At 39.0% G+C, this 144,179-nt stretch overlaps 2 protein-coding genes, 1 non-coding gene and 1 pseudogene across 3 annotated transcripts; 1 reads left to right on the top strand and 3 right to left on the bottom strand.

Annotated features, from left to right (window-relative positions):
- Positions 1-7,982: 7,982 nt before the first annotated feature.
- On the bottom strand, positions 7,983-8,115 carry LOC126007846 (small nucleolar RNA SNORA51). Its single transcript, XR_007495325.1, has one exon. It is a non-coding gene; the product is annotated as a small nucleolar RNA SNORA51 (small nucleolar RNA).
- Positions 8,116-51,538: 43,423 nt separating this feature from the next.
- LOC126005969 (eukaryotic peptide chain release factor subunit 1-like) lies at positions 51,539-53,044 on the bottom strand (annotated as a pseudogene).
- Positions 53,045-53,892: 848 nt separating this feature from the next.
- On the bottom strand, positions 53,893-96,484 carry FBXO8 (F-box protein 8). Its single transcript, XM_049771304.1, has 6 exons — positions 96,202-96,484; positions 79,804-80,137; positions 76,126-76,252; positions 59,952-60,070; positions 57,535-57,731; positions 53,893-54,530 (listed from the first exon to the last, which is right to left on the bottom strand). The coding sequence occupies exons 2-6, from the start codon at positions 80,127-80,129 to the stop codon at positions 54,343-54,345; spliced, it is 957 nt and encodes a 318-aa protein (XP_049627261.1). The 5' UTR covers positions 80,130-80,137; positions 96,202-96,484; the 3' UTR covers positions 53,893-54,342.
- A 228-nt stretch (positions 96,485-96,712) lies between these two features.
- Positions 96,713-117,435, top strand: CEP44 (centrosomal protein 44). Its single transcript, XM_049771301.1, has 11 exons — positions 96,713-97,035; positions 101,854-101,998; positions 102,452-102,599; positions 104,194-104,340; positions 104,767-104,889; positions 106,159-106,329; positions 110,648-110,854; positions 112,453-112,528; positions 115,902-115,969; positions 116,422-116,459; positions 117,234-117,435. Exons 2-11 carry the CDS (start codon positions 101,904-101,906, stop codon positions 117,274-117,276), a joined length of 1,116 nt encoding a protein of 371 aa, XP_049627258.1. The 5' UTR covers positions 96,713-97,035; positions 101,854-101,903; the 3' UTR covers positions 117,277-117,435.
- The last annotated feature ends 26,744 nt before the right edge of the window (positions 117,436-144,179 follow it).

The following is a 144,179-nucleotide window of genomic DNA, read 5'->3' as shown; positions in this document are numbered from 1 at the left end:
AGGCAGAAAAGACACAGAGACACACATCTGTCATATGTTTGCTGCTTTATAGTCATTGCTTTAGGAAAGGATGTGAATTATGAAGTGAGTCCTTTTATAAACATTCTAATAAGGTCTGGGTAAGATATACAAGGCATCAGAACCTTTCAAGCTGCCATTCTCTAAATAATACTGAGAATTATATGCAAGTCTCCAGGTTCCTTCTATAAATTGTTACCCCAACCCAAAACTCAAGGCAGCTTTATCATTCTCTAAATCCCTTTAAGAAAAGCCTGTGTGATTCTCCCACTTTACAGAGATGAGAGTCTAGGAGATGGTCTCGCTTTTTGGAAAAAGAGGTCGGTGCATTTAATTTATGAACACTAATTCTTTTTTTTTTTTTTTCTGTCTCTCTCTCTAAAATCTGAATCTCTATTGAGGGTAGCATGAAAGCAAGCACATTCTGTGCATTTAGTTACTTTTAGAAAGAAGTTGGCAAAGCAAGACCCGGATAAAAACAATTAACCCCTTTATCAAACTAAAATGACAAGCACAATAGATTTTTAAAAGCTGAGGACAGAATATTTTCTTCTGTTCTCAGCTGTCCTTTTTCACTGGAAGATAATATCTTTAATTAAATCATTTGAAATCTATTGGATTCCATTAATTCTTTCTAGGGACTGTTTAAAGGGCTTCAACTTTTTTTTTCATTTTAAACAAAAGCACTGTGAGTTAATTCTTGAACTAATAACTCCAATGACTTGATCTGATAGCTTATCTTTATTATTTGATTCAAAACTAAAATTGCCTTGCCTCAAAGAAATTTTTATTCTAAAAGTTTATTTCCTAGACTTGAAAAAACTTTGTTCTTGGTTTCTGTAAGAACTTATAGGGAAGAAAATAGTAATACCAGTGAGAAATCTGAAGTTAATGTAAAAGAAAATTTAATTATAGACTTTAGTAACAAAAGTAATGAGAAAACAATAAGTATATAGTAAGTATACTCTTAGAAGAAATGGATCTATATTTTCCTGAGATACTATAATTAGTGTTTATATTTATTTCATTATGGACTTATGTTCTTTAAGTTTATGTTCAAACTAGTTCTTGATTCTATCAACAGGAATTTATTTTTTTTCTGCAATCGAAGTGACCTATGAACAAGAATGAGTGCTACAAAATGAGTTGTTAAAAAAAAACAGATTAATTTTATACATGTAGATATTTTCCTTCTGCCTTTTCTTTCTGCTAACAATGCTCAGACACTCTGAACCTCTCACCTCTCTGCTCCATAGTCTTTATGCACGCATGACAACAAAATATGTTTCAATAAAAATATATTTGAACTAGTAAAGCAAAATTGCTTTAAGCTTTTGATCTGTCTCATAGCTCACATCTCTGAAAGTCTTTTCCTTTCAACAGTTACATTCAAAAAGTCAAAGATATACAGCTGACGATTCAAGCTGAAGGACAGCACGATAAACTATAGCTTCTCCTGAAGATAAAATACATCATAAATCGGTGCAACACTTACTCATTTTAAATATTCCCTGTCTCCTTTTATCAGGTAACACTATATGACCTCCTCTTACCTCCCTTCTTCCCATATTTTAACTTGGTATTTTAATTCTACGCAATGATCACAACCAGAATTTCTTTTTTAATTAAAATAGGATATATGGTGGCTTTCAAGGCTTAGGTTATCTGATAGACAGATTTAATTTAAAAAACATAATAGTAATGAGGACAGACGACTGCCTTCTGATGGCCTGTAAAAATGTGACAATAATGGCATCATATCTATTTTAAATTGTATATACTTCACTATAGTTCATCATCTGATATCAAATGATAGACAAATGGTTTCATAAAAGGGAAAACGCATTCACAACTAAGTAGCAAAGAACTGCTGATGGGGGTGTCTGACAACCTAACATGTAGTTTTTTCTCATTCAAATACCTATTCCTGAATTACAGCGACGTCTCAGCACTATCATTCCTGTGATTTGCTTGATTTATACCCTTCAGTCTCTAGCCACAAGTTACCCTTCTTCCAGATATTCAAATCTAGATTATATTCCCCTAACTATCGAATAGTTTTGATGGGCTCATAAAATGTCCCAGTATAAATCCGAATTATCATCTCAGCTACTTTGAATGTGTGTCCTGAGCTCCGGAGCCTGTTGGGAGAAAATGCTTTCTCCTCTGGCAGGAGGAAAAAGGAAGGAAGAATCCCTAGGTCTGGAGAGGAGGGAAGGCAGTTGTCCGGCATGGTAAGGACACAGAACCTGGTATCCTGAACCCTTTTCCTACTTCTGCATGGCTGTTCAGAGCAGACTTGAGCACATCTCTTCCTGGTTCTAACGGTTGTTTTGTTTGTTTGTTTGTTTGTTTGTTTGTTTGTTTTTGCCCCCAATGAGAAAAATGTAGTTTTCCCCCTGAAACCAAGGCTCAGAAGAGAAACTCAGGTTTTCAACGGATTCCTTTTCCTGACTTAGGATCTTTCACGAACACCTCAGCTAGAAGCCACGGGAGGCACAGTTCAACCATTCATATCCTTGCACTGAATCTGCCGTACTGTCATCTGATGATTATTTCACTGTTTATCAAGATCCTCCAGCTCTCCACAAACCTCTTCACATTTTCAATAGATCCTTTACGAAAGTACTTTTTTAGGGGCCGGAGCGATAGTGCAACTATAGGGTGTTTGCTTTGCACGCAGCCGACCCAGGACAGACCTGAATTGGATCCCTGGTATCCCATAAGGTCCTCGAGCCAGTAGCGATTTCCAAGGAGTAATCCTTGAGCGTCACCGGGTGTGCCCCCCCCCCAAAAAAAAACAAGAAAGAAAAAGAAAGTATTTTTTAAACCGCACTAGAACTGCTCAGTATGTGAGAAATTTTGCATACATATATACTAGCTAGATCTTATTTTCACAACTATAAAAAGAAATAGAATGTCCATGGGGCCGGCGAGGTGGCGCTAGAGGTAAGATCTGCCTTGCAAGCGCTAGCCAAGGAAAGGAAGCGACCGCGGTTCTATCCCCCCGCGTCCCATATGGTCCCCCCAAGCCAGGGGCAATTTCTGAGCACTTAGCCAGGAGTAACCCCTGAGCATCAAACGGGTGTGGCCTGAAAAACCAAAAAAAAAAAAAAAAAGAATGTCTTTACACTATCCTGTTGATTTTATTATTTTAATTGTATTTTAATTAATTAATTAATTAGATTTGGTTTGGGGACACTGGCAGTGCTCAGCGGACCATATGGGATACTGTAGATCAAACCCTGGTTGGCTACATTTAAGGAGAATGCCTTTCCCACTCTGCTATCTCTCCACCCCCAAGACAGTTGTTTAAAACTTGGTCATTTGTGACAAGCTTTATGAATTTATTCAAATTCTCACTGAGAGATTTGTGTTGATAGATATCAAAGTCTCACTACCATATGCTTAGGTGGCCCTGCCCTGCATTTGCCACACCACTTCCTTGAATTGACCTGGGATTAACAAAGTAACTTCTATTCCTTGAAAGAGAAAGAAGTTGGTTTATCTCAGTGTATTCCCTCCCTGCCACCCATGGCTATTTCAAAACCATTTTTCAGAAGATCCAACTTTATTCTATGCCCAGTTTCTTTCCATTTCTCTTACTATGCTGTCAGTTTTCTTTTCTTCTCTGTTCTCAAAAAAAAAAAAAAAAAAACATTTCCTTCGCTTCTTCAGGTAACATTCTCCACCTGTGCCTAATTTCATTTTTCCCTTGCCTTTCTGGAACTTAATTTCATCAATCATCTCTTTTTTTTTTGTTTTTTGGGGCCACACCAGGCTGTGCTCAGGGGTTACTCCTAGCTATCTGCTCAGAAATAGCTCCTGGCAGGCACGGGGGACCATATGGGACCCCAGGATTCAAACCAACCACCTTAGGTCCTGGGCTGCTTGCAAGGCAAACACCACTGTGCTATTTCTCAGGCCCCTAATCATCTCTTCTAATATTTATAAAGACACATGGATCTACTTGGAACACAATTACTTTATGCATCCCTATCATGGTCCTCTATTTCTATTTGGCACAATGTCTTCTTCTATTGTCAATTATACACACATCACCAATTGTTTTCTGTCTATCCTTTTAAGTGATAAAGCAGTCATTAAATTGTCTTGTTTAAGTCATTATCCTCAATATTAACATGTTAATATGTTTTCTGGTATAATGTAAGTATTGAAAAATATTTGTTATATTGGTTATTTCATTTATTTTTATATTATTTTTAATATCTTTATTTAAACATCTTGATTACAAATCTGATTGTAGTTGGGTTTCAGTTATGTAAAGAACACCCCCTTCACCAGTGTAACATTCCTATCACCAAAGTCCCAAATCTCCCTCCTCCTTACTGCTGGTGGGAATGCTGTCTAGTCCAACCTTTATGGAAAGCAATATGGAGATTCCTCCAAAAATTGGAAATTGAGCTCCAATATGATCAAGCTATATTACTCCTAGGGATATGCCCTAAGAACACAAAAGATACAAAACAAAAATCCCTTTCTCACACCTATATTTATTGCAGTGCTATTTACAATAGTCAGACTCTGGAAACAGCCAACATGCCCTTCAACAGATGAACAGCTAAAGAAACTGTGGTACATATACACAATGGAATATTATGCAGCCATCAGGAGAGATGAAGTCATGAAATTTACCTATACATGGATGTACATGGAATTTATTATGCTGAGTGAAAAAAGTCAGAAGGAGAGAGATAGAGGCAGAATAATCTCACTTGTTTATGGGTTTTAAGAATAATAAGACAGTTTTGGTTATTTAATTTAAATAATAGCATCATTCATTTTTTTTCTTACCACTTCCACTATGAATTCTGAAAGTCTGGGTTTCCATGTCTCATAAAATCTATATACTCAAAAACATGAATTGTATTTTCTCAACAGTTACTTGCAAATTAATAAATAACATTTACTCAGACCTCACCTTCCTGATACTTATAAATCCAGTGCTGAGGAAGAGACTTTTTTCTGCATTATCCTAGTTGCTCTGTGCTCTAAGCTCTTTGTCTACCTCATTTCTTCTTATTCCTATACAAACTAAACCTGACACCCTCACACAGACCTGTGTGCCTGGAATGATGATTTAGACTCCAGGCTCTTCCATTTTTGTTCACATTGAGTATTATTAAGAAATTAACTTGTCCTGTTCAAAATTTGTCAAAGCTTCTGTTTGTATTTTCAAATTGAAACTCCTGAAAATTAGGCCCTCTAGGATGTCTCTACTCCCTGCAGTCAGGTCTTATCCCAAGTATTTAAAGTCATCCTGATCTATTTACTACTTCTACAGATGTCTAATAGTTTTTAAGAATTTAAAATGTAATGGAGTCTACTTGAATTATTATTTTGGACATCATCTATGTTCCTTTTTTTATTTAATTTTGTTATATTTGGAATCCATTCTCAGTGTCCAAAACCCAAAAAACGTGTAAATGTTCCCCAAATAAGTTTCTATCCCAGCTCCATTCTTCAACCAATTGAGTTACAGTTTCAGAGATATTTTGGGGGGATTTTGGAGGTGGGTGTTTGATTTGTTTGTTTTGCTTGTTGGCTAATCCCAGCTCTATGTTGAGGGGTTCCCCTGCTGGTGGTAATCAGGGAGGCTATGCAGTGCCAGGTATCAAACGCAAGCTTGCACCTAGTTTATTACATTATCTCTTGTATTCTAGAGATATTTTATTAGAAGCAAATTAAATGTATTACTTTTAGAATACATAGCATTTTGTGCCAAACAAATATGTGTCTGTTCACCTTTTTCTTTTCTTTTCTTTTTCTCTTTTTTCTTTGGTTTTGGGGTTACATCCTGAGGAGCTCCAGTGTTTATTCCTGGCTCTGAGTTCAGTAATCACTCTTGGCAGGTTGGGAAGACCATATAGAATGCCAAGATTTGAACCAATGTCTGTCCTGGATTAACTGCGTGGAAGGCAAATACCCAACTGCAGTGCTATCTTTCCAGTCCCAAAATATCCAGTGTATTATTTTGGGTCCACACCTGGCAGTATGCAGGAGTTATTCCTGGCTCTGCACTCAGAAATCACTCCTGATAGGCTCGGGGAACCACATGGGGTCTGGGAATCAAACCCAGGTTGCATGCAAGGCAAGGCAAGTGCCCTTTCATTGTACTATCACTCTGGACCTTGTTCATTTTCTTTTTCAGTATTTTACTTAGTACCTTCGCACTTATGTGTGCCTTAGTTTCTTTATAGAACTCTCTAACACACAGACATATCATAATTGATTGTGTAATTTTTTCTTCTAAGTTTGGGGTAGATGATTCAGTGGTAAGCCTGAATCTCCACACCTTCTTTGTTAATTAGGGAGAATTTTTTTTAAGTAAGCAGTAGGCTTTTGCAAACACTTCCTCCACATGTCTAGCTATTAAAGAAAAATTAAAGCATGACTAATCACATATGCAGATGTGCATTGCTTTACTGTCCATTGTAATGTGTTCCAGATACAGAAACATATTCCTATATTTCCTTTGGTTCTGATACATACATATATGATATGGAGATTAACAGGATCACTGACTTGCAATGGATGATTGTATTTCATTTGATATATCTCCTATTTCTGAGACATTCTAAATTCATTTGCAGGTATGTTTACATTGGTTTTATTTCATAAGTGTGCACATCTCCATTTCATGCTTCCATACTAGAAATGATGTGACAAATCCCACACCTTGTTACCACTTCCTAAATGCCCCAATGTTACTTGTAATTATTTCCAATAATACCCTGAACTGTGAAGAGTTGACACCTGGATATTTTGTTTACAAAAGTTATAAAATAATGCTGAGTCAAGCAATTGAATGAAAGGAAGTTTCATTCTCAGTTAAAAATTATACATAGCTGTACTATAATAATGAGAAAAAAAAGTATATGCCGAAGAGCAGAGAGGGGTTAAGAATCTTCCTTTGGGGCCGGGCGGTGGCGCTAAAGGTAAGGTGCCTGCCTTGCCTGCGCTAGCCTTGGACGGACCGCGGTTCGATCCCCCGGTGTCCCATATGGTCCCCCAAGCCAGGAGCAACTTCTGAGCACATAGCCAGGAGTAACCCCTGAGCGTTACTGGGTGTGGCCCAAAAACCAAAAAAAAAAAAAAAAAAGAATCTTCCTTTGTACATTGTCCACCCAAATTTGATCCCCAGCTCTACATCTGGTCCCCTGAGTATGGTGAGGAGTGACATCTAAATGCAGCACCAAGAGCAAACCATATTCCAAATCTTCCAAAATAAATAAATAAATAAATAAATAAATAAATAAATAAATAAAATATATGTTGTAATTAAGTGAGTTATTTGGTCAATAGAGAATCAAAGCAGATAATCTAGAACTCCTCAAGATCCAATAAAGAGAACCTAGCTATCAAATTGGCTGCATTTAATCAATGAAGCAAACTAGATATTACCAGATATTTCCTTTACTTCCCAATATATAAAGTACCTACTTCATACACCAAAAGACATTCTATTCTCCACATATGTTCTTTAAATTAGGATTATTTTTTACAATTAATATTGTATCTAAATCAATACCCAAACCTTAAGTATTAGCTAGGAGATATAATTTTTTTTTATTATTTTTCGTTTGGGACCATACCTGGCAGTGGTCAAGGTTTGCTCTTTTTTGTTTTTGTTTTTGTTTTTGGGTCACACCCATCAGTGCTCAGGGGTTACTCCTGGCTCTACACTCAGAAATCGCTCCTGGCAGGCTCCAGGGACCAGATGGGATGCTGGGATTCAAGCCACCATCCTTCTGCATCAAGGCAAACGTGCTTCCTCCATGCTATCTCTCCGGCCTCAAGGTTTACTCTTGTTTCTATTCTCAGGACTCACTCTCGGTGCAATGGGTCAAACCTGGGTTGGCCACATGCAGGGTATGTTCTCTACCCTCTGTTTTATTTGATTTTTCTTAAATACACAATTTTTTTTTTTTTTTTTTTTTTTTTTTTGTCCCCCAATTCACAATACATACCCGGCAAGGGGCCTGTGTTGAGGTGTATATGGGGTGCCTTTACTGTACCTCCTCTTTCTATACAGCCAGTGTAAAGAACACAGCCTGTGGTAAGAATTGGGAGGCCTTATTTTATCTTTTATTTATTTTTTTCTTTTCTTCAGGGCAAACTAAAGTTGTTTTTTTTTTTTGTTTTTTTTTTTTTTGTTTTTTTTTAAGTAAGAATTCATTTAAAGGACAAAATTGATTAACATAATAAGGTAAACTAATATAACATAATATAGTGACATAACATAACACACAAATAAATACACAATTTTTATAAATTTAGTTTATTCTAGGAGGTGGAGCGGTGGTGAAGCAGTAGGGCATTTGCCTTGCATGTGGCTGACCTAGGATGAACTGTGGTTAGATCCTGGGGTGTTGCATATGATCCCCCAAGCTAGAAGTAATTTCTGAGCACATAGCCAGGAGTAACCCCTGACCTGAGTGTGGCCCAAAAACAAACAAACAAACAAAAAATTTAGTTATTCTAAAGGACCTGGAAGAGTCACATAGGTCTAAACTTCACAAGTTACAGACTACCAAGACAGATATGCAGGCAATTTAAATGGAATTCCTTCATTCTGATTGTCATAAAGTTTGCATTTAATTAACTTTCTGCAATCGGCATCAACTTTGTTTTAAGTTTGATTGGTGGCCTCAGGTATCTATTTTCATTCCTGGCTCAAATCTAACCCAGCTGAGAAAGTTGGTACCATTTCATAGTTCAATATACTGAGCAAGGAAGACATAAGATAGTGTTAAAGTTGGAAGCACTTAGTCTGGATAGGTATGATCGATAGCTAAGGAAGTGAATGCAGCAAAATTATTATGCCGACTGAAAGAATAGCCTATTTAAAAGTAGACCATCCAATGAGAAGAAAGTAGTAGTTGTCAAATTTACAGGAAGTCGTTAAGAAAGCAGAGATTCTCTTCTTTTACTGGCTGTTTCTGGATTTCATAGAGGTTATGAAGAGAGACAAGAAAAATGACAGAGTCAACCTAGCAATCCACCAAACTCTTGACTAAGAAAAGTGTTGTTCTCCATGGGTAAACTTTGCAGTGAGCAAACACGTATCGCTTTTTTTTTTTTTTTGTGCTGTTCTCATTGCAATTTTGCACGGAAAAAAAAAATACCTGACTTTTTACATGTGAACAAAAACACAGGGATGCTTATTCCCCAAAGGACTTGTTCTCTGTTTCCCCAGCATCTTGTAATCCTCTCCAACCCCCATTTCTTTGGTTACTTGCCATCTGGCAGTGTGCCTTTGATTTTATGCATAAGGTCCCCAATCGTTTCTGCAGCTGTTATCAGTGCAGTCTGACCTGCTGTGAATGGGGATGGCAGTAACAGCCCACAATGCACAGCGCTTCATTCCTGTGGCTCTCTTCCCAGACTGTGCATCGTGATTTTAGTGTGCATTCCTGCACACAGATGGTGACATTACTAGACCCTTGGCGCAAGGAAATTATAAAACTAGACTTCTTTCAGTAATCATTGTTTATAAATATACTTATGAACTTCTGACTAGGGAATCTATTAATTTTCTACATAGTACAGACAGATTGTATGATGGTTCTCTTATGGGGGCTGATTATGCTTCAAATAAGATGATTTCTACTTTCAAACAGTTGTTTCTTTTCTTTTGGGGCCACACCTGGTGATGCTTAGAGGTTATTCCTGGCTCAGGAATTATTCCCAGCCAGCTTGAAAGACCATATGGCATGCTGGGAATAGAGCCCAGGTAGGCTGCATGCAAGGCAAATGCCTTATCCACTGTACTATTACTCTAGCCCCAAACAGTTATTTCTTGTTTGATTGTTTGCTTGTTTTTGTTTTGGGACCACACCAAATGGCTATCAGGGTCTGCTTCTGTTTCTGAGCTCATAAATGACTCCTGGCAAGCTCACTGGACCTATAGGATACTCAGGATAGAAGCTGGGTTAACTTTATGCAAGGCAAACACCTTACCCTCTGTGCTATTAAAATTGTTTCTTAAGCTTACGTGGTGTATCTTGTATTGAATCATTTTCCAATTGGCCCCTCCCCAAATTTGCAAAAGATGGGGATAGTGGAGGTTTTTAGTCTAGTTTCCAGGTTAAAGCACTATTTCCTTTTTTTCACCCATAGCAAGCGAGTCATTGTTTTAATCCATTTTATGTATAAGATTGTCAAGTCTTATTTGAAAAAATTTCACTCTTTTAACTTTGAGGATAAACAAATGATTTTTACTATCTTGAATGCCTGGTCATTGATAGATACTATTTCAATTGATAAAACCTCCAGCAAATCTTCCTAGAAATTTTGCTTTTGTCCCACGTTGCTCTTAGTAGATTAAAAATAATCTTAAGTCATTTATAATAGAAAAGACAAGAGAATATACTAAACTATCCATCAGCACAATTACAAGCATGATTTTATATATTGATTGTTAGGTAGTGGAGTAGAAAATGACAAATTATTAGGGCTGAAAAAATGACTTATTTAGGTAGGGTGTGGGTAGAGGCATGTTTCCTAGATGGCCATTTTAGGAAACTATTTGTGCATAGCTGGGTATTGGAGCAGGAGAAGACAGAGGGAAGAAACCAGAGCTCTGATCATTTAAGCTATGGGCTAGGAGAGTGGGGAACTGATGTCCTTATAGTACCCTCTCCTATGGCAGAAGAGCTCCTGTCTCTAGATCAACAGAGACTTTTGTCTCCTAACATGAGTGATTTACCTTTTGATCATATCAACATGAAACATTTTTATTTTTACTTGCTGCTATCCAGAAAGGTTTCTGTTGCCACTAATACCAGTAAAAAATATATATATATATATCACTTCATGTGTATTTCTCTTGAGTTTTGTCTCTTTGGCAAAATGTGTTCATCTATCTCCCAAATCAGGCAGAAAAGTTCTCAAATCCAGGCAAAGAATTTGTTACATATTGAAGAGTAGAACTCATATTTTTGCATAAAAAATTGATTGCTGAAGAGTGCAAAAGCAGCTCGAGAAACCATCATATTCTTTTTTTTTTACCATCATATTCTTAAGTAGGTTTTCCCTGCAGCAAGTAAAAGGTGCAAAGGGTTGATTTAACCATCACACCATATAAAATGAAGGAGAGTCAGAATTTAAGTATTTTCATTGAATTAAAAGATAAAAGACTCATTATGTGCACATTTAATCTCCAGAGACTGCTTCCTTTTATTTTATTTATTAGTGCATTTACTCATTTATTTATCCATGCCTTCATTTTGTAGGGCCTGAATTTTAACTCAGGATCTCGTGCTTACAGAATTTTTCTTTAAGCAAAGTCTTGATACACAGTACTTTTGAGCTTCTGCATGCAAGACATTCTCTGGTTACTTCTTAAATCTAGTGGTCAGGCAGATTGACATTATATATATACATATATATACATATATATTATATATATATGTGTGTATATATGTGTGTGTGTTTTTAAAAAGGAAGCAATAAAACAGCATGTCATATATATAGTATTGTATAAAACTGCCTTCTGTGTCAACTTTAGAGCTAAAGAGGAAAGGATTTCAATAAAATTTTAGTGAAATAAAATTCCAAGGCTACAGAAAATTTGTTCCTGTGATGAGAGAAGAGCCTTGCCAAAATGCATACTCATTGGGGTCAGTTACACCTTCACCTTTGGAAAGTGCTTTCTTGTGCATTTTCCCTTTATGTTTTTTGCAGACTAATTTGTGTCATCACAGGGACAGAACCAAAAGTCCCTGGAAGCTGAAAGATAACTCCTCTGGCCTCTCAACTCATTCCAGGAAGCACATCTTTGGGGAGGGTTCTGTAGCCTATCTCCCAGTCCTGTGAGTCTCAGAACTGTGTTTATTTGCAAAGTCGCACTGAGTGGGTGTCTTGCACATGTTAAGTAAGGCCCTGGGCTAGGTGAATCTTATCTTCCTTGTACAGCCTAGCAAAAGCCAAGGCGAAGTGCAAACACCTTTGCAGAACTTTGCAGCGCTCCCCCTAGAACAGGCACCAACCAAAGCCTTGCAGATATAGCTAGCCATTCCTTTGATGATCAAATAGAAGCAAGCCTGCTGCCCACAATTTGAGGTGTAGTTCTGGGCTTTGTCCTTCTCTCCCTCCCTCTCTTACCTCTCTCTCCTCCCTCCCTCTCTCAACTCTCTCTCTTCGCTTCCACTCTCTCCTCCCTCTCTCTTCTCTCTTCTCCCTCCCTCTTCTCCCTCCCTCTTCTCTTTCCTCTCTCCCTCCCTCCTTCTGTCCCTCTTCTCTCTCTTCCCCTTCTCTCTCCTCTCTCTCTTACCGTGTCTTTCTGTGTCTGTTTCTCTCACCACCCCACCCTCAGCTTTGTCCCATGATGCACCCCCCTTAACTAAAGAGAGCTTCCTCTCTCACTCTCACTATTCAGATTCTTAGGATAGCATCAGTCCTACAAAGGCAACCCCAGTTTTTCAGGCCCCACCCCTCAGTCCTGAGGCCTGGTAGGAACCTGGTTGCTGCACCCCTCTTAGGTGCATCCTGCTCCTTCTTTCCCTAAGGCTCCATTTACACAAATTACGTGGTCCTTTCCTTAAGTAACCAGGCTTTATTTTCTTTTCTCTTTGTTTCAACTACGCACACATCCAGGCTGTAGAACTGGTCAATGTGTTGTGTTCCTATTTATTTTGATTTCTGATGGGGAAAGTTCACATCCAACAGCCAGGTCTAGGATAAATAATCAAACCACTCGCGGTGGCCTATTTGCCTTTGTTTTTATTCTGTATTCCTCAGCGGCTCATTTTCAATTCGCTTCTTCATCCGGGCCACAATTAAACTGGTGTCTTGAGGAGGCAAAGCCCCTCTTTCCCCCATTCCTCGCCGGGGCCCCCAAGATTTCCCCACACGAGGCTCAGTGGAGCAAACTTCCTTTTCTTGCCAGGACCATGTCTTCTAGAAGCAAAGAAGAGCGGGTGAGAAGGCAGATGAGATTCTGGAGGAAAAGGGGCCAGTTCAGGCTGCTATGAAGGAGAATTTTGCACCTCTTTAGGCCCACCCACCACCACCCCCCTGCAGAGAGCTGCAGAAAAAAAAATCTCATACTCTGGGTTTGGTACCCTGAAATTCAGCTAATTTCTGCGAAGACTCTGAAAACACAGAACTGGAAGGCCTCAGACCCACCTAAGGAAGGAGGGCAGTGAGACTTCAAGGTAAAGAAATCTCCCAGACACACAGGAAGGAGCCCCTCCGGAACCTCTGAAAACCATTGTTTCCCCCAAGGGTCCAACTCACAGTGAATCTGACCACGGGTGTGATACTCCCGCTAGATGGAAGTTCTGGGAAAGTGTTTTGAGTCCCGGGAGCCCCAATTTAAAATACAATAAGCATTAAAGAAACCCAAAGACCACCAAGAGCCCCCTGCACCACCATCCTCTTCCCCCTCTAGTACTCCCGGCAACAATGAATGACTCACCCACCAAGACCTAATGCAGAAAGGAAGATGGGCCAGCAGGGGTGATGGGCGACAGAGACCCAAGTGTTGGTAAAAACTAAGAAAAGGAAAGAAGAGAAAAGAAAAGAAAGAAAAAAAGAAAAGAAAGGGGACCGCAGCGGTGGCGCAAGTGGTAGGGCACGTTTGCCTTGCACGCACTAACCTAGGACAAACCGCGGTTCGATCCCCCAGGGAGTCCCATATGGTCTCCCAAGCCAGGAGTCCATTTTCCTCCCTGTTCAGACTAGTGGGGCTACCAAGGACTTCTAAGAAGAGCAACACCTTTTGGACCTTTGGTTTCACTCCTGCTGGGTTTAGAATGGCGCAGAGCCAATCTTCCAAATTTGGCTAACAACCCCAGGGAAAGGAAGACTCCCTTCAAGCAGCGCTCCTGGGATATATATCTATATCTATATATCTATATCTATCTATATATAATTTCCTTGGGATATATATTATATCCTCTATTATATGTTATATAATAGAGGTCTGGGGTCCCTTCCTGGCCTCCAGACTGTGCCATCAACTCCAGCCCACACCCTAACACACCCACAACCTCCGACGGCGCAGGCCAAGTACATGGGCCCTGAAATGTCCCTCCAAGAATATGGCTGCTGCACTGTCATCCTCTGCTCCTGGAAGCTGCGGGCTGCTTCCCCACGCTCGCCCCCCAGGTCTCTCGGAAGTGTGAGTGAATGTTTTCTGGATGCTCCACCGTATTACACTATGCTCTCTGGGCTGTGCTGGGAGGGGAGTGACTTCCACCTTTTCTTGGGGGCTTGGATTGTTCAGCGGTTGCATCTCGGACCTCCCGAGGTCTGATGCTCTGCAAAGGCTGGGACGAAGCCAAGTGCCCTGCAGACTGTTTGGCGCTGGAGTGATTGATCCCCGGGGCCAGAAAAGGCAGATGGCTTACAAAATGGGAGCGGGCTAGTGAATGCAGCTCACTAGCTTCGTCCAGTCCCTGGACGTGCACTCTGGCACACTGCGGGGAGCTATTCCCTTCTACTAGACGCAGCAACCTTTGCACCCAGGCAGAGAGGCGAGGGTAGAATCTGAGCCGATGCTGTGGAGACCCGAACCTGAAGGGCGAAAGTGGGTCAGGGTGGATTCGGTGGTCCGGGTCCTCCCCACCTCCCCTACCCCCTACTGACCAGCTCCAATGGATCCTGGAGCGAGTTCAGGGGTGTTAAAGCGGTGCGCGGGTGGGGGCAATTCATTAGGCAAGAAATGGATTAGTTGTTTATTATCTATAAACATTCCAGCCCTGGCGGCCAATCATAAAACCGCAGAAGGGTCTGTAAAACTAGGCTATGCGAGGTCCAGGGTCCAAGGTGGTTCCCACAGGGATCTAGGGTGGATCGGACCAGGGCCCACAGTGCGATAGTCTATACCTCGCTCAGTCGAGAAATAATTTCCTACTTGGAGAATTTAGAATCTCAACTTCTCTAAGCTGAGCAGAGTAGGGGGAGGGGGAAGTGGGGTGAATGAATAGGAAAGGAGGAAGATGATGAGAGAAAGGAAGAAATGGGAGTGAAGGGCAGACCTGGTCATTAATTAGTGGGGTGGTCAGGCCATAAAAGCTATTGATTAATTCAAGGAGGAGGAGAAGGAGGCAATTTAGTCCTTTAGTTTGGTGGGGAAACACTTAATGAATGTAGCTTAATACTATTTTTATAAAAGTCTAACAAGATTGAAACTGGCATCTCCTAGAAGCAGAAATTTACTTTTGAGTATGAATAAGATGCTTTAAATTTTTTTTCCGCTCTCCTTTGAGGTAAAAACCTCTTCTCATAAAAGTTTATTTCAAACAGCTCGATACTGCTTTAAAACATGAAGTCTGGTGGTTTTTCTATAACCCAACAGCTCATATATTGCTGTATGGATCTCTTAAACTTTTTAATCTGTTGATGCTTTTTGATATTTTAGAGAGATCAAAAATGGTATGTTGTTTATTGAATAACTCAATCAAGTTTATTTCCTATTTCACATTTGGAACTTATCACCAATATCGAGGTATTGGTTAAATTTTTAAATAAAATTCAGTCAGTAGGTTATTTTGACTAGTGATATATATGGTACAGTTACCAAAGGTTTCCTAATTCTTAATGTTTTTTTTAAAAGGTCATAAAATTACTTTATTAATTTTCTTTCCTTGATGGTTAGAAGTCCAGCACTGTACTTTTGGTTGCCCTGGTCACACACTTTTTGTGGAAGTTGCTATAAATTGTGGAATATGCAGCTCTCATTCTTGGTTATAGACCTCTGAGCCCAACACTTTGTTGTGACATCAGGGATGGGTCCCTAATGGCAGAACTGTAGGAATTACACCTGGCACCTAGGTTGGTTTGCCATTAAGTTACCCCCCAGGCTCCCAATCTATTTTAACTGAAGTATAGGCATTCCAAAAATTCCAAAAGAGTAACACAAGGCATCCATCAAAATAAATGACAAATTATTTAAAGGAATATTTCTCCTCAAATGACCTAGATGAAAAAAAAAAAACACGACCCTTATCAAGATTTCCCTAAATGTGTCCCCTACATTAAAAAATAAAATAGAAAATCCAATTATTTAATTGTTTGCCTAAGAGTGTTTAGAGTTTCTCTGAAGTATTGGGATTTCTTTTCAGTTCCCCAACCCCCAGCCTTCAGGAAGTATCTTTTTGGAAAATAAATATTAAATAGAATAAAATACTTTGAGCATTCCTGTGTTGAGAAGGAAACAAAAACTGCCTCCACAGCAATGGCTTTTCCCCTCCCTGGGACAATATGCAAACCCCTCCTCACCCCAGCTTTTCTTCTTCCATACTGAAAGACATAACAAACAAACGATTACATGTTGAAAAACACATCTGAAAACAGAAAGGTCACGTTACTACCGGGTCCTGGGGAACATTAATCTGGTGTTTGGAAAACAGTTGACAGTTGAAGGTCGGCGAAAGCGGTTGGGGGTGGGGAGGGCAAGGAGAAAAAGGGAGACAGAGACAGAAAGAAAATTAGAATAAAAGAAAAAATGGGGGGGACATCACTCATTGGAATAGCCTCTCTAGAAATAAATCTTTTGAGCGATATTAACTTTACAGGCCATGTGTAAAATATATGTATATATTTATGTAATATAATATATAATATATTAATTTCTGCCAACGCTCCACACGGTCCCTTGAAAACCACCACCGGGAGTGATCACTAAGCACTGACCCAAGAGTAAGCCTTGAGCGCTGCCATTGCAAAACGCTAAAATAAAATAAATTAAATTAAAAAAAAACAAAGGCAATTAAATAGGTAACGAAGGAAAGGACAAAAATCAGCGTCTGCAAAGCCTCGAGTTCGCCTGTTATCCCCCGCGCACGCATTCCCCTAAAATAAAGCGAGCGCGATAACGTCAAGGCCCTATCGCCCGCGGGGAGCAAGGTTTTGCCGGACGAAAACCAGTCCCTTCCTCGCAGCACCCCTAGTAAGTGAAAGCTGATTGCCCGCCCGCCCCCAATACCCCCCTCCCCCGCCGCCGCCAGCGCCCAGCCCGCGCCCACCCTGCGCGCGCCCGTATCCAGCAGCAACGCACCCCGCACCGGGGAGGTGAGCTGGCTAGGAGATGTGGGGGTGCTGGCTGGAAGGATTCGTTCCTGGGGTATCCTCGCCTCTGATTGGTGAGGTCGAAGGAGAGACAATATGTAAAGCACGTTCCGGAAAGCACCACCGGTCAGAGCCCCCCTACTTCTGCAAATGAAACAGACACGTGGGGACCCCAACCAATGGAGCATCCTCCATCCGGCCCCGCGCGCCCCTGAAATCTCTGAAATCTCTCTTCCAAAACCTGAAATGCCTTTGAGCTTCGGGACTGGCAGACTTGAAAGTTGCGATCAGCAGCCAGTTTTGGGGGTGATTATTTTTTGTGCGTTTGCTTCCATCTCTTGACGCTTGGTGGGCGCAGGTTTCCCTTGGCACCAGGTTGGATTTGCAGACGAAACTCGAAGGCTCTGATTGTGGGACAAATCTGCAGACCCGTAGGAGTCTTCAGACTCCAGAATATTCTCCCCAGCAATCTATGCAAGGCTGTTCTAAGTGCAAACTACTGTTGGAAGTTCAGTGGATTCGATGGAAAGAATCCAGGCAAAAGCTCTAGGCCTGAGAAATCTCTCCGGAGCACCCAGTAGTTAACCTGTCCCAAGCCGGCCTGACAATAGCCTCCAGCGACGCTTCCTCAGCAAACGTAGGTTTTTGGGGAGCTGCAGTAAAAGGCACTCTGGACTCCTTAGCTCAAAAGTCTGGTCCTCCAGCCTGCACCCCTTTCTTTTCCCCTGGTTCCCCTTAGCCTCCTAGCTGCGTTTTCTAGCCGCACAGCCTCCATTATTTGCAGCTTGGCAGGTTCCGACTTCAAACCCTGCGTTAACGAAAAGCCGGTCCTCTCCCGTGTGGTGCTCTAGGCTGGGGCCCCGCATTGCCAGTCCCGGCTGCAGCGAGCCCCAGCGGGTACTGATGCCGTGCGCCCAGGCTGTGCGTGCAGACGGTGGGAAAAACATCTGGCCAGTAGTGAAACGCGAGAGTCGCGGGTGGTTTGAAGCTGGACCCCTGCTCGTGTGTTTTTAAGACGTGAACCCCTCCAGGACTCAACAATAGCTGTCTGTGGTCCTTGCCCCACCACCAGGCAAAGGGCCAAGTAGCGTTTCCCCCCACCCCGTGCAAGGAGCGAGGCTGATTTCATCCGGTTGTAAATCCACCACCCCCTTTTTTCTGAAGCCATCAGAATCTAAAGCGCTTCTGGAGCTTATCGCGTTGCTCCTGCAGGCTGCCCAAGTCCAAGCTTGCACAGGTTTACTACAATATCCCCCAAGCAAATGCCTCCTAACTGGGGCGCCGCAGGTCCTCTAACTCTGAGGTATGGACGAAGCAGACCTGGTCCTTCCATCCTTCCGGGTCCCTTTCTTATTTTGCAACCACCGCTAAACACCACCGGTCGCCTGGGTAAAGTGTGAAAGAAGTAAGCTGAAGTCATGCACCAGTGTTTTTGGGAAAGCTGTTTCCAGGAGAAGGAGGTGGATATAGTGGGGGGCGCTGTGAGGGCGAGGGGGCCCGGATTTCCCTCTTTTCACGATGCATTTCTTCTTGTGTTTTTATGTTTTGGGACCACACCAGGCGGTGCTCAGGAGTTACTCCAAATCGCTCCTGGCAAGGTCGGGGGAACATCTGGGGAGCCCGGGAACGAACCCGGATCAGCTCCGCGCGCAAGGCAAACACCCTTCCCGTTGTTCTATCTCTCCGGCCCCTGCACTTTTTCTTTAAGGGCCAATGTTTCGCTCTTAATTCCGAGAATCAAGCCAAGGCGGGGTCCCAACCAATAGAAACGAGGTTCTGCTCTTTTTCAGTCTTGGGGTGCTAAGTCCAGGAACCCGCACGCCCGGAGGTGATGGGGGAGAGGCTTTGTCCGAGCTGCGCATCTCTGCTCAACTCCCTGGCCGCGAGAGTTAGTGGCAAAGCCTCCGGTGAGATCTGGGCACCTGGAGCGAATTTTGAGGCTCCTTTGCAGAACCACCGCCCTCCAGAAAGCGCCTGGATGGGAAGGAGGGGGTCTTTGGGCTGCAGAAGCGACGCCCCATCCTGCCTAGCAGGTCTTCTCCAGCTTCCGATCTGCCAGCTTAGTTTTGGTGACTTTCCCGCCGACCGACGCTAACAGCATCAAGCGGTCCCGGCGCCACGAAGCTCAAAAAAGGATCTCTTAGATATGACCCTAAATGCGTTTGATTTCATTTGAAATCTTCGCGGGTCCACTTAGGATGCGGAAATTTTTGCTCAGGTATGGATTTGTGCTAGTCACGTGGCAGAACTCAGTTAACCAGCAGGGGATTAAAAAAAAAATAAGCTTAAAAGGTTTTTTGGTTGTTGTTTTTTTTTTTTTTAAGGACACACGTTACTTTTTAAATAGATAATTCTAAACTAAGTGCTTCTGTGATTTTTTTTATGAGAATAGTTACAGTGAAAATATTCCTTTCCCATGGAATAAAATGCAGTTCATTACAAGTGAGAGCAGTTTTTCTTAACTGACGGTGGGTTATAAAACACGATTTTGCAGGAAAAAATATTGCTCCCTTACCAGTTATTTACACCGTGGCAGCAAATGGCTTTTTTAAATATACACGGTTGTTTTAAAATGAAATATTGGCGACACCCTGGCACATGTATAAAACACTAAAAGCAGGGTTAGAGCTATATTTGAAAAATTGTCCTAATATATTCCCCTCCGCGAAGTTATATTTGCCCTCATTTAATCAAGAAAGAACAATAAACCTTTTAAGATTAAAAAATAGTTTAAATTTCTGGATATGCATTGGAAAACAGCAAATACCTGTTTGCAAAGAGTCATCAAAAATCAAGATTAATATGCTGTATATAGAAAATGTGAATAAATCATCTGTATAATCTTTTAAAATATAACTTAAATACGCATTATACCTAATGAAACTGTCAGTTCTAATATTAATACCTTTATGAAACATTATTCATCTATATGGTGTTTTGTAGCAAATCCTGTTGTTTTAGTTAAGCAGATACTGTATTAGCACTTACCTTCAATCTGTTCTTTTTTCTTTGAAAGGATATCTTTCAAATACGAAATAGTTTTTTGTTTAAAAGCAAATTATATCAAAATATAAAATGTGAAGGAATTAGCAGTTTGAAAGTGTTTTAGACAACTTTAGAATTTTTATTAGACTCTTTCATGTCCATAATTTCCATATATTAATGTGTATTTAAGAGTTTTCACAGTCCTTTCCTTATAAATTATGCATGAGACAAGAGAGTTAATTTAAAACTTCATTTTATATTATATATATTAATTAACATATTTTATATATATTTAAATATATATTTTAATGCTGAGGCATGTAATCTAAATGTGGATTTTTTTTTTCAGTCCAATAATAGGGTACATATAAAAAGTACTATCTAGTTCAGGTTAAAAGGCAAATTGCCTTAGCCTGTGAAAGTTACCTCAGAACTTGACTGAAAACCTAAATGTACATCAGTGTCTTTGGTTGGAATCTGTATAATCTGTTTCCTTAGTAGCTTTTGTCATCATAGGGATGCTGAGATGAGAGTTAGCTTTATTGCAATTACAGAGAGCTTTTAAACAGCACCTACATCAAAGGGAAGAAACTTTATCTTTTCTCTCTGCCCACACCCCTGCCTTTCTATCCCTCTGCAGCAGGAATAATCCTTTTATTCCTTTAAACTGGCACTAACCTTATAAGGATAAAATAGTGTTTTGATCTCTTACCTGCAGGAGTACTCAAGGTCACAGGAACTGAATCATGACTGTTCCATGTTGTCTATTATCAACCCGGCTCTGTACTGTTTTGCCTTTGTGAAGGCTGAAATAACAATGTCTGACTATTGCCTCTGGAGGCCCTGTGAAATGAGATGATAGTTGCAAAGCAAAGCTCCAAATCTTGGCCCAGGGGTGTAGTTGAGAAAGAAAATAAAAATTTTTCAAAAAAAAAAAAAAAGAAAGAAAGAAAAATTTTCTATACACCCCCACCCAAACTAAAATGTTATGCAAAACTTGTTTTTCTTGTGCAAATTATTTTGTATGTATGTAGGAGGTCATACATACACAAGAAAATGAAGAAATGATTATACAGGAAATAATGTTACTCCTTTTTCCAAATGGGCAAAAAACACTTCAGAAAGCAATTGCATTGCAACTTCCACTTTCAAAATAATTGAAGAGTTTAATATATAACATTTTCCTTAGTCTTAAATTTTTTTGAGGTTTCTCCAAGCCTGGCATTATATTTTTTTTCTTGTTTTGGAGATTATATCTGTAAGGCTACATTTCCCCAAAGACTCTGTCCAAGTTATTGTTTACTTTGGATGTAATGTTTATTTGGGTATGCATTAAAAAAAACTGAACAGAAACCTGAACAGTTTTAATTCTATGTAACTTAAATGAATTTTCTATATGAAGAAATAGTTTAATCCAAACCCCACAAGATTTATGTCAACAATGTTACTTAAGAATATTAGGTTATTAATAAAAGAGCAGCTTGATTTAAAAACAGAAAACTATGTCCTGTTGTATGTTTTATGTATGTATATTTTCTGATTTTTAAAAATTATTTGTTTGCCTTCTGTTTTGGGTGTGCCACACTTGGCAGTGCTTAGGGCTTAGTCCTGGTGAGCTTGAGAAACCATATGGGATACTAAGGATTGAAACTGGGTTCTGCCTCGTGCAATGCAAACACTCTATCCACTCTACTACCTCTCTGGCCATATATTCTGCTAGTTTTAGAAATGAAATAGATACATTACATTTTCTAGCCTTAATTTCAAGGTACCTGGAATCATTTTTAAAAGTAAAGTTTATTCATATATTTTAAACATTTTCAAAAGAAAGTTGCCCCCCAGTCCCCAAATGATAAGAATAGGCATTTTAAAATTAGAACCACTATTCTTTTAGATCACTTATAAAATCATCCATTTTTATTTCAGGAAAAAAACATGTTTTAGAGTCATTAACCCTCCAGTTTCATTTAAAGCAAATACAAGCAAAATCATTTTGAAAAAGAAAATAAATCTCTTTGTATATATGCTTTTTTATTTTTATTTTTTTAAAAAAGGATGGATTTTTAAAAGGCTTCATACTTTTAACAGCAAAAGGGGGGATTAGAACCTTACAGCTGAAAGAAAAAAAAAAGCCAGCTATGGATTTTAGACAAGAGCAAAGGCATTTTGTATGAATGGTTTAGTTTTATTTGAAACAATTGTGGTTAAAAATTCTAAAAATTTAAAATTGTGGGGGATAGAAGACAGAAGATCTTATTATTTCAATGGGTTACTGGATTGTGTGTCTGCACAGAGGAATACTGACATCTCCTGTTCCCACGGAACTATGTGGCTGCGTCTTGAACCTGAACATATAAATACCTACTATTCACTTTTGAAAGGCTTTGAAACTTTTGTTTCTGTTAGGAAACAGATTTCCCCCAAGAAAATGCGGTTACTTTAGTATAAATCTTTAAAGAAAATATGCTCCAGGAATAATTCATTATTCAATTAACAGCTAGTTAGTGTTCTGAAAGCAGCAATAAATAGAACAAATAATTTCCCTAAGGTGAACTTAGGATAATTCTTTTCTAAAAAGAAGGGAATTGGTGGTGTGGGCAGGGAGGGAGTGGGGGGAGGTAGGGTAGAGTGGGGGTAAGACGGCAGGAAATTCCTAAAATTTTCAGTTTTTCCACTAGGTGGCAGAATGCGAAAACTGGCCCCTCAGTGTGCCCCTAATTTTGGAGCCCAAAGTAGTGTATTTATAGGCACGTTTCCTCTGTCGTTGATTCCAATTATCTCTTTTTTTAGCTCTAGCGCTCATGTCTTGGATCAGCATCCAGAGTTAAGTTTTACAAAGCATTCCTTGCTAAGAGGCTCATGTCTTCAAGAGCAAAGAAGAAAAGAAGGAACTGAAGGGCGGCCCAGCTCTATAATATCCCCATTTAGTTGAAGAAATGTTCCTTTTCTTAAGAAATTGTTCTTCTTTTCACTGTTCTCTGTATCCCTAGCTTCACGAATAATAGACATTTTCTATAAGCTACAATTATCTAGGCCCTCTAAAGGTCTTCACTCTGTCTTAGCCCATTTTGCATAGATAAGTACAAGTATCCCACCAGGATTTGCAAATTCAGGGGTTTAATGTTCAAGACAGAGTTGGCCTGTTGCTGCAAAAGAAGAGATAGGGGAATGGAAAGAAAGTACAGGGCCAAGGTATCTGCTATGCTGTGGTCTAACTTGGTCCAGTCTCAAGGACTACAGATGCCCCACCCCACCCCCAGCATTCCGGCTGGAGTGCACAGCCAGAAGAGATATATGAAGTGCTCCTAAAAAGACTTGAGGACTCTATATTAGAAAAAGATTGGGGGACCATATAGGAACCCTGGGGATCGAACCATGGTACGTCCTAGGTACAAAGCAAATGCCCTACTGCTTGTGCCACTACTCCGGCCCCAGGATTGAAGACTTTTAAAGAAATTAAGGTTACAGGGCTGGAGAGATAGCATGGAGGTAAGGCATTTGCCTTGCATGCAGAAGGTTGGCAGTTGGAATCCCGGCATCTCATATGGTCCCCTAAGCCTGCCAGGAGCGATTTCTGAGCCACGAGTAACCCCTGAGCACTGCCAGGTGTGACCCAAAAACCAAACCAAACCAAACAAAACAAAAGAAGAAATTAAGGTTAGAAAGGATCAAATTGATTGTAATGCGAGTTCCTGGAATCTCTTTTAAAGTCCTTTTTTCATTTTTTACTTTAGTCTCTTTCTCTTTTACACCACTATCCTCCACAGTAATTCTGCATAGGGTTGAGAACCTAGAAATATGGTTTTTATCTGCTTTAAAATGATCCCATTACAAAAATCCTAAACTGAATGTATGATAAGACAGGCCTATTTAGATTGCAGTCATGTTATGCTTTCCTCATGTACACTGTTTCTTGATAGATACTTTACTTTTTATTTCACACTCAAAAAAATAATGAATTAAATTTAAAAAAAATCTTAAAGCACAAAGTCAATATTTTTATTTAATCACCCATATAGTCATCCTTTTTTAACCAAAAACTATGATCTTTACAATATTGTATATATTCTAATTATTTTTATTTAATACTTTATCATAAACAGTTCATCTTTGAGGAGTTTATGAGTAATGGATCACTGCTCCAGGGTGCTCCTGGCTCGTTGTGTGAGGATTTTCCTGCTGTGAATAAGAACTAGCCAGTTTTCAAAACCAAAAATCTAAGGTAGAAGAGACAGTTACAGGAGTTAAGTTATATGCTTATATAAGCTGTATGCCTTACATATAGCTGACCTGGCAAAGCAAAACCAAAAAATACTAAATAAACTAACCAATCTAGGACCATTCCCTTCTTTGTAGTCATCTCTTCCAAGCTCCCAAAATCTTTTGGTTTGGTTGGGGGGCCATACCCAGTGGTCCTCAGGGGCTACTCTCAGCTCTGTGTGTTCCAAGATTCTCCAGCACTTTTCACTTGAACTATCTCCAAAGTCTTAAAACTGCTCTCTGCTTTAGCTCTTTTTTATTTTTATTTTTGGGCCATAGCAGCCATGCTCAGGACTTACTCTTGACCTGGTGCTCAGAGATCACTTGGAAAACCCTATGAGGTGCATGCGGTCAAACCTCAACCACTCTACTGTCTTTCAGGAGCAAATACTTTTTTATTCCTTCTTTTTTGTTTGTTGGTTTGGTTTTTGGTCACACCCAGCCGCACTCAGGGGTTACTCCTGGCTTCATGCTCAGAAATCTCTCCTGGCAGGCTCGGGGGACCATAGGGGATGCCGGGATTCGAACCACCATCCTTTTGCATGCAAGGCAAATGCCTTATCTCCATGCTATCTTTCCGGCTCCTCTATTCCATCTTTTGTATTATCAATCCTCTAAAAAACAGTCAATTCTTTTTATTTATATATTTGTTGGTTTTGAGCCATAGGGGGTTGAGCAGTGCTAAGCCAGGGTGATGTTTTTTCTTTTTCTTTAAAAACACACACACACACACACACACACACAAATCACCATGTATCCATTTTGAGTTGGATTAGAATACAAATTACTCACTACAACCTACATATAAGTGATGAGCCCTTTGTTATCTCTTAAGCTTTATTTTCCTCCATGGATTCTTGTATTCACTCTTTCCTCAGATCTTTGCCAACTTTTTCTTATGTTTTAGTGAGTTCTTTAGATGCTGGGAATAGAGACTTGAATAGAATAGTGCCTTCCTTCATTTATTGTACATGATTTAACCTCATGTTTGCCTCTTAGCAAAGTAAGTCATTCACTGTATTCCTGTTTGGGAGCATTCTTGTTAAGACCTGCTCAGGATGGACAGAAACAAAAATCCAGCAACAGGGGCACAGGATAGCACAGCGGTAGGGCATTTACCTTACATGCAGATGACCCAGGACAGACCTGGGTTCGATCCCTGGCATTCCATATAGTCCCCCTAGCCTGCTGGGAGTGATTTTTGATCACTGAGCCAGGAGTAATTCCTGAGCGCATGGTGTGGCCCAAACCAAAACAACAACAATAAACAAACAAACAAACAAAAATCTAGCAACAGAAACTTCACCATAGGCAGTTTATCTAGTCATAGCCTATATATCAAGTCACATATGCCTTCTCAGAATATAATGGATGCATTTTAACCAAGCGAAAAAAAATTTTAAAGCTCTTCATAGAGTAAACACAATAAGAAAGTAAGGAGCCATGGTTAAGTTATAATAGTTAATAGTTATAATTTGCATGGCATTATCTTTATCTATGAACTAGTTCCACCATATTCCAGAGATTTCTGAAACTCACTTCTTGTACGGACCAAGTCTCAAAAGCACAAGCTCCTTTGCAAAGGTTCAACATTATAAGGCATTTCCAACATGCTGAAAGATGGTTTCCTTCACAGACCACAGCTCTGCCCCAGAGCCTGTACAAAGAGCCCCACCACATGGTATGGTTTCTATCACAGATGCCAACTGGAAACTAATTTAGAGACTTTCTCATTGGAAGCAAATCTGTCCCCTCTGGTGCCTTCCATCCCAACTGGTTGTACTGCAAAGTGTTTAAACTTTTATTATTGCATTTATCACGTTGTATTATAGTCACAGGGAGGGTGACCACACTTCCTAGTTTCTGCCTGTTGTCTTGAAGCACCATCTGGTTTTGAATTTTGGCGCTCTCAGAAGTGTCCTGGTACAGACCGTAAAGTCTGTGGGTCCCCTGAGTTATGAGGCAGGTGCCTGGCTGGAGAAGTGGTGGAGCGCCAGGGTGGTCCCCAATTGAAGGGGGAGGCAGTTGGAGAAAAAGCTGGGCTGTGTCTCAGGGAGGCCTGCCTGGATGAGTTGCATGCAGGAAAGAGCTTTTGAGAGAATACTGTGGCATTTTGAGCGGAGGAGAGGCTAGCACACTTCTGAGAGTCTGCCAGGGGCTACACAAACATACTCAGAGAGCAAGAACCCTGGAAAACACCCACAGTGCAGCTTTACAGTGGCATGCAGGTGTTAATATCCCCGAGTACCGATCCTGGTGGAAAAATTGAGGGCCAGAAAATGCAGCCTCAGTGAAGGGAGAAGACAAAAGCTTGAGCTGAGAGATTGTACAGGAGTTAAGGTGGTTTGCCTTGCATGTAGCTGACTTTGGTTTAATCCCCAGCATCACATCTGTTTTCCTAGTACTACTAGAGGTCACTGCTATGCAAAGAACTCTAAAATTAGTCCTCAGATTCTAAAGCCAGTACACTGAAGAGACGCAGGTCTGGAAGCAAATGTAGATCTAGGAAATAATACACACACACACACACACACACACACACACACACACACACACACACACACACACACACACACACACATGGAGAAAAAGACTCAGGAATTCCAACATGTAATCCTTCAGCCCCTAAGAAGCAGCAAGCTCCATGGACATCTGGAAACACAAGAAAGCATTTTCTTGAAAAATCTAATTTATTAAGAAGAAATAGACTACACCCAGAGATGGGATTAGGTGGTCTAAACATCAATCCAAGATGCTACATTCAAAGATGTTTCCAACCAATGAGGCGTATGCTGAGTGGGATGGGTTCCAATTAATCCCACACAAAACCAGGCATAATCTCTGAGCACTACCACGTGGAGTCCAGCCCCTGGTCCCAAACCCTTTCTCCCCCAAAGAATCAAGAGAAATCAAGAACAAGCCAGTTTCTGAGAAATAATCAGGTGAGCTAAAAGCAGACCTGGTGGTCCTAAATGTTTGTGCAACAAGCATGTATGGAGAACCTGCTCTGTGACCTGCTATTAATGATGGTTGTGACACTATCAATCCCTTTGGGTTCTTTGATCATTGCTCATAACGCTCTCCAAATATTATCTGAGCCTTTATTTCTGCTCCAAAATATGAAATATCTTTGTACAAAGGTCCTGTCTAGAATTTACCCTCCCACCACCCCATTCTTGAATGGACCTTGGATGGTCGTGACAGTGCGTGTGTGTGTGTGTGTGTGTGTGTGTGTGTGTGTGTGTGTGTGTGTGAAAGTGGTGTTGTTTCTCTACATACTTTGTTCTGCTTCTTGACCACGAGTATATGGGAGGTAAGGGTGTCACACTTTGTGACATCTGGACCTCAAAGTGTGCTGTCTCTGAGTATTTCTGAGCTCATTCAAACTCTGTGTGTGTGGGGGACGGTGAAGTTTGAAGGAACAGGGGAAAAATCTTGGCCCTTTATATGCATCATCAGTATAATGGGTCTGGATCTATATTTTAAATTTAACTAAAAAGGAGCACCTTTTGGGAGGGTGGGGTGGATACTAGGGATCAAATAGGGCCACATATATTTGCCACTAATTGTAATTTGCTTCCATTCATGGTCTCAACTCCTATCTCAAGAAAGTTTAACTTGACTTCCCTTATGTTTTTGCTGTGTAGAATGATGCATATTCTTCAGGCTCTATGGAATGGATGAATTTTAGCTTCTTCATCTTTATGGCTGAGACTAACACATTTTCTCCTGGTTTTTTATTGTTGTTGTTTTTTAAGGATATCAGGATATAGCATATACCTGAGATTCTACCTTTCTTGACCCCTATAATTGCTTAGGTCACTCTCTCAAAGTCACACCATTTCTCTAGCTCTCAGCATCATGTCAGTGATAGACATGAAGCATATTCCAAAGGAATGGAGACATGTGTGAAGTGATTTTTGATTCTGGCCATGTTGCTCCCACTGAGATACTTCAAAATAGGGTGCAAGAATTTTTTCTTTTGTATCTCTTCCATAGTATTGACCCTCATTCTTGCACAGAATGAGCCCTCCCTAAATTACTTTTAGAGGTATTTAGCTGCAACTTCCCTGTAATGTAAAATAGCCCTAGAGATAAACCTCTGGTTAAGGTCATTGGGGTCTCTCCTGAAGGTCTGTCTGTGAGGTCCGAGACTTGCCTTTTAGAACACATGAGTGTGACAGAACAGAGAACCCACCAAGTTCCTGCTAGAAAGCAAACTAGGCTTACCAAGTGATTTCACTCTAGGTGCTAAGGTTTCCAACCAATGAATGCAAAACCATGGAGAGTATTAACAATAGTTTGAGAAGATGGAAAAAGAGGTAAGTGATTAGAGGTGAGGAAAGGCAAAACAAAGGCACACTTTGCACAAAAGTAAAGTGTGATATGGAATTAACTATTGGCAATACCTCATCTGTTTGTATTTGTATTTTTATTTGTTTGTTGAATTGTTTTTGTTTGTTCTTTTTTTTTCACATCTGGCAGTGCTCAAGGTTTACTCCTGTCTCTGCACATGGGGATCACCCCTGGATTGGGCTCATGGGCAATATGGGGTACCAGGGATTGAACCTGGGTCAACTGTCTGTGAGCAAGGCAAATGCCCTACTTCCTGTACTATCTAACCAGCCCAGGCAATATCTCACCTGCCATAATTTTATTTATCAACCAAGGAGGTAATTCCAAAACTGGTGATGTGCTTTGTATATGGGAGCCCTGGACGTGAGTCCATCTCGACATGTTTCCCGGAGCACTGAAGTGCTTATCAAAATTTGGAATCTTGGAAAAGAATTTCTATTGCATGAAAGAAATATCTAACCTTTTAAAAATGAAACAAACACGTTTAATTTCTGGTAGCCTTTTTTTGGGGAAGGGCAGATCTGGAGGAGTTTATGGGTGCTCCAGGCATGTGTTCAGGGATTGCCTTCAGCAGTTCTGGGAAGAAATCCAGGCCCTCTTGCATCCAGTGCAGGTACTCTAGTCCTCAAAGCTACTATTCAGGTGAGTTTTCTGATCTATGCTCATCCATCAACATCCTATAGGCTGGTAAAGAGAGATCACATTGGGTAACTAATCAGGACCCCATTTCTGCATAAAAACATCCATTTATTTTATTTTTTTTATTTAGGGTCCAGGAATGTGATACAGTGGTAGCTCACTCATACTGCATGCAGAAAACTTGGATTCACTCCATGGCTACTGATATCAATACGTCAAGTAAAATAGGTGAAAGGAAGGGCCAGGGAGATGGTTCAGTGGTAGAACCTTACCTGCCCAAGGCTGTGAGTTTCAAGGACCACTGCCCTGGCCATCAAGTAAGAACTCTGGCCAAATTCAGGAATGACAATATTAGAAAGGGAAGGTGGAAAAATGTCAGTGCTGTGAAAAATACAGCTGCTTGATGGCAACAAGTCTCGATGGCTGAAAATCAGGCTCAGAACAACACAGATTCATCACAGGAGTCAATATGATTCTATTGCTTCTAGAGAGCTACCTGATGTGTGGACTGAAGGATGGATGGAGTTTTTCCTCATCCAAAAGGAGACTGACTTTGTGGTAGTATTTTTCCTTTCCAGGGAGAAATACATCTCATGGCAATGCATTGCACTAACATAAAAGTGCACACATTGCTCTTGCCACAGCTTTTGTTTCAGTACACAGAGCATATGATGTCCAGGAAGTGCAAAAATTCCACAAGGATCCCATTGCCTCAGGAGGACTGCTCAGGGCATTTGTTTTAGAGAAAACTGGCAGTGAGGCACTGTGGCCGTTTTCTCTGCTCCAGCTCCCACTTTCCTTGATGCCTCACTGGCTTCCTATATCAGGAACACAAGCAGACACTGACACTCTGCAAGAGCCTCACCCTTCAGGATCCCACTCACAGAGCTCTGAAGAAATACTGACTTTTGGGTTGGAGAGATAGCATGGAGGTAAGGCGTTTGTCTTGCATGCAGGTCGGTGGTTTGAATACTGGCATCCCAAGGTAAGGCGTTTGTCTTGCATGCAGGTCGGTGGTTTGAATACTGGCATCCCATATGGATATGGTCCCCAAGCCTGCCAGGAGAGATTTCTGAGCATGGAGCCAGTAGTGGCCCCTGAGCGCTGCTGGGTGTGTGATCCAAAAACCATAAAAAAAAAAAAAAGAAAAGAAAGAAAGAAATACTGACTCCCATATTACTTATCATAAAGACATGCTTGGTTCTTTTTTTTTTTTTTTTTGGCTTTGAAAACAATTAGCAAATTTGAATAATGGCAGATTTCTATGAAAGTAGTTCTTGGATGTTAGGCCTTCTCTATGCTTTGGTTGAAAAAAAAAATCCTCCTTATGGGGGCCAGAAAAATGGTACAGTGGGTAGAGCACTTACCTTCCTTGTACACGACCAGCCTGGGTTCAATCCCTGGAACTCCAGATGGTCCTCTGAGCCTCACCAGGAGTCATCCCTGAGCACCAAGCTGGGAATAAGCCCAGCGCTTACCTGAGTATGGCCCAAAAGAAAAAAATCCTTTTGCCTGAATTTTATTAAAGGAGGTTCTTAAATATATGATACACATTGACATCACGCTTTATTTGGGGGTTACAAGCCTGGAGGTGCTCAGGGGACCATGAAGTGCTCATACCCAATTCAGGATCCTCCTCATAAAGTGAGCTCCAGCCCCTGAGCTAGCTTCCAGGTCTTGGGAGACATCCACAATATATATTGCAATTTGGCATCTAATGACAAGACATAATAAATAGTTTGGTTGGAATTAATCATGTCATTGATCATCTTTACACCTTGAGTGTGTGAGTTATAGAAAGTCAATCAAATCATATGCATTTTTAGGTCAATTAATAAACTAATTATAAAATTAGATGCTAAAGTTCAATCATAATAAAGATTGGTCAGGTGGGGCTGGAGACATGATAGTCCAGCAGGTAAGGTGCTTGTGTTGCTACCTGAGTTCCATCCTCAATACCATCGATGTAGCCTGAGCCTGAGCCTGAGCCAGAAGTATTTTCTGAATGCAGAGTCAGAAGTAAGGTCTGGGCACCTTGAGTGTAAGTCCAAAAACCCAAAATAAATCTTTTTTTTTTTAATAAAAGTTTTTAGCTTAATTTTTTGTTTGCTTATTTTTGGGCCACACCTGGCAACACTCAGGGATTGCTCCTGTTTCTGTGCTCAGAACTCACTCCTGGCAGGGTTGGGGGACCATATGGGATGCCGGGAATTGAACCCGGGTTCATCCCTGGTCAGCCGTATGCTAAGAACACCCTACTGCCGTGCTATTGCTCCAGCTCAAAAAAAATTTTTTTTGCAGTTCTAGGAATTGAAAACAGAGCATAAGATCCATATGCTCCAAAAATGAAAAATAAACAACGAAATAAATAGAAAAAAAGAAAAAAGATAAGAAAGAAGAAAGAAAGAACGAGAAAAAATGAAAGAGGAAGGAAAGAAGGGAAGAAGGGGAAAAGGGAGGAAGGAAGGATGGAATGGAGGAAGAAAAGAAGGAAGGAACAAAGGGAGAAAAAAGGGAGAAAGGGAGGAAAGGAGAGAGGGAGGGAGGAAGAGAGGAAGGAAGAATGAGCATGTATTTTTCCACTGAACGATGTCTTTGTCCAGCTCCAGGCATTTTAAGTTATTTATCTATTTACTGTTGGTTTCTAGGGTCACAATTAACAATGCTCAGGGTTTAACTCCTGGTTCTGCATTCAGAGACCACTCCTGGTGGTATTCAAGGGACTCTTTGGGGTGCTGGGCCTGAGTCAGCTGCCCACGAACATTTTTTTAAGTAAAAAATATTTCACTTTAAAAAAAAAAAAAACCTTACTCCTAAACGTTGAATTTAGAGGAAAAAAAGAGAGATAAAGTAATCTGAGATCTTAGAATCCTTGTTTGTTTATTTTAATTTTTAAAATAAAGAGAAAAGACGTTAAAAAGATTGTGTGTTTAAATAGTGTTCCTTGGAAAATGTCAACAACTTAAATATTTAAAAAGCGATTAACCACTCTGCAAAGGGATGGAAAACAATATCTCAGGCGTGTGTGTCCACAACACAGACAGTTTCAGAGTCAAAGTTTTCAACTGTCGCTACCCAAGAGACAGCACCAGTGATTGTGCCTGGCACTGGGCCTGCCAGTTAATTTTTCCCCCGGAGACCGGTTTTGGGCGACAGAGTGGCGTCCAGTCCTTCCAGGTTGTTGCCCTGACAAACTGCAGTGGTGGTAAAGACCAGGAGCCTGACAAAATCTCATTAATCATTTTAAATTAAATCCAACCTTCCTGTCCTAGCTGGAGAGGACGAAAGGCTATTCCCCCTACCCTCCTAACAAATGAAACTTTCCTCAGTAAGAATTTGGTATCTTTCTCTTGATGGTCTTTAATTTGATGAGACAAGAATAAAATAAAACAAGGCACTCTTCTAAGCTTGCAAACAAAACATTTGTCTAGATATGATTAAATAGATCAACCAAGTGTCTTTAAAAAAAATAAAAGATATGTTTAATAAAACTACATGTAAAAGTTTTGAGGGGGTAACTTATACACATAAAGCTAGGGATAGAATCTTATCTTTGTTTTCTGAGGCATTCAAGGAATTTTTTATTCTATAAATCTCTAAATACAAGATTGTCAATAACTTTGTAAAATAAAGTAAGAAAAATTTCAGTATCATTAGGTTCTTGATATATTTTTCTTTGCACTCATGGTGTTTGCTTTGTTTATATGGTAGCTGTGGGTTTATATATACATATGCATACATATAGATATAGTTTCATCTCCTTTTAAGTTACCTTTATAATATATAACACTTTTCCCATGTTATTCATAAATATAGCAACTGATCATTAGCATGCATTTCATTCTATGAGCCAGTACTTGGCAGGGCCTGGGACACAATACATACTCCAAGTATTTGTTGGTTGTTAGAAAGTGATTTTGTTGTTTCATCTTTTTCTCTTTAACTTTTAACAGAGATGTGATTAAAGGTGCCATGTTAACTTTCATGATAGGGATCTGCTTGTAAAGTGGATATATTTCTTTACAACTGCTTGAGAAGAAACTGTAGGAGTTATTAATAATGATAAATGTATAAATTTAGCAATAAATTGGACATTTATTTTGATTTGGATTTTTAGTTTAGTTTTTGGGCCAGTCCTGGTGATGATTAGGGGATACTTCTCCTGCGGAGTTTGAGGTGGTTCTTGTCAGAGCTGGGGTGGCCCTAGGATGCCAGGCATTGAAATAGAGCTCCTGTATATAAAACATGTGCTTGAACCACTTGAAATATATTCCTTAAATATTTAAGAAAAACATGCACTCTAAGAAAGTGATATGCATGATACCACTGCAGCAGCAACAATATTGCAAACCACATGACTAAAAGGAAAAACAAAAACAAAAGAGGGAGGGGAGAGAGAAGGGAGACAGAGAGAGAGAAGAGAGAGAGAGAGAGAGAGAGAGAGAGAGAGAGAGAGAGAGAGAGAGAGAGAAGAGAAGGGTACAGGGCAGGGAGAAACTGGGGACATTAGTAGCAGGGAATGTGCACTGGTGAAGAATATTATACATTGTATATCTGAACCTCAATCATGAACAACTTTGTAATTAGAAGGAAAAATAATATCCAACTGTGCTATGAACAACCTTGTAACCACAGTGCTTTAAAAAAAAAAAAACAGACTTCAATTAGAAATTTCAAAATTAGGCGGGTGAGGTGGCACTAGAGGTAAGGTGTCTACCTTGCAAGCACTAGCCAAGGAAGGACCACGTTCGATACCCCGGCATCCCATATGGTCCCCCCAAGCCAGGGGCAATTTCTGAGCGCTTAGCCAGGAGTAACCCCTGAGCATCAAACAGGTGTGGCCCAAAAAAAATATACAGTGATATTGAAAGAGGATCAATAACTTAAAGTCTTGAATGTAATAAAGTAGTCACTCAGATTAGCAGTGATTCATGCAAGTATTTAAAATAAAAATGTTGGAGAGATGAATTATGAGCCTGAATCAATATCTTAAAATGTGAACTCTGGGTCTGGAGAGAGTACTGGGTTTGCTTGTACCCAATTCTTGTTTGATCCCTGGCACCACACCAAGCACCACCAGGAATGACCCTTGAGCACAGAGCCAGGAGTAAGGCCTGAGTACCACCAGGAACCGACTTAAAAATCAAAAGTAGGGGCCGGAGAGATAGCATGGAGGTAAGGCGTTTGCCTTTCATGCAGGAGGTCATCGGTTCGAATCCCGGCGCCCCATATGGTCCCCTGTGCCTGCCAGGAGCAATTTCTGAGCCTGGAGCCAGGAATAACCCCTGAGCACTGCCAGGTGTGACCCAAAAACCAAAAAAAAAAAAAAAAAAAATCAAAAGTAAAAAGATAAACTCTAGCATATCCTGATTTTAAGTTGTGTATACTTGAGAAACCTGAAGATATTTCTTTATTTTTAGATGTTTTTAAAAATTAAAAGAATAAAGTTCTCGTCTCATATTCTTATATAGCAAGTGAATCCGTGTTAAAGGAATTCAATTATGTTTACTGAGAAATTATTCTGGGTTCATATTAGATAGTGTGTTAGGTACTGAAGAATGATATTCCTGCCTATAAAAAATTTAAGCAAGTATTCTTGAAGATAAAATAAAAAGCTTGCGAAGATTTTAAGGTTTAGGGGCACTCCCAATAGAAATCCAGTGCTACTGCTTGCCTACTGTTTGCAGGTCACACTGGCCATGACTCAAGGAACTCTGCAGTATAGTATTGAAAATAAAACCTGGGCCCGGAGAGATAACACAGTGGTGTTTGCCTTGCAAGCAGCCGATCCAGGACCTAAGGTGGTTGGTTCGAATCCCGGTGTCCCATATGGTCCCTCGTGCCTGCCAGGAGCTATTTCTGAGCAGAGAGCCAGGAGTAACCTCTAAGCACTGCCGGGTGTGGTCCCAAAACCAAAAATAAATAAATAAATAAATAAATAAATAAATAAATAAATAAATAAATAAATAAATAAATAAATAAATAAATGAAGAAAAAAAGAAAAAAAAGAAAAGAAAACCTGGGTCTCTCGCATGCAAAGCATGTCTTCATCTGTCGAGGTGTTTCTCCATCACTCTGGAAAGATTTGAAAGAACAAATAATAGCCTTGGAATTAACAAATGGACTTTATTAACCCATTTTTCATATAATTGTCAAAGTCTTCAAAAATTTGCTCTCTTAACAATAATTCTGTACATATTTTAGTATTCTAATTACTGTATTATATATATTCTACAGAAATGTCTGACCTTTCTAAAGTCAAGAACTGTCTATTCTCCAGATTCTATTATAGTCAAATTGGCAAGTAGAAGATGCAGAGAAAAAAATCTAACAACAATGAATATGGAAATGTATGTGTTGTAGTGATTTTAGAGAAAGATTTCTGGAAGGAGAACCTGATTGTCCTATCTAAAGGTAGTTTTAGAAGAAGTGACTGATCTTCTTAAAAGAAAAAGGTAATGTCAATTTGTTTCTACTCTAAACTTGAAAGCATCTTTGATAATAGCTGGAAAATTAGATGCAGTCAAGAAATATAAGTGCTGAACATACATGTTTTGGGGAAAATATTAATATATAAAGTGTGTTATAGGAAGTGAAGTATGGGGAAAGAAGTATATTTGAATAAAAATAAGTTTTTGAAAAGTGGGAGACATGATACAGGCAATTAAGATGCTTGCCTTTCACACAGTCCTCTCAGTTCCATTCCCAGCACTGCATATGACCCACTGAATAATATATATAAATGATCCCTGGAACAGAGCAAGGACCAAGCCCTTAGTACAGCTAGGTGTGGCTTGGAATAATAAAAATCAAATACTGAATGACACAGTAGTTCAGATTTCAGTAGAGAGAAGGGGCAGTAATTCTGTACAACTACAGGCAGAACAGACCATATATCAGGCTCTAGAAAAGGACAGTTTCAAGGGAGATGCAGAAATGTGCCTTGATTTAGCTGCAGCCTAAGTAAATAGATTTTTCTGTCTTCACTCAGGCATGTTTGAATCCACTTTTTCCATACAGGGCTGAGCTGTTTGAAACCAGAAAATTAGAGAAAAATATGTTCTTGAATTTTAGTTTGGCTGACCAAATACTCCCTCACCCAATGTGTAAATTGAGCTTTGCTGAAACCCAGAAGAGTAACTTATAGTTCAGCCTGTCTACACTTCCATTTCATCTAAGGACTATGCTGTTTTAAGCTCAAAACACACCTCATCAGCTCATGGGTATGACTAGAAAATTCACCCTATACATAATTATCAATTTCAGAGATACGGAACTCATTAATTTTTTTTTAAAGAAAAACACTTAAAAAACATTTCAAGTCCTCCAGAGTCATCGATCAAGAATTCCTTTTCTACTTTCTGTGAAGATTAACATTCTCATGGGACTAGCATGAGTTTGGTCATGGGCTTGATCTCCATCCACACTGGCAAAAGACAGAGCAAATGAAATTAGAAATTAGATACTTGCAGAGTATGGTTGATACAAAACTAACATTCCCAATCTCAACCAACCCCCTATTTTCCCCTTTACATTCATTTGCTCTTTTCTTTCTCTTTCTTTTCCTTCCTTCCTTCCCTCCTTCCTCCTTCCTCCTTCCTCCCTCCCTCCCTCCTTTCTTTCTTTCTTTCTTTCTTTCTTTCTTTCTTTCTTTCTTTCTTTCTTTCTTTCTTTCTTTCTTTCTTTCTTTCTTTCTTTCTTTCTTTCTTTCTCTCTCTCTCTCTCTCTCTTTCTGTCTTTCTTCTTTTTTTTTGTTATCTTCTTCTGAAAGGCTGATATAACCTCTTCTATATTAACTGACTGATGGATGATTTACATTACAACTACCCTTCAAAATCCACAGAGAGTCAGAGGAAAATTCTGAGGCTGAGAGCTTCTCCTCATTAAAGAGCCCTAGGCTCAATCCCTGGCACCAACAGTTGTGTCTCAAGAATTAAAAACATTGGATGATGAAGCAAAAAAAAAAAAAAAAAAAAAAGAAACAGAATCAGAGAAACAAAAATTCTCTCATAATTTTTTCTTCTTCAAGACAACTTTAATATATTTTATGACAGACAAAACAGTTTTTGATGATATGATGATAGAGTAGGGGAATTCAGAAACATAATGCAGAGAAAGGCATTCCAGAAAGCAGTTTGTAAAGGATAAAGCAAGACAGTCAAACGGACCTTTGAGAAATATTGTTGGAAATGATGCTTTAAAAATCAAAGCTTAGTGTGGGGGAGGGGTCCTGCCATTGCTGCTGGAGCTGGGAGCTGAACCACGTACCTGTCAGGTAGTGGGGGAGAAGCGATTGACCCAGGCCCTGACCTCCTCCACACCTTCTGACAGGTAGAGGGAGAGGGGAAACCTTATTGCTATTGGGCAAGAAAGAGGGGACCTATGCCTCTGGCAAGTAGTAAGGGAGGAGACTTGTGGGCGGGGCCAAACCTCAGCCATTCCACCCATCATACCCACCTAGAGCCACACTCCAGAGAAAGGACCCAGCCCCACGCCACAGGTGACAAAGTACGGCTGAAATCTGAAGGCATTACACTCCAAGCCAAACCATCAAATGCAAAAAATATGGGTAAACTAAGGAAGACACTAATAACTAATAACCCTAGAAAGTTTCCAAGTCCACCAAAATGCACGGGCCCAATAGATGAGGACCTAAAAGCAACAATGCAGGCCATGGCAAAAGAAATCAAGGAATCACTAGCCAGCAAGTTCAAGAAAGCCATAGATGAATAAATCAACCAACTTAAAGAGAACTTTTACAGAAGATGAAAGAATCAATGCAAATGGAATTAAAGAAAATAAAAAAACATCTTAGCAAGCCATAACAGCATAATTACACAATTGGAGAATCACATAGAAGAACGTGAAGAAAATCTGCAAACCAAAAATGACAAAGAAGCCAATATGGAAATAAATTCATTTCTTCATTGGAAGAAAAATTTAGGTATTTAATGGACAAAGACAAAATAAATAATCTACGGATTGCATGTATATCAGAAGGGGAGAAAATAGAGAAAGAGGAAGGGGAAGAGCAAATGGTCAGGGAAATAGTAGCAGAAAACTTTCCCACCCTCTGGAAAGAGGTTCAGATGCAAATCCAGGAGGTGAAAAGAGTACCTAATAAAATAGACCCTAATAAACCAACACCAAGACACATAGTAATCCAAATAGCAAAAATACAAAGATAAAGATGAACACCTTAAAGCAATAAGAGAGAAAAAACATCAATTAGAATGAAAGGAACATAAGAATCAAACCAGATCTCCCATTTGAAACAATTCAAGCAAGAAGACAGTGGAATGACATATTTAAATGACTGAATGAAAGAAACTTCCAACCTAGAGTCCACTACCCAGCTAAACTCTCATTCATATGGGAGGGAGGACTAAAAACATTCTCAGACAAGAAAGAACTTCCATTATTTGTACAAACAAAACCAACTCTAAATGGTCTACTCAGAGATGAATTACACAATCCAAACCCCAATTGTAACAACAACCACCCTACATAATACAGATGCACAAAAGCACTCTCTGTCAATAATCTCCTTAAATACCAATGGACTAAACTCTCCCATTAAAAGACACATAGTAGAATTGGATTAGAAAACAAAAACTGGGGCCCGGAGAGATAGCACAGCGGTATTTGCCTTGCAAGCAGCCGATCCAAGACCAAAGGTGGTTGGTTCAAATCCCTGTGTCCCATATGGTCCCCCGTGCCTGCCAGGAGCTATTTCTGAGCAGACAGCCAGGAGTAAACCCTGAGCACTGCCGGGTGTGACTCAAAAACCAAAAACAAACAAACAAACAAAAAAAAAACCCAAAAAACTGGATTTCTGCTGCCTGAAAGAAACACATATACAAGTACAGAATAGACATAGGATTAGAATATAAGGATGGAAATCAATATTCAAGCCAATGGAAAACTGAAAAAAGCTGGGACAGCCATTATTATATCAGACCAAATTGCATTAAACCTCAAGAAAGTGATCAGAGACAAAGAGAGTCACTACTTACTGATCAGGGGAACACTAGACCAAGAAGTACTAACTCTGGTTAATATTTATGCACCAAGAGCAGAGTCAGCAAAATATGTAAGGCATTTGTTTGCAAACCATATGGAAGAAAATTTGATAGTAGTAAGAGATCTCAATACTCCCCTATCACCACTGGACAGATCCACCAGACAGAAAACTAGCAAAGAAATAAGATCTCTACACGTAGCCAGGAGTAACCCCTGAGCATCAAATGGGTGTGGCCTGAAAAACCAAAACAATAATAATAATAAGAGCTCTAAATGAGAGATTAGAAGAATTAGGATTAATGGATTTATATAGGGCCCTCCACTCCCAGAAAGCAGAATAAACATTCTTCTCAAGTGCACATGGAACCTTCTCCAGAATAAGCCATGCCTTAAGATATAAATCTAACTTGCATAAAGTCACAAATGTAAGGATTATTAGAAGCACCCTATTAGATCATTATGCAATAGAGATCAAGATTGACTGTAAAAAGCAGCTCTGGAGAAAGTCCAAAACCTGGAGATTAAACAACATGCTACTCAACAACAGATGGATCAAAGAATAACTGAAGGAAGAAATAAAAAAATTCCTGAGACAAACAATAATGAAGACACAAATTGTCAAAATCTGTGGAACACAGCAAAAGCAGGAATTAGGGGGAAACATAGCAATACAGGCCTATGTGAGGAAAGAGGAAAATGACAAGATCAACAATTTAAAGGGACACCTTAAGGAGCTGGAAAAACAGCAGCAAAGAAACCCAAACACAACCAGAAGACAAGAAATAATAAAAACCAAAGCAGAAATAAACAACATAGAAACTAAGAAACAAAACAAAAAAGTCCGTGAGACCAGGAGTTGGTTTTTCAAAAGAATAAACAAGATAGACAAACCACTGGCGAGACTCACCAACAAAACAAAACAAAACAAAAAAAGGAAAAACACCCAAATAAATAGGATCACAAATGAAAGGGGAATGATTACAACAGAATTCCAAGAAATCCAATACATCATGAGGACTTTTTATGAACAACTCTACTCAGTCAGGCTAGAGAACCCAGAAGAAACCGACAGATTTTTGGAAAAATATCTTCTAAGACTCAATAAGTGTTGAAAACATATTAATTATAAAGTCCTAGATGGTGGTGGAGGATGGTGAGACTGAGGGATAGAGAGAAAATTCTTTATGCTGGTCTGGGCCATGCACCTCCAACCCCAGTCAGCTAGCAGTCTCAGGATGGCGTTGAGAAAATCATTCACAGGCATTCAGGTTTAAGGAGATATCAACTTCATTCAGGCCTTAGCCGCCACGTGTGCCTCCTAAGCTTTCAACCTTTTAAGCCAACTTTTTTCAGCTGCCCTGACATCTCACTTATTGAATCCTCTCTCTTCCCAACTTCCCTTTGAATCTCCACCAATCTATCCTCCTGGTGAACAAAACAGGAAGCCAAAGACCACTCCCAGATGTGGGCAGGTCTGCCTCTTAATGTGAGCAAAACAGTAAATGGGGTAGGGGAGTAACAAATAAGGAGGATGTAGAAAGCCTAAACAGGCCAATTACAGAGAAAATTGATTCAGTAATTAAGAAACTCCCCAAGAATAAAAGTCCAGGTCAAGATGGTTTTACAGGTAAATTCTATCAAATATTCGAGAAGACTTAGAACCACTGATCCACAGGCATTTCCAAAACATTGATAAGACAGGAATCCTTCCTAATTCCTTTTATGAGGCTAATATCACACTCATTCCCAAAGATACCAAAGACACCGCCAAGTAAGAAAACTACAGACCAATTTCACTAATAAACATAGATGCAAAAATCCTCAACAAAATCTTAGCAAACCAAATCCAGCACTACATCAAAAAGTTTATACACCATGACCAAGTGGGTTTCATATCAGGGAAGCAAGAATGGTTCAACATATGCAAATCAGCCAACAGCATACACCACATCAACAACAAAAAAAGACAAAAATCACATGATTATATCAATCGATGCAGAGGAGACATTTGACAAAATCCAACACACTTTCATGATGAAAACACTCAGCAAAATAGGACTGAAAGGAACCGTCCTCAAGATAGTTACAGCTATCTATGAAAAGTCCACAGACAGCATTATCCTTAATGGCAAAAAAACTGAAAGCATTTTCACTAAGGTCAGGAACTAGGCAAGGCTGTCTACTCTCTCCACTCTGATTCAATACAGTTTTCGAAGTCCTAGCAGTAGCAATCAGACAAGAGAAGGGAATCAAAGAAATACAAATTGGGGAAGAGGAACTCAAACTACTTCTTTTTGCAGATGATATGATGATTGAAAACCCTAAAGAGTTCACAGTAAAACTACTAGGAACAATTAACCAATACAGCAAAGTGACTGGCTACAAAGTCAATACACAAAAGACAGTAGCATTCCTTTATAGAAATAACCAAGTAGAGGAGAACGAGATTAAGGAGACAGTCCCATTTAAAATAGTATCAAGAATATCAATTACCTAGGAATCAACCTTAAAGAGAAGTGAAGGATCTATACCATGAAAACTTCAAACACTTCAGAAAGAAATTTAAGAGGACTTAAGGAAATGAAGAACATCCCATGCTCATGGGTAGGTAGAATCAATATATTCAAAATGACTATTTTATCTAAAATTCTATATAGATTCAATGCAATCCCTCTCCAAGATTAGAAATAATTTTTAAGGACTTAGAACAATCAATTATAAAATTCATCTGAAACCACAAAAGACCCAGGTTAGCCAAAAACATACTGAAAAACAAGCTGGGTGGCATCACTTTACCTAACCTGAAACTTTACTGTAAAGCCATAGTGATCAAAAGAGCATGGAACTGGAAGAAAGACAGAATCTCAGACCCAGTGGTTTAGAACAGAATATCCAACATAAACCCCATAATATACAGTCAACTAATATTTGACAAAAAAGCCAAAAACTTGAAATGGAACAAAGCAGTCTCTTCAACAAATGGTGTTGGAACAACTGGATAACCACCTGTAAGAAATTAAAAGTTGATCCATACCTCACACCTTACACAAAAGTCAACTCAAAATGGATTAAAGACCTTGAAATTAGACCTGAATCTGTAAAGTTTATTGAAGAAAAAAATAGGCAGAACACTCAAAGACCTATTTATCAAAAATAGTCTTTGAGGATAGAATACCAATGGCAAGAACTTTAGCATCAAATCTAAATAAATGGGACTACATCAAACTAGTAAGTTTCTGCATGGCGAAAGAAACCCTAGCTAATACTAGGAGGCAGTTAATGAAATGGGAAAAATTTTTTGCACTCAATGTGTCAGATAAAGGGCTGATATCTAGGATATACAAGCACTCAAAAAGGTAAGCTCCAATAAACCTAAAAATGTCATAGAAAAATGGGGAGAAGAAATGAATAGACACTTCTCCAAGGAGGACCGAAAGATGGCCAACAGACACATGAAAACATGCTCACCTTTACTCATCATTAGGGAAATTCAAATCAAGACAACAATGAGGCACCATCTTACACCAGTGAGGATAAAAAATAATGGGAACAATCTCTGTTGGTGGGGATGTGGTAAGAAAGGAACTCTCAACCACTACTGGTGGGAATGCTGCCTGGTCCAATCCCTATGGAAAACAGTGTGGAGAGTGCTCAGTAAATTCAGAATTGAGCTCCCATATGACCCAATAATTTCTCTCCTGGGTATCTATCCCCAAGTCGGAAGGACATTTATCCCAAAGTATGTGTGCACTCCACTATTTTTTGCAGCACTCAGTACAATAGCCAAGATTTGGAACCAACCCCAATGCCCAACAACAGAGGAGTGGATCATGAAGATGTGGTATTTATACACAATGGAATACTACATAGCAGTTAGAAATGATAAAAATCATGGATTTTGCAGTAACATGGGTGGATCTACAAAATATTATGTTACATGAAGTAAGCCAGAAGATGAAGGATAAGTACAGAATGGTAGCACTTTTCTGAAGTACTTAGAATATATACCCTATTTACCGTATTTTCCAGCATATAAGATGACCGGGCATATGACATCCCCCTAATTTTACAGTTAAAACATTATATATATATATATATATATATATATATATATATATATATATTTGCTGAATAAGACAGAACGTTCCTGTGCTGCAACTGTATGTACCACAGTGAGCCAATCACAACAAGCCAAGGTTCAAAGGTTATACTGTCATAGACTTCCTCTCTCACTCTGGCCCATCTGAGCAGACTTTTGACAGTGTAGATTCGGTACAGAACACTGTCTAATTTGTATGTATCAAAAGCCTGCTTGGATTGGCTGAGTTAGAAAGGCGGTCCGAGCAGCCTTGCAGTGATTGGTGCAGAATCGAGTTGGAAATTTGTTTGATGGCAATATCCAGACGATTTTTGTTTCGTGGCATATCGAACTGTTTTTCAGGATATACTCAGCGTATAAGACGATCCCTGATTTTCGGCTGACTTTCTTTCATTTTAAAAGTCATCTTATACACCGGAAAATATGGTACATGTAATACTCCAAAAACAAATACAACAGTCTAATAGGGTAGAAACTTCAAGCACTGCAGTTGTCAGCATTTACTGGGGAGTAGCGTTCAAAAGAAGTGAAAGAGGAACAACTCAAAGCCTCGACTTTTTGAGTTTTGAGTTTTTGAGGTTTTGAGTGTAAAAAATTTGCACTCGAGGTATATGGTATAATATCCATTATATCATAAAAAAAACAGCAACAATAGAAACAATGATTTATAGTGAACAGGACCTGAAGCATATGATCTTCAGACCACTGAAATAGTCAACTGCGAACCAAAGACTTATATTACAGGACCTACTTATCGAACAAGTTTGGGCAAATTATCTTATTTTTTTATTTTGACCAAAGTGGATTACAAATCTTTCACAGTAATAATTTAGGTTCATAGAGACATTGAATCAGGGGCATTCCTATCACCAATGTTGTCCTCCCTCCACCCTGTTCCCAGCATACATCCCATATCCCTCTCTTTTATCCCCTGGGTTGCTAGTATCAGTGGCCCCTCTGTGTCTAGCATGCTGTAAACTGGTATCAATTCTGTTGTCGATTTGGCTTTGGATTTGGTGTTTAATTCTAATCATTTTTTTTATTTCTATTTAATGTTCATATGACTACTTGGTCTTGGTACCCTCTAGTATTTCCTCCTTCATTTGTGAGGTGGAGCAAGATGGTTCAAGTTACGTGGTTCTGTTTGAAGGAAAGAAAAAAAATAAATTGGGGCAGAAATCAAATAAGCAAAAAATGGGGGGCCCGGAGAGATAGCACAGTGGCGTTTGCCTTGCAAGCAGCTGATCTAGGACCAAAGGTGGTTGGTTCGAATCCTGGTGTCCCATATGGTCCCCTGTGCCTGCCAGGAGCTATTTCTGAGCAGACAGCCAGGAGTAACCCCTGAGCACCGCCGGGTGTGGCCCAAAAACCAAAAAAAATAAAAATAAAAAATAATAAAAAAAATGGGAGGAGTTTTTCTAGAGGCTATAACTAGCAATTTAAGAGAAGAAAGGGAAAAACAAAGAAAAATATAACAACAATAAAAAGGATAAAAAAACTCAAAAAAGTACCACAGCAATATAGACAACCACACAATACCCATGGTCCTGAAATAAAAACAAACCAAAGCACAAAACAACAACAACAACAAAAAACAATCCAATAATCAACAACAATCAATAACAAAACTAAAAAAATTAATTTGTGCTTCTCTTTTTTTTTTTTCCGGCCACACTTGTTTGATGCTTAGGGGTTACTCCTGGCTAAACACTCAGAAATTGCCCCTGGCTTGGGGGGACCATATGGGACTCTGGGGGATCAAACCACGGTCCTTCCTTGGCTAGCGCTTGCAAGGCAGACACCTTACCTCTAGCGCCACCTCACCGGCCCCTTGTACTTCTCTTTTTACTTCTTGCATAGGCACAGTAAATATTGGGGAGATTAGAAAAAGATTTCCCTTGGCTTAAGAGATACAAGGTTTCTCTGCCCTTGAATACTGTCATGGGAATACTACAGACTCCATACACGTTAATTTACTTTCCCATAGGTCCTTTTGTGGTGTCTGGATATTTTCTGTTCTGTTGTGGATGATAAAATCGTGGCTCTGTAGCTAGAGATCTTAGTATTTGCACAGGTCAAAGGATGGAACCTAGGATGGAGTCTTTCTTTATGGTTCTCAGCGTTCTGTTGCATCACTATTGTTTTAATCAGTCTTCTGTAATTGGTGGTCTTTGTTTTTGCACTGATCTACGATGAAGCCTAGGATAGAGTCTTTCATTATGTTTCCAGAAGTTCTGCTCAGTTGAAATTGTCTCAGTCAGACCTCTGAAATTAGATGTCTTGGTTGTTGTACAGGTCGTAGGCCAAAGCTTTTTATTTTTAACCCCCAAACACCCCACTCCGACTAGGGTCTTTTTTATTGGTCCCAGAATAAGTTCTGCCCAGTCATGGTTGACATAGTCAGTCTTCTGTAGATAGCGATGTTGGCTTTTGCACAGATCAAAGGATGACATGTCTTCTGGTTTCATCTTATGATGGTGAGGTAAGACAACCTGATCTTAGATCAAGTTATTGCCATTTCCTCACTGTCAGGATGACATAGCAAAACTGGCACATGTTGCTGTCAGAGCAGTATTCAGAATGTCAGAGGGAGTTTGGTTCCTGGAGCTGTTGCAGAGAACTGTGTTGGTTCTATGTCTGGGATCTAGGGTTCAAGGTTAGATGCCCACTGTCTAATCACCTAGAGTCTAAGTTGCATCCACATGACATATGTTCAAGGTGGGAGGTGCCCCTGTATTGTTAAAATGTAAGAGTTTTTTTGGGGCCAGAGAGAGAACATGGAGGTAAGGCATTTGCCTTGCATGCAGAAGGTCAGTGGGTTGAATCCTGGCATCCCATAAGGTCCCTGTGCCTGCCAGGAGCAACTTCTTAGCGCAGATCCAGGAGTAACCCCTAAGCACTGCCGGGTGTGACCCAAAAACAAACAAAAAAAATGTAAGAGTTTTTATCTCTAGTGATAAGAGCTTGTTTCTATACTTAAAATTTTCCTGTTCTTAGTATGCCTTTGCAAGAAGAAATGTGCTATATTATATTGTTGGTGCACTTGGGGGTGGGAGTGTCAGGCTCCATAATCTCTGTGCCCTGGTTTTGACTTGAGCTATTATCCCAGGCAAGTCTTTTTCTTGTAGGTTTTTGTACCAAACAGAACCAAAAGGTGAAGTTAAGGAAGAAAACAGAAACAAGACAAAATTTTTTTTTAAAAATTAAAAAAATATATACTCACATATATATGTGAATATATATTTAAATATTTATATATTATATATATTTTAAATATATATGTATATATAAAGGAACACAATTTAAAAAATGAGTTTAAAAATAATTAAGGGAACAAAGTGATGCAGGATACTACCTTACATTTGGGGATAAAGAGGTTAAGAGGTAGTATTATATAGGTCTTAAGCTTATAAAGCTTATATATATCTCAAAGTCTTTTGAGATATTCTTGTGAGGGGTGTACTCCAGGGTGCATATTCCTCACATATCTGTTCTTGTTGAATTTGAGAAATGATTTGTGGCAGAAAGGGCTCTGGTAAAGTTCTTGCACTGGGGATCCTTCTGGACCTGAGTCCAGTATCAAGCAACAGTCACAGTTGGGGGTGGTGGTGAGGAGGGCCAACAGCATGAGTCAGCAGGGTTGTTAGTTGTAGTTTCTTGCCAGGAGACAAGATGTCAGGCTGAGTGGGTGTCCCTTTGTTTGGGAGCTAGGTGATGGCTTATTGGGGCAGGAGGTTGGTCTTGACACCTAATGGGTTAAGAACTGAGGGTACAGATGAATGGCTAAAGAAACTGTGGTACATATACACAATGGAATATTATGCAGCTGTCAGGAGAGATGAAGTCATGAAATTTTCCTATACATGGATGTACACGGAATCTATTATGCTGAGTGAAATAAGTCAGAGAGAGAGAGAAAAACGCAGAATGGTCTCACTCATCTATGGGTTTTAAGAAAAATGAAAGACATTCTTGCAATAATAATTTTCAGACACTAAAGAGAAAAGAGCTGGAAGTTCCAGCTCACCTCAGGAAGCTCACCACAAAGAGTGATGAGTTTAGTTAGAGAAATAACTACATTCTGAACTTTCCTAATAATGAGAATATATGAGGGAAATGGAGAGCCTGTTTAGAGTACAGGCAGGGGTTAGGTGGGGAGGAGGGAGACTTGGGACATTGGTGGTGGGAATGTTGCACTGGTGATGGGTGGCGTTCTTTACATGACTGAAACCCAAACACAATCATGTATGTAATCAAGGTGTTTAAATAAAAAAAAAAAATAAAAAAAAAGAACTGAGGGTAAAGAGCATTAATAAGGTGGGATATTGGATAGGAAATGGGGGGTGAAGGGAAGTAGGATTTCTGATTTCCCCAATATTTACTATGCCTATGCAAGAAAAAAAAGAAGCTGCACAAAATAATTTTTAATTGTGTTATTTGTGTGTGTGTGTGTGTGCGCGCGTGCTGTTTTGTTTTTATTTCAGGACTGTGGTTATTGCATGGTGGTTATCTTTATTGCTGTGGTGCTTTTTGGATTTCTTGTTTGATTTTTCTTTTTGTATTGTTATGTTTTTCTTCCTTTTTCCCTTTCTTCTCTCAAATTGATATTTATAGCCTTGAGGACTCTGTCCATTTTTTGCTTGTTTGATTTTTGCCCCATTTTATTTTTTTCTTTCCTTCAAACAGAACCACATAACTTGAACCATCTTGTTCCACCTCACAAATTGAGAGGAAAATAATAGAGGGTACCAAGACCAAACAAGTGTCTGATCATCAAATAGAAATAAAAAATGATCGGACTTAAATACCAAATCCAAAGCCAATGACAACAGAATCGATACCCAACCTACAACAAGCTAGACACAAAGGGGCCACTTACAATAGCAGCCTGGGGGGTCAGGAGGGGGATATGGGATGCATGCTGGGAACAGGGGTGGAGGGAGGACATTGGTGGTGGGAATGCCCCTGATTCAATGTCACTATGTGCCTAAAATATTACTGTGAAAGGTTTGTAATCTACTTTGGTCAAAATAAGTTGTTGTTATTAAAAATTAAAAAAAATAAAAACTTAGGGACCGGAGTGGTGGTGCAGCAGTAGGGCATTTGCCTTGCACATGGCTGACTGAAGACGAATCATGGTTTGATCTCCTAGCTGGTCCCCCAAGTCAGGAGCAATTTTTGAGTGCAGAGCTAGGAGTAACCCCTGAGCGTCACTGGGTGTGGCCCAAAACCCAATAATATAATATACAAATATATTTATTTTGATATCTATATATCAAAGCTTAGGTCAGATGCCTAATATTGATTATATATATGTGTGTGTGTATATATATATATCAAAGCTTAGGCCAGATGCAAAATCATCTTCAGTATCATTTAAAATAGTAAAATAATTTTTCTGTATTTTTATAAAGAAAACCAGAATTTCTTTTTAAAAAAATTCCTCTTACACATGAAATCTGGACACAGTGCTCCCATATTGCAGATAGAAAAATAAATGGTATTAAAGCTAAAGTATCTCAAAATCTGAGTACAATTGTAAGTACTCAGAAATAACTCTGGGTCATGGTCTGTTTAAGACACCAAGAGAGAGAAAACAACATTCATTATGCAAAAATAAAAAACTAGAACTCTTCAATGTACATTTTTGTATAGTGCAGTTTCTAACTTGTAGTCTATGTCCTGTTGATGACAACCATAGATGGCTAGAGGAATGGGGTATACACCCTAATATGCTTACAAAGCTTCTATATTTCATGTGACCTGGCCTAATGTTGGGAATGAGTTGTGTCAAATTGCCTGTCCCAATATGCGTAGTTTACATAAGTGCATCCTTGTGACGGCCACTGATCAGCACTGTTGATTTATGCATTTCATTCTATGTAAATGTTATCTAAAAAAGAATTCAATAATTCTAAACCTCATGAAGTACTGGCTTGGGGTGAAGTATGTTGGTGGCATAACTGTCATAAACACAGTACCTGACACCGGTGTGTTTATGTTAGCATGGATATCTGCAACCAAGTGTATGTGGTCCTGAGGAAACAACAGACAAGTGTGAGGCTCTGGCCCAGTAGAACACAGACAACAAGAGAGTCAGGGACTAAGGGTGGAGAAACTGATGCTTAAGAGCTTTAGGAAGGAAGTAGTCTCATGTATGTAAGTATCAAAACAATGAGCTGATTGGAGGTAGGATGGATAAAAATGCATTCAAATGAATGAAGTGAAATTTGAGAGTAATAGGCATTGTCTATAATAGATTTACTATTTTTCATGTGTTTAAAATCTTTGGGTTAGAAAGATAGCTCAACACACAGAGTACAAAGACAGGAAGTAGATCTAGAACTGCCGAGTATTTCTGAGCAGAAACTTATACAAAATAAATATGAAGGGGCAGGAAACATAGCATAGGGGTTAAGGCACTTGCTTTGCCTGCAGCCCATCCTGGCTGAATGCCCACCAACCACAAAGGGTCCTTCAAGCATCATCAAGAGTGAGCCCTGAGCAAAGCCTGAAATAGTCCCTGAGCACCAGAGTCTGTTTCCAAAACAACGCAACCCCAACAATAATAAAAAAAAACAAAAGGAAAAATGTTTAAAAAAAACTATCACAAACACTGACACTGTATTTACAATATATCAGGTGAGAAAAACAGAAACATAAAAAGGGAAATGGAAACTACAAAATTAGAAAAGAAAATTTCATTTAAACCAGGGGTCCTCAAACTTTTTAAACAGGGGGCCAGTTCACTGTCCCTCAGACCATTGGAGGGTCTGACTATAGTAAAAAACAAAACTTATGAATGAATTCTTATGCACACTGCATATATCTTATTTTGCAATGAAGAAACAAAACAGATACAAATACAATATGTGGCCCGCGGGCCATAGTTTGAGGACCACTGATTAAACAGAGGCAGAGGGAATTGAGTATGAGTGGATAGATGGTAAAAAATAGAACAATGTCTTGGAGAGAGGATGCAGGTGCCACTACTTGAAAAATAATAGTGTGTCATCACATTTTTGGCTTTTGAAACTTAATCAGTTAGTTTTTTGAAGGCTGGGAGCCAGTTCAAAGGGATGGGGAAGCCCTGGTTTATTCTCTGCACCAGATGGTCCCCTGAGCACTTCTGGGAGAAGCAGCCTCAATCACAACTGTTTAAAATTAAAAATTAGATTATCATATAATTAAAGTTATGGTCAGGTTAAAATGTCTGTTTTAAAATCAGATGGTTCAGTTAAAAAGTACCTTTGACTTTTAAGATTTGTCTTTGATAAGCCTGTAGTACATTATTTCTATTGTAAGAGTTCTAAATAAAATTGACATACAATGAGACTAGAAAGGAAGAGGAGCTAGAAATGAGTATTTCTAGCAAGGGATTCTTAATTTACTTTTTTTTATTTTCTCCTTGACCCTAGGGGCAACCTATCGCTATATATATTGTTCCCAAAGTGGGTGCATTTCACTTATGGGAACTTTCGACTTCATATAAAGTACTGTTCTGTATAATTCAACTGCATATAGTCTCATTAATAAATTGTTAATAGAAACCTCTTTCATGCATTTTGCTCTTCATTAAGCAGTATTTTTTCTTTTTTCCCCAATATTTCATCACATGTATTTCTTTCTTATGTAGTCTAAGTTGAAAATGCCATGTAAATGGGTCACTGGGAAATGCAGCAATTTAATTTTCCTCCAATCAAAATAAGAAAGAATCCATTCTGATTGCATTTCTATAAACCTTTGAAGGTTTACAGCAATTAAAGTATTTTTATTTCTATGTATGAAGGTTAAAAAAATCTTTTCTTTTTTCATAAATTATAAGAGCAACCAATTTCGCCATTGAGTAAAAGTAAAAATCGGGATTCTCTTTTAAAGTAGTCCAAATGGCATTTAGAAACTTAGTTGCAGTCTGCTGAGCTGACACCATGACAAATCAAAGTGTAGGATTTGGTCTGGTTTAGTTTTGGCTTACTTTTCAAAATCCAATGTTCGTGGATTAAGTTCTGGAAATGTTTCCATTCTAAAGTAGGGATCTATTTGGATTCCAGCATGGGTATGTTCCTTGGGTTGGATGCTGGAAGGTGAGGCACTTTTTACCAGACTCATGTCGACTACCTAGTAGTCATCAAGGTAAAAAAATTCATAGTCTCCTCCTTGGTATTCCATTCCTTAGAAGTCTACTCAGTATCACAAGATACCTCCAATTCCACCAAATCCTTTTACAACTGGGATCTTTCTTGTGACTTGTCTGTGACAATTTCTAACATAGTGCCACATTTTTTTTTATAGTTATTAGCAAACCATTCCAGTAAGGCCATGCTCTCAATCAGCTCATGTTCAAGTCCTGTCTGTCTGTGAAATGAAATTTATCTTTCTCTTGCTCTGGATAGGTATTTTTTCTTCTTCTATGCCTTGACAATGAAGAACATATCTCATTACATCCAGATTTTCATAGACTTTTAGAATCTCTACAGTTCCCAATCTAAAGTTTTTAGTGTATCTTCAACTCCAAAATAGTACTTGCCAGTGTCCTGGATAATTTCATCAAAGTATCATCCTATTAATTTCTTTTCTTGAATGAATTTCACATTAGAGAGGACTTTAGTAGATAATTCAATAGCTTGGTTAAATTCATTTTCTACACCAGAGGATATAATAACTAATTTTAAAACTTTTGATTGCAACCTCTGATCAAACATATCAGATTGACTTAGTTCAGTTTTAAAGTCAGCTGATCCAGATAAAACAAGACCAGCCACATTCACTTTGTCCCCAGAAATAAACAGCTGCACAGCAGTCTCAGATACTTTACGCACAGTTATGTCACTTTTTCATTCATAAAAGAGCAAAACACAAGGGTGACTGACCTCCTCTATCACATTTCTTTGGGAGATCCACAGTGAATTTGTGCAAGATTTCTCTTGTATTTCCTTAGAGTGTGCCAAAAAGGTACACTACCACCATCGATTATAATGAAGCCAAACTTGCTATCATCTGAAAGAAGTGCTGTAAGAGCCTTTGTATGGAATTTGTTGTCACACAAATACAATGAAGTATTAGTTGGTTTGAAAGGCTCAAAGTCAATATTGACTTTTTTCCCCTTTTCCTTCTTCTGTTACAATGGTACTACAGTAAACAACCAGCCATTTGGAGGTGTAACAAAAGTCTGAGTCTTTGCTGTACAGATGTAATGGCTCCCAGGACTGAAAGGCGGTTTACTCGTGACTTAATGTTAGATGCAGTTCCAAACTCATCTGCTAACGTTTTTGCCACTCATGAAATCTGGTCTTTGGGTAAGGATGATCAATGATATGCTTGTGCCATTGCCATGGGCTGCCTCCAAGCTCTTAATGAGCTTCTTGATCTTCCAGATTTCCACGTTCCTGTCGGCAGCACTAGGGTCTTCCATGTCCGCCATCTTCTTGCCTCCTCCTCCCTAAGGGCCCAGTCCTGGGTGGCAATGGCTGTCTCTCCCAGGGAGCAGCTCTGGGCTCGAGGCTCTGACATAGGACACCAGCTCCCTAAGCAGTATTTTTTCTACCCTGATCTTGGCAGAGACAATGTCTATGTCTAGGCATTACTAGTGAACATCCTAGGATATCGAGTTGAGATTAATCTGTGTTAAGCTCCAATGTGTCCATAAACACAGTGCTCAGCACCTGGAAGATGCATGATAAATATTTACCGAGTAAATAACTGAACAGTCATCTAGGTAACTATTTACACACTCTACTTTCTCAACTGATTCTCATCAGAAATGATCAAGATTCGTACTTTCAGTATTTAATTCACTTGCATATAAGCAAAACTTAACAGTGTTTGTTCTTCCATATAGAACTCTTACATTCAAGTTACAAATCATTTCCTAAATAATTTCAAGGACTTAATGAGATGATGCTAACCCAGAAGGTTTTTTTCTTCTTACTTTTTATTTTTAGGCCACCCCAGCGGTGTTCAGGGGTCACTCCTAGCTCTGCACTCTGAAATCGCCCCTGTCAGGCTCAGAGGACCATAAGGGATGACTGCAATCACATTTAGATCAACTGCATGCAAGGCAAATGCCCTACCACTGTGCTATCCTTCCAGTCCCTAACCCAGAAGTTTTATAAATGAAAAGCCAGATGAAGAATGGTTTTGCACACTACTGTAGCAACAAATCAGGACTCTATTCAAGGTTACAATCAAAAGAATCTGGTGAGGGTGGGGGATATGGAATGCAAGATGGGAACGGGGGTGGGGGTGGACAAATTTGGTGATGGGAATTCCCCTGATTTAATGTCATGAAGTACCTAAAATATTACTGTAAAAGATATGTAAGCCAATATGATCAAAATAAAAATTATATATTAAAAAAATCAAAAGAATCTGGTATTGGCTTCTACCTGGGAGGAAGGTAGGGGTGGGGGATTTGCAGTGGATCAAAGACAATAATAATCACAGACCATAATCAAATAAACGCCAAAACTCAGTTTGAGAGAAAAGGAAAGACTTTAGTTAAAATCTTTACAATAAAATAATTATGATTATAAATCTCTTTAGTTAAATATGTACACATTACATGGTAGTTTAAAAAAGCATGAAAATGAATAAAGGTTTTCAGGCAAAATCTAATGCACAAATATACCATCTCCTAGAGTACTATTCGCTTTAACATTTTTAAATAGTAATGTCAGACAATGGCTCGGCTTTGTGCAAAACATGATGAGCAAAATTAAGAACAATTCTGCATTATTTTTTAGTTCCCCAAGGAAATTATTAAAAAAAATAAAACAGTGAAAGAAAAAAAGGTTGTACACTCAAGCTTGATTGTATAGAGGCTAGAATGACCACCGTAATATCACCCACAAATCTGCTGAAGAGTCCTTGGGTAGCTTTAGCTTAAAGTTCCAGGTTCCAAGTCCCAGCAACTGTACGTTTTTTTATGCAGCCACATGGCCAATCAGGTAGATGTTGTCGTACAGGTGTCCTACGAAGTCTTCACTAATGTTCTGAGCAGCACGGCGGGTATTTCGGATAAATTCTCTTTTAGACATTTTATTCTTCACATGAGGGCTTGTGAGGTCTATAGAAAGTAGAATCAGAGAGTAGCACAGAACATAGACGGCATCTAAAAGGCAAGGGGAAATGTTCAGTTGCTAGTGGTTGGGAAAATGTTGCCTCAGGGATGGAGAGTCTAGGGATTAAGGCGCAAGTGATGTGCTTGGTTGGCCCTAGTTTGAACTCCAGCATCACACAATGCCGTTAGCACTTCCAGGTAAAGCCTAAGCACCCACTCTGGGCAGACCTGGAAAGTCTGGGTGGGACCCTTACAGTGTCTAATCCTCAGGCTCTAGTATTGAACAGGAGTCCCAGTTGACAGAATTGCAGAGAGACCTGTGAGATGAGATGAACACTGTCTGAGCCAAGCCCTGTCTGAACTGAGCACTGTCTAAGCTGAGCACTGTCTGTTCTGAGCTTCATCTGAGCTGAGCCCTGTCTGGGTTGAGTACTGTCTAAGCTGCGTAACATTTGTAGAGCATTCTTCCTCCTATCCCTGATTTTATGCACTATAAAATGCATAAAACTGGCCCCAAAGACATTAGAGTAAAAAACACAGTCCACCATGTACAGATGAAATGGTGACTGAGTGAATGAGCCCCTCTAATCCCACGGTGTCTGGGTATCTCTGTTATAGGGCCAACAGTCAGTATTGGTAAGCAAATGGCATGACTCATCATGAAATGAACATCAAGTTAGAGAGCATTTTCTTTTATTTCAAAGAACTTTATTTCTCTATTTAATCTTTATTTTTGTCTTTTTTGGGGGGGATGGAGAGCATACTCACTAGTACTCAGAATTACTACTGGCTCTGTGCTCAGAAATCACTTCTAGTAGACTCATGGGACTATGTGGGATGCCACTGATGGAAGCTGGGTTGGCCACATGCAAGGCAAGTAAACTACCTAGTGTTCTATTATTGTTCTGGACAGCTTATACATTTATAATGAAAACCCATTCTACATTCAGGATCTCTGAATAGGCTTCATTATTACTATTATTGGTTTTTTGGAAGTGACCCAATCCCAAGGAGCTCTCAGGGACTTGGGTATTGGCATTCTATGTTAAGGCTAAGACTAAAAATGTGGGTGTTATCTGGTCCAGAAGTACACAATCTCCAGGGATTGGTGAGGAGCAGAGGGTTGTAGTCACCCTAATGACTGAGCTATATCCCTGACCTCACATTTTCTCCTTTTAAGTATCACATCCCCATTCGACTTTCCACAAACTAAACATTTTTTCTTGGCCAGTATATTTATGAATTCTCTTATTAAGTTGAAAATCATTTTGAGGGAAAAGTGCTAAGCTGGTACTAAAGTCAAATGTAAATAACTCATAGGATTATTAAATTAGTATTCATTCTTATTTGAGTTTAATGAATCTTTACAGATTGTTAAATCTATGCACAATGCAATAGAGTTTTTTATTTTGCTATCTATGCTGAGGACAGTGAATGATGTGTGGCCATTAGAACTAGCAAACTTCATGATGCCTGTTACACTTGTTATAACTGTTTAATACTCATTACTTTTTCAAAAATTTTTTTATTAAGGCACTGTAATGTATAAAGAAATGTTGAGTTTCTGGCATACAATGTCTCCAAAACAATCCCATTTACTATCCTCTAACAGTTTCCCTAGGTTCCCATTTATCCCCAGGCTGCTTCCATAAAGGCATAATTTTAAGCTTAATTACTGTAGCTTAAGTCTTCTGCTCTCAGAGTTTTTGACTCTGGCTGATCTATAAACATATATCTCACTTCTATATCAACCCTGGCCCCTGCTCATTACCTCCTGTCCACCTCTTCTGACTTCCCCATGGGTTTCTTTTTCTCTGTCACTGTTTCTACTTACTGCTATTTGGGGCAGTCGGGGGTGGGGAGAGTTAGTCACACCTCATGAAGATTGGGTGTTACTCCCTGATCTGTGCTCAGATATCACTCTTCATGGGGATCGGGAAACCAAAAGGATGTAGAGATTAGAACTTTGGTCAGCAATGTGCAAGCAAGCAAACTCTAGCCCCTACTTACTACTATTTTTTAATTAAAATATATACATATATATTTAGGGGATAGGTGTATTCTCTATATCAAATTTTTCTACTTCTTTTTTGTTTTATTTTTATTTTTTGAAAGCATGAGTTTATTTTATTTTTTTATATCTTTTCTAAGCACCATAGTAGATTTCTCTACTTCTATCCAAGCTAAATTAAACACTATATCTTGTAAAAAGTATGTTCAATAAATTTCACAATACTGGTGTTTTATAATTTCTGCTTAATAGGAACAATATTCATTTCTATATGAAGAAATGAGTAAAATTTAATCATGTGAAAAAACATCCAGGGGGCTCAGGTCTATCGCACACATATACAATAACAAACATGCAATAAAACTAGTTATATTGAGAACACATTGTAGTAGAAGCATATGCTCAATGCAGAACACATGTCGCACATATGAGGTCCTGGGTTTAATCGCCAGCACCATCCCCCCCGTCCCTGCCCCCCAAATAATAAAGCAAACCCCCAAAACAAGACAACACAAGCCAAAAAATCCATTGTAGCAGAAAAGCTCTAGATAGTTCTAAGTCAAAAGTGGATTACTAAAAACATTAAAAACAGTTTTTTGTGTTTGTTTTGTTTTGGGGCCGTATCTAGCAGTGCTCAGGGGTTATTTCCTGGCTCTGCCCTCAGGAATCACTCCTGGCAGGCTAGTGGGACCATATGGGGATGTCAGGATCGAACCTGGTCGGCCACATGCAAGACAAATGTCCTATCCAAGAGGCTAATGCTGCAGCCCTAAAATCAATTTTTTTTAATAGCAAATTAGATTTGAAAAAACACCCAATCCTCAAACAAGAATAATTTTAGGGAACTGATAAAATTAAATCTGTTTTCCTAAAATAGCCTGCTCTCCATAAATAAATGATAGCTACTAAAACTAGCATTGTTATCCCAACAAATTATCAAACAAGTACCTGTAAATGCTGGCAATATTTCTCCCTGCAGTGAGAATACTCCTACTTTTACCTGAAAGTGGAGTGAGGACAGAAAATAATTAGCTATTTTCTTACCAGGACTAAGGCCAAGTTCTCTCATTAAATCAGGATTACAAGCACAAAATCGGTGTGAGAACTTTGTTATAAGAGTTTCAAGATATTCCCCACGCTCTTCAGGGGCATGGATGTGACGAAAAAATTCTCTCAGTGCATTGGGTAGGAACTGATTTCTAAAATTATGCAGTGTTATGAGGTCATCCAAGACATCTCTCCTAAAAGAAAAAGAAAAAGACTCAGCTTTAGTTAAACTTTCTCTATTAAAAAAATTCATAAGCTGATTATGAGTCATATTTTGGATAGAAATATTTTACTATTAACTACTACATTAAGCAGTCCCAAGAAGCATATATCATTTTTAAATCTTCAAAAATCTGCCATGAATAGATTACAATTATTAACTACAATTATAAATTAAAGAAAAATGAAGTGAAATGTTTCCATGTGGAAAAAGGCAGTTTCTTCTAAGTATCTTCTTGGCTAAATCCAAATAAGGAATAGAATTTTAATATATTTTTAAATTATAAAAATAAGGAGATTCTTTACCATCTACACCAATGCACATGACCAGAAGTAAAAACGACTATGTAATCTTAAAAAAGTATACATAAGGGGCCAGAGCGGTGGCGCAGAGTGGTAAGGCATCTACTTTGCTGGCACTAGCCTAGGACAGACCCCAGTTAGATCCCCTGGCGTCCCATATGGTCCCACAAGCCAAGAGCGATTTCTGAGCACACAGCCAGGAGTAACCCCTGAGTGTCACTGGGTGTGCCCACCCCCCAAAAAAGTATACATAAATACTTCTCCATCAAGAAAATTCTAATCATCAAGAAAATTCTAATAATCAGTTTGCTGTTTTCAGTTTTCAATTCTTATGAAGCTCAACCATGACTGTGTGAGAAATCTGTAATTTCTAACATTTGTTTACAGAAGGGATAGAAAAACTACATTTTTCAGGCCAGATATTTTAGTACAAAACAATACCTGTTTTGTAAATAAATTTTATTAGAACACAAACAAACTGATTTACAAACTGTCTTTTAAAAACCTCAAACAATGGTAGTTATAAGCAGCTGAGAGAGGAGAGAAAGAGAGAGAGAAAGGAGGAGGAAATGAGAGCAAGAGAGAGCACATGGTCTACAAAGTCTAAAATATTTATAGAAAGAAATGGTTCTTTACAAATGACTGAGGCTAATTTGGCATTTGAAGATAAAGAAGAGTGAGTGACACTATCTTAATGTTTGCTTTTCCATTCCAGTATGCCTCTATACTAGGTCTCCACTCCCCCGAAGATAGGGCTTATGTTTTAATTAACAGGGTACTCCTTATGCGAAGCAAATTCCTGGATTCTAATGAGTGAAAATTGTTAAAAAGCCCAGAGAAATATAGCACTGATGAGTAAAATGAATATGTAAACATGTGTTTGAACTACTTGCCAGAGTAGTACGAGATCCAATACTTTAAAAATGGAAGCTGAATAATGTGACATCCAATCTTTCTGTACAGTGAAAACAAGTAAGTGCTCATTTGGTCAGAATGAGGCATCACTCTGTAGTACAGCACAACAGTGAATTACACATTCTTAGAAATGTCAAATTTGCACTCAGTATAAATATTTACATGCGTATCAATACATACAGTCCTTTGTTTTTTCAGGATCTGGGAGCTTACAATTATCATTTGTTCAAGATGATTTTAGACGGACAGTTTTAGAATTCAGAATTTTTAGTTACCCAAACATCTTTATGGCTAGTCATTAAGAAAAGGGGCTTCCTCAAAATTTGTGTGGATTTGTGTCTACAATGACCAAGATTCTGTTTTGCATGTTTGCATGGGCTTAAAAAAAACATTTTTAAACAAAAGAAAAATGTTTTTCTGCAAATTAGTTTTACAACAACTGATGGGATAAATAGGAATCCTTTCCTTAGCTTTATTCTATTTTTTTTTTTGTTTTGTTTTTGGGCCACACCCGGTGACGTTCAGGGGTTACTCCTGGCTATGCGCTCAGAGGTCGCTCCTGGCTTGGGGGACCATATGGGACACCGGGGGATCGAACCATGGTCCGTCCTAGGCTAGCACAGGCAAGGCAGGCACCTTACCTTTAGCGCCACCGCCCGGCCCCTCCTTAGCTTTATTCAACATTGCAGCTGGATGCCTGTCATAAGGCAGTCCTGTTTGTAACTCTCATTGATGTGGTGGCCTAAATCTTCACTCTGAAGTGTCTGGATATATCTTGTACATTTCCCAACCCATCCCAAATGGTCCACTCTCCTTCCAATCCCTCTCTTGGGCCTCTTTAAGTGGGTTTCATTGTTTACACCATACCAATAACCAAAGTATCCAAGTTCGCAGTCATCCCACATGGCCAAGTAAAACTTAGCTCACTTAAAAGATCACCTGAGTGATTCTTGATGAAAAGTTAAATTATCTTTTACCTCTCATCAAGATAGATCCTCAGTTTTTTCCAATTTAGTGTTCTTGTACAGAAGATAAACTTTGCCATTTCCTTTGGCGAATCATCCAGGATACCCTTGGACATAAAGTAGTTCACTCCCTATGACAGAAAGACAAATCTATCTAAATAAAACCATTATTTGTAACATAGACAAGTAGGCAGTAGCGAAATAATAGCTATAATTCCCCCCAGCTTTAATAGACATTTTAAAAATAGCTTTAACATGCACAATACAAGCTAGAACTTAAACTGAAACTTCTGTTTGTGATTGATAGTTTACATGCAATGAAAAGTAGGAAATTCAAAGTTAAGATTCCAACAAAATCCTAATTCAATTTTCTGATGGAGTCCAGTAAAAATTACCTATATAAAAATAGGACCTGAATGTGGTAGAGGAGAAAAAGGAGACTTTTCAAGTCATTCCTGTAACAAGATTTCCTACTGTCTAGTAGAAAACATCACTTCTTCGGCAAGGGAAGATCAAAGTGGTAATGTGATGCTTTGCTGAGGGGGAACTCCTGGGCTTAGTACCAAGCATTGCATTGTCTGAGCACCAGAATGAGCAACATCCAAGCACTGTTTAGTAAGTAGTGAGTGAACGGGGTGTGGGCCAAAAGCAAAATGAAAGGAAGGAAGGAAGGGAGGGAGGGAGGGAGGTAGGTAGGGAGGGAGGGAGGAAGGAAGGAAGGAAGGAAGGAAGGAAGGAAGGGAGGGAGGGAGGAAGGAAGGAAGGAAGGAAGGAAGGAAGGAAGGAAGGAAGGAAGGAAGGAAGGAAGGAAGAAGAAAAGGAAGGAAGGAAACAGAATAAAAGAAAGTTAGAAAGAAAGAAAGAAAACAGAATAAAACAAACGCGTCATGATTTTTTAAACCTCATTTTCTAAATACATTGCAAAAAATAAGCCCTTAGAAAATAAAAAGCATTTGCAAATGACACTTGTTTTCTTTTCCTCTCAAGAAAAATAATGGGAGCCGGAGAGATAGCATGGAGGTAAGGAGTTTGCCTTGCATGCAGAAGATCATTGGTTCGAATCCCAGCATCCCATATGGTCCCCTGAGCCTACCAGAAGCGATCTGAGCAAGGAGCCAGGAGGAATCCCTGAGCACTGCTGGGTGTGACCCAAAAAACAAAAAAACTAGTGATATTTAAAAAAATTTAAGGTGTGCAGTTACAGGGTCTGGAATGGTGGCTCAAGCGCTAGGGTGTTTGCCTTGCACACACTAACCTAGGACAGACCACGGTTCGATTCTCTGGCATCCCATATAATCCCCCAAGCCAGGAGGATTTCTGAGCGCATAGCCAGGTGTAACCCCTGAGCATCACCGGGTGTGCCCCCACCCCCCAAAAAAATGTGTGCAGTTACAAGCTGATGTATGGATTGTACACACTTTGGCTCTTTAGTACTGCTCTGCTCTACTACAATAATTTAGCTTCAATGAACACTAAGGTACAGCATAATAAGACAAAAACAATTTCTAGGGTTGGGCCAAAAAAAAAATACCCAACAATTTCTATTTTTTTTTCAATGGAGTTATCTTTGAATTTCCTTTTCTCTGCATGCAAAGTTTTCAGAGAAGCATTATCTTATGTTTTTACCTACTTTAGGTTGAAATTAACAACAAAAACATCAACAACAAAAAACAAACACCAAAACTAACGTTTACTCAATTATGTAGAGGTCACATTCAAATAGATGCTGGGTGTGGATTTGAATGTGCAGGTATTGAAATAAAAGACAGGTGTGTTTATTTCAACTCTCAGTTAAGCAGACATAAGTATTCCAGGAACACAAATGTCTGGATAACAGCACACAGTGTGCAGCTAATTGGTAGAGAAAATGATGTATTATATACACAAAACCTACTGTTTTCATGCATAAGTTCCTTCAGTATTTTTTCTCTTTACACTTCCATAATACTCAGGAATATTGAGAATTAAGAAGTTTAAGAGTTGGAAGAACCTTTACCAAAGATGTTTCAATATAAAAACGCTCATAAAATTTTAGCTGAAAAATAGTTTAAAAGCACTCAGTTTCATGAGGTAATGCTTTTGAAAGGTCACAGTTACCTGTAACTTATAATTCAATGATTAAGACTTTCTATATAAAACTAATTTATTGAGTCATCAGAATTACATCCCAAGAGCAATTCATCAAATTCTCCTGTGAATTTAAATAGTATGAAAGTAATTCTCATACACTGCTTTTGAAAAAATGTGTATAAAGAACACAATGTGATGACATCAAACTTTCTCCTCAACTCAATTGTAAGCCATTTTGCAGACTGTACCCTGGATATGACATGAGCTAGATGAAAAGTCCAAGATTCTGTTTGGAATGAGGTTCTCAGCAACTGTCTGAGGGGGCAGGGACCAGAGAAATAGGCATGTTTGTTCCAACCTTTTCCTCCACTAATTTGAATAATCGAGAGTTGACTGTATATTTAATGAACTTAAGTTAAAATATTTACCCCAAATGCCTCTGTTTTAAGAAATAACGATTTCAAAGTCGCCATGATTGAATATTTTTATTCATATCTACTTTTAATTCCACATTTTATGAGATGCAAAACTCATTCTACTTTGAGTAGAAATTAAAAAAAAACACTAGTATGATTAATTAAATAGTATATAAATTCTCTATGTATATTTGTCATTTTCATATCATTTATGTTCCTTAGTTATAGATGAATATAGGTGTTTGCCTTATATAAGCATTGTGTGGGATAACAGTTTTCAGAATTTAATATAGAACTTAATAACTGAACTCAAAAATCAGTCAAGAGAAAAGATATGTACTAGCAATGTAAAGATAAAACCCATTTTTGAAAATGGGTTGAGAGCTAGAAAGATGTAACTCTTGATTTTATAATAGATACCAGATCCCAGTCTGGGAATCCTCTGGTACAAAATTACTTTAGAGGCCAACCACATGAAGGTAACATCAACAGAAAAAGGCAAGGGACAAAATAGAAACGGTCAACAGGCTGACAACCATCTGAACTCTGATGTAGGCAATGAAGCAGAAAATAATTGAAGCATGTGATCTGTTGGCCAGTTGCACATTTGTTTAATTAACTGGTAGGGCATTTCTAATTTGGGGAGGCAGAATGGAACAACAAGATCCCAGACACATAGTTATTACTGGGAACTAGAACTTTCAGTAATGTGTATATAATGGAGTTTGTCCCAATGCAAAGGCAACTGCATACGTGAGCATGAGCCTTTGTTTGTCTAGAGGCCAGGAAATGGAAGTGAAATCACCTACTGATTTCACTATAGGTGTCCAATTGTAGATATCTTATTTCTTGAGGCATAGGGACAAAATTAGGACAACATGGGTAAAGGAAAGATTGCTGAAGAAACCTAGAACTAAATGTTCTGTTAGGAAGATCTGAGGGATGTACGTATATTAGAAAAGAGACCTAGCAAAGAAGGCACCTGAAAGGCCAGGCCACAAAGAAGAGAATGTGTAGATGAAAACTTCACAACTTTTTTCAAGAATACACACACATATTTCAAAGTGGAAATCAGGGATAGAAAAACTAGTCTATTTAGTCTTTAAGGCACTTGTCTTGCATCCCAGTGACCAGAAAAGTAGTCTAGTCTAGTTTCGTCTAGTCAAGTCATTAAGGCACTTGCCTTGCATCCCAGTGACCCCTGGACCATATATGTTCCTTCCCTACCTGGACCACAGGAGTTTCCTCCTGAGTATAGAGCTAGGAAGAGTCCCTGAGCACTGCTAAGATTTACTTTCTTCTACCTGCCTGGCCTCAAAAATCAGGAGCTTTGTGCTTAGAGTGAGCATGGATAAATTTCTCTTTGATGCTTCAAGAAGACCAAGGCAGGAAAAGAGAGTATTGGATTCAATGGCTGGGTGCAGAGAGGAGTGACAGTTAAGGATTTGTCCACATAGTAAAAAAAAAAAGAAAAGCTTTGAGGAGTAGCCCCTGAGCAACTCTGGTCATGGCTTCCAAACAAAACAATCCAACAGAAAGCATGATATAATAGCAGATGGGTTACTGCTTTATATTTTTCAAGAGGGCAGTTTTGAGAGGTAGCTTGAGGAGTTAATCCTGTGGCTCAGTGGTCAAGTGCAAGCTCCTGCATGTGTACAGTTTGGGTTTGGACACCAACACCACAAAATAAAGGATTAACCATGTAAAGACTAAAAATAATCCTGGGGCCAGATAAGACTTTGGGAAAAGCATTTGCAATGCATGCAGCTGACCTGGGTTTGATCTCCAGTCCCTATATGGTCTCCTGAAGCCCAAAAGAAGTGCTCCCAGAGCACAGAGCAGGAGTTAGTCTTGAGTATAGCTACATATGGCTCAAAACAAAAAACAAGAAAACAATAATAAGTAATAATAATAAGTAGTAATAATAATATTTTATTTACAAAAAAAAAAATCAGCCGGGCCCGGAGAGATAGCACAGCGGCGTTTGCCTTGCAAGCAGCCAATCCAGGACCAAAGGTAGTTGGTTCGAATCCCGGTGTCCCATATGGTCCCCCGTGCCTGCCGGGAGCTATTTCTGAGCAGACAGCCAGGAGTAACCCCTGAGCACGCCGGGTGTGACCCAAAAAACCAAAAAAAAAAAAAAAAATTTATTTATTTATTTTTGTTTTGTTTTGTTTTGTTTTGCTTTGTTTGGGTCACACCCGGTAGCGCTCAGGGGTTACTCCTGGCTCTATGCTCAGAAATTGCTCCTGGCAGACTTGGGGGACCATATGGGATGCTGGGATTCAAACCACTGTCCTTCTGCATGCAAGACAAACACCTCACCTCCATGCTATCTCTCCGGCCCAATAATAATATTTTCGATAGATATAAAGCAAAGTACTTTAGTTTAGATTTCTGACTTTTAGTCCGATGAAAACATATATTTAATATCCAAATACATGTTTAACCACAGTGTCATAAACAATTGAAATCTTAACATTTTCATAACAAAAGTATGCAAAAATTTGAACATGCAATAATGGTACTTTCTGGACAGGGAAAGATAACCAGCTCATCCCTGGGCAACCTGGCTGCACAGGTGGAAGGGAGCATTCTCATTTAGTTGTTTGAAACCAGCAGTGACAATATTTAGAGCAACAGCTCTGATGCTATTTTCCCCTTTCTTATAGTACCTTCAAGAATTGCTAAGGAAAACCAAAACCTACTTTTGATGATTCCTATCATCCTCACTTTCCCTTCTTAATCAGAGAATGTATGCTCTAAAGTTAAGGAGAAACAAAAGCCCTAACTTTGGAACACATGAACTATATATTTGATCACATGGGATTAAATCTTCTGCATATTGCAAGCCAATTCCTTTTTTTGGTATGGACAAAAATAAGTGCTGATTTCTTAGCAGTCACACTTAGAACTGTGCTTTTCATTTTGTACTTTTTCTTTTATTCTACCATAGGTTTTACTATGCAATTGGGTGCTTGCTATTCTGTTACGGTAACATGCACTGCAGATATTTCCAAAATGCCATATGTTGCTTTTATTTGTGGTCATTTGAGTCAATGACCCTCATCTGGTTAGGCAGCACTAAAGACTCAAGCAGATACCTTTCAAGAGTTGTCTTGTTTAGAAAGATTACTTATGAGCAGTTGGCAATATTACATTCTCCTTGAGGAATTCCTATTCAGGTTATTGCAGAAATCTCTGTCCCTTATCATAAAGAAGAAAGAGGAGAGTGAAAATTGGGATAGAAATGTGAAGATGATTCTGTGGGAGCTAGAATGACAGCAGATTTCAGTCCTGTCTTCCTGAGTACAGAAAGTGCACAGCGTTTGGGAATACACATGCGGGGGCAGTGATAGACACGTGGAATAGTGACAGATGGGATGAGAAGAGTAACAAATCCCCCAGCCATTTCACTCAGACAATGAGCAATTGAAATTGGCCAGAGCATTGCATTTTATCTGAGAATAAGGGAGAGCTGTACCATACAGTTCTGAGTAACCGATACGAATGGGCAAGGACTCCTGCCCCCAAGAGCAAGTGTGGAGGACTTGCCAAAATAGCAAACTACAATATGAAGGGCTATTTAGAAGAGTTACACATGTACCCCAAATGATTTCTAGCTAGATTATGTCAATCTTACATAAAAGAGAGAAATAAATTAGAACTGAGGGTTCCTCTTGGCTATTCTGACTAACCAGGGCCAGAAGCGCAGTGCCAGGACTAGAAGATTCCATGCTATTTTGGCCCTGTAGTGGAGAGATGAATTCAGTCACAGAGGTGTGCAGAGAGTTCTATGACATACCTTTTAAACCATGGACTATCTCTCTGGGACCATTTAAGGTTTGAAGTAACAACAACAACAAAATTCCACTAATTGCTTATAATAACTCCACAGAGAAAAAATAGTCCTGTGAGTTCTGAATTCCCCCCAATGAGTTACAATCAATCAATTAATTAATTACAATCACTTAATAGATGGATATTAAAGTACACCCTAAATCATGAATTGCTGGAGCCGGAGCAATAGCACAAAGGTAGGGTGTTTGTCTTGCATGCTGCTGATCTGAGACAAACCCGGGTCCGATCCCTGGCATCCCATGTGGTCCCCTGAGCCTGCCAGGAGCTCAGAGCCAGGAATAACCTGAGCACAGAGCCAGGAGTAACCTCTGAGCACCGCCAGGTGTGGCCCCCAAACAAAACAAAACAAAATACAACAAAATAATGAATTGCTATCAATAATGATAATGAAACCTGACAATTATGACTGACCAAGCTGCTTGTAGTTGGAGTAAAAGCTTTTTGGAAAAGTTACTTCCTTCTATTTCTACTTGTGAATTAGTAATATAAAGAATTTTAACCAAAGTATGGAGATACAATTATTATAAAAGTCTAAGCAGTATTAAGTATAAAAGTGACACATTCAAACCCTTGTTAATTTACAATTCTGCTTTTAAAACACACAGTATTGAGTTCAAAAGATTTACACTGAATTAAAGAACTAACTCTAACCTGATAAACTAACTAATTAGTTTTCTCATATGACCTAAGGTTTAATAAGTATACATTTATACTGATACATTTAGTAACAGCTCTGAAACAAGCACATTAAAACCTTCCACAGTCTCGTCAAGGGATGTGACCCAGTATACAGACCTCATGGGTGAGGGCCTGGGTTTGACCAGTGGCATGACCAACTAAAGAAAACAACCAAAAATGTTCATTCAGAGAAGCAAGTTAGGATTAAAAAGGTAGTTTTACTGCCAGCATGTATATATTCTCGATCACCCAGTAGTCAAACTATCTACTCATCCTACCATGATTGCAAGCAAGATATATATTTTAATTTAAATATCTTTTAAGTTCCTAATTATTCCTTTAAATGTCCTTACAAAAATTAAGCTAAGTAGCAACATTTAAATAAAAACTTATTTGTGAAGGACATTTAATCATATGAAATAAAATTTTATATATATATATATATATTTTTTTTTTTTGATGATACCAAAAGTTGATCCCAGGCCTCACACATGAAGGTTAAGTGTCCCACTACTGAATTATAGCTCTGTTCCCCCCAGAAATAAAATAAAAGGCCAAAAGTATAACCATCTAATGCTGGACTTGGTACTATTAATATGCATTTCACTTACGACTATATGTTTAGGTGTCAAATGCTCACTAGAATTCCAGAAGAGTCTTCAAAGTGTATAACATTGCCAGACTCTCGGTAATAAATGTTCCTGTAGTTGTACCTCAAGCATAAATATCAAATGTGAGCTCTGGGAGACATTAAACATTGAACATATAGTATTTCACTTAATCTTACTAACACCATTGGGGCACTGGTATTTCCATTTTATTGATGAAGTGACTGAGGCAGAGAGAAGTTAGGTAATTTGTCCAAGATCAAAGTCAAATAACTAACTTGTAAACAGAAAGCTATTTAATAAAAACTAAATGTTAGATGCATATAAATCTCTGGAAAGCATACAACTGAATTTCAGGTGAAGCTTTCAGTTTGAAGATTTCTTTAATTAAACTAAGGAGAAAAAAATAGCATAAAACATCAGCAAAAATTTTGAGCTGGCCAAAATACTGTGTGAAAAACTGCAAATTCTGAACTCTTGAAGATTTGAGACACTAGTTTAATAATAAGAAGAACATGTTACTTTGATAAAATTCTAAGTGCACAGAGCCGAGCATAGTTTACAAAATATTCTGATTGATTTCTATCCTAACTTTATTCTTTCCTTTAGTTCAGTGTCCTAGATGAATACACTAGCCAATAATTTCAGTTTACTTTTTACTTCAAACAGTTTAAATTAAATTGAGATAGGATCTACCTTAGTATATTGAATGATAAAAAGCAAATATAAATGCAATATGCAGTTTGATCAACATATAAAATACTTCTTGATAAATCTTTTTTAATTAGATTCAGATTAGAAAAAGACCCAAGGAATTTTCTCTTTGAGGCTTCTAAAAAGTTTGCTTTGCACTAAAGGACCAATGTCCTTTAGTCAACTGGTTCAAAACTACACACTGAAGTGACTCTTGAAAACAAGGATGGACATAATACAGTTTATTTTGTAAAATATATGTGTTGTATAAAAGCTGACCATAATACAAAGAAGAAAGCTTTGCTTCTTCACTTAAACAAAAATCAACGTGTGGGGCCAGGTAGCTAATATAGTCACTTGCCTTGTATGCAGCTGACAATGGTTCAATCCCTAGCATTGTCTATGTTCCTCCGAACTCTGCCAGAAATGATCCCTGAGTGCAGAACTCTGAGCATAGTTGGGTGTTACACCTAACCCCCACCCATACAAAAATAGTAAAGGGATTTCTCATCTTGTAGATTAAAAAGTTCAAAGTTTATGAGGCTCATAAAATGAATGCATCATGGGTCCAATGACTTGTTTCCAATCTATTCTTCTCATAAATCGGAACTGGACGATGTGCATTATTGATCCAAAAAGAATAAAATTAACATTACTAGCTTGAAATAATATATACAGTCACACACTGTATATATTTTTTGGGATGTTCACACTTAGCAGTGCTGGGGGTGGGGGTGGGGAAATCAGTGTCAAGGATTGAACCTGGACTTGGGCCTCCTTCCATGCAAAGCTTGCAGTCCAGTCCCTCGAGCCATCTCTGTGACCCTTAAAACCACCAAAAACACCAACACCCCCCAGAAGGAAAATGATGCTAAGTCCCCTCTAGTGTAAGAATTGAGCCCCCACCCAGCAGGGCTACATCCGGCAGCACTTGAAAGACATGTGGTACCCAGTAAGGAATGTGGGGTCTTGAATATGCAGGACAGGTATTTCTGTCCTGAGTTATTAACCTGGCCCTCCTGGAGGTATTTAAAAGAAATTTACTTTTACTATGAAATATAGTGTTGTATTAAGGCCATGATGGGTTTATTATTAAGGCCAAGCTCAGTGGGCTTCATATGAAGGAGGGCCAGGTTTGATCTCTGGCATTGTCAGGAACAAGCTTTGAATACAGAGTTGAGAGGAGACTATGAGAACTGATGGGTGTGGGCCTAAAACAAAAACTTATAGTGGTATGAAAACATTAGGAACTCTCACACATCTACCAATTTCTACTCATCCTTCAGCTTTTTATCCTCACTGGGTGCTAGTAACAATTTCCTCTGGCAATGAGGCTTAATCACTTACCAGAAAATAACTTCCTAGCTTCATAACTTTTTTTGCTTTTACTGGACCTCGTTGCTCCATGATGGAACTAAAATGGCAAAACCTGAATAGGCCACAGTTAGTGATAAAGTTCTCCACAGGACACTAGTACCTCTGAAGAAGCAGAGTCCAAAAATAAGGCCAGTTGAATTACAATTTTGCAAATGGTGGTGGCTGTTTTTTTGTCCTTTCTCAAAGGGAGAGCAAAAGTCAACACTAAATGCTTATGGTGAGCACTAAAATAATGGAGATGCCCACTGCTTCTGGGCTTCTTTGGGAAAAAAAGCCAATCATCCAAACAAAAAAATATGAGGTACATGGTTTGTCATTATTAGATCCTCTGTTCCTTCAAGCCTACAATACCTTTCATGATACAATGTAGAGGGAAAAGTGCATCCTATAGCTTACAGCTCATTTAATGTGGAATTAGCAGAGAGAAGTAGAGTGGAACATTTGGTTCTAGTTGCCCTCCCTCCCTCCTTCTCTCTTTCCTACTCTCACTTCTTTTCATTCTTTCTTCTTCCATCCTCCTTCCCTCCTTCTTTCTCTCCCTTTCTCTCTTTTTTTTTTTTTCCTTCCTTCTATGAGGCACTTTTACTTCTTGGGCCAGAAGAAAACTTGGATATAAGGTACCTGCACTGCAAGGCCCTGGGCCCAATACCCAGTATTACTACCTCCATCATATGCATCTTCTTGCTAATCAAAAATATTTTTTTTCATAGAAACTGATAAACTTTTATTAGAAATATAAAGGTAAAGTTCTAGACTCACAAAATTAAACATTTGATTTTATATTTTTAGTTACCATGAAATTGTAAGTTATTCATGATTAGGTTTTAGGCACATAATGTCTCCACACCTATCTCTTCACCAGTGTTCACTCTCCTCCACTAATGACATGTCCCCCAATTTGCTGATACAAAAGGTACTTTTTTAAAAAACAATAATCATTTTTGCACTATGGTTTCCAGTACTGTTGTAGGGTTTCTGACATGACTCTAGGAAACCTTTTAGTACCACCTATTCCTCTTGGTTGAACCCTTCCCTACCCACAGGCATTCTTCCCCCCAACACCACTACCCAGTCCTATTGTCTGACCCCCTGAAGGGGGCTTGTTTCCTACTAAATACCAGCTCGAATAGAACAGTAACTGGCAAAAGGGGACACAAGTAGCAGCCTATCAGTAGCCTTCCCTGGGGATATTCCTAGTGTGCGGGAGACACTCAAACTAATCGAGTTCATAGAGAGGATATAAAGATGAAAGCGTAGTTATAAGTTGCCTGGCACATTTTGATCAATGTCTACAAATAATTGAATCTGGTATTTCTTTCAGAATGGATTTCATATTAATATTTTTAACATATTAAATGGCCACCAAATTATAGAATGATAAATATGAGTAAGTCAGAACCCAATTCTCAGCTTATTTAATTTAGGTAATAAATCATATCAGACCAAAAGGAAGAATAATTAGAAATCTAGAGACTTTCATGAGTAAAAAAAGCTGTCAGTGAACCTTTGTACCCTATTCACTCAATGTAGGTGTCTATCCATTTAAGAACATGAAATTATTTAAATGTTTCTAATTGATCACTCCAGACAGGCCATCTAGACTAGGATGTCACAGCATGTGTTCCTGGAATGGAACTTTCCCTCCCAATATCCAGAGACCTTGACAAATAAGCTTAGATAATGCTTCATATAACATCTTCCTCTCAAATGTAATATACACCAAAGTATGAAAACTTTGAGAATTTATTCTGTAAATAAGTCAACTAACATGCTATCCTGGTCAGATATAGTAGGCTTAGGGATTCCTTTGACTCTGCCCATTATCCTGTGAAATAATCACCCCCCAAAATACATATGGGAACTGCTAATCTATAAACTTTGAAGATACCAATCAGGATTTCCTATTCCTAAAAATAAAAAGGTTATTTTTTTAATCACATAAAATAATGGAACTGAACATCTGACTGCTATATATTGGATTACATGCCAGTTCAGATATAATATCTGAGATCCATTGAGTGTAAGTTACCATAGGAAAAAAGTAGAAAACTCCTACAAATTTCCCGTTTATATTTGAGATGGTCCAACAATGAAAAGAACATGTCATCTTGAAAATAAATTGTATAAACACTCCGATCTAAAACATGGGCATGTTATATTTAAAATATTTCTCAGAATAGATTCTATCCCAGGTTATTAATCTAATTAAATGCCTAAGACTATCTAACTATCTATCTTTATCTGTGGGGGGGCAGTCTATCTGGCTAAAATCGTGCTCATCTAAAAATAAATCTGTGTACCTAACTGTGGTGCCATAATAACAAAACAAACCCAAAAACTGAAAATAATTTTATACAACCAAAAATAAAGTTGGAACACTGGAGTGAAACCACGTTCACCACCACTTTTTCATTTTTTCACATTCCAAATTTTCAAATACTTATCAATCAAGAAAATATTCAATAGTAAACAGAGTATAAGAAATATAGCTTGACACTTCAGAAGAAAAATGATTAGACTTTGGCCAGAGGAAGGAAACCAACACAGTTTACTTGTACATGCGGGGCAGGGGTACAGCCTAAGGCCAGCAGAGAGATCGTTAGCACATTCCTTTCCCAGAATGTGATCACCTGCCACAAGGTACACAAGCTCATGCACAGATGGAGACGGGACAGAGCTGGCACAGTCATGCAGGTCACAGGAGCGCGCTGAGCCGGATCATCGTACCACGGAGTGCGCAGGAGCTCGCCCCCACCCCAAGAGCCACTGCCAGCAGGTGCTGTGGAGTTTGGTTACCCATATCCGTGATAGGCACGAGGTCCTTTGGAGAATCTTGTTCCCTGCAGCTGTAAGTATTCTTGTTTTTATAATATTTTAATGATGCTTTGCTATAAAAATGTTGTACAGAACTAGAAATCATGGAAAAGTAGACTTTTTTTTCTTAACCATACCGAACAATTATACACATCTTATCTCAGGTACTTAAAAATCAACACCGCTTACAGTTAAACAGATCATGAAACGAATTGACTTCTCAGGCTTTAATGAAACCAAAAATACATCTGATGACAGTGCTCCATTGAGTGGATAAAACAGGAAAAAAATATATATATGTATCATCCTCAGAAACACTCCCTGATTTCCGAGTCTCTTTAAATATTTGGCAACTCAATCTAAAGTACCACCCATATCGATAAGTTCTATATAAAAGCAAAACTTAAGGATATATTTCTCATTATTTCAAATTTGAAGGTATGACTTAAAGAAACAGCTAAATTGAGACTGATTAGTAATAATTGGTTATAGACTGTCTTAGTTAATGCAAGGAACTATAGAATAAAGTTCATCACTAACATACTTTCATTTCCTTGTACCTGCATATGTCTTTCAATGCCCCTTGCCTGTTTATATCCTGACTGAATTGTGGTAATGGTAGAATTCTATTTTGCTATCTGTTAAGCCTGCTAAATTAAAAATGTTTCTGAAAGCACAGAATCAGAATTCTGGAACCACAAGTCATTTAGAATGACTATGTTTATGTCTCTTGGCAGCACACATGGCCTTTTTGGAAGAGTTCAATACTCTTGGAATGCTCCAGAATATTCTTTTAAGCAGGCCAAGGAGTGAAGAAACAGAAGATACAGCCAACTCTCAATAGCAATAGGAGGAAGGATGGATAAGTAAATCTGAAGATCTTATTTTAATTAAAAACTGTAATCTCTTCTTAGTAAATAATTCACTCAAAGTTTAAAATCTTATGGAAAAAAAAGAGTGTGATTTTGTCTCTTTTCTCTGCTCCCCTCCTCCAAATGCTAGTAGATACTCTACAGTCTGATATATGTAGCTGCAAAGATGGAAACATACTTTATCATCTATCTTTCGTAATTTAGATATTTAGAAGTATCCATATGACATGAGTATATACATTTTTCATTTCATATTTTCATCTTTGCATTAAAAGAATGGTTCTATAAATTAAAGAACTGGGATTCTTTTAGTTAGGAGTGACTACTTACCATAACCAACATCAGCAGCTACATCCAATTTTCTGACCTTAGAAGTCTATAAAACTCAGTACTTACTGAGTTATATTTTGCTTAAAATGTAATATTTTTGAGTGATTGAATTGAAGATGTCAGTTTGACTAAACATCAACTCTATTTGTGACAGAAACCTGGGTATCTTGATAAATTGTGTTATAAGATTGGGACTTGGAGGAAGTGCCTCCTGTCTTGATTCTTCAGGGTCTCAAGGACAAAATCTGGACTGTTCTGCCTCAGTTCTAAATTCTACTCCAATAATCATCATTCAAGAAACCCAAGAGAATAATTCAAAAATACACAGGTTTTTATGAAGTTTGAGCTGTGAACTGTTTTTTCACAAGAAAGAGTTAGATATAATGAAAAATAGTCAAATTTCTGAAACCCATCATTTTCTGAACACCTTAGTGTAGCAGAATCTCTCACAGTGACTCTGTTTTATCATAGTAGATAAGAGCCAAAATCTGACATTTTTCTTATTGCTACTCCTTAGAATAAAAAGAATATGGAATTGACCAAAAATAAGATAAAAACGAATGTACATTATGACAAAGAGCATTAGCTTAAAAAGCCATTAAAAAGTCATTTACTGTAATTTACCCATTCATTCTGCTCCTTCTAAGGAAAACCTGTTAAATTAAAATGATATATGGGCTTCTGATAATAATTTGAACAGAATTCATTTGGCTTGCACTGAGAGTTTCAATATGTTGTTCACTAAAAGAAAAAAAACTCTTTGAAATACTGGTAAAGGAAGAGAAAACTCTCATTTAAATACTTTCTTGAGCTTTACAATTCACTCTTTGATAGGTTTCATTGATATTATGTACCAAGACAATTTGCAATGTGCCAAAACTTTTGCAATGGTGTTACATCTAACTTAATTTTACTCTTACACACAAAAAATTTGATAAAGGGAAAAATAAGTAAAATGCAATCTACTATTTATTAATGTTTGGTTGGGAGTCTATCCTGGTGGTGCTCTAGGCTTACTCCTCTCTCTGCTCAAGATCACGCCTAGTGGGCTCAGGAAACAAAGCTGGATCAGTTGCATGCAAGGCAAGCACCCTGTTATTGTAATATAGCTCCATTTTAGGGAAAATCTAAATATTTTTAAATGTGGCACAAGTAATATGTTCTAAAACCATTATTTATGTTTCATGTTTAATTATTTCAAGGAGAAAATATTTTCTAACTACAACAGTAAGTGTAAAGATTAAGTATAATATTTGACTGCAGGATTTATACAGTCCTTAATACTTCTATAATAAATAAAAAATGTTGGATTTTGAAAATTAGGACATTAAGATGCTACCAGTTAAGTTTCTCCACAGAAAATAATCTACCCAATCCAGCAGATGACTTTCAAACATTTGCAAATAAGAACCCTTTCCAGGATAGGATAAATGGAGAATAGTAAAATAATTAAAAAAGTCAAAGAATGATCTTGGCATTTGGCTCATTCACATATAGTATATATATTTAAAAAAATAAACACCTCAATCAACACCCCACCTGCCAAGTCATTCGATATTAGGATGCAGGTAGATCATGCCCAAGCTCCACATCTATAGGGCCCTGAGTGTGAACCCCAGAACAATCACTCTTTGGCCTCTCCTGCTAAAGCAGCAGTGCCACCACAAAGGGAACAGGAGCCAATACTGCAGATCCAATTCAATGAATGTATTTCTGGGAAGAAGCTTCTTAAGCAGTGATCTAGTGACTGTGATAGCTTCTTGACCTTGGCTGGCCCTGTTGTGAAAACCTGAGAGTTCAGCGCTCAAGCCCTTTGATGCCAGGGTGGGGTGTGGGTGGGGTGGGTGGGGAGGTGGGGGGTGGGGGGGTGAAGGTGGATGTCTTTGGGGCTCTCCCTGGCAGGGGCAATTGTGGGTGGCAGGTGGTCCTCAGGGTCATACTAAGGCAGTCCGGCCCAGGAACTAGCCTCTCCTGCCCTGGTAAACATACTTGACACCCTCTTGGAGCGACAGTCTCCAGATGGTGGAGATGTCAAGGAAGTGGTTGTACAAAGTGAGCAGGTAGAAAGGTGAGACTGTGACCTGGCAAGGTCAGCAGAGTCAACTGTCAATAGCAGTAGGGACAACTGTCACAGAGCAATCATTCCAATACAGAGCCATCAGTGACAGAAAATCTAGGCCCAGAGACAGAGGCTAGTGGGCTAAGCACACACATGGGTACAGAAGACCATATCTGTTCCCTGGCCCCACCTGGCCCCCCAGGCTACACCAGGGGTGACCCCCTCAGTACAAGGTGGGGGAGTAGCCCCGGCCCTGAGCACCTCCAGGAACTGACCTTGATAAACAAAAAAATAAAAAAAGAAAAGATGTGTTCAAAGACACAGTCTTGCACTCAGCTTTATTATCTATAAAAATCAGAACAAAAGGGCTACATTTGACTACTCCAGACAGTGAAGTTCCTTCCTTACCTCATCTGGATCGGCATTAAAGGTGAGGGTACCTTCATCCAGCTGCATGTAGAGTTTCCTAAAGGAAAATCCTAGAGGTGGGTTCTTATTGTATATAGAACAGTGACCCCAAGTGGATTTACACAACCTGTAAAAGTGAAATGAATCAGACCAAAAAAAAAAAGGCACCATTACATTTAATCTGAGTTAAAAACACACAAACATAATATAGATCATATAAAGTTAGATCAAAGTACATTTTTTATAAGTAAAAAATGAAGGTCTTCATTCTGTGCTTATGTTTTAATATCCTATTCTTTAACTAGAGCATATTGCAAATACCCTGCATTGAACAATTCTGGCCGCCCATGAATGTAACTTACAAAAATTAACATTTGTGAACATTGCTAAAGTGAAACACAAGGGGTTAATCACAATCACATACTTATTATGTGATATATGGCAATTGATATATAATACCTATTCTAAGGAATTATAACATTTACCTACTGCCAAAGTATGCCAGACATTATTTAAAGTATTTAATACTATTTACTGTCCTAATCTTTAAAAAAAAACAACCCTATGAGGTCAGATTTATAGATAGAGTTAATATAGAAAATATGTTTATATAGTGGTGAGATCTCTGCCATCTAAACTGAGAAGTGAAAATAAATCTATAAGTTAACTGATAGATTTCTATGGGCTTTATTGTCAAATAAAACCAAATGTGAGAACAAGACTATGGGGCAGAGGGAAAAAAATGTTTCTTTTTTAATAACATATATTAAAACTGGTAAGCTAATAGAAACCACAGTTTCTAGCTTCAGCACATACCTCCAAATCTGTACTATTAAGCATAGCTGGTTATATTTTTTAATTATTATATTTTGGTTTTGGGGCCACACTGGCAGCACTTGGGGGTTACTCTTGGCTCTGCACTCAGGAATCAGTCCTGGAGGGCTGGTAACATATAGATGCTGGAAACTGAATCCCATTCAGGACCATGCAAGGTATGTACCCTACTTGCTGGCCCAAGCACAGTGTTTTTTAAGAGACTGTATAAAAACACTGTTTCTTTACTATAACCCAGTAACATGATTATTTTTATAAAAGGCCTATAAAGCCTATATATATATATATAATTCATATTTCAAGACAAATTTTACAGATTAACATATATACAGATTAACATAGATAGAGGTGTGTAGTTATTATTTAAAAGCTAAAGATTTATCTTGTTATGATGTCTAGAAATTTTAGTTATGTCACAGATGTCACAGATCCTTAAATTTAAGTACAATATTCTAGAAACAAGACTATTATTATTTTTTGATACAATTTTGGTGATTTCCTCAAAGTTATTTGATTTTTTTTTTCTATTAAAAAATAAGGAATAGGTCCTGGGTGATAGTACAATGGGTAAATGTTTGCCTTGCAGATGGCAAGATTCATGACATATGGTCTCCATGCCCTACCAGGAGTGATCCCTGAGTGCAGAAGCAGGACTAAGCCCTGAGCACTGCTGGGTTCAGTCTTCAAAACAAAATAATAATAGTAAAAGAAAGACAAACACTCAAATAAATTATACATTCTAATATTCATTATTGGTTTCTATCAAAAATCTCCTATTTATTTTTATTTATTTAATTTTTGGTTTTGGGGTCACACCCAGCACTGCTCAGGGCTTATACTTATGTCTTTTTCTGTGCTCTAATATCATTTCTGGTTATGCTTAGGAGACCAAGAATCAATTAAACAGCAAGTTTAATCCATTTCCTCCCTAGTAATTTTCTATTGCAACATAGGAGCAGCTTTTTAAATCTAGTTCCATAGATGTTGACTTATTACTAAACTACGTGAAAGGAACAGAACGTCTCAAGACAAGTATGCAAAACATTCAAAGTTAAAATAAAGCCTAAACTAGCCTTCATAACAACTTACCTCTTCATAAAAAAAAAAAATAACTGCAGTGCCATAAAAAGACAAGTATAATGATAAGGTAAACAACCAGTCTTTCTCTTAGGAATGAAAATGAAGATTTTATTCTCTATTCAAGTTTACATTTTGATTGGACTCAGATAAGCTCAGAAATAAACTTCAATAAAACATTAAATTATTTTCTGGGAATATTAAAATGAAGTAATTATAAAGACTAACATGTTTTAAAGTATTTTCTTTTCTTTTCTTTGGCTTTTGGACTACACCCAGCCTGCAGAACTCAGGGGACTACATCAGATGCCACGGATTGAACCTGTGTTGGCCTCATTTAAGGCAAACAACCCACCTACTGTATTATCACTCTGGCCCCAGTATTTTAATATTTTATGGTAATTCATAGCTACAATTTAAACACAGCAGTATTTTCTCCAATTCCCATAATACATGCACTATGAAAAGACAAGGAGAAAATAACAAGACGATACTTAAGATTTTATTATTTAGTTGAGAATTTTTATTATTGGTTGAGAAAGAAATCATATTCTCAATATTATAACTCTGTGGCAGGAGAAGCCTGAGCTAGGAATGTCTTTGATACTAATATATTTCACCATTTGTAAGTCTGGCAATTTATCACTAGATTTTAACTTAGAAATTCAAGTCTCAAGAAAACTTTGCCTTAGTTATGTTTTTACCTTCTATAAAATCCCATTTTGAAATAATGAGATGGGGGTGCAGAGAAATAGCACAGTGGGTCCTGTTCAAAGGCCCCAGGTAGGACCCTGGATCTCTGCTGGGAGTGATCCCTGAGCACAGAGACAGGAGCAATCCCTGAGCACTGTTAGGTGTGATGCCAAACCAAAATGTGAATAAATAAAAAAATAAAATAATGAGACTTGATAAAGATGCTAGAAAATATAGCCTTTTCAAGACCCAATCCTATATTGCTATTTAAGGAATCATTTAAGTTCTATAAAATAAATTCCATTCCACCAAATATTCTTAGATGTATAATTCAAATTTAAAATGGTAAAATAGCAATATTTATTTTCTGTTCTCTATCCAACCACCTTAATACTATATGCCTCCTTCATTTTTAAAAGATGAAAAATTAGACTAAAATATTTGCGAGATAACACTGATGCTAATCAGTGCTTCTGATTAAAAATATGTCTATGAAAGTAAATAAATAGATACTCATTCTCCCTTTTTATAAGAAAGGAGACAGTGAGAGGAGGGAATAGTTCCTGTTTTTTAATTATACCCATTCTTCATGTAGAGAAAAAAAATACATTAGTGGGAATTACCTATGTTTTGAATTCTAAATTCTCATCTCACAACTTGCATTTTCAGAATAAATGGACAACTTATGAATTCTAATCAATGGACACCCTTCAACTGATAAACCACTTTTCTGTTAATAACCTATAGGACCCCACTAGGCACACTCCTTGCTCTGTGCTCAGGGATCACTCCTAAGTGGGGCGTGGGATCCATCTGGGATGCTGGGGCTTGAACCCAAATAGGCTGCATGCAAGGCAAGAGATCTGACCTCTGTGCTATTGCTCTGGCCCCTCGCTTTCTTCACAAGGATCTTGTTTTCCCAGTATTACCTGTGACTTTCAAAAATGCATCTTTGCAGATAGCAAAAACAAACAAACAAAAAGCAATGTAGTGAAAACTTTTTAGTCTCTGTCAGGGCAAGCACATTTAAGCGTGAGTATGTCCCACAAGGTCCTGCTGGGGGGTTCAACTTACCCTTGCCAGAGAAGCTCGTCGTTGGCCAGATCCTGCCAGACGCAAGAGGCCAGGCAGAGGTCGGTGGCGTTCAGATAGGACAGAATGGTGAAACTAAGCTCAGGGGGCAGCATTTCCAAGTTAATGAAGCCTTCCTGCTCCTTCGATTTCCGGGCCTTCAGGAGATGGTAGAGGTCAATGCCTCCTGGCACCTGTTTCCGATGAGCGTTGGCCAGATTGCTCGCTGCCATCCTCCGGCTCTGCTCCCTGCTCAGGTAGCCCTGCTCGCTATAGGTCTCCTGAGGAAACTGCTGGTTTCTGGCCACTCGCCATAGCCCCTGACCCATCTGCAAGCCTGGGAGAAAGCCCGAAGAGAGAAAATAAGGTATTCACATTGGGGAAGAAATTCCGCAACTCTCTCATGAAGTGATCAGTGAATCAAAATGAATATTCCTGAGCCAAGCACAGACACAGTAAGAGATTATTGAGGTCAGAGGAAGGACAGAATGGGTACAGGCATTTTTAGGGACCACTGGCTCGCACATCACCTTTACCCCAGTTTGCACACTACTTTTAAAGTCCACAGTAACCTGATCTTTTTCCCCTCCCCAGGGATAAGGACTGAAAGTCCCTGTTGTCCTCAAGACTATTACAAATTATAATTATGTGGACTCATGCACCGGCATTAAATACAGCTCTGATCAGAGCCTGGGACTTTAGTTAAAAGGCCTCTAGACCCTGCTTTTGATCACAATTCGAGTGAAGCTAAGTTAAGCCCTTTTAGCCGAAGTCCCAGATGTGTAACAGCTGTTAAACAGGCTTTTTGTTGAACACTTGCCAGTCTACATGTATGTTGTAGATTGTAATAAAATGTAACATAGGCCCTGAAGTCTAATTCAGAAACCCTTATAAATTAGACACCTAGAACACCAGGATAAATAGCTCAATAAGGACTACTGGGTTTTGTGGTTGAAATTTAAAAAAAAAAAAAAAAGAAAGAAAAAGAAACACAACATAATTTAGACTTATTTTCCATACAAACCTATAGATTCCCAAGAAGTGCAGATTAATTAGTGTGCTCCAGGGAGTCCAAACACCAATGGACCAGAGCTGCTCTACAAATATTTGGTAGGTTCTGGATTCCCTCAAAAGCAAATATTTAGAAAAGCACTGCCTATACTTCCTATTGAAGTGCCTCTCATATAAGTTAATATATGGCTTTCATATAAGTTAATTTTGTCAAAGCAAAACAGACTCATTGAGAACATCAGAAGCAGAGTTTTGTATGATACAATTACTTTATAAACAACTCTTGTCACGATCAGACATGATATTCTTGTTTTTATCAATCCAGGTAGACAACTAACATGTATTTCAAAACTTAGGTACTTTGTAAAAACATCCACATAAATTTTACTGTGTCCATCATGTGACCATAGAGATGATTTGGGGGGTTGTAGAAAGGGCTCCAAGCATTAGAGTATATAATATGGTGTATAGAAACCCAAGGTTGGGTCCCTGGTATATCGTAGCCCCCCATGTACTGACCAGCAGTCACCTTTGAGCAATTAGAGTGACTACTAAACACTAAGATAGGAACGGTTAAAATTAAGTAATTACATGTTTTAGAAAATAAAATAAAAAAAAACAACAAACATCCCTCAAACCATTAAAGGTTAGGGATGTAACTCAATGGGTGAGGCAAATGCTAATGCAAGGGGCTGATTATAATCCCTGGCACCACCTGGCTCTCTGGGCACCAAGCCAGGAACTAGAAATCAAATCACTTGGCCTCCTCTTTAGTGACTCAACACTTTTTCATGGGCTGGCACTGAATAGAGGAACTTGAGCTATACCACAGCGGCTAGGTATCTACCTTGCATGCAGCCTACCTGTATTTGATCCCAGACATCCTATATGCCCTCCTGAGCATTGCCAGGAATGATTCCTGAGAGAAGAGCCAGGAGTAATCCCTGAACACCATGAGTCTGACAAACAAATAGGGTTGGGGAGTTTGCTCAAAGGGCTGGAATGTATGTCTTACATAGAAGAGCTGAGAGCTAGCTCCCTGGCACCATGCAGCACCCCAAATACCCAGGAATGATTCCCAAGCAGCTCCCAGGATGCTCCCAGAGCACCACTTGATAAGGACCTTCCAAAATTGAGTCTGATGACAATAAGGACTAATAAAGCAGAGAAAGTGAGAGCGAGTAAGACAGGAGAGAGAAGCTATCTGATATGGCCAGTGATTTAGAAAAATATGAGGAACAGTTAAAAAGCTGGGTTGAAGTTCAAGAAATGACAATTATAATTAAAAAAGAATATCTTCAAGGTATGATCCACGTGTCTTCCTTCCCATAGCTACTGAATTCCTGAGGAGTTTAGGTGATGGCAACCTGTACAGATCACCTCTGGATCAAAAGAAGAAAAAAAATGGTGCAAGTAGTTTTTTAACTTTGATTCCTGAGAGTTCCAAGTACTTGGAGTCTGATCAACATAAATTATATATGGATGAAGGATAGGGGAAGGCGGTTGATTGGGATGTGAACAGAAGGAGCATATCAATGATTTTCAAACATGGGAAAGAAGCCACAGAGATGAAGCTGAGAAAAGCTCCCTCCATACAATACTCACCAAATTAGTGAGGCCTGTTTCTAGTGAAATTATCATTAAGATTTACATTTCAATACAGACTATTAAAATTACAATGACAAAAAACCATGCCAGACTGGAAGAATTCCCTGGCAAACATCTGATCAAGGACAAGCATTCCACACAGCGTCAACATCATCCATCCATCCATCCATCCACCCATTAGGGTGACTGAGTCTCACACACCACTGGCAACACCAGCTGCTATGGAGAATGTGGGAAAGCAAAACACTTTAGGAGGCAGTTTTGACACATCTCACAAAAACAAAATCCACTTTTACCATATGATTCAGCATTCATGCTCCTTGCTACTTACCCAAATAAATGAAAACCTGTGTCTACAAAAAACCCAACACACAACTGTTGTAACGCGATCAAAACTTAGAAGCAATTGAATTTCCTCTATTAAGTTAATAGATAAATGGTGGCATCTCCATACACATTGCATGAAAATGGATGGGATATCAAATCAGGGAAAAAAATGGAGGGTCTTTAAGGCAGATAACCAAGAAAAAAAAAGAAAAAGCTACCAATTTTGAAGAGGTGATACAAGGTATGATTTCAATACTGATTTGAGAAAAGGAAAAAGTACAAAGACAAAGTCAACATAATTAATTTATAGAAAAATGCAGAATACCAACAGAAATTTGTAAGCAATTTGAAGTCTGCTTAATGTTATAATGACCCATGACAGGACTAGGAAGATAGCTCAAAGGGCTGGAACACATGGCTGGCATGCAGGGGGCCCTGGGTAAATTACCAGCACTGCAGGTTCTCCCTAGCACCACACTGCCTTGGCTCGCAGTACCACTAAGGAGGTCCCCAAAACACCAACCCTTCAAAAAATTAAGAAAAGCAGTTTCATGTTCTGCATGATGAGACCTGGTTTCTTTGCACCACAAACAAACAACTATACCATGTCAGATTACCATATGATGTTCTTAACCACATTTGAATGTTCTAAGACTTAGAGTCTTGGAAATACAAAGGTATTTTGTATTAATCATGGCTAATTTTCTATTTAATATAGCAAGGAGATATCCAATCATCATTGATTGATAAGAAACTTAGCATCTTGCCATTCTAGAAAATACAAGTTTTTGTTTTGTTTTGTGTCATTTAGAGGCAAACATTCAAACATGGTAACTATGGTATCTGGAGTCTTGGGACTTGGCATTTGATTACCAATTTCTGTGCCGCTCCTCAGTACCATCTTTCTAGTGACATATGGAGATGCATCTGTGTTCCTTTCAGGGATGTTGCTAGGACATAGAATCCAGGTGATTTCTTTACACTTTAGTTAGTGGGGGCTCACTTAAATGGGGTATTAGTAATGTGACTCAGAAGGCATCTGGAAGGTAGAAAGTAAAGCCAGTACTTAATTCATGAAAACAGCAAAAACAAGGCATTACTTGAGAGAAGGCAGAAGCTTACAAACACATTTTAGCCTGAATTATGTGCATGACCACAAAAATCCTTTACAAATTACACCTAATTTTAAGATTTCCCCACAGCTAAATATACTGCAAATTGCCTTTTGGGAGCTTGCTCAATCCCTGAAAGCTAGCTCCTGTGTCTTACCCAGGTAAGCATAGAATATAAAATTCACCTGGGTAGGGCAATATCCTGCCAAGTTTACCTTCTGGAGAAAAGCAAGTGTATTCATAGTGTTCCATCATCACTCCCAACCTGGCCCTGAGCGACAGCGATATGAAACGTTGGGAAACAATGGTATAAGTCTTAAGTCTCAATAGGGCCTAACAATATCCACTGCAGAGATCATGGAAAAAGGCCAATGTTGGACACTAAGGTTGAATAGAGTTTAAATCCTGAACCATACTGGACCAAATGGAATCTACCGTATTTTCCGGCATATAAGACGATTTTTGAAACAAGAAAATAGTCAACCGAAAATCGAGGGTCGTCTTATGCGCCTAGTATATCCTGAAAAATGTTTCAATATGCCGCTAAACGAAAACTGTCTGAATATCACCACAAAACGAAATTTCCAACTCGATCCTGCACCAATCACTGCAAGGCTGCTCGACTGCCTCTCTAACTCAGCCAATCCAAGCAGGCTTTTTATGCATGCAAATTAGACAATGTTCTGGACCCAAATCTACACTGTAAAAAGCCTGCTCAGATTGGCCAGAGAGGAAGTCTATGACAGTATAATCTTTGAACCTTTGCTTGTTGTGATTGGCTCACTGTGGTACATGAGCATAGGAATACATGCAGCAGAGGAACGTTCTGTCTGATACAGCGAATATAGGACTAAAGCTATATTTTAACTGCAAAATTAGGGGGTCATCTTATACGCCCAGTCTTATACGCTGGCAAATACGGTACTTGTTTACTCTTAAACTTTACTTTCTTCCTTAGAAATATGGAAAATTCATAATAATAAAAATCAATACAATGTCATTTTGCAGGGGATGAAATCTTTCTCCAAATGCACAAACAATAAGCATTTGGCTTCCAGTACTAACAATACTTGAATTATCCTGCTGTTTTGCTTGTTGAATAAACTCATTTGTTCAAAGAGACACTTGGTATGCTTTGTGGGGTTTGTACATTCTTCAGAACCTTTAGTGGCTGGCAAGTAATTCCTGTAAAGAAATTCGCTTAGTTAATCAAACGAAGGGCTAAAAGAATGGAATTTCTTGACTGGTTACTCTACCACAGTACACTGAGGTACAATGAGGAAGGAGGGGCTCAACACAGGACCTTGATGGAAGCCCAACATTCTTGGGAACTTTTGTGACTGAGTCCTCTCTGCTCTGCTCCTGCCTGATTACTTCTCGGTCACAGGCACTTCACTAGGTACCTGCTTAGACTTCTAACTTTCCCATTACTTCAACAATACAACAAGGCATTGCTTAATTCAAAGGGAGAGAGATCAAAAGCGGCAGTTTATCCCTTACACATCACACCTATTATTGTCTTTCTCATAAATGAAGCTCATGTATATTAGTAACCAAACACACGGATAAAATAATCTTTAAAAAGCAGCAGAAGAGGCCAGAGCAGTGGCACAAGTGGTAGGGTGCTTGCCTTGCAAGCAAAAATCAATGATGTATGGCCATTCGATCCCCCTGTGGCCCATAAGGTCCCCCAAGCCAGGAGCGATTTCTGAACGCATAGCCAGGAGCAACCCCTGAGCGTCACTAAGTGTGGCTGCAAAACAAACAAAAAAAAGCAGCAGAAATAGCTTAATGGGCTAAGCCACTCTTTAGATACAGGAGGTCTGGGCCTGTGTTTAAACCTCAGTAACTCATGGTGCCCTGAGCAGAAACAGCAGAATTGAAAATAGACCCTGAGAAATACTGATTGTATACCCTATACCTGCCAAATACATCCAGAAGTACCTGCTTTATTCATGTTAAACACACACACACACAAAACTACCAAAAAATAAAAACAACAACAAAACACACCTCAGCTGATCTTATAATAGAGCTATTAGCAACAGTCCATCTGCCAGCTGGGACCACATCTTTGAAACTCGAGAAACAAGAGACCACCTCAAGATGCTGCTGTCAATGCCAGCTTCTTGCAGCATTTTACACTCTTGGAAACAGGTGCTTAGGTAGGACCAATCCTAACTTGATTTCAAAGCACACATTCTTAAGATTTGTCTTTAAAGTTTTTTTTTGTTTTGTTTCTGTTTATTTTGGGGCAACCACAGTGGATACTCAAAGCTCACTCCTGGCAGGCTCAGTGGGACCAGAGAGGTGTCAGAAACCAACTGGGGTCAGTGGTGTGCAAGGAAAATGCCCTCCTCCTTGTGTTAAGGTTTTACTCAAATTTTTTCAACATTGACACAGCATTAAAAATCAGCCTAAACTACTTATTTGCATCATTGCCTAAAAAAAAGTCAAGCTGCACAGCAGATTTACATTGCAAATATTTCATAATGAAAAAGGATCTTCAAGTTTTTGTATTTAAAATATTTGGGTATAAATATGGATTTTGGCACATAGTACAATTCACTGCTTATAATAGATAATAAATTTTGGGGGTCGGAGAGATAGCATGGAGGTAAGCTGTTTGCCTTTCATGCAGAAGGTCAGTGATTCGAGTCCCGGCATCCCATATGGTCCCCCGAGCCTGCCGGGAGTGATTTCTGAGAATAGAGCCAGGAGTAACCCCTGCGAGCTGCTGGGTGTGACTCAAAAACAAACAAACAAAAATAATAATAATAATAATAATAAATAAAAATATTGAGGAAAATAAACATCTTAGAAATAGTATTAGTATTCAGGGTCCAAATATAGTACAGCAGATAAGGTCCTTGCCTTGCATGTAGCAACCTGGGTTCAATCCATGGCATCCCCTCTGAGCTCCTCAGCACCACTTGAAGTGATTACTGAGTGCAGAGCCAGAAGTAACCACTGAGCACTGCCAGGTGTGGCCCCAAAACAAATAACAAACAAACAAAAATAATAATATTACTGTTCTAAGAGCATAATTTATTTCATGCACAAATAAAATGCCATCAGTTCTTTCAAGTTTGAATTTATTTTGTTTAATACTTCTGAATCCTGGTCAAAGATTCTACAGAATTCTTTTTAAGGAATTCTGCCTTGAAGAGACAATGTTTAATCATTTAAATGTGGCTGAAACATCTGTACGACAACTTGGTTTACTTTATTTTGGGTTTCATCAGTGTCTTTACAGTAAAAACTTAATCAAAACAAGGCCCTGAAATAATGTCAAAATAAAAATAATGTATGGATTATGGCTCATTATATTAAAAAAATCCAGGAATCTAAACAGATGAGCAACATATACATAACTAAAGGCAAAAGGAAAGCTATACTTGAAGTAGACTGCCAACAGCAAAGAAGGGATAATATCAGAATAAGTAATTAGGTAGAAATATCAATGAATATGGGATAGTTTGATAAAGTATATAGAATTTAAAGTCTTGAGTATGTCCCAAAAATTGCTCTTTAATTATAAAAAAGTCACTTTTTTTTTTTTTTTTTGCGCCACACTTGACTCTGGGCTCAGGAGATTTCCTGGTTATGCTCGGAAGGCCATACACAGGATACCGAGAATCGAAACTGGTTGGTTGCAAGGCAAATGCCCTACCTGCGATATTATTGCTCTGTCCCCTACTTTAATTTATTTATTTTTAACTCCTGAGAGATAGTACAGGGTTAAGGTGCTTGCTTTGCCTGTGATAAATCCCAGTTTGATTACATTTGGTCCTCTGACCATCATTAGGAAAAATCCCTGATCAAAGAACCAGGACTCTATAGGTAGGTAGGGAGGGAGGTAGGGAGGGAGGGAGGGAGGGAGGGAGGTAGGTAGTAGGTAGATAGGTAGAGATATGTAGGAGAGAAATCAAATCAGAAAATCTTAATAAGGAAACACAAAACACACAGTATTCTCAGAAAAAAAAAATCACTAACTTGAATCTAATCCTGAGATATACTGGAAACCCAAATGGTTTCTGTATAGAGTATTTTTTTTCTTGACAAGTATCATTTGAGGACAATCCTAGATTTAAAAGGCATACTAATCCTCAAAGTGAGCTGAACCTTGCCAGTGAAAAACCTGCTATCAAAGGACTTTATTAGACCACTATTTTGTAAATAAAAGTCTCCTGATTGTGGAATCCTGCACTGAAGAATCTAAAAAGTTTTTTCTGGGCTTAAGTTTGATCCATACTCCTTCAGTTTAAGAGCTATTCTGGATTAGTGAGTGGAAGTCGAATACTAGACTTCTTTTTCCAAAGAAAGCAACAGTTCTGGCTGAATAAGGTCCACATGAAAGAAAACCTTGAGCACTGTTCAAAGCTAAAATCTGTGTCAGTATTAAAATATTAATTTTATTTTCTAACTTATTTGTAAAGAAAGAAAAAAGAATCCTTTCACTTACAAAAGCAATAAAAGAATTACTCCCTAAAACTTTGGGTTTAGTATAATGGACAACAAAACTAATGACCAGATAAATGCTCAGAATTAGTGTAAAATAAATAGCAGATGGGTCTGGAGCCGTGGCGCAAGCAATAATGCATCTGCCTTGCCCACACTAGCCTAGGACAGACCAAGGTTTGAACTCCCAGCATCCCATTGGTCCCCCAAGCCAGGAGCGATTTCTGAGCGCATAGTCAGGAGTAACCCTTGAGCATCACAGGATGTGGCCCAAAACAAAGGAAAAAAAAAGTAGAGGCCCTAAGAGACAGTAAATGAGCAAGTAGTTTGCCTTGTATACTGCTGACCTATTTGATCATGGGTCCAATAAGCACTGTCAGGAATGATCCCTGACCTCTCTGAGAATCACCAGGTGTGGGTCCCGTAAAATAAAAGAAAATGAGTAGTTGGATACCTTAGTCAAGAAAAAAAAAATCAACCAGTAAGAATTCTTTATCCCCATTTTTCATAAGGATTGGTCATTTTATTTGCAAAGCTGGGGATCTAGAACTTTAGACCTCAAATTATGTGGCTCAACCACAACCCAAGCACCATTTGTATTTTCAAAAACTTTATTTTGCTGTTTGGTGGTGCTCAGGGTTTACTCCTGGCTCTTTGCTCAGAATAGTTCCTGACAGGCTTGGGGACCATATGAGATGCCGGGGATCAAACCTGGGTCTGCCAAAGGTTGTCACACGCAAAGCAAATGCCATACTGCTGTGCTATCACTCTGGCCCTCAAGAACATTATTTTTTTTTTTTCAAGAAAAAAATACATATGGGGGTGTGAAGATAAAATGCTTGACATTCCTAACTATTCCCTCTTTTTGTACATGGAGCTATGGCCCCAATCTTTATTTAATGTTCAGTAAAACCCATCTGAAGCCATAATGTCTTTGGACTACCAATGACCCTCTATTAAGACTCTGTGCCAGACACTTTAGTAAGGTTCCTTAGATGTTATTTCACATTAGTGTCACAACAACTCTAACAGAGATCTCAGTGTCCTGAGCTGAGAGCCAAGGCCAGGTGAGCTGCAAAGGTGAAGCTACTGTGAGAGAGAGCAGAGCTTGGCAAAGAAAACATTTTGGCTGCCAACATGGGTTTATCTGAGTCTGGGAGCTTTTCTTCGTTAGTGCCGCGCCTTGTGTCCAGAGCTGCTAAGAGGCAGCAGATGGCAGAGGCTGCGTACCATCTGCTTCTGCATCACTCCGTCTCATCTTTTACCCTGTCACTGCTCATTAGCTTCACTGCTGCTCCCAACTCAGGCTGCTCTTTCAGGCTACTGGCCAAAGAACCCCAGCTTTGATGTAAAAAGAAGGAAAAAAAAAAGATCTGTTTGAAACTCTAACACAGAATCTTATTAGCCTCCAGTCTGTGGTCCTTATTTTTCTCAGTAGGGAAATAATGAATTCTTTAAGCCGTGTGGGACTTAAAGAAGTGCTAAGAGTTCATTGAAGCCAGGGGAGGTCACTGACCATGAAGGCAATTTTAAGGTCACCTGGCCAAGCCCCTTTCTATAGTCACTTGTTCTTTTTTTCAGAAGTCCTGAAAATCAGGGCTCATCTTCCTCCTAATTCTAAATCTTACTCATTTAGGATCTGGAACTTTTGGAGTGATAATATGTAATATTGGGGGGAAAAATTCTACAACAAACAACTAGTAAATTTGAATTCAGAATATAAAAGACAAGTACCCTCCCAGCTTTACTATTATTACTTCGGCCCCTGAAGTGGAGACTATATTCAGGAGCTCTGGAGAGAAAGAATCCAATTTAAAAAGAGAAAGAGAGAGAGAGAGAGAGAGAGAGAGAGAGAGAGAGAGAGAGAGAGAGAGAGAGAGAGAGGGAGGAAGGAAGGAAGGAAGGAAGGAAGGAAGGAAGGAAGGAAGGAAGGAAGGAAGGAAGGAAGGAAGGAAGGAAGGAAGGAAGGAGAGAGAGAAAGAAAGAAAGAAAGAAAGAAAGAAAGAAAGAAAGAAAGAAAGAAAGAAAGAAAGAAGGAAGGAAGGAAGGAAGGAAGGAAGGAAGAAAGAAAGAAAGAAAGAGAGAAAGAAAGAGAGAAAGAGAGAAAGAAAGAAAAAAGAGAAAAGTTCCATAAAGGAAAAAAAAGCATAAAGTAGGGGTGTCTGAGAAACAGCCCCAGTCAAGTCAGCCTGAGCTGAAATGTGATGATTTACTTCAGAAGAGTGTGAGAGGAGTGAGCAGCTCAATCAGGCAGCCTGTGCTAGGTGGAATGTGGGGCCAGAAGGCTGAAGATTCTAGAATGCAGAGTAACCCATGGCCTTGAGTGGCCCCTTTGATAGGCCCTTCCCAGCTGCCTGGGGACTCACTAAGCAAATCATGACCCCATAGCACGACCTGATGTGGGACCACCCCAAATCACACAAGATGCCAAGAGTCAGAAGAAATCAGTTCTGCTTTTCCTGGGGAAAAAAAAAAAAAGATCAAAATAGGGTCTTCTCCAATACAGTGGTGAAAAATACCCATACAAGACAGAGGTTTGGTGGGCCAGTAAGAACACAGCTCGTAGGATGCTTGCCTTGCACCTAGCCAACTAGGGTCTGATCTCTGGCTCCCCACATATGGTCCTTCTTGTATACTAGTAGTGCAGGGCCAGGAGTAACCCCTGTGGCCCAAAACAAAAGGAAGGGAGGGAGGGAAGAAAGAAGCAAGGAAGGAGGGAAGGAAGAAAGGAAGGAAGAAAGAAGAAAAGGAAGAATAAAAGATCTTTCTTTGCAGATGTCAGTGTGTTTCATTTTTGTTTGAGGGAGCCCCACTTGGTGATGCTGGGGGTTATGACTAGCTGGCTCAGTGCTGGAGGGGAAGGCTCCAAGTGGTGAGGCTATGCCAGAGAACGCAGAAGCGCCTGCATCAAACCTGGCTTCTCAGCAAGCAAAGTGAAGTTCTTAGTTTGTTCAAGAGTCCTGAGTGTCAGGCCAAAGTGATAGCGCAGAGGTGGGGGATTTGCCTTGCTTGCAGCTGACCCAGGATAGACCTGGGTTTGATCCCCAGCGTTCCATATGGTCCCCTGATTCAGGAGTATTTCTGAGCATATAGCCAGGAATAACCCCTGAGTGGCACCGAGCCCCAAACCATAAAAAGCATTTCGAGTGTTCTTGGGCTGGGGGAAACAGCTTGCAGGGCTACAGTGTATGCTTCTCTTATAGCAGACCAAAAGTACTCCCAGGAGCTAAGCCTGCCTGGAGTAGCCTGGAGTAGCCTGTGAACCCCTCTGGGTGTGTTTCCAAACCTACAGCAACATGTGGGTGTGAGCAAAAACTGAAAGCAAAAAACAAAAGAACAACTCATGCAATGTCTACAAAGAATAAAATACAGTATTTTCTTAGCAAGAGTTCAGTATACCAATTGCAGACACTCTTTGGGTCAGAGTCTGTTCAGTGGGCAAGCACCTCCATGGATTCCACTCCTGGCACCACATGGTTGGCCAGTATCACTAATGGAGAGTAATTTTAAACACAGCAGTTATAAGCACATAAGACACCCCACCCCAAGACAGCAGGATATATCTGCCAAACAAAACAAAACAAATCTAACCTGTTAAATAACAAGCCATACCCCAAAGTCACAAGTGAAACATTAACTAGAATACTATTCTCGAAGAAAAACATCTTTGTACCAGGCTTTCTAGCACTCCAGGGTGCTTGAGCATTAAGATGCCACATGCTGAGGGAGGAAATGGAAATGATGGCAGGACCTACAATCCAGGTGCAGGAAAAGGCGGGAAGAGGAAAAGCAGGAATGTCCCACTTCCCCAAGGCATGCTGCTTTAAAAACTCTTAATGGCAGAGAAAGGCAGTACAGCAGTTAACCTGTACATCTCCAATTCGGCTGACCCAGTTTGGATCCCTGCAGTAAAACTTGGTCCCCTGAGCCAAGCAAAGAGGTGGGCGGAGCCCCCAAGCACAGCTGGGTGTGGCCGCAAATACGGGGTATTAGGGGAGTCAGGGGTGGGGTGGGGTGGAAAACAGCAAAAGCAGATATTCCTATTTCAAACAAAGTTACAAGGAAAATCAAAGAATTCTCTCCAAAATGCTAATTCTATTAAGACTTCAGGATGAGAAGGACGTTCATCTAGTTTTGTTCTTTTTCAGGAATTTCCCTTTTCTCTCCAGTAGAAAGGGAAAAGCAGCCACGGAGATACAGTACTTCTCAGCATTTTTTGAGCAATCATTATAGGACCTCAACGTCGGAGAAAAACTATTTTCTATGGGGCCTAAATTTTAGAATCGGATGGGCATCCCATCTCAGAAGCACCAAAGTAGAACAGAATGAAGAAACATTTCCAAATAATAAAAAATAAATAAACACAAAAGAAGAAGAAAAAACAGAGAAACGATCTACCCAGGAGTACACAGTGGCACTGCCTGGGAGACCCTATCAATGCAGGGCATAGAACACAAAGACACAGCAACTGGGATGTGCCCAGGAACCTGGGCAGTGTGCAAACACCACACACAATGCTGCAGTGGCCAACTGGCCTCTTTATCATTAACCTTAGAAGAAAAGATGTCTTAAGTATGAATAAATACTTTCAATGTAGCATGATTAAAAAAGGACATAACTTTTCGTTAATTCTGTTTTTTAAACTGTCAAAATAGGAAAGTGACAGTATGTTCAGCCATGCAAACACAAGACATTTCCTATTCAACTGAGCATAGTAAAAATTATTATGCATATTTGAACTTATTGAGCAGCTATTATAGTAAGACATTTTGGGAATGAAAGTATTTCATCTGTCATCTTTTTAAGCATCCAATAAAATTTTTTTCAGATATCCAACAGCTCCAAACTACAAAAGCTATAACCTACTAAGATCAAACTTGTTAAAAGCCAGGTTTCGAATTTGAGAATAAATACATTCAGGTGGGTATTAAAGCATCTAAGGCTTAGATATTTTAAGCTATAATAGGGGTACTCAAACTTTTTAAACAGGGGTCCAGTTCACTGTCCTTCAGACTGTTGGAGGGCCAGATTATAGTAAAAACAAAAATTATGAACAAATTTCTATGCATATATCTTATTTAGAAGTGAAGAAACAAAATGGGAATAAATACAATATGTGGCCCACGGGCCGTAGTTTGAAGACCCCTGCTAAAAGCTAAACTTGAATAATACTTTGATAACTAGTAAAAAAGACAGACAGCAAATTCTTCAAAACATGAAAAAAGCAGTGGCAAATTTACAATGGATCACAGCCAAAATAGTAAAACATGAACCTTTATTTTTCAACAAATTAATTATGGTTCATTGACCAAAAACTTTGCTGCTGATAGGCAGCATATTCTCTCCTCTCTTGGGCCACACTTAGCAGTGCTCAGGGCTTACTCCTAACTCTGTACTCAGGGATCACTCCTGGTGGTGCTTAGATTATACTTGGAACCTGACTCAGCTCTTTGCAAGGTTGCAAGGCAAGAGCCATTACCTGCTGTACTTTCTCTCCCATCCTGACTTGAATTTTTGTTTGTTTGTTTTGTTTGGGGGGCATACTGGGCTGCACTTAGAAATTACTCCTGGCAGGCTCAGGGAACCACATGGGATGTTGGGGATAGAATCCGGGTTGCACACGCGCAAGGGAAACACCCTACCCACTGTGCTATCATCTCTCTGACACCTGATTTCTTTTTCTTTCTTTCTTTCTTTCTTTTTTTTTTGAGAAGGGACACACCATGTGATGCTCAGGTTACTCCTGCCTATGTGCTCAAAAAATCTCTCCTGGCTTGGGGGACCATATGGGATGCCGGGGATTGAACTGTGGTCCATCCTAGGTTAGCACTTGCAAGGCAAATGCCCTACTGCTGTGCCACCGCTCTGGGCCCTCTGGCACATGATTAAGCTAAGAAGATTTATCTCTAGCCTTTCCCAATCTTTTCTGCCTTAAAGGTTACCTTTCCTTCAATTTCTGCCACATCCATGGTCATGGGTAAGAAATACAATCACCAATTGTATATACAATTTTTTCATGTAGGTGCTCAAAGCACATACATTCCTATCACACACATGATTTCTTGGGCCAATATTTCCCAAAAGAAACAGGAGCAAGACCTTCAGATGCTTGGGGAAGGAAACAAAGTATTTTCTTCTAGGAAAGAAAAGGCCAATACAACTTTATTTCTGCATGACCTGGTTTATTCCCTCATTGGACTGCATATGTCTTGAAAATATTTTTTGTTCAGTTATTATTTGGGAGGGAGAGGGCTTGAGCCACAATAACTCTGCTCAGGGATTTCTTCTGGAGGTGTTCAGGAGACTACTGCTAAACTGAGATTGAGCCCGGGTCTGCTGTATGCAAAGCAACCAATTTACCATCGGTTCTATCATTCCAGCCTCTGATCAGTTATTTTTAATGCAGTAATTCCTAAAGTTGTCAACCATGGCTCTCTCATGGTTTGTGCCCCCTTCCCCCATTGCAAGGTCTCAGTTCAAGAAAATACAATATGAAAGAAGACACGGACCTAGGTCTATCACTGTTGAGATTAGGCCATTTTGGTTGCTCTTCTCATATCTCTCATCCTGGATCATCTGGCTCCGCCACAGAGGAGGAGAAGCCCAGGTGTAGCAGAACTCAGGACTATCAATGGATACCTTCATGCCCAGAAAAAATGTTTCTCTTTCCTCTAGGTAGAACTTTGGGAGGAGACCACAGACTTCCAAGTACAACTCAACTTCTACTGCAGTACAAACCCTGAGCTGGAGATACTCTGATAAACTGCATCTAAATTCCTGAAACATAGGATCTGTCAGCTAACGTTTGTTGTATTAAGTCACGAGATTTTTGGATGAAAGTGTTGACTTGGCAACAGATAACGAGTGCAATAGTTTGTTAAACTGTCAGACTGTTTGGATGAAACTGGGAAGTTTTGATCTAAAACAACAGAATAATAGAATGAACTTTATTCTTCCTCCTGAGATCTGCCAATTTTGGAAACCATTTTCTGTAGGGAAAAATACCCGCTTTCCATTCAGGAAACACGATTAATATTCCTAAAAAACTGAAATGGAAACCAAGGTGGTTTCACTATACAATAAAAGCTCAAGCATTTATTTCTGACCCAGACACAAACACCCAGGGATCCTTGAAAAAAATCAAAATTACATTCTTTAAGGCAAGTAAACGAAATGAATGACTAGTTACAGACAGAACATAAAATCAACTCGAATAAAAAAATCTAAAATCAAACACAAAAAAAAAAAACTGAGGAGGGGGATTCATGCATGTAAATCACATGCCCAACTTCAGAGATAAGGGTGCATTTTCTGTCTAAGAAACTAGAACCCAGTCAAAGAGAGAAACAAGAGAAAGCAAGTGAAGAATTTTCCTCATTTTTACATTGCGAAAGTACGATAGTTCAAGTAATTGGCAAGTAATAGGACCTTTACAGAAATTGCATTCATATGAAACTGAAAACTACAGTTTTTTTTAAAGGCTATTAAAAAACAAAAAATATGCCTTATGAAATTCTTACAAAAGGATCGCCAACCTTGACATCTCTCTGATATTTATTTCAGGACGTTGTAAGATCCTGACCTGGAGTGGTGTTGCCACGCTGACCTATAACCTCAATAATGGCCTAAAAGAAACCCCAGGAGCGAGCCAGTTCCCGCCTTCTGACGCCTGATCCCGCACTGCCGTAGGCCGGCGCAGCTGTCAATCAAGACCCTTGGCGCTGTCATTGGCCCTAAAGTCTTACGGGGCTGGCAAGTTTCTGCCAACAGGCAAGGACCTCCTCCTGCCCTTCACTTCCGAGAAAAAGTAAGGGGGTGCCGAGCGAGGAGGGGGGGAAAGAGGCAAGAGTTCAGAAGGAGTCAGGCCGGCGCTGGTACCCACCTGAGCGACCTGCGATCCCCACCGCCGCCGCGACGAATCGGCCTTCGATGTGGGGGAGCTTTCAACCCAAAAAAAAAGAAAAAAAAGAAAAATGAAAGAAATAAAAATTACAAAAAATAAAAGAAAGATTCAGCTGGAAACAGGTGCCCAAGCCATGGAGGAGCCGCTCCGGAGTCTCCTCTGTCGCGGTCAGAGATGAGAAAGAAGCACAAGGCAAAGCACCCGCGCGCCCCGCGAGCGCTGCAGTCCGCAGACGCCGAAGCGGCCCGGAGCGACCGCCGAGTGGGAGCTTTGACGTTTCCTATTGTTGCCGGAAGTGACGTGTCCGGACGGCGAACGCGGCGGCCGCAGTCTCCGTTCCTTGTCCTCCGATTCGCCACGGCTTTCCGCGCCTGCCCGCGGCCCTCGACGGGCGGGCCTGCCCGAGCATGCCGCCGCCGGCACGCAAGCTCTACTCGGACACGCGGGGATAGAAGCCGCCTCCATCGGCGGAGCTCAGAGCGGTCTCCCGGTCGGAAGAACGAGGCTGGCTCCGTGTGGAATCTACGGCCGCTAATAGCAAGACGCGGCGCAGCCGTCCGCGCTGCAGGTGTGGCCGCGCTGCCAATAGCGGCGGGTGGCGCTCCTGGGTTGCTAATCCAAACGGTCGGCGCGAGATCGGCTCCTGGGCGCAGGCGTCGACGGGCCGCCGGGACGAGTTGCAGGAGTCGGGGCTCGGGAGAGGCTCTGCGGGTCTCTCTAGGCGGCCTCCCCAGCCGGTCTTGGCTTCGGGGTTCTTTGCTAGGCGGCGGCTGCGGGAGCCCCGGGAAGCTGGCGAGGTTGCAGCGTGTGCAGGTATCTCACCTGCTAGGGGCGAATAACCAGGTTTGCTCTTCTGCATCCCTTCAACGGGCCCGCTGGAGTTCCTGCCCTTGTGTGTTGTGTCTCCAGTAAAAAAACCAAACAGACAACAACGACAACAAACAAAGGGCATGGTAGGATTGGGGCCTATTTGGGACCTAGGGTGGCGAAGTTTCTAGAGTCAAGCCATCCCTGCCAGAGCCTCCGATTTGAAGTGCGACCCGAGTTCACGGAAAATACTGAATGAAGGAAGAGAGAGAAGTAGCTCGCCTCTTTTCCCTCCTTGCATGTATTTAAGGTTTTTCTGGAATTGTTCACGACCTTTTTCGAATAGGCATCTTTATGTGTGAGCATTGCAGTCACCCTGAGCGCCGTGCACGAGTACTCTCGCCCCCAGTTTTCTGGGGGTTTGTTTGTTTTGTTTTGTTTGCTTTTTTACTTTTTCCCAGATCCTTGTTCACATCCCTTTGATCAGGAATTCACACACACACACACACACACACACACACACACACACACACACGCACGCACGCACGCACGCACACGTTGTGTCAGACACCTGGACAGTTGGTATAGTTGCTTCTTTGGTTTCCCCAAATCCGAGACATTTCATAGGGATGGCATCTTTGATAGGCAGGTCACACCAAGAGGGTGGAGCTCGATTACAAATCTGAAGCTTTTCTACACCTGAGTTTGCAGCAGCTGCTTTTTTTTTTTTTTTTTTCTGGTTTTTGGGTCACACCCGGCAGTGCTTAGGGGTTATTCTTGGCTCCATGCTCAGAAATTGCTCCTGGCAGGCATGGGGGACCATATGGGACGCGGGGATTCAAACGGATGACCTGCATGAAAGGCAAACGCCTTACCTCCATGTTATCTCTCCGCCCCCTTCCCCCCCCCTTCCGCTTTTTTTAAGTGCAATATACTGAGCTCACTTACAGAGTGAACCAGGGAGTCAGAGCACACTCAGTCTTGAGCCCCATCTTATCAGTCGGATCTGTTACAGATCTAAAGAATAGCTGAAGGTTTTGTTTTATTTTGTTTTCAGTTTCCTTTGATGAGGTTTGCATTTAAAAAGTCCTAAATTTTGCAAGACTGTTAAAATGTGTGTGGCTTGTGCCTGGAACTGTATGCATCACTTTAGCAGTACTTTTTGTTTTCCTTTTGACACCTTCAGTCACATTTTATTCTACCATCTTCGTTTCCAGAACCAGGCGATCCCCCTGTTCTTGTTCAGAATGTTTATTGTGCCTGTACTAAAGAAGCTACTTTGTGTTTGTCCCAGGGGTGTGCACTACTATATTGTCAAAATCCCATTGCCAGAAGTAGAAGTGCTGTGTGGCCCATATGTTTGTCAGGATTTAGGAGAAAGATGAAAAGAGATCATAGGTATTAAAAATAACTATGTGCTAAAATGTGGAATAAACTCTAGAAAGACAAAAGTTGGTGGTGCTCATGGGGTTCTCCTAGATCTGTGGTTCTAGATCTCGTGGTTCTGTCTCTCTGTCTCTGTCTCTCTCTTCTCCTCTTCCTTCTCTCTTCTCTCTCTTTGTCTCTATGTCTCTGTTTCTTTGATTTTGAGCCACATCCAGAGATGCTCAGGGGTTACTCCTGGCTCTGCAATTAAGGGATCATATGTGTTGTTAGGGATTTAACCTGGATCAGCCGGCCACATGCAAGGGAAAAACCCTCCCCGCTCTACTATCTCTCCAGCCCCAATTCTCCTTTATTCTCCTCTTTTTTGGAGGTCATGGCTGGTGCTGCTGAGGGCTTACACCTGGTTTACATTCAGAATCTTTATTGGAGGGGTTGGGGCAATCCTCTGGAGTTGGGGGATAGAACCTGGTTAGGTAATTGCAAATGCAGATACCTACAGTATCCTCCAGCTCATATACTGAGGATTCTGAACAGTGTTTAGGCTGCTCTTTCTAGGAAATGCCTTAACCTTGGAACCATCTCTTCTTGACCCTATTTTAAATATACATATACATATATGAATATATAAAGTTCCTTCATATATTAAGTTTTTGACCTAAGTGCCATGTATATGAAATTCCTGCTCTTTCAGAATTTTCTATTGATCTGTTTTCCATATTGTTTTGTTGAAAATTTGATTCCAGTCTTTGTTCTTGGCTCTGGATACTGCTGGCATCCTCTTCCACTCAATAGCTTATCTTTCCCTCTCCTGAGGGTGTCCATGTACTAGTATTAGTGTAGTTTATTACTCCTAAGATAAGCACTGTTGATCTGAAGATCATAATAATATTGTCTGGTGATATCTGAAAAGCCTGCTTGTCTTATGTTTTTCCATTGTCCTTGAATGAACCTGGACATAAAGGCTGAAATATTATATTTTCTATAGCAGGGGGTCAAAATTGGTTTCCTGAATCTGGCTAGCCAGTTGTTTCAGCATCATTTTTGCAAAAAGGCTATTCTCTACAGCTGCTTTATATCTCAGTCTGTTTCAGGACTCAGTTTATTATCAACTTTTAAAGTCCAACCTGAAAAAAAATAAAGCTCTATATATTTTTGTATTTAGTAATTTATTGATTTATTGCCCCCCCTTTTTGCCACACTGGGTGGTGCACAGGGGTTACTAAGCTTTAGGCTTAGAAATCTTTCCTGGCAGATTCGGGAGACCATCTGGGATGCCAAGGATCAAACTTGGATCAGTCCCTGGTCTGCTTCATGCAAGGCAAATGTCCTACCACTGTGCTATCACTCCAGCCCCTGCTTTTTCTAATTCTTTAAGTTTGCTTCTTTGTTCTTTGTTGGTTTTTGAGTCACATCCCGAACTGCTTGGGGGGGGGGGGTTTGCACTGAGAGATAGCATGGAGGTAGGGCATTTGCCTTGCATGCAGAGAACGGTGGTTCGAATCCCAACATCCCATATGGTCCCCTGAGCCTGCCAGGAATAACCCCTGAGCTCTGCCAGGTGTGGCCCAAACCCCTAAAAAAAAAAAAAAACCCAAAATGTATATAACAGAGGTGCTTGGGGGTTACACATGTTGTGCATGTAAGGGATCCTGTGTGTCAGGATTGGATGCCTTGTGTGCAATGCACAGAGTTTCGGCTTTCTTTCTTTCTTTCTTTCTTTCTTTCTTTCTTTCTTTCTTTCTTTCTTTCTTTCTTTCTTTCTTTCTTTCTTTCTTTCTTTCTTTCTTTCTTTCTTTCTTTTCTTCCTTTCTTTCTTTCTTCCTTCCTTCCTTCCTTCCTTCCTTCCTTCCTTCCTTCCTTCCTTCCTTCCTTCCTTCCTTCCTTCCTTCCTTCCTTTCTTTCTCTCTCTTTCTCTCTCTTTCTCTCTCTTTCTTTCTTTCTTTCTTTCTTTCTTTCTTTCTTTCTTTCTTTCTTTCTTTCTTTCTTTCTTTCTTTCTTTCTTTCTTTCTTTCTTTCTTTCCTTCCTTCCTTCCTTCCTTCTTTCCTTCCTTCTTTCCTTCTTTCTTTCCTTCTTTCTTTCTTTCTTTCTTTCTTTCTTTCTTTCTTTCTTTCTTTCTTTCTTTCTTTCTTTCTTTCTTTCTTTCTTTCTTTCTTTCTTTCTTTCTTTCTCTCTCTCTTTCTTTTCTTTCTTCTTGTTTTAGGGTGCTCCTGGCTACTGCTGAGAAATTGCTCCTGGCAGGCACAGGGGACTATATGGGATGCGGGGATTTGAACCAACCACCTTAGGTCCTGGGTCAGGTGCTTGCAAGGCAAACGCCACTGTGCTATCTCTCCGGCCCTGAGTTCCGGCTTTTTGAGCTATCTCATGTACCTAATTCTTCTTTGAACATTTTCATGAAAAATATATTTCCCATAAATTGGTTATAAAATATTTGATGGATAATATATAAAAGGAGCATAAAATATATTAATCTAAAAGGAATGTATAGGGATTTTTGTCGGCTGAAGTACTATGCGTATCCTTTGCATTCGACAGCCTTGGGTTTGATCCCCAGTATTATTAGGTCCCCTGAACAAGGCCAGGAGTGTCTCTGGAGCACTGAGCTCTGAGAGTAGCCCCTGCATACCCCCTCTTCCAAAGTAATTTTTTTTCCATAAAATCTTTAAGCACCATAATTACAAGCATGATTATAGTTGGGTTGACAAAACTAGCCAAAGTAATTTTTTTTTAAATCTTTTTATTTTGTAAAGCAAAACATCTGAATGTCAGTTATATGAGATCAGAGCCATAAGCTCTGTTCTGTAGTAAATATTATTTAATTATTATAAGCTCTAATAATTGTAATTATTAAGTAGTTAACATCTGGTTGTTGAATCTGTGCTAACTGCCTTTATTTTCAGTGTTTCTTTATGTTTTGGGGACATACTCTGATGTCTGGCTCTGCTCTTGGAGTCTCTCACAGCTGTGACTGCGAGACCAGTGAAATGCTGAGGATTCAGGCCAGGTATCCTGCATCCAAGGCCTGTGATCAGCCCACTGTACTCTCTCCAGCTCTTGTCTCCATCTTAAAGTTATGACTTATGGTTTTAGAAACTTCCCAAGTGGTCATTGAGGTAAATTATTTTAGGTTGATATGTCTCCCCAAGTCATATGTGTTTGGTTCTAAATAAAGTATCTGGAGAGTGTGAGGAGATCCTGGTCAGAGCAGGAACATAAGGACCAACCTAATCTTTGTAAGGAGACATATTTTGGGAAAAAAGGAAGTGTACTGACATTTGGACTCTTACTATAGATACAAGGACATGAAGTCTAGTTAGAGAGCAGAGTTGTGAGGGAAATAGTGAAGCTCAACGATGGTTGAGTGCCCATAGAACGTATAAATGAAGAAAGAAGCTTCAAAAATACAGACTTATCCAGTGTTTCATGGATTTTTTTAGGTGAAAATTTTGATTATTTTGAAAGCTGGAACTGAATATAATGTTAAATAATGGCAATGGCAACGGGTGACTTAAAAAGAAGCCTAAGGAAACTAGAACAAGTACTTCGCTTGCTCAATTACCCCAATGAGGTGGATTGTGTTGGGTAAGCTGAAAGGTCAAGTGAAACCCTGTTTGCCTCACGTTTTCACTTGTGTGTGTGTGTGTGTGTGTGTGTGTGTGTGTGTTCAAAGCATATTAGGTGATGGGACAAGTTGTTTTTTTTCCCTAAAGTCCTTGAGTACCGTAAGGCATTACACTTGCTTATTTTAGTAAGAGAAGATAGTTTAGACCAGAAGGAGAAAAGACTATGTTTGAAAAATTCAGTCAGTAACCTCATAGACTCTTGGTATTAAGAAAGCAAATAAACAAGAGAAATTTTTCATACTCTGGAGGACTGAGAAGTTGGGGACAAGTGAGATCTACAGGCTCTTGTCCCTTTAGCACAGGATTGAGACACGAGTGCCTGTTCTGTGATTGAAAGCATTTCTTATGTTTCCCCAATTCTCCAGCTCTATGCATTTATACTCATTCAAAATCCTTTTTATCCCCCAAACAGTTTGGTGAAGGGTGACCCGGCAGCCTCCCTGCCCATCATCAGCTATTCCCTCACCTCCTATTCGCCCTACATAGCAGAGCTGCTGCTGGATGCCAATACAGAAGTCCTTGCCAAGAATGACTTGTCCTTTGTCGATTCTGTTTACAAGGTATTTGTTTATTTGTTTACAGGTATTTGGAACTTGTGAAAGGGCTATGCTTTCAAAGTCCCTGTTGTAACGAAACTTTTTTTTGTGTGAATTTTTTTTGTTTGTTTTGGGGGTGTACACTCTGTAACGCTCAGGGGTCACTCCTGGCTATGTGCTCAGAAATTGCTCCTGGCTTGGGGGACCATATGGGATGCCAGGGGATCGAACCACAGTCCTTCCTAGGTAAATGCTCTACTGCTTGCGCCACCACTCTAGCCTTTAATTTAGTCATTTTTTAAGCAGGAACTAAAATGCAGATATTTTATGTTCTTTAAGGTTTAAGACTATAGCTTATATTTACTCTGGTATCTATAACTATACTACATATACATTGACTTTAATCCAACCTCCACATATTTGATTTTTTATTTCAACCTTACTTGCTATCATTAATTTATATTCAAATACAGATATTTTTTTTGTTGTTGTTTTTGTTTTTGGGTCACACCCGGCGGTGCTCAGGGGTTACTCCTGGCTGTCTGCTCAGAAATGGCTCCTGGCAGGCACGGGGGACCATATGGGACACCGGGATTCGAACCAACCACCTTTGGTCCTGGATTGGCTGCTTGCAAGGCAAACGCCGCTGTGCTATCTCTCCGGGCCCAGATATTTTTCTTAAGCTTAGTTTTAAACTTACAAAGCCCATCCATTTATTAAAGCAAGTCTTTTTCTCTTATATATAGTCAGAATGGATACAATAGGAAATTTCCCGTGGAGTGCTTCTGTTCAGTCTTTTTTCATTTTTGTTTCATAACCCAAAAGCTTTGCAGGAAGCTTTAGAGCCACTTCTCAGATATTTTAAAGTTCCACAGAGCAGACACTGAAAATTACTCTCCTGGTCTGTTTCATTTTACAAGTGAGAAGTGGAAACTCAGGCTCCTACCAACTTGTCTAAAAATCATGTAGTGGAAAAATTAAAAGTAAATAGAATTTTTTTTTTTTATTCTAGTGTGGTCTTTTTTTCCTGTTGAGCAATTTCAACTCTGGTTAACTGTATTTTATCACTTTGAGTAGTCTCTGTATTCCAAGCTACCTAGTTATTACCTAGATGCCTCCCCTTATAATCATGACTGACAATGACTTTTTCTTTTGTTTGTTTTGGGACCACACCCAGTGGCACTCGGGTTACTCCTGGCTCCTCACTGAGTATTGCCCCTGTCAGGCTCAGGGGACCATATGGGATTCCAGGGGTCCAACCCAGGCTTGTACCAAATTGGCAGCATGCAAGGCAAATGTCCTGTCACTGTGCTATCATTCCAGTCCCACAATAACTTTTTTTTAAAGTCTCGGTAATATTCTCTGAATAAGGGTTTGGTATTTCTCCTTCAGACTTGACTGCCCCTTCCCCAGTAGCTGTTTGGATTTTATGGATTTTTTGGGGGGTCGGGCACACTGGAGGCACTCAGGGGCTACTACTGGCTCTCTGCTCAGAAATCACTCTTGGCAGGCTAGGGGGACCTATGAGATGCTGGGGATGGAACCTGGGTTGGCTGCATGCAAGACAAATGTCCTCCCTGCTGTGCTATCACTTGAATGTTCTATTCCCTCTTTGTAGCTTCTTCGTGATCAGTTTAATTATAAGCCAATCTTGACGAAAAAGCAGTTTTTGCAGTCTGGATTTGCAGAATGGAAAATCCAAGTTATCTGTGATATTTTGAATTGTGTGATGAAAAAGCATAAGGAGTTGGCTGGTTTTGAGAAGGTAAAATTCTGAGAGGGAAAATAGCTTTCGTGGCCTAGTGGTTCATGCTTTACATAGGGGAGGCCATGATTTTTGTCCATGGCACCAAAAAATAATCCAAAAAGGCATTCATGATGCTAACATGTGCTAAAATAATGCAAGGCTTTAATGGGTAAATTCAAATGCCTAGAGAACAAAATAATACAAAATGCAGTTGTGTTTTCATACATTTGAGTAATTTTTTGATGTCTGTGTTTGTTTTAAATACAAATTGCTTGTTGGAATGCATTTGTGATTTATATAAACACTTTAGTCATGATACATGTAGTTTCATGAGTTTTGCATTATTTGGGAACTTTTTTCTAATATGAAAATTTAATGATAGCAGAGTTTTTAATGCACATCAGACTCACACAAAACATATTATGTGCGGATACTTTTGTTTAGATCCCGACCCAACAAAGAAAAAAAATCAGTTCCAGTAAGCCAGAACCTTCAAATACCTGTGAGAAATCATCTTCAGAATCTGTTGGCATTGATATCACGGGCAGGTTTTTGACTTCAGGAAAGGTAGGACTAAACAGGATGTGTCATACATACAGCTTTTAGAATTTTTTTCCTTAATTATTTCAATGGGAATAGTTCACTTTTGTGATTAGTCCTGGTAAAGCAGAGTTGAACATGGTCTTTTTCCACTTCAAGTTGCTCCTCATTTTCATACTATTTAGTAAGTTTACAGAAGTTATTCACTGTATCCTTTTTGGATGTATCCTAGTAGTCATTTACTGTATTCTTTTTGGATGGAGGGGTTCTAAATGGGGCTCAGGGAACCATGCCATATCAGGCATCGAACCTTGGGCTCTTGTGTTTGAATTATAGGTACTTGCTCTTTGAGCTGTCTCACTGGCCCTGAAAATTTATTCTTAATTGTCTGTCTGAGTTTCTTAAAAACTTGGGAATATCTGAAGTGAAGAATCATGGTTTGACACAATATCGAGTTTGATTTGCTGACATAAGTTTTGATGTAGTTTATTTGTGGTCAAAAGAAAGATGGCAGTAAGTCTTAAAGAACTAGTTCTTGAACTTAATGGAATGTTATTTTCAAGTAACTTATTTTTAGGACCCAGAGTAGCAAAAAGGTGCTTGCCTTGGAAGCAGACAACCCTGATTGTATTCTTGGCACTTTATAAGGTCACCCTGAGCACTGCCAAGTATGTGATTCCCCCCCCCCCCAAAATAATACAGTTCTAGCCTTTGATTGTCAGGGAACAGTCGACAGAGTGCATGCTTAGCATGCAAGAGCCCTGGGTTTAGTTCGAAACACCATATGGTTCTCTCCAAAACCCCAAAAAGGAAAGCACTTTGATGGGACTTTGGAAATCTTCACAGAGGATTGTTCCCAGTTTCAGCACTTCATCAACAATTTGCTGACCTTGTTTTTATCATTAACATAATGACTAAACAACATCACACCCTCCCCCAAATCAGAAACATTTTGAACTAAAACCTTGACATCACTGAAAAGATAAAACCCAAGAATGACTTGGATTATAATCCCTCAGGAAGTGCAAGTAATAGTCTATAATGTTTGATCTACATGTGTGTAGGCAGGGCTGGCATGTGGCCAAGGGATAAGAGCCTATACCTGGCATACTGCCCTCCAGTGCCACCAATAGCCCCAATTAGCCATTTAGAATTATACCAAGTGTGGTGCAAACAAATGGATAGAGGAACTGCCATAAATCTTCTAGGGAAGACAGGATGTTTATTTTGCAGAAACATATTTATATTAAAATAATCAAACCAGGAAGCAATTCCGATAACTTTCCCCTTGTACAGAAGCAAGTGGTGGTGATCCGTCATTTGTATAATGAAGATGGTAGTGATGTTCCTGATGACTCCTTGACTACCATAGTGAATGCTGACAAAACATTTGATATGAATGACTCAAAACCTTCTGAAATAAAGAAACCTGAAGCTGAGGTCTCTGAAGTCAGTGTTGACCTAGAAGTGAGTATTTCAGTCTCCTTAGCAGGTTCCATTATATCTTGTTCTGGCATGTGTGATTATTTCAGCATCTAAAGTTTGTAAGAGTTCTTGCCTCTTGAACTATTTGTTACTTTAGAATCAAGAACTATAATTCAGTAGGTACTTTTCGTTTGTTTATGGTTTTTAGTGGGGGACATACCCAGCAATGCTCAGGACTTACTCTTGGCACTGCACTCAGGAATTACTCATGGTGGTGCTTAGGGGGCTTTTAGGGGTGCCAGGGATGGAACCCAGGCCACCTGCATGCAGGGCAAACACCTTACCTTCTATAGGTCAACTCTGGCCCCTCAGTAAGTATTTTAGCTTATGTTAGGGTATTGAACTAGGTCTTTTGGTCACTACAAAGTTTAGTAAGTACTTGACTTCCGGGGATATACGACTTAGTCAGGGATAATTTTTATTTTGTACAATGAAGGTTCTCTACATCTGTTTTCTGGAATGAAGAATGGATAAATCTGTACTTTTTATTTTTCCTTATGCTTTTTCTGTTACTTTCCTCCTAGAATACTATTTCTTTCTTTTTTTTTTTTTTTTTTTCGGTTTTTGGTTTTTGGGCAATACATAGTGGTGCTCAGGGGTTACTCCTGACCTACACTTAGAAATCACTTCTGGCAGGCTTGGGGGACCACATGGGATCCCAGGAATTGAACTCGCATCCGTCCTCAGTTGACTGCATACAATGCAAACGCCCTACCAGTGTGTTATTATTCTGGCCCCTGGAATACTACTTCTATTACTTTATTACCTTCATTACCATTTTTTTGTTTAATCTCTACTGCCTCTGTCAGAAATTTTTTTCTGTCTTCTGTCTTGTGTGGCATCCCATATTCAGCAAAAGTTGGATTTTTATGGGTTTTTTTTTTTTAAATAATTGTTATTGTGACAAAAGTGAATTACAAATCCAAATCTTTCATGGTAATATTTAAGATACATAGTGACAATGAGTCAGGGCATTCCCACCACCAATGCTTTCCTCCCTCCACCCCTGTTCCCAGCATGTATCCCATATATCCCTCCTTTGCCCCCTGGACTGCTAGTGTAGGTGGTATCCTCTGTGTATAGCTTGTTGTAGATTGGGTATCTATTCTGTTGTCATTGACTTTGGGTTTGGTGTTTAAGTCTGATCATTTTTTATTTCCACTAAATGTTCATATGACTGTTTGGTTCTGGTACCATCCATTTTTAACCCCTCAATTTTTGAAGCAGAACAAGATGATTCAAGTTATGTGGTTCTTTGGGGAAAAGAAAAGAGAAGAGAAGAGAAGAGAGGAGGGGAGGGATGAGGAGGGGAGGAGAGGAGAGGGAAAAAGAAAGAAAAGAAAAGAAAAGAAAAGAAAAGAAAAGAAAAGAAAAGAAAGAAAAAAGAAAAATAACTGTGAGGAGTTTGTTTAGAGGTTATAAATATGAATTTAAAAGAAGAAAGGGAAAAAATAAAAACATAACAAAAAATAACCAACAAAACAAAATCAGGAACTACAAAAAAAAGCACAAAACCAACAAAGAAACAGCAACCAAATAACAACCATGAGAATGAGGAGGAAAAAAAAGGAAAGAGGGCTGATGTGCCAAGGTTTTGTGTTTCTTTCTTTTTTTTTTCTTTTTGCATAGGCACAGTAAATATTGATGAAATTAGAAAGGAAATTCTCTTGGCCTAAGAGATGCAGGGATACAGGGTTTCTCTTTCCTTGAAGCATACTGTCATGGGAACAACTATAGGCTTCGTATATGCTCATTTTCATGCCCCAATGTCTTTTTAAGGTGCCAGGAAACTTTCTGCTCAGTTGTGGATGATAAAATCAGGCCTTTGTAGCTAGAGATCTTGGTATTTGCACAGGTCATAGGACAAAGTCTAGGATAGAGTCTTTCTTTACATTTCTAGAAGTTCTGTTCTATCACTGTTGTTGTAATCAGTCTTCTGTAATAGTAGTCTTGGTTTTTGCACAGATCCTAGGATGAAGCCTAGGAAAAAGTCTTCGATTATGATTCCAGATGTTCTGCTCAGTTACATTTGTCAAAGTCAGACATCTGAATTAGAGATCTTGGTTACTGTACAAATCCTAGGCTGAAGCCTAGGCTAGGATCTTTCTTATTGATTCCAGGATAAGTTCTGCCCAGTCAGGACTGTCAAAGTCAGTCTTCTGTAGTTAGCGATCTTGGTTTTTGCACAGATCAAAAAGGATGACGTGTCTTCTGATTTTATCTTACCATTAGGTGATGAGATAGGATAACCTGATCTTAGATCAAGTTGTTGCCTTGTCTTCATTGTCAGGATGTCATATAAAAAATGGCACAAGTTACAAGTTGGTGCCAGAGTGGTATTAGGAATTTCTCAGGGGGAGTTTGGTTCCTCGTGCTGTTTAAGGGAACTGTGTTAGTTCTGTGTCTGGGATATAAGATTCGGGGAAGAATGGTTGTTCTCTGATCAGATGGAGTTAAGTTGGATCCACATGACACATGTTCAGGGTAGAAGACACCTCTGTTCTTATCCCTAGTAGATAAGAGCTTATTTCTATACATAAAATTTCTTATCCCTAGTAGATAAGAGCTTATTTCTATACATAAAATTTCCCCCTTTTCAGTATGCCTTTGCAAAAGAGAATGGTGCCATATTATATTGATGGTGCATTTGAGAGTAAGAATGACAGTCTACACAATCTCTGTGCCCTGGTTTTGACCTGAGTTTTATCCCAGGCAAGGCTTTTTCTTCTAGGTTTTTGTACCAAGCAGAACCAAAATAGATGAAGTTAAAGGGGGGAAATATATATATACTAGAAGAAATAAATAAAAATAAATTTAGAAAAGTAATTAAAGAAAAAAGTGATGGAAGAGGCTACCTTACAGTTGAGAATAAACACACTAAGAGGTATTATTATAGAGGTATTTAAAACATATAGGCTTCCCCATTAAGTCTTTTGAGATATTCTTATGGATGGTGAAATCCAAGGCACATTTTCATCATACACCATGGTCTTTTTTTTTAGTTTGAGAAATGATTTTTAGTAGTAAGGGATCAGATAGTGTCCTTGAGCTGGGGGTCCTACTGGAGCTGAATCTGGTAGAATGCAACAGTCTTCATTTGGGGGGGGGGGTTGTGAGAAGAAGGGCCACATAGCATGAGTCAGCAGGAGTGTTGGTTGTAGTTTCTTGCCAGGGCACGAGATGTGGGGCTGAGAGGGTGTCCATTTGCTTTGGGAGCTGGGTGGTGGCTTATTGAGGCAGGAGGTTAGCCTCAGTACCTAATGAGTTCAGAACTGAGGGTAAAGAGGGTTAAATGAGGGCTGATGGATAAGGATTGGAGGATGAAAGGAAAGGAATGGAAGGACTTCTGAAGGGGGTGGAGGAGGGATAATATTTAAGAGGGGCTATATGTACTATAGGGATGGATTGTTTACAATTTAGGTTTGGCAATCAGAGAGGAGTCCAGTGTCTACAAACTCATGCCCCCATAAAGACAGACATTAGAGATCTATTCTTAAGTTGTTGTTGCAGACCTAACCCTCATAGGATGAGCTCCTAAGAAATAATTGAATTAAGCAAAGATAAATTTTGGAAAGCCATCTCAGGTGATAATTTGGGGACAAGGGATCCTGGATATTGAACTGGAGGTTACAATGTGCAAAGCGATCACTTTAGTCTCTCTAAGTGGCCTATGTGGTTCTTTAAAAGCCTATTAGGTCCAGAACAATAGTGAGTAGGGCAAGTACCTACTTGCCTGGCACTACCTAAGTTTGGTCTCCAGCATCTAAATGGTCCCTTGAGCTGACCAAGAGTAATTCCTGAGTGCATGGTCAAGAGAAACCACTGAACCTTGCTGGGTGTGGCCCTAAAACAAAACAAATCCAAAAAAACTAGTATGCTATTTTGCTTATTTTCAATTTATAGCAAACTACACAGGCTGTATTCCATTGTTCCTGGTCACTCCTTAGTTTTGTGCTAGGTGTGGACCTAAGATGCCAATAAATGATTGTTTTATCATAGCCAGCATTCTAGTACTATAAAAAAGTTGCTCATTTAATTCTAACAAGAACTATATAAATTAAGTAATGTTTTCCCTTTGCATTGAGATAAGAAAATGAGGCATTAAGATCTTTTGTACCAAAGAATAGATTTGCTTGCTTACATATCCAAATAGTCTGGCTTCAGAGATAGCACTCTCAACTCTCATGCTGACTGCCTAAATTGTTAATTTTGAAATAAAACAACAAAAATGGGAGTACATTGGTTTGTATAAGAATGTCAGGTGTTGATTATTACAATCTGTAATCTCGAATCATTTTAGGATTTAAACATTAATGCAAAGATTACAGCACTGCAGACTACACTTACCAATTGCCAAGAGAAGCTTAATAAACTGACATGTCTTGAGAGCAGATTAAACTCTTTGGAAGAAAAACTGCAAGGAACAGTGGTGGTGAACGAAAAGTCCTGGGCGAATCTTTTGAGTCGTGTCACCCTTCTTGAAACCGAGCTGCTTTTGTCTAAAAAGGTACTGTTCTGTGGAATAGTTATGGAATAATAGCCCAGTTGAAATCAAACATGCTTACCTTTACTGTGTTGTATATTGTTTGAAAATGCCAAGTAAGCAGAGTGTGGTGCAAAGTGTTCAGTTGTAGTGAAGGCAGGGCCTGTTTTGTTTTTGCTAGTGTGGTCTACCCTGAGCAAAATGATTGACAAATCTGGAAATAGAGCTTTTAGAGCTCTTACTAGTTGGAATTACTTAAATTGAGGTGAGATAGAGTTTGATTTTTGTTGAGGAAAACCTTGCATTTATTCTGGATGCTTCCACAGTGCAGATGACTGGCTTTTATAGGGTGAAGAAAGAAAAAACACAGCAGCAGAAGAAATTTAATTAGTTTCCTTTTCTCTCTTCAAATTTTACATGAAATAGAAGTCTCTAGGTTTATTATTAAATTATAAAATCTGTCAAATATGATCATTCCTTTATTAATGGGCTTGGTGTAAGTCCTGACAATACTCTGGGGAAGGGGGTATGCTGAAGATCAAATAGGGCCCCCATATGCAAATGTAATTCTTCATTTATTAAGGATTTTAGTTTGAAATGGGTGGGTCTCAGATAAGTACCCTACACTATTCCTTGTCTAATTTAGGTTAACAATTCAAAAATCTGACTATCTGCTTAAACTAACACTTATTTATTTGTTTGTTTGTTTATTGGACCACACTCAGTAGTGTTCTGGCAGCACTCAGGGAACCAGTGGGATGCTGAGGATTAAACCCAGGTTGGCTGCATGCAATAATACCCACTGTATTTTTTTTTTTTTTTTTTTTTGTGGTTTTTGGGTCACACCCGGCAGTGCTCAGGGGTTATTCCTGGCTCCAGGCTCAGAAATTGCTCCTGGCAGGCACGGGGGACCATATGGGGCACCGGGATTCGAACCGATGACCTCCTGCATGAAAGGCAAATGCCGTACCTCCATGCTATCTCTCCGGTCCCCTACCCACTGTATTATCTCTCCAACTAGTTCGCCCACTTTTAGAAAGATTGTTTTGTATGCATAGACATGTTGTGATTGCTCTAGTAAGTACAATAGTTAAATTATTTAAGCCTGTATTGTTTCACCTTTATATTATGCTTGCTACTAAGAATGTAAAATAAAAAGAGGGGTAGGAGTGAATGCTCAACATGCAGAGTACACACTTTGCGTGTGAGAGACCCAGGGTTGTTCCTGGGTACTTAGTTCCCTAAACACTGCTGGAAACGACCCCTGAACACAGTGTGGAGTGACCTCTCCACCAGCAGCATTAGGTGTGGTTCCAAACAGGAAACAAAAAGGAAAATAAAGAACAGATTAATTTAATTTAATTTATTAATTAAAAATTAATGTTTTTATTTATCAGTTTCAGTTTTTTGGGTCATTGTTTTTGGGCTACCCCCAGCTGTTCTCAGGGCTTACTCCTGACTGTACTCAGAGATCACTCCTGGTGGAGCTCAAGGAACCAGTTAAGATGCTGGGGATTGAACCTGGGTCAGCTACATGCAGAGCAAGTGCCCTGCCCTACTATTTCTGGTTTCAAGAGAAGATACTTGGACCTTATTCTAAATACTAACCTATGTTATTCCAGAAGGATGAATCTGCGAAGTGCAATGGAATGTGTGAAAACCCTGCTTCTAGTGGTGATGTGGAAAATCAGAACCCAGGTAAGTTTTTTGCTGCTAATATTGCTGGTATATAAGGAGTTCCCAAGAAAATTAGGGTGATTTTCATGGTTTCATGCTTTATGATTATCAACTGCAGTGCTCGTAGGACTAGCAAGATTAACAAGATATTGAATTGCAGATTAATAAAGCCAAGGCTTGCCAAAGAAGCCAGTTTACTGTGTGTCTTACAGGACAGAGTAGCTAAATAACTTCCGGTGTATGAAATTACAAAATTTGGACTAGAGATGGTGCACAGGGGCATGTGGAATCCTGAGGGTCAATCCCTGGAATTACATGGTTCCCCAAGTGATAGATATTTTGGAGTTGTTTTCTTTTAATTTCCAAGTGCTCTAGAATAAAAATTCATCTCCAAAATTTCTAAGTATCAACTTCAGTGCCTTATACTATTATAAAAGGAAATTGTTGTCTATATCTTCTTTTTTGTTTGTTTTTTGTTTTTGGGCCATACCAGCAGTGCTTGTGTTACTCCTGTCTTTGCACTCCTGGTAGGCTAGGGGGACTAAATGGGATGCCAGGGATCAAACTTGGGTCAGCTGTGTGCAAGAAAAATGCCCCACTCACTGTGATAGCTCTCGCTCTAGCCCCATATGATAGCTCTCGCTCTAGCCCCATATAATCAGTTTTACATAACTTCTAGGACTTACACTGAGGAACAGATAGGCTACATCTGAAATGGTTTATAGATTATGAATGAAGTGAATATCCAGTTTATAATCTGACCTTGACCAGTGAAGGAGTTTGGTTTGGTTTCATTTGGGTGTTCAAAGTAGTGATGCACCAGTTTGTTCTTAAGCACATGTTTAACTTGGGAAGTATTTTTTTAAGGCAAATATCAAGACTGAACCCAGGGTTTATACGAGCCAGGCAAGTGCTATTACTGCCAAGCTACTTCCTTGGCTCTGGGAATAAATTTTGAGAAGTGCCAGACTCTGGCCCCAGGGAGCTCCTGGCTCACTCCCAGGAGGATTTAGGGGACCAATGCCATGCTGACTTTTGAGCCTCACACTTCCACATGCAGAGTCTGAGGTTCTTATTTTAACCCTGGTTCTTAGTTTTTTTTTCTCCGTCTTGAAAATGCCAGTATGGCTAATCAAAGAAAAACTCAGCAAAATCAAGAGGAAAATTGCCATAGAAAAGAATAAGCATAGAGGGGCTGGAGAGATAGCATGGAGGTAGGGCATTTGCCTTGCATGCAGAAGGACGGTGGTTGGAATCCCGGCATCCCATATGGTCCCCCAAGCCTGCCAGGAGCAATTTCTGAGCATAGAGTCAGGATTAACCCCTGAGCGCTGTCGGGTGTGACCCAAAAACCAAAAAAAAAAAAAAAAAAAAAAAAAGAATAAGCATTGAGCTCATCTGGGTAATGGTTAAGGTCAACATATATTTCTGGTCCAGTCTAGAACTTCTGGAATGTCCTGAATAGCTCTGTGTGCAGAGTGCACCAGTCTGCTCACCCACCAAGCTATTTCCCACTGAGATGTGCTTCTTGGCACTCATCTGAGCACTTTGAACACCTCAAATCTCTAATCAAGTCTTCTCCATCGCTTTCCTTTTTCCATTCTTGTCCTGAACACTCTGGGACTTACCCAGTTATTTCTTTCTTTTTAATGACATAAAATATTTAGTACCTTCAGTGGTCACTCTTCTTTATTAACACAAAAGACCCAAGATTAGGGTAGAGTTCATGAAATCCCTGCCTAGTTGCATGTCGTGTGTTGCCCATGACACCCACTAAAGGAGACAGAAGTCAGTAGCTCTTCTTCAGAGTTTTTCCCCTTGACTGGTGGATAGTGCCCTCCACCAGATCATTTACAGGGCTTCACCTACAATTTAAAAATACGCTGAAAAACTTGTAAAAACTCACGTTGATCACGCAACTGAGGCAAATCATTTCTATCCCTTAGAAATTGAGACTTAGGGCATGAAAGTCAAATGATGTTATTGAGCCTGGATTGACCCATTTTTTTTTTCCATGAGTAAGCAAAAGAAAGGAACACATAGGCAAGAGAAGTATTTGCGACTGTGGTTCCCCAAGAGGTGAAAGTAAAAGTCTTTGTATTTCAGTCCTCATGTGGTAATACTTTGTTCCCTAATTGAGGTTGTCTGTGTAACCTTAGAATAAAACTGTCTTTAAGTGAACCAGTTTAAATGGCTCTCTGATAGATGTTTCTTTCTCTCTCTCCTCTCTTTCTTTCTCTCCCTCCCTCCATTTGTCAGTGAAATATGCTGTGACTTAGGAGTAAGTTTATTCACCAGGACGCAGGTCTTAACTACAGCATTTCTGGAGTTGATTCAGTTGTAGGAAATATTCTCATTTTGTGAATTGGATAATACTCAGAATGTTGAGTTGAGTTCTTTGGGAAAAAGAATCTGTTGTGATGGGGAATATGGCTCAGTGGAAGAATTCTTACCTTGCATCTATGTGAAGGGTTACATGCCTTACACCACCAAAAAAAAAGTGTGTGTGTGGAAGGAAATAAATCTATGAATCTGAATTTTAAGCATTATTTTTTTTCATTTGCATCTATCAGGATAGGATGTTTCTTGACTTTTTAAAAGATAAAAGTCAGGTTTTACCAAAGTTTTCACCGTTTAAGGCTGGAAAGTTCACACAGAAGTTAAGGCCCTTGCACATTTTCACCCCCTAGTTTGATCCATAGCACCACATATGGTGATCCATTACCAACAGGAATGACATCTAAACAAAACAATTAGTAACCCATGAGTACCATGGGTACTCCCCCTCCCCCCCTCTGAAACTCCTGCATTTACACAGTTTTTTGTTTGTTTGGGGAACCACACCTGGTGGTGCTTAAGGCTTATTCCAGGCTCTGTATCAAGGATCTCTTGGTGGTGCTCAGAGGACATATGTGATGCCAGGCAAAGCATCCTGGTCAGCTACATGTTAGGCAAGTGCCTTATCTGCTGTACTATTTCACTGACTTTCCTACCTCTTTAATAAAAAATATGCGTGAATAATGTGATTTATATTTATAAAGAAATTAGTAACTTGCCTTTTGATTCAGCTGATTGTTATCACAATGGGCATTACCTTTTATTATCGATTAGCCAGTTGTAACTTTCAGATCTCCAAGGATAGATCATTATCTTCAGTATCTTTTTTAAACATATCTGGATCTATACTAGTAATCATTTTATGTTCATTTATTTATACTTATTGACTAAGTACAATGACTAAATACAAACAACCACTTTTTTTCATCTGTACAGAAACTTGTAAATTTGCTTCCCCTGGGAAAAAGAAATAAGACCAAAAATATAATTTCTCCACGGATAGAAAAAAGAGAAAAAATAAAAGAGAAGATAACAGTTCTTCTGTTCTCTTGTACAGTTTCTTCAAAAAATACAACTTCGAAGAACATAACTGTTCCTTCCTGTGGTTTGAGCAATTTTTCAGAGGTAAGAAAAACTGCCAACTTTATTTATTTGTATGTTTGTTTGTTTGTTTTTGGTTTTTGGGCCACACCCAGTGATGCTCAGGGGTTACTCCTGCTCCTGGCTTGGGAGACCTTATGGGACACCGGGGATTGAACCAAGGTCTGTCCTGGGATCAGCCACATGCAAGGCAAACGCTCTACCACTGCACTATCACTCCGGCCCCCAAAACTGCCAACTTCAGCTTTGACTTGCTTTCTGTGGTCAGGAGAATAAGTAAGCATTGGCTTTGATTGCCAGTGTCATTGGCAAGAGAAATAGTGCAAGTATAAATCTTATTCTCTCTGAAGAATTCTTGGTGATAAGTAGACAGAACTTATTACCGTAGTATTTTTAGAATGTGTTCGATAATTCACAGTGTGTCTTTGATGATGATTTGCTTTGAAAAATAATCTAAGCTTGTTTTTAAATTTTAGGAAACATCACTGCAGAAGATGGAAAGGATGAAGAAAATGTAAGTTGGGGAAAGAGAACATGAGGAATTCACTTATCTATAGGGAATTGCATTGGGTTTCAGTATATATAGATTGTGCATATGTGTCTTAGACCTTAAAAAGTCTCTCAGTCAGGTGTGGAATTTCCTCCGGGCTCCAGTGGATAATAAATCCAGCTCTAGTTCTATGTTTGTGAGATGAGTCACTGTTTCGGTTTCTAACAAGTGAGGTGAAGCATCTTTGATGGAATTAATTGTGGGTTAAAGAGTGCAACAATCTTTGTAATTGAGCACTATCTATTTTGATCTCCAGTATATCATGATGTTAAATAATATATAGATAAATAATGGTGACTTTTTAAAGACTTTTAAATACTTTTAAAATACTTTTGTAATAGTATTACTAGTATTGTTTATACAACAAAAATAAAATTAGATAAGTTTTTTTTTAAAGAATAGTTAAATATAAGGAGGAACTATGACATGGTATTATATCAGATTCCCATGCCATTTACTACCTAAAAATATCAATGCTGCTGTTTTTAGAAATTTGAGAAACACTGAATTTAACACTTTAAGAATGAAATACTCATAATTCTAATGGTTTTTCTGCCCGTCTGGTCGTAGTATACTTAATGTATAGTATACTACATTAACTGGAGTTAATGTAGTATAATTTAACTGTACCACTAACTTAAGTGTACCTATACATAAGAAAAATATTGAAATTTATTTAAAATCAAAACATTTTATAATCCTATTGTTATGAATTATTAATATATTTTTATTTTGTAGGTTTGAAGAAACTGCAGAGTTACTAAAATGCTCAAATCACTAATTCTAGAACTTGCTGCATAAACTTCTGTAGGTCTTTGATTTCTGTATGTGTTGTACATTTTAATATACTGCAATATTTTTATTAAGAATTTGTATTTCATTTAGTACATGAGCTTTTCTACTCAATAGTGAATAAATATGACATATCTTTGTGGCATGATTTTATGGTGTTACTTTTCTTTGCAGAATTGTGTGCCTGTCTATTTCTTTCCCAGAGTGAAGTCATTCCAGCGCCGTTATTTTTGTGTGGATCTTGTTGGCAGTGTACGAAGTAATAATGATTTTTAAAGTACAGGCTTCAGGTCAGGCTTTACATCCTGTTGGAAACCTTCCAGCTGGGCCTAGCATATTGTACCCAGGAGGCCTTCCCACATGCCATCTTGCCATCTGTATTGACAAATATGTTGTAATGAAAAATTTTAAATGCTCACTGAAAATTCAAGCAAAAATACAGCTATTTTATGCTGAATCAAAAAGTAGTAGATATGGGAAAGTTGGGGTCTGATCCTCCTTTGGTATTTGAATGCAGGTTGGAAAATTTGCTGGAAAACATGTTGAGCATTTTAGTGCCACAGCCTGGAACACATTTTAATACCAGCCACACAGTCAGAAGTGCCGTTGAGTATTACAAGATACCTAGAGAAGGGGTTGGGGTTTTTGTTGTTTTTCCTTCAACAATGAGAAACTTCAGGAAATTTCAAAAAAGAAAATTCATTTTTTATTAACCAATATTTAATAAATAAAATTTAATATTTCATAAATTAAAATTTTCATTAGTGATTTAGCACATTAGTGTTCTTTTTATATACTTTACTAGCAGGAATTTTATTATTAACTTCATTCTCATCATTTTTTTTTCACATTGCACCTATTTTTTAAATATATATATATATGCAAAGAATACCAGTGCAACATTCCCATCACCAATGTCTCCTCCTCCCCACCCCACCCCCGCCTGTACTCTAGACAGGCTTCTACTTCCCTCGTTCATTCACATTGTTATGATAGTTCTCAATATAGTTATTTCTCTAACAACACTCATCACTCTTTGTGGTGAGCTTCATGAAAATTCATTTTTAAATCACTTTTTAAAAAAACATTTCAAGTAAAACATTTAGAAATGCTAATCTTGAACCTGGATTTTATTCTTTAGAAGAAAAAAGGAAAGAGTTGTTACAGAATTGTTTTTTATTTTTATAATATATAGATATTCTGGTCCTATCTTATGTATTCATATTTTATGTAAATAATTTTATATTTTTCACATATACAACATTCAGTTGCACTTCTTTTTTTTTTTTTTTTTTTTTTTTGGTTTTTGGGCCACACCCGGTGGTGCTCAGGGGTTACTCCTGGCTGTCGGCTCAGAAATAGCTCCTGGCAGGCACGGGGGACCATATGGGACACTGGGATTCGAACCAACCACCTTTGGTCCTGATCGGCTACTTGCAAGGCAAACGCCGCTGTGCTATCTCTCCAGGCCCTCAGTTGCACTTCTAAATAAAAATAACTTTAATAAGATAGGACCTTGAGGGGCCAGAGGGACAGCACAGTGGTAGGGCATTTTCCTTGCACGCAGGCAATCCAGGACGGATGGTGGTTCAAATCCCAGCATCCCATAATGGTCCCTGTGCCTCCCAGGAGCAATTTCTGATTGCAGAGCCAGGAGTGGCTCCTGAGTGCCCTAGGGTGTGACCCAAAACCCAAAAATAAAAAAAAGAACCTTGAATTTAATAGTTCCAGTATTTATAAATTTATTAGTCTAAATCACTTTTAATTACAAAAAATGTAAAATTTAACAAGTAAGAAGAAATTAGACTTGTAAACTTCTTAAATACCTGTATCACTTTGGAATTATAGCACCACCTTGTGGTTAACAGGCCGATATTTTCTCTTATTTAAATAACTGATTTCCCTTTAAGATTCCCTAAATCTTATTTCCCTTTTGAAAAAACTAAGTTTCAGTTGATTTTTTTGTTTGTTTGTTTTGTTTTGCGGGGGGTTGGGGCCACACATGGTGGCTCTCAGGGGTTATTCCCAGCTATGTGCTCAGAAATCGCTCTTGGCTTGGAGAACCATATGGGATTCCAGGATGGAACCTGGTCCATCCTATGTTAGTGCAAGCGAGGCAAATGCCCTACCGATTGTGCCACCATTCTGGCCCCGGTTTTGTTGTTTGTTTGTGGGGTTTTTTTTGTTTTTTTGGTTTTTTTTTTTTTTTTTTTTGGTTTTATTGGGCCACACCCAGCCGCATTCAGAAGTTACTCCCTCCTGGCTCTGCACTCAGAAGTCACTCCTGGCAGGATCTGGGGACCATATGGGATGCAGGGATCGAACCCAGATTGGTCTTGAAGTTGAGTTGGTCCACAGTTGGCCATGGTGCAAGGCAAGATGCCCTACCCGCTGTGATATTGTCCCAGATCCTCAGTTTCAGTTTTTTGTTTTATTTCGTTTTGTATTGGGCCACACCTGATGGTGTTCAGGGGTTACTCCTGGCTCTGTGCTCAGAAATCACTCTTGGCTCAGGGGACCATATGGGATGCTGGGGAATACTGGAGGATCGAACCCATGTTTTTCCTGGGTCAGCCACATGCAAGGAAAACACCCTACCACTGTGCTACTACTTCAGCCCCTCAGTTTAAAAAGAAGAAAGTTTGAAGTTTTCTTGTGGAAAATATGGAAAAATACCAAATATTTTTTCTTTGTTGTTTGCCCCACCCTTTGTTTACTATCTATATAAAGTTAGATGACTTGAAACAGTTTTAATCTCCTAATACATATATTGTGTGAAAATACAAAATTTATTTTGAAAAGAGCACAAGATGCCTTATGTTACCAAGTAGAAATTAGGAATCAAAGTTTCTTATACTTCCATCTGACAATTTAATCAGAAGCCAATAAAATCATTATAGCATACACTTAAATTTAAATGAACATCATCCTGTTTTTATAATATAGTCTAGGGAATAAAAGGAATTATTGGATATAAACATCATATTGGATTTTTTTAAGTCATTGGAGGATTAGCATAGTCATATTTTATCTTAACTCCTTTAGAAATGGAAAAATGAACTTTTCTTTCACCTGTAGCTTAGCCTTCATTATCAACTCCTTTTTTCATATATGTGTGCCCTAATCAAATACTCAACTGCTTTTATTTTGTCAGGGGGTTTGGGCCACAGCATCCAAGATTACTCCTGGCAGGCTTGGAGGACCATATGGGATGCCAGGGATAGAACCTGGGTTGGCAACTTGCAAAGCAAACACCCCACTTTGCTATTGCTCATGCCCATCAATTTTTTTATATGAATAGAAACGCCGTAAGAAAGTAAGGGAGAAGACAGTACTATTTCTTCATGGCAGGAGCTGCAGACATCGGTACCAAGTTGTTATCCTGGCACTAGATAGCCCTCTGAGCACTACTGGATGTAGTTCCCCTCCAAAAAAACAAAACAAAAGAAAAAGATTATATATCCCTACATAATTAAACACTTTGTTCAGGTACTTTAACTAGCTAGCATCAACCCTTCAAGCTCTTTAAGCTGGATGAAAGGTATTTATTTTTGTTTCATTTCTTGATATTGGGGAAAAGATATGCATTATACTTGCATCAAAACTTCAAAGCTTCAAAAGCTTGTGATGTTCAATTCAGTCTAGGCTATTCTCTGTGAACAGGTATGGAAAGAGATCATCTAGAAACACTAGAGGCTTATGGGGACCAGAAAGCTAGCGCAAGGGGCTGAATACATACAGTGCATACAGGAAGCCTGATCAACTGAGCACCTCTGATGTGAGTACCCACACCACACACAGTTCAAAGAAATAAGAAAGTTAGAGCAGATCCAAAAGGAGTAGAATTGAGTGTATAAACATTCTAGCAAAGTTAGCAACTAAAAAAAAAAGTAGTTCTTTTATCATTTTTTTTCTCTTTTTTATTTTACTCAATTTTTTTTTTTTCGTTTGGGTCACAGCCATTGGTGCTCAGTTTATGCCTTATTTTTGACTCTGCACCCAGAAATTACTCCTGACCATGCTTAGTGGGGAACCATATGGGCTACTGGGTACTGAACTCAGGTCTGCTGCATGCAAGGTAAGTGCCTTCCCCACTATACTATTGCTCCAGTCCTACTCAAAAAGTTTTTTTTTTTTTTTTTTATATATATATAAAATCTTTAAGCACTATGATTACAAGCATGATTGTAGTTGGGCTTCAGTCATAAACAGACACCCCCATTTGCCAGTGCAGCATTCCTATTACCAATGCGCCTCTTAAAAAGTTAAACTTTTAACAGTAAAATTTCCTAAATGACAAAAAAGTAAGACTTTGGAGCTAAATTATATGTGGTTCACTGTAGCTTTATGTAACTGACAGTCACTTGGGAAGCATTGATAAAATAGAAGAACTTTTTAGTTTTATAGGAAACACAAATCTGTTGGTTTTGTAGGCTCTCTTTTTGGAGCATAGATAACATTACAGATGCTTTACACCAGGTTTCTTTCTCTGACTTTCCATTGAAGGATGTTGAGAGGGTACAGAGGTGGAGGTAATGGAAGACCAAAATTAAAACACATTGTATTGCTAAACCCTGATGTTTTAGTAAACATAGCAAGGTACCTTTTAAAATTTGAGGCCACATAGTATAGTGCTTGGAGCACCATTCTGTGCCAGTGATGAAACCTGACTAGCATCTCCTATACATAAAGCATGTATATGCCCAGCCTTTTGAACACTTCCCTCATGGCAAATGTTTTATCTTATTCAGAGTAAAGGAAAGCTGGAAAACCAGAATGAAAATAGTAGTGATGTGAACAACATCAGTTGCCTAGGAGGATTTTTTTTTTTTCTTGTGTTGCTATTTAGCTTCACTGAGCTTGGTGTCTTCTTTGAGTATGTGTGTTATAACTTATTTTTTTTAATAATTTTTATTAATTTATTTTTTGCTTTTCTTTTATGAACCCAGTTTTGCTTTAGGGTTACCCTTGGCTTTTGTGTCAGGAATCACTGCTGATGGGCTTGGGGGACCATATGGGATGCTAGCAATTGAACTTTGGTTGGCTATGTGTAAGGCAATTACCCTACCTGATATACTACTGCTCTAGTCCCTTAGCTTTTTTTTTTTTTTTTTTTTTTAAATTTTTTTTATTTATTTAAACACCTTGATTACATACATGATTGTGTTTGGGTTTCAGTCATAAAAGGAACACCACCCATCACCAGTGCAACATTCCCATCACCCAAGTCCCAAATCTCCCTCCTCCCCCCCCCAACCCCCGCCTGTACCCTAAACAGGCTCTACATTTCCCTCATACATTCTCAATATTAGGACAGTTCAAAATGTAGTTATTTCTCTAACTAAACTCATCACTCTTTGTGGTGAGCTTCCTGAGGTGAGCTGGAACTTCCAGCTCTTTTCTCTTTTGTGTCTGAAAATTATTATTACAAGGGTGTCTTTCATTTTTCTTAAAACCCATAGATGAGTGAGACCATTCTGCGTTTTTCTCTCTCTCTCTCTCTGACTTATTTCACTCAGCATAATAGATTCCGTGTACATTCATGTATAGGAAAATTTCATGACTTCATCTCTCCTGACAGCTGCACAATATTCCATTGTGTATATGTACCACAGTTTCTTTAGCCATTCGTCTGTTGAAGGGCATCTTGGTTGTTTCCAGAGTCTTGCTATGGTAAATAGAGCTGCAATGAATATAGGTGTAAGGAAGGGGTTTTTGTATTGTATTTTTGTGTTCCTAGGGTATATTCCTAGGAGTGGTATAGCTGGATCGTATGGGAGCTCGATTTCCAGTTTTTGGAGGAATCTCCATATCGCTTTCCATAAAGGTTGAACTAGACAGCATTCCCACCAGCAGTGGATAAGAGTTCCTTTCTCTCCACATCCCCGCCAACACTGTTTATTCTCATTCTTTGTGATGTGTGCCATTCTCTGGGGTGTGAGGTGGTATCTCATCGTTGTTTTGATTTGCATCTCCCTGATGATTAGTGATGTGGAACATTTTTTCATGTGTCTTTTGGCCATGCGTATTTCTTCTTTGTCAAAGTGTCTGTTCATTTCTTCTCCCCATTTTTTGATGGGGTTAGATGTTTTTTCTTGTAAAGTTCTGTCAGTGCCTTGTATATTTTGGAGATTAGCCCCTTATCTGATGGGTATTGGGTGAATAGTTTCTCCCACTCAGTGGGTGGCTCTTGTATCCTGGGCACTATTTCCTTTGAGGTGCAGAAGCTTCTCAGCTTAATATATTCCCATCTGTTAATCTCTGCTTTCACTTGCTTGGAGAGTGCAGTTTCCTCCTTGAAGATGCCTGTAATGTCCTGTAGTGTTTTGCCTATGTGCTGTTCTATATATCTTATGGTTTTGGGGCTGATATCGAGGTCTTTAATCCATTTGGATTTTACCTTTGTACATGATGTTAGCTGGGGGTCTAAGTTTAATTTTTTGCAAGTGGCTATCCAATTGTGCCAACACCACTTGTTGAAGAGGCTTTCCCTGCTCCATTTAGGATTTCCTGCTCCTTTATCAAAAATTAGATGGTTGTATCTCTGGGGAACATTTTCTGAGTATTCAAGCCTATTCCACTGATCTGAGGACCTATCCTTATTCCAATACCATGCTGTTTTGATAATTGTTGCTTTGTAGTACAGTTTAAAGTTGGGAAAAGTAATTCCTCCCATATTCTTTTTCCCAATGATTGTTTTAGCTATTCGAGGGTGTTTATTGTTCCAAATGAATTTCAAAAGTGTCTGATCCACTTCTTTGAAGAATGTCATGGGTATCTTTAGAGGGATGGCATTAAATCTGTATAATGCCTTGGGGAGTATTGACATTTTGATGATGTTAATCCTGCCAAGCCATGAGCAGGGTATGTGTTTCCATTTCCGTGTGTCCTCTCTTATTTTTTGGAGCAGAGTTTTATAGTTTTCTTTGTATAGGTCCTTCACATATTTAGTCAAGTTGATTCCAAGATATTTGAGTTTGTGTGGTACTATTGTGAATGGGGTTGTTTTCTTAATGTCCATTTCATCCTTATTACTATTGGTATATAGAAAGGCCATTGATTTTTGTGTGTTAATTTTGTAGCCTGCCACCTTGCTATATGAGTCTATTGTTTCTAGAAGCTTTTTGATAGAGTCTTTAGGGTTTTCTAAGTAGAGTATCATGTCATCTGCAAACAGTGAGAGCTTGACTTCTTCCTTTCCTATCTGGATTCCCTTGATATCCTTTTCTTGCCTAATCGCTATAGCAAGTACTTCCAGTGCTATGTTGAATAGGAGTGGTGAGAGAGGACAGCCTTGTCTTGTGCCAGAATTTAGAGGGAAGGCTTTCAGTTTTTCTCCATTGAGGATAATATTTGCCACTGGCTTGTGGTAGATGGCCTTCACTATATTGAGAAAGGTTCCCTCCATTCCCATCTTGCTGAGAGTTTTGATCAAGAATGGGTGTTGGACCTTATCAAATGCTTTCTCTGCATCTATTGATATGATCATGTGGTTTTTATTTTTCTTGTTATTGATGTTGTGTATTATGTTGATAGATTTACGGATGTTAAACCAGCCTTGCATTCCTGGGATGAAACCTACTTGATCGTAGTGGATGATCTTCTTAACGAGGCATTGAATCCTATTTGCCAGGATTTTGTTGAGGATCTTTGCATCTGCATTCATCAGTGATATTGGTCTGTAATTTTCTTTTTTGGTAGCGTCTCTGTCTGGTTTAGGTATCAAGGTGATGTTGGCTTCATAAAAGCTATTTGGAAGTGTTTCTGTTTGTTCAATTTCATGAAAGAGTCTTGCCAAGATTGGCAGTAGTTCCTCTTGGAAAGTTTGATAGAATTCATTAGTGAATCCATCTGGACCTGGGCTTTTGTTTTTCGGCAGACATTTGATTACTGTTTTAATTTCATCAATGGTGATGGGGGTGTTTAGATATGCTACATCCTCTTCCTTCAACCGTGGAAGATTATAAGAGTCCAAGAATTTATCCATTTCTTCCAGGTTCTCATTTTTAGTGGCGTAGAGTTTTTCAAAGTAGTTTCTGATTACCCTTTGAATCTCTGTCATATCAGTAGTGATCTCTCCTTTTTCATTCCTGATACGAGTTATCAAGTTTCTCTCTCTCTCTTTCTTTGTTAGGTTTGCCAGTGGTCTATCAATCTTGTTTATTTTTTCAAAGAACCAACTTCTGCTTTCGTTGATCTTTCGGATTGTTTTTTGAGTTTCCACTTCGTTGATTTCTGCTCTCAGCTTTGTTATTTCCTTCTGTCTTCCTATTCTTGGGTCCTTTTGTTGAGCATTTTCTAGTTCTATTAGCTGTGTCATTAAGCTACTCAGGTAAGCTCCTTCTTCCTTCCTGATGTGTGCTTGCAAAGCTATAAATTTTCCTCTCAGTACTGCTTTTGCTGTGTCCCATAAGTTCTGAGAGTTTGTGTCTTTATTGTCATTTGTTTCCAGGAACCTTTTTATTTCCTCCTTGATTTCATCTCGGACCCACTGGTTATTGAGCATGAGGCTGTTTAACTTCCAGGTGTTAAAGTGTTTCTTCTGAGTCCCTTTGGAGTTCACAAATAATTTCAGAGCCTTGTGGTCAGCGAAGGTAGTCTGCAAAATTTCTATCCTCTTGATCTTATGGAGTTATGTTTTATGTGCCAGCATGTAGTCTATCCTGGAGAATGTCCCATGTACATTGGAGAAGAATGTGTATCCAGGTTTCTGGGGATGGAGTGTCCTATATATATCCACTAGGCCTCTTTCTTCCATTTCTCTCCTCAGGTCTAGTATATTCTTGTTGGGTTTCAGTCTGGTTGACCTGTCCAGTGTTGACAAAGCCGTGTTAAGGTCCCCCACAATTATTGTGTTGTTGTTGATATTATTTTTCAGATTTGTCAACAGTTGTATTAAATATTTTGCTGGCCCCTCATTCGGTGCATATATGTTTAGGAGAGTGAATTCTTCCTGCTCTACGTACCCCTTGATTAATATAAAATGTCCGTCTTTGTCCCTTACAACCTTCCTGAGTATAAAGTTTGCATTATCTGATATTAGTATGGCCACTCCAGCTTTTTTATGGGTGTTGTTTGCTTGGATAACTTTTCTCCAGCCTTTTATTTTGAGTCTATGTTTGTTCTGACTATTCAGGTGCGTTTCTTGTAGGCAGCAGAAGGTTGGATTGAGTTTTTTGATCCATTTAGCCACTCTGTGTCTCTTAACTGGTGCATTTAGTCCATTGACGTTGAGAGAAAGAATTGTCCTGGGATTTAACGCCATCTTTATTTCAAAATTTGGTGTGTCTTTTGGGTAGTCTTGTCTTAGATTAGGTCTTTCAGTTTTTCTCTTAAGACTGGTTTTGTGTCTGTGAAGTTTCTGAGCTGTTTTTTGTCTGTGAAACCATGTATTCTTCCATCAAACCGGAAAGTGAGTTTTGCTGGGTATAGTATTCTGGGTGAAGCATTCATTTCATTCAGTCTTGTCACAATATCCCACCACTGCTTTCTGGCATTGAGCGTTTCTGGTGACAGGTCTGCTGTAAATCTCAGGGAAGCTTGCTTGAACATGATTTCCCCTTTTGATCTTGCTGTTTTCAGAATTCTGTCTCTATCTGTGGGATTTGTCATTGTGACTAGGATGTGTCTTGGGGTGGTTTTTCTGGGGTCTCTTTTGGTTGGTACTCTTTGGGCATGCAGGATTTGATCACATATATTCTTTAGCTCTGGAAGTTTCTCTTTAATGATGTTCTTGACCATTGATTCTTCCTGGAAATTTTCTTCCTGGGTCTCTGGGACTCCAATGATTCTTAAGTTGTTTCTGTTGATCTTATCATAGACTTCTATTTTCGTCTGTTCCCATTCTTTGACTAATTTTTCCATTGTCTGCTCATTTGCTTTAAGTTTTTTGTCCAATCTCTCCTGCTGTATGGAATTGTTATGTATCTCATCTTCCACAGCACCAAGTCTATTCTCAGCTTCTGATACCCTGTCCCAGAGCTTATCCATTTTGTCATTCACTTCGTTTACTGACTTTTTCAGTCCTGTTAGTTGACATGTTATTTCAGTTTGGAGTTTTGTCATTTCTGCCTTCATATTTTCTTGGTTCTTATTAGTGTTCTGTTCAACTCGATCCATGGTTTCTTGGAGTCTGTTGAGCACCTTCCATATTGCTAGTCTAAAGTCCTTATCTGAGAGGTTGATTAGTTGTTCAGTCATTATCTGGTCCTCAGAATTGTCATCTTCATTCTCTATGTCTGATGCTGGCCTGCGTTGTTTCCCCATTGTCACACTTGTATTGTGGGTTTTTCTACGTGTTGTAGTGGTATTCATTGTCTATATGATGTAGGCAGCACACTCCTCTGGCTCCTCCCTTTCTGGATGGGCTGACTTGCCTCTAAGGGAGGGGAGTCCTCCGTGGATGAAGCCTCACACTGGGTCAAATCTTAGGCCCGAGCATGCAACAGAGAAGACAGTCCAGAGAGAAATGTTTGCTTCTGTGATATAGCGCCGTTCTTAGTGTGATTTTTCCTTCTTGTTGCAATGGAGTTCTTTCCTTAGAAAGAGTGCACGGCCGCGTAGCGAAGCGGAGCGGCCGTGCTCTGCTGGAGCCTCTTTTTGCCCCACTCGCAAGAGTTTCACGCAAGAGGACAGTAGACAGACATAGACAGGTCACACTCACAGTCTTTCACAGCTGAGCCCCACTGGGCCGGTGTACTTTTGCGGATTTTCCCCGCCTGGAGTCACACACAGGGAGCCAGCTTTTGCCGGAGGATTTTTTTTATAAGCCCAAACTCATTTTGTTAGGATTTTCATAAATGTTGTCATGGGAACCCTAAGTTTGGCCTATATTTTTCCTTGAAGTCTATCAGATCACTTAAGAATTTTTTGGTTTTGTTAAAATTTTTGATGAAAGATAATTCAAATCAAAATATATTTTTAAATTAAGAACTGAAGAAAGGTCATTTATTGTGTGCCAGTTATTTACATTTTAAAATTTTAAATTAGGGAAATTGTCTTTAGAAGACAAAACGGGGGGCTTGGAGAGATAGCACAGCGGTGTTTGCCTTGCAAGCAACCGATCCAGGACCAAAGGTGTTTGGTTGGAATCCCTGTGTCCCAAATGGTCTCCCGTGCCTGCCAGGAGCTATTTCTGAGCAGATAGCCAGGAGTAACCCCTGAGCATTGCCGGGTGTGGCCCAAAAACCAAAAAAAAAAAGAAGACAAAACATGGTTGAGCATTACAGTATGGTCTGGGAGAGTTGATCAGTGGAAATTAAGAGCAATAGAAAGGCCAAAGTATATATTTTGGAATAAATCCTAACTTGTAGATTTAATTTTCTAGTCCACATAACTTGATATATACTTGGAGTGTGATCAATTTATTGAGTCACAGGGTGTAATTCCTCAATTTGATTGAAATCCTGAAAGACAAATTGTGAACATGCACCAGGATGACCTCATACCCATTTTGTGTTGTAAAGTTCCTCATCTACTAACTGCTACTTAGACTTTGTCAGTATAATCTATTCCAGATAGGTTGTTTCTTCCTGGATCTTTATATTTCTAACTTTAAGAAATTTGCTGTTTCTTAAGCAGGTTTGCTAGAATAAACTTGTTACGATATTTATTTTTTTTTTAAGTTTTGAAATAAGCCACGAACTAGTTCTTGATAATGAGTGATATAAAAACTCTGGGATGGGGTAAAGTTGGGCCACACCCAACAGAGCTCAGAGATTAAGGACTGGAGCATAATACTGTAGGTTGGACATTTGCCTTACATGCAGCAGATCTGGGTTCGATACCCAGGATCTCATATCCTGAGCCCACCGGGAATAATTCCTGAATAGTGATTCCCCAGAATCATAAGTTGTGTCCCCAAAATAAAAGACTTCAGGGATTATTCCAGTCTCTGTGCTCAGAGATCACTCCTGGACATGCTGGTGGACATCTGAGTGCCAGCTGTATCCCAGTTGTACCACATGTAAGGCAAGAGCTTTAAACCCTGTACTATGGGGCCTGAAAAGTGAAAATTCAAATTAGATCACAGCCAGGACTGGGTCATAGTTGGACCCACTTTCCTATGTTTTCTTCCCATCTTCCATATTCTGAGGATGCATTAACTCACAAATTTCAATTCAGGTGGGTTTTTGTTTGTGTGGTTGGTTGTTTTGGTTGTCGGGCTACTCCTGATGGTGCTCAGGGCTTCTGGCTCTGTGCTCAATCAGGACCCATTTTGTGCAGTGGATAGAATCCGGATCAGCTGCTTTCAAGGCAAAATGCTCTATCCTCTGTATTATTGCTTCAGCCCCAAGGTGGTTTGTTTTTTGGTAACATTCGCTATTCAGAATAACACCCAGAGATGACTTCCTTCTAATACCCTCTTCTTAGTTCTATTGTTTATCCCTTTTCCTCCATTGGCACAAAATACTGCTCTCTTCCTGGATTCTGTTCATAGTCTTACCTTGTTTGTGTCTCACTCTGTTCTAAGTGTGTTCTTTGAAGTGTTGTTTGACTATCCAGCTGTTGTTAAAACATCTCCTAAGAGAAGCCCCCACATTTCTTGACTCTGAGCAACAAAGGCTTTTTCCTTTGAAATCCCATCTACATTATCAGCATTAGAAAATTCAGTAGTGTGTCCATGCACACAGCCCCTCTTAAATTATTTTCACATTGTTTTGTTTGGTTATTTATTTATTTTGCTAAAAATGATTTTTCTTTCCATGTGGCTAATTTCCACACACCCTCAGAGACACCACATCCCTTGGACAGACTGTTCTCATGACAGATGCTAAATTTTATGCATCTGTGTCTGCCCTAGTGCCTTGTTTATACCTTAATTTTTTTTTAAGTGGGTGATTTTTGGGCCACACCTGTTGCAGTACTTAGTGGTTTCATTCCTGACTTTGTGCTCAAGAGTGACCCCTGAGTAATAAGGGTCCGTATGTATGGTACAGGGATTGAACTGGAGTTGGCTACATACAAGGCCATACTTAACTCCAGTATTACTTCTTTGACTATCTTTAATTTGAATAGTGATCTTATAGCTTTTTTATGATCTTAGTTTCCATGAGTTCTGTGTTTTCCTTTCAATCTTTCTTGCAATGCTGATGCTTAGTCTGTTTACTCATTATAGACTTAGCTCATAATTATTTGTTGACAAGTTCTAATAAAATTATAATGAAGGCTTCCAGCTAAGTTTGCTTTTATGTTTTAGGCTGGGGCTGGCTGGCTGTTCTGTCCTATCTATGGAGGAAATGTTGAAATGTCTACTGGGTGTCATTTAATGAAACAGGCACTGGCTGTAGATACAACGAGATAAACACAATTCCTGTTTTCTGATCTAAAACCTAAGCAGGAAGGACAGTTAAGGAAGCAATAAAAGCAAGTGATGTGAATCCAAGTCAGAAATGACAGCAAGGGAAAAAGAGATCAAGCCAAAGGGACTTGATCTATAAACAGAGGCTTGAGAAAAAGGTCATTTGAAAGAAATGTCTAGAATCTTAGCATGCTGGGGATAGAAGCATGAAAGTAGAACACGCACTGGCTCACCAGTCATAAATGACAGGCCTATGGGGCAGCTTATATTTTATTTACTGAAGAATCTAGGCTGCAGAAAATCATATCAGGCGAGTTTGGGAAGTGTTTATTTTAGAGTTATAATGTAGGGATTCACTAAAATGGAACAAGACGCGGACAGATAAAATGACTAAAGGCTAAAATGTGATGATAAGGTTCCTTAGATGACAGTGGAGATGGGAGACAATAATGGGATCTTAGAGAATGTTTCTTCTCATTTAATGTGATCATAATTAAGATTTAATGATGTAATTAGCAAATATGTGTTTAGGGAGCAGTTACCACACTGATATGTAGTAGTTTCAGATATTCATTCTGGACTGGAATCTTATTAAAAGTACACGTAAAACATTGACTTATTGAATCAGATTTTTCATTATGTAAAGAATTCAAATTCAGTTCTGTAAGAAGAGCACTAGTATAAATACTCATAATAGATGTTTGAGTCTTATGTCTTCAAATTCAGATTTTTTTTGACTTGCATCCAGATAAAAACACAGTTTATAATCAGTGCTCAATATTGTGGACTTGAACATATTTTAATCAATAATTTTAGAATTTTGAATGCATTTAAATGACTTCTTTTTAGTAGCATTAGGAGGCAGAACATTTATTTTCTCATGGTGGAGAACTACTCAATGAAAATGATTTTCAACCATTGCTACCCATAAAATATGTTAAACATTTCAATTAACTTTGAGCTAAAATGATGAATGTACACAAAGACTTCAAGATAAATCATAGCATTTAAGATGATGCAGAAGAGTAGTGATTACATTTTTCTCACTTTATATTTTTGGGGATGTTGGGGATTATGTCTTTGCAGTAAGGAATTATGTCTACCAGTGCTTGGGGGAACTATATTGGATGCTGGGGATCAAACCCAGGTCAGCCACATGCAAGGCAAGAGTCCTACCACTGTACTATCGCTCTGGCTCCAAACTCACCTATTAGGTGAGTGAATCAGGATGAATAGTGGGATTACAGGAAAGTACTTTTCTTGAATATTAAAAATTTAGATATTTTAACAAGTCTATGAGATTCATAAAAATTATTAGCCCTTTCTTTTCTACTTTTTAATCTTCCATTTTTTAATAAGCATCATAAAGAATGTCAATGCTAAAATGTATTTGGTAATTTAACATTAATAATGTTAAATGATGGGACAATGTTCTCATATTTCATGGCTTTAATAATGTACTTTTCTCCTGGGAACTGAAAATGTTTGGCGATGAGAAACCAAATGGGAAAAAGTTCAAAAGGTAGTTACTGGCTTTTCCTGTTCAGCCTCCCAGAAGGATAAGAATGTTTGGATTATGTTGTTTTCTGGTTCTGTTTTTAAATTGCTAATGAATATATGTTAACCTTCAGGTTATCAGCATTCCTGCTCAAGATAGATTTATGGTAAAAATAGAGTCTTGAACTGTCTTGTTAAATTTTTAAAGATGAATTTGGATGAGTTACAAATAACATCCTCTACCATAGGTCAAAAGGAGTATGTAAACTTGAATATTTTAGATAAGAACACTTATGATGTTTTCAGTTTTCATACCACCTATAAAATGACCATATGAGAATATATAGTATTAAATATATATGAACATATGTACATATATACACACCTAATTGTTTTGTTTTTCTTCTGGAAATGTTCATGTTCATATTTGGACATGTCGAAAGCAGTGAATGCAAACTGTTTATTCAATTTGAAAATTAAATATAAGAGCAAATTGTGTTCAGAAGTAACATTTTTTAATTTTAGTATTTCTATTTTTTATATTTTTCTAACGAATATAGGCTATTAAAATGTGGAAATCATTATTTATATATAGTATATATAAATTGTGCAGAACATGTGAGGATTTTCCATGTCATTATTCTTTCAAGTGCAAGCTGTGCATTCTGTTTTGAGTTTTGTTTGTCTATTTTATTTTTTTAAGCCACACCAGATAGTGCTTGGGGAATACTCATGATTTTGTACTCAGGAATCACTCCTGGCAGACTCAGGGACCATATGAGATGCTGAGGATCAAATTCTGGTCAGCCTTGTGCAAGGCTAGTAGTGCTTTACATGCTGTACAATTAGTTCTTAGAGTTACAAAATGCTCTTATACTTCAACACTTAATCTTTAATGTGCCAAGCATAACACTTTTAATTAATTTATTTTGCATATTGTATATTTTCTAAATATAAAAAGCACCATTATAAATGTTTCTACATGGAAATCTTTGTCTATAATTACTCCTTCAAGTTACAAGCATATGAAAGGTTAAGGTAATACCTATTTGGGGCTTTATGTCTAAAAGAATAGTTTTCTCCCTAAGTTTTATTTTAAACACCATGGCTTACAAGACTATTATCAATATTGTTGCATAAAACCCCCAGTATACCACCCTCCATTTGAGCATTCACTTCCCAATGGCCACCCACCCAACCAAGGAAACCAGTCCTCAGTTTTTGTTTTCTTTGTGTATCTTCTTCCCATACCATCTTTCTTTATCTACTGCATGTCAGAATGATCATTCTGTGTCTGTCCCCTTTCTTCTGCTTAACTTCACCCAGACTGATAAACATACTTGCTACATTTTTGCTTTATTTTGGAGACACACTCAGCTGTGCCCAGAGCTTATTCTTGATTGCATTTGTGGATCACTGCTGGCAGACTTGGGAACATTTTATGGTGCAGAGGATCAAACTTAGGTCTACCTGTGCAAAACGAGTGCATTAAAGACTGTTATATATTTCCAGCCCCAAAGAATATTTTTTCTGTGGAAGTTTTTGTTTAGGTGTACACTTAACCTCATTTAATTGGGGGAGGGGGTTGTGGATCATATTCAACAGTGCTCAGGGCTTATTCTTGGTTCTGTACTCAGGAATCATCCTGGTGGTGCTCAGGGAACCATATGAAGTGTCAGGCAAACAACAGAGTCAGCCTTGTGTGAGGTTAGCACCTTACCCCTGTACTTTTTGGCTCCTGGCTCTCTTATTTGTTTATGGTTTGGGGGCACATCCAACAACTCTCAGGGGTTACTTCTGGCTCTGTGCTCAAGAATCACACCTGACAGTCTCAGGGGACTGTCAGGATGTTGGGGATATAATTTGGATTGGCCACATGCAAAGCAATGTATGATAGCTCCAGCCCATGAATCTATTTATAAGCCCATTGGTTAGCAATAAATTATATTATTTTATCAATAATTTATTATTTTTACAGTCAAATGTAAGAAATAATGATGTGCCTTCACCTGAGCTCACTACACAAAGGAGAATATTTTTTATTGTTCCCAGTGACCATATTTTCAAGTCATATAATTAAAGTTTTTGTTTGGTCTCCTTTAAGCAATATCTTTGGACAACCCATTATGGAAAGGAAGAATAATACCTCAAGTCCTACACATTTTGGGTGGGGGGGGGGGTTGACCCATACTCCTGGATATGTGCTCAGAAATCACCCCTGGCTTGAAGGACCATATGGGATGCCCGGGATTGAACTGTGGTCTGTTCTTTGCTACCTCTGGCAAGGCAGATGCCTTACTGCTCTGCACCACCACTCCGGCCCTGTATATACATCATTAAACAATGTTTATATTAAATTTTAATCAAACATTTGTTGCTTTCTTTCTTCAAGGGGACTCCCACATGGAAAACTCCATTTTTTTATTCATCTGGGGTTGCCTGTACTACAGACCACACATTGTAGGACTTTCCTTGGCTTTCCTAGCCAGCATTTAACGTTTCTTTCTTTCTTTCTTTCTTTCTTTCTTTCTTTCTTTCTTTCTTTCTTTCTTTCTTTCTTTCTTTCTTTCTTTCTTTCTTTCTTTCTTTCTTTCTTTCTTTCTTTCTTTCTTTCTTTCTTTCTTTCTTCCTTCCTTCTTTCTTTCTTTCCCTCCCTCCCTCCCTCCCTCTCTCTCTCTTTCTTTCCCTCCCTCTTTCTTTCTTTCTTTCTTTCTTTCTTTCTTTCTTTCTTTCTTTCTTTCTTTCTTTCTTTCTTTCTTTCTTTCTTTCTTTCTTTCTCTTTCTTTTGTCCTCTTTCATTTCTTTTCTTCCTTCCTCCCTTCCTTCCCTCCTTCCTCCCTCTGTCCTTCCTCCCGTCTTCCCTCCTTTCCACCTACCTTCATCCCTCCTTCCTTCCTTCTTCCCTCCTTCCTTTCCTCCCTCCCTCCTTCCTTCCTTCCTCCCTCCTTCCTTCTCTCCCTACCTCCTACCTTCTCTCCCTCCCTCTCCTTCCCTTCTCTCCCTCCTTCCTCCCTCCCCTTCCCTTCTCTCCCTCCTTCCTTCTATCCTCCCTTTCTTCCTTCCTTCTCTCCTTCCCTCCCTCCCTCCTTCCTTCCTTTCCTCCCTCCCTCCTCCCTCTCTCCCTCCCTCCCACCCTTCCTTCCTTCCTTGGATTGGGGGTTTGGACCATATAAGGGGTTTCTGGCTCTGTACTCAGAAATCACTCCTGGCAGACTTGGGGAACTAAATTGGCAGCTGGGTTAGAATCTGGGTCAGTATCATGCAAGGTAAATGAAATACTTGTCTATCTGATTTTCATTCTCTAGAATTACAAAAGGAAGCAAAACAAAACTGCTGATAACTTGTTGATTTACAATTTGGTTACAAGTTGGTTACAACTTGGTTCCACCCATAACAAAGATCTTCCCTGGTTTCTTTGTATCTATTTGTTTACCCAAAACCAAGCTGGGTAGAACTGACTCCAGATAAGCCTTCTGCAGCTAGGAGACTTGCTTTCCCTGGGGCCATTATGATAACACCATCATTCAGATTTTTCATGCAATTTTTATAGTTTTTGATTGAAAATATAAAATATTTCCTATTTTTATAACTTTCATATTTTTATTGCCATGGTAAATATGGGTAAATATGAAGTGTAGGACAATTTAGGATAGAAGACCTGCTTCACTATCTTAAATATCTTTTTTAACTTTAGAAAAAATATAGTAGTTCAAGATCATCAAATTCAAATTTGAATTTGAGAAATTCAAACATTATAAGAGTACTAAATAGCCCATCCTTACTGCCTGCCCACAGTGCCAATAAAATCAGATGAAAAGGTCTGAGAATGTAAGTCTGTGGCAAAGTGCATGCCTTGGATGCATAAGACCTGGGTTCCATCCCTGCAATGCAAAAATAAAAACAATAACATACATAATGAGTTCACACAAAGAGTGTTAAATATTCAGAATAGTATAGAGGATGAACATTGGCTGAGAGAGTTAAGAATTAAGATGCAGTTTAATAGTGAAAGAGCTGGATAGAGTAAATAAAAGTGTTTTTTTTTTTCTGTTGTTAAGATATTTTTTCCCTGTAAAGTTGATATTGTAAAAAGGGACTATATTCTTACTAAATCTGGTTGATACAGAAAATCTTTGTATCAGCCACTAAAATGTAATCACTAGAATAGGAGAAAGCAGTGATAATGGAAAAATAATGGGCAAGCACTTTCTTCAAGGAACACGCAACATGGCAAAAACTCAAGGTTTATTCTAGTGGTTTAATCATCTATGTCTTATAAACACATTTTTATGGACTACTTGTAGTCCTTGGCTTCATTTGGTTCCACCCAAATGATACCTTAGATTACTACCATATCATTTTTTGAGATCATTTTCATCAAATAAAAGTCACTTTAATTTTTATAACCACATTTTAAAGTCAAATATCTCTCCAAATGATTTTGATCTCTAAATGGCAGAGATTTGAAAAGTCTCACTTTTGAACTGCCAAAAATGTCAGCAGTGTATGTGTGAATCATGATCACCTATTACTGGGTTTCAGATGTCTGCTCACTTCATAGAGCTAGAAACATAATCTGCCATAGACAAAAGAGAAAATTATTTCAGTTAATTATATCCATAAATAGTGGTGTTTAAAAATATAAGCCAAACTGGTTTCTAATCAGAGGGAAATAATACTGAGGACTAAATCCATTGTCTTTCTGGAATTAAAATCTAGAATAACACATGGAAACATTCTTGACCACATTTGCAGATAGAAACTGTCAGCCAAGATGTTAAGCCAACACTTCTTGTGAAGGAAAGAGCTCTTTGGCATTTACTGAAAATGGAAAAATTGATCACAGTGGCACAGAGGACATTTATATTTATAGAAACGCTCCAGATAAGACAAAACTCTTAAAAAACAGAAAGAAACCCCTATAAGGGCATTTCAGAAAAAGGGTGTGACCCTTTTAATATTCATGAAAAAGATAGTTCTATTGATACTGACAAAAATTAGATGTTTCATTGAGGAGTTTAACTTAAAAGGATGAAGTTGAAGAAATTCAAACTCTAACATTGGTTTGGAAGTTTTGTTTTTTTTTTTACTACATACAGTTCAATTTTGTGGTTTGGCGAGTGCCCAATAGTCATTTATCTGTAATGCATACCTTTCCACAGCTGGATTTTCAAATATGATTATGAAGTTCATGTGACAGAACGATCTCAAAATAAATATGTCAGCAGGCTTTGCTTTATTTTATGCATTTATGCTATATATAACATAACTTGATACAAACACAGACGACACTAGAGGACATTTTGCCAGACCTATTCAAGTTTAGCAGAGTTGGATATTGTGGAAGGTGATTTCAAAACACCTGGGTTGAATATTTATATCCTTGCCTTAAATCTTAAAAGCCTTGAAGTTTTATAGTTCTTTTGGGGAAAGGCAGGAACTACATTAACACTTGTTAGTATAATAGTTAATGCACTGCTCCAGAGAAAGACTTCGTAAAAATTTGAAAATTACACACACAGAAAAATAAGAGAGAGAAGATAAAAATAAGTAGTAGTGTTTAATTTGTTTTTATGGATTTAGAAATAAATGTTCAAGAAATATTTTTAGGAAGTTGCTTCATTTTGGACTTTGAGAGACTAAAGACAAGATGCATTGGAATAAAAGTCAAAATAGTATATGTAAATAAGAAAGGTGTCAGTAATAATTAATATAAACTTTAAAATAACTTTATTGTTGTGAAGGCTGTACCTGGCGGTGCTAGGGTGAGTCCGAGTGGTACCAGGGATTGAACTCAGGTCCTTGCACACCACTAAGATCATACCATATCCTCAGCCTATTTCCAGTAGCTTTTAAAGTATTGGACAAGAATTTCAGCTGACTTGGGTTTGATCCCCAGCACCACATATAATCTCATGAGACCCACCAGGAGAAATCCCTAAGCACAGAGCATAGGGACTCCTGAGCACCATTGGATGTGGCCCCAGAACAAACAAACAAACAAAAAAACTTTAGTGAATGTTGAAAATATTGAAATAACTAAGAAGATACTAACTCAAACATACTCTGTGTGGCCCTCTAGCAGTCTCTTCTCAATGATGTTATTTCCATACTCTGCTCTTACCTCGATTGGTCAAACTCAATGCTACATAAGTGAAAAGTTGTTTGATTATATAAAAGAATATGGCCTGATAGATTAGTACAAAAACAAAGACCATAAATTTCTTTGTCTCTTCACTCACAACAGAGTCACATTTAGTAGCTGCCTCTGCAGTAGCATCTTCACCTTTCTTGTCAGGAAGAGCAATTTTCAGCTAGTATGAGAAAATATTAAGGCAACTCAGAATGTAAATATTTTTTACAAAGTTTGAACATTTTCTTTTTTTGGGGGGGGTTGGGCCACACTCGGTGTGTGGCCACACACACATCTGAGAAGTAACTCAGGCTACTCCTGGCTATGCACTCAGAAATTGCTTCTGGCTTGGGGGGCCATCTAGGACGCCAGGGGATCAAACCGAGGTCCGTCCTAGGCTAGCGCACACAAGGCAGACGCCTTACGCCCTGCGCCACCAGTCTGCCCCCATACAAAGTGCGAACTTTTATAGTTTATCAGATAATGAATTGGACACTCTAAGTGAAGTTTCTATTTATTTATTTACTTTTATTTTATTTTAAAATAATGTTTTTATTTAAGCATCACGTTTACAAGCATGCTCATAGTTGGGTTTCAATCATAAAATGTGCACCCCCTTCACTAGTGCAACTTGCCAACTACCAATATTCCCCATCACACCCGCCCCCTATCTTCAAGACAGGCATTCTATTTTTCTCCTTCATTAACATTGTCATGGTAGTTGTGAGTGCAGTTATTTCTCTAACTGCACACACACTCTTTGTGACTGCATACCACAGGTTTGTCCTTTCAGCCCTCATCTCTATAGTTATTGGGTAATATTACCATACTGTCTTTTATTTTTCTTAAATATCACAGATGAGTGATATTATTCTGTGTCTATCTCTCTTCTCATGACTTATTTCACTCAATATAATAGTCTCAATGTCCATTTTTTTATAGACAAACTTTATGACTTCATTTTTCCTAATAGCTGCATAGTATTCCATTAGCCTTCTCCCCACAAGGCAATCTTTATTAAGAATAGTAACTTCTTGGACCCCAGGGATAGTTCAGGGGCTTAGGAAGCTTCCCTTGCAAGAGTCCAATCCCTGGGGCTGGAGTGGTGGCACAATGGTAGGGCATTTGTCTTGCACGCGGTTGACCTAGGACGGACCGTGGTTCGATCCCCCAGCATCCCTCCCCAAGCCAGGAGCTATTTCTGAGCACATAGCCAGGAGTAACCTCTGAGCATTACCAGGTGTGGCCCAAAAAAACACATACACACTAAAACGAGTCCAATCCCTGGCTTATGAGTTCAGCCTTGGTATCATGCACCAAGCAGAATTCTAGTAGCTCTGATGTCTGCAGCCACCCTTGTAACAGGCAATTTCTGGTGAGCAGAACAAAAGGCAGCTATATGATGGCAAATACCACCTACCACTATAGGATATGGGAACATCACACCAGAAAATGAGACCCTTGGTGAGCACACGAATGAGTGCCACAGCAATCCTGGCATGTGCAATAATCCGGAGGTATATGAGTGCAACTAAACTCATATGACCTCAGCAAGCACCATGCATGGCCTGGTGTGGGAGCACATAAACCTTATGTTCAGTCCTGGTGAACACCACAGCTATATATGTATGTGTATGTAGTGTGTGTGACCTCCCATGTCATTGAAAGAATAACAAAGCAAAGGAGGAGATTTTAAAATATAATAATAATGAAACTACTGTCGGGATAGAACCCTGCAGACAGAGTAGAATGCACTTGTTAACTCATTTAAATGTCTCTATAATCCTATTAAATAATTGTAGTATACCATCTTACCGATAATATATACTTATCATTTGTGATTAATAAATTTCCTTCAATATTAGTGTCTTCTAACATGAACCCTGAATTTAATTCTTGGCTCTGTGGCTTGGTGCTTTAGGTGGCGTATGGTGTTGGGTTGGTGTTCATCAGGTACAGTGGTTCTGACTAAGCTCCATGACCCTGGTGAGTCAGCTGGAACCTGACTTGGTGCTCTGTGAAGGCCTTTATTGGGCATTGAGACCAAGGCAATGCCATAATCCAAGCCTGTGGATTGAACCCTCCAGGGTTCTCTAAGCAGCAGTGTAGAATCAGCAAGATGTTTTGCTCCACCAGGGTCTGGGAATCAAAATAATATCATGGTTAGTGTGCACTGGGCCTAGCAAGTCAGAGCCCTCCATAGTCCAAAGGTGAGGATATTGTTTCCACTTCTTGAAAGCATCTTCACTGGAACTAACTTTGCCTTCTGAAATTGTTGCAGAGTGTAAGGGTTGTCATGACTTGCCCAAGATCAATTTAGTAAGTCAGTACATTACATACTTTTTTGGTAAGAATTGTGCAACTACTTGGGGCAGCAATTTAGTATTTTTTAATTTGTCTCATTATTAGGTTCTAAATGTTCTTTTTTATTTTATTTATTTAAAGAAAATGCATCACATAGTTGACATGGCTGATAATATCACATTTCTTTCCAGATAAGTGAAAGCAAAGCTCTTGAAAAAAATGGAAATACAAAACAAAATGGAAGAGAAGTGAAAAAAAGAAAGAGGGGGGAAAAAAAGAAAAAGCACCGTAACAAGCTTATTTGTGAAAATTATTGTATCACCAATAAAGTCATTAATACAATGGCAGAATATTTAGTAAACTCTTGTTATATGTCCATTCAGTTAAACTGAGGTGTTTCTTTCAGGATGACAGCTTCAAACGAATGAAGTTGACCAGAAATTCAAAGCTACAATGCTATGAATTTTAGGGCATATACTCAGTTGCAGGGCCACTTGAAAGAAGGCTTGGTTAGAGCGTGGCCACTGAGTTTTTAAGTGAGGTTTGAGCAGCCAGACTTTTCTGGAAGAAGGAAGATATGAGAGAGGGTGCCCAAACTCAGTCCCCCCCCCAAAAAAAAAGCCCTGATTATATCAGCCCAACACCCTACATACCTGAAGTATGGTCAGATCAGTGTCCGCACAAGAAATCGTGGACAGTCAGGGATTAGGCAGGGCCATTAGGGAAATGGTGATTCTTGGTGATGGAGGTAGAAAGCATGGTTTTGGTGGGATAGGGGCTTGGCCCACCCCACCCTCTCCTCCTAAGATGACCAGCTTTGTGCTGCATGGACAGATCTAGCTATAAGCTATAATCTTTCATAGCTCAGTTTACATATTGTTCAAGAAAATATTAAGTCTATGGAGCTGGCCCAGTTCAAATCTGGTTTCTAAGTATTCTTTATGAGACTTTTGACTATTTTTCCCAGTCTTTGTTTGTTTTGCCTTTTTCACTTTCTTAATTTATTTTTTTCAGATTTATATTATATTTTTCTTTTCTTGTTGAGGTGTCATGATTTATAACAGTATTTAATATAAGTATTTTAGGATTACTGCTGCACCACACCCAAAACCAGCGTGCCAGTATCTGCTCACCACATTCCCTGGGTTTCTTGTCATCCTCCAGCACCCTCCCTCCTCAGTTTTCCCCTCCACACCCAGCTGCCCCTGCTTGCCATGCTCAGTTCTATTGGCAACATCTAAATTTATTTCATTGGACATTGCCATTCCTCTTATTTTGTTGCTTTATATTCCACAAAGAATGAGATCATCCAGTATTTGTTCTACTTTGGCCTCACTTTGATCATAATGACCCATTCTAGCCCTATCCTTGAAGGGAAAATTAATTATAGGAAGTGTCTGAGTGGTAAGGACATAGCACAGAGGGTTAGATAAGAATTTTTACATGTAGGAGTCCAGGTTGTATCCATGACTGCATGGTCTTCCCAAGCACGGTTGGAAGACATCCCCGGGCACCACCATCAATGCTGTGTGAGGCCCAGAAATGAGAAATAAATTGGGTAGAATCTGGATTTAATGGGGTAGAGTCTCTGGTTTTGATTCCTAGGCACTACCGGTGTGGTCTTAATTTCAAATAGACACTATGAGATATCCCCTCTCCAAAAAATAATCTCTAAAAATCCCTCCTCATGAATCTTGCAGTCAGTATAATATCATACAACTTCTTGACTTAACATAAAAATAATGCTATGCATATAAGTGAGTTTATCCAATGCTATAAGATAAAGGCCCAGTTTATTTCATGGTACAGGATGATCAAACTCTTTCTTAACATAATATCTCTAGATGGTCACACAGAAGCTACAAGTTAAGTAATTTCAGTACAAATAAAAGAAATAAGTTTACAATTGAAAGGAGCATGGCTTTTGTGGTCTATGTAGATGCAGTAATGTTCACTTTCACCTTCTCTGACCATTGAATATATTGTTAACTTTCTTTGCAGTTTCAGCTGTCTAATGTCTTAAATATATCTCCGAATAAACCGTCCTGAATGAACAGCCGACGAACAGCTGAATATAAATGAAAACAGATGCAGTGAAGAAGAGATCCCAGACTGTCATCAGCTCTTCACGGTCACTACATGTTTTCTCCAACGGAATCATATGCCCCCTGCACATTGCCAAAGTTTTTTGACTTCTTCCAATATTTTTATATGAAATTATGATTATGATCTTGTTGAATTCAGCATGGTTTACTACAGAGCACATAGCCACGTTTGAATTTTTCTCAAAGAATCAGGTAGCCCCAAGACTGTCTGGGGAAGGAGACATGTGTGGATTTTCAGGACATTAGATTCAAAAGCCATTCTCTGATCGCAGAACCTTCCAAAGCTCAACTTCTTTTAAATTTGAGCATCTGAGTGTACTTTGTGATCCAGAGACACAAGGCAAGTCCAAAACTCTCTTTCACTGATCTTGTCTAGGTATCCAAATTCTTTGCCTTTAAAATGATTTTGAAAAATTTGACCCATTGGTAGATGAATGGCCCTATGAATATAGATACATACTTGTAGAAATGTATTCATGATATAGAAAGAGAGGCTTTTTCAAACCTTAAACACAAAAAGCATAAAACAAATGAATTCTGTTCTAGAAGTGTTTGCTTTTGATATAACTGTTTTACAGTAAGTCATCATAGATTAGACAGTAAGCAACTGATTATGGCAGTTAGGACTAAGGCATATGCTGGAGCTATTATCCTCTCTTGACAAATCCAAGGGGATTGAAAATGTATATTATGCTTTGCTTCCACAGTCATACCTCAACTAATTTAATGACAGGTACTATTGTGGAACTACAGCATTGATTCTATAGATTCTATCTATCTTTTAATTTGATAAAGAGGGATAATTAAAGAGGAAACATATGTGAAATGTGTCAATATTTATTGTTACATGGAAGCAAATATGTTAGAGCTAAAATAGATGCCTATTATAATGACTGATAAAAATATGCTTTATTTAATTTTTATATTTTTACAGGGTGTCTGGTCCACACCCAGCTGTGCTCAGGGCTAAATCTGTCTGAAGAAATCATTCCCTGGGTGGTGCCCAGGGGATGATGATGCATTGCTAGGGATCAAATTGAAGCTGGTCAGCTGCATCCAAGGTAAGTGTCTTAACCCTTGTTCAATCCCTTCAGTCACTGTAGTTCATTTTAATAGAAAATATATTGTTCAAAATTTTTAATTTCAGAGGCCAAAGGGATAGTACAGTGGATAGAAGGCCAATCCAGGTTCCATCCCCAGTGACCCATATGGTCCCCAAGCTCACCAGGGGTGATTTTTGAGTGCAGACCCAGGAGTAACCCTTTAACACCATTGGGTGTGACCCCCAAAAACTAAAGCAAATCAAACAAACAAAAAATTAACTTTAAACAAGTCAAATCATATTATATCTTTATGTTTCCCTTATTTTTCTAATGACTGTACTGATTTTTTTTATTAAGCATATAATTGCATTCTTTTTCATGGATTATAACACAAATAAAGGCAAATGCTAGTATTTAGTACTAAAATATTTGAAAATTAATCTGACTGCATCTCATTTGTGTCACTGGTTCTAGAGTCAAGATGTTACCAGGTTTTCAATAAAATTATTC

This window comes from Suncus etruscus, chromosome 4, assembly GCF_024139225.1.
Source record: "Suncus etruscus isolate mSunEtr1 chromosome 4, mSunEtr1.pri.cur, whole genome shotgun sequence".
Taxonomy (NCBI): domain Eukaryota; kingdom Metazoa; phylum Chordata; class Mammalia; order Eulipotyphla; family Soricidae; genus Suncus; species Suncus etruscus.
This window is presented reverse-complemented; position numbering and strand designations above follow the sequence as displayed.

Coding starts and splice junctions, on each gene's coding strand:
- FBXO8 (XM_049771304.1), bottom strand. CDS start 80,129: ATGGGTCAGGGGCTATGGCGAGTGGCCAGAAACCAGCAGTTTCCTCAG. Junction 57,732..59,951: donor AGGATCTATCTTGATGAGAG/GTAAAAGATAAT, acceptor TTTTTCTTTTAG/GAGAGATGTCTTGGATGACC. Junction 54,531..57,534: donor AGAACTTGGCCTTAGTCCTG/GTAAGAAAATAG, acceptor CTTGCCTTTTAG/ATGCCGTCTATGTTCTGTGC.
- CEP44 (XM_049771301.1), top strand. CDS start 101,904: ATGGCAATGGCAACGGGTGACTTAAAAAGAAGCCTAAGGAAACTAGAA. Junction 101,999..102,451: donor AATGAGGTGGATTGTGTTGG/GTAAGCTGAAAG, acceptor TCCCCCAAACAG/TTTGGTGAAGGGTGACCCGG. Junction 102,600..104,193: donor TTGTCGATTCTGTTTACAAG/GTATTTGTTTAT, acceptor CCCTCTTTGTAG/CTTCTTCGTGATCAGTTTAA.